Source organism: Ictalurus punctatus, chromosome 10 (genome assembly GCF_001660625.3).
Source record: "Ictalurus punctatus breed USDA103 chromosome 10, Coco_2.0, whole genome shotgun sequence".
NCBI classification, from domain to species: domain Eukaryota; kingdom Metazoa; phylum Chordata; class Actinopteri; order Siluriformes; family Ictaluridae; genus Ictalurus; species Ictalurus punctatus.
Window position 1 is genome coordinate 947,850 of NC_030425.2, and position 144,179 is coordinate 1,092,028.

The 144,179-nt window shown below is 40.3% G+C and overlaps 4 protein-coding genes and 1 long non-coding RNA gene across 7 annotated transcripts; 3 read left to right on the forward strand and 2 right to left on the reverse strand.

The window, feature by feature from the left end:
• Positions 1 to 18,878: 18,878 nt before the first annotated feature.
• LOC108271166 (mucin-5AC) lies at positions 18,879 to 48,550 on the forward strand. The gene is made up of 48 exons (XM_017478518.3): positions 18,879 to 18,989; positions 19,306 to 19,353; positions 19,446 to 19,707; positions 20,060 to 20,174; positions 20,340 to 20,430; positions 20,759 to 20,865; positions 21,224 to 21,437; positions 21,604 to 21,729; positions 21,824 to 21,941; positions 22,342 to 22,480; positions 22,612 to 22,722; positions 22,969 to 23,038; positions 23,190 to 23,330; positions 23,475 to 23,639; positions 23,790 to 23,884; positions 24,304 to 24,430; positions 25,050 to 25,302; positions 25,382 to 25,431; positions 25,887 to 25,987; positions 26,078 to 26,229; positions 26,308 to 26,446; positions 26,653 to 26,763; positions 26,983 to 27,162; positions 27,268 to 27,507; positions 27,854 to 28,010; positions 28,183 to 28,311; positions 28,413 to 28,560; positions 28,970 to 29,013; positions 29,119 to 29,337; positions 29,757 to 41,114; positions 42,154 to 42,386; positions 42,712 to 42,883; positions 43,000 to 43,241; positions 43,366 to 43,549; positions 43,660 to 43,864; positions 44,595 to 44,764; positions 44,925 to 44,994; positions 45,098 to 45,213; positions 45,343 to 45,374; positions 45,617 to 45,785; positions 46,072 to 46,176; positions 46,332 to 46,372; positions 46,478 to 46,603; positions 46,699 to 46,794; positions 46,908 to 47,036; positions 47,719 to 47,758; positions 47,849 to 47,969; positions 48,074 to 48,550. The coding sequence occupies exons 1-48, from the start codon at positions 18,914 to 18,916 to the stop codon at positions 48,264 to 48,266; spliced, it is 17,730 nt and encodes a 5,909-aa protein (XP_017334007.2). The 5' UTR covers positions 18,879 to 18,913; the 3' UTR covers positions 48,267 to 48,550.
• A 4,815-nt stretch (positions 48,551 to 53,365) lies between these two features.
• Positions 53,366 to 63,670, reverse strand: tollip (toll interacting protein). Of its 2 annotated transcripts, none has more exons than XM_017478566.3 (6): positions 63,539 to 63,670; positions 61,013 to 61,162; positions 58,628 to 58,810; positions 57,025 to 57,177; positions 56,094 to 56,184; positions 53,366 to 55,476 (listed from the first exon to the last, which is right to left on the reverse strand). In XM_017478566.3, the coding sequence occupies exons 1-6, from the start codon at positions 63,569 to 63,571 to the stop codon at positions 55,265 to 55,267; spliced, it is 822 nt and encodes a 273-aa protein (XP_017334055.1). In that variant the 5' UTR covers positions 63,572 to 63,670; the 3' UTR covers positions 53,366 to 55,264. The 2 variants fall into 2 exon arrangements, with proteins under 2 accessions (XP_017334055.1, XP_017334056.1); XM_017478567.3 differs by lacking the exon at positions 63,539 to 63,670 and adding an exon at positions 61,359 to 61,801.
• A 2,642-nt stretch (positions 63,671 to 66,312) lies between these two features.
• slc35c1 (solute carrier family 35 member C1) lies at positions 66,313 to 70,021 on the forward strand. Of its 2 annotated transcripts, none has more exons than XM_017478513.1 (3): positions 66,313 to 66,391; positions 67,267 to 67,778; positions 68,277 to 70,021. In XM_017478513.1, exons 2-3 carry the CDS (start codon positions 67,298 to 67,300, stop codon positions 68,843 to 68,845), a joined length of 1,050 nt encoding a protein of 349 aa, XP_017334002.1. In that variant the 5' UTR covers positions 66,313 to 66,391; positions 67,267 to 67,297; the 3' UTR covers positions 68,846 to 70,021. The 2 variants fall into 2 exon arrangements, with proteins under 2 accessions (XP_017334002.1, XP_017334000.1); XM_017478511.3 differs by lacking the exon at positions 66,313 to 66,391 and adding an exon at positions 66,963 to 67,072.
• Positions 70,022 to 71,633: 1,612 nt separating this feature from the next.
• On the forward strand, positions 71,634 to 94,890 carry mapk8ip1b (mitogen-activated protein kinase 8 interacting protein 1b). Its single transcript, XM_017478509.3, has 12 exons — positions 71,634 to 72,123; positions 77,624 to 77,735; positions 81,835 to 82,065; positions 85,964 to 86,045; positions 86,899 to 87,729; positions 87,825 to 87,900; positions 88,102 to 88,277; positions 88,525 to 88,628; positions 91,694 to 91,810; positions 92,572 to 92,642; positions 92,714 to 92,812; positions 92,892 to 94,890. Exons 1-12 carry the CDS (start codon positions 71,897 to 71,899, stop codon positions 92,962 to 92,964), a joined length of 2,199 nt encoding a protein of 732 aa, XP_017333998.1. The 5' UTR covers positions 71,634 to 71,896; the 3' UTR covers positions 92,965 to 94,890.
• A 101-nt stretch (positions 94,891 to 94,991) lies between these two features.
• On the reverse strand, positions 94,992 to 111,822 carry LOC124628582 (uncharacterized). The gene is made up of 4 exons (XR_006983171.2): positions 111,583 to 111,822; positions 109,835 to 109,971; positions 109,636 to 109,715; positions 94,992 to 95,259 (listed from the first exon to the last, which is right to left on the reverse strand). It is a non-coding gene; the product is annotated as an uncharacterized LOC124628582 (long non-coding RNA).
• Between the last annotated feature and the right edge of the window lie 32,357 nt (positions 111,823 to 144,179).

Sequence of the window (144,179 nt, forward strand, 5' to 3'; positions counted from 1 at the left end):
CAGATCTGTTCCACGCCATCAAAAGTTGAATGCAGAGCAAAACTCTACCCTGACCTTTCCCTTTCACAGTTGGGTCAGGTAGTGACTTGTAATGCCCAAGATGGACTAATTTGTCTCAATCAAAATCAAGGTCTTCAACAGCAGTGCTTTGACTATGAAATAAACGTGTATTGTTGTGTAATGCCAGACCATGGAGTATGTCCAACACAACCTACAACAACTCCAACACCACCACCAACACCAACAACATCGCCAACAACACCTACTTCAACAACACCAACAACAACTACTACAACAACAACTCCACCAACAACTACTACAACAACAACTCCACCAACAACTACTACAACAACAACACCAACAACTCCAACACCACCAACAACAACTCCAACAACTCCACCAACAACTACAGCAACCACAACCCCGCGTCCAACATGCAAGCCTGAGTGCTCTTGGACTGGCTGGAAGGACTTTGGGCCTCCTACTACTGGTCCTAATGGTGGTGAAATTGTACCAATAAAAAGAATAAGTGAGACCTATCCTCAGATCTGTTCCACGCCATCAAAAGTTGAATGCAGAGCAAAACTCTACCCTGACCTTTCCCTCTCACAGTTGGGTCAGGTAGTGACTTGTAATGCCCAAGATGGACTAATTTGTCTCAATCAAAATCAAGGTCTTCAACAGCAGTGCTTTGACTATGAAATAAACGTGTATTGTTGTGTAATGCCAGACCATGGAGTATGTCCAACACAACCTACAACAACTACTACAACACCACCACCACCAACAACTCCAACACCACCACCAACACCAACAACATCGCCAACAACACCTACTTCAACAACACCAACAACAACTACTACAACAACAACTCCAACAACAACTACAACAACCACAACCCCGCGTCCAACATGCAAGCCTGAGTGCTCTTGGACTGGCTGGAAGGACTTTGGGCCTCCTACTACTGGTCCTAATGGTGGTGAAATTGTACCAATAAAAAGAATAAGTGAGACTTATCCTCAGATCTGTTCCATGCCATCAAAAGTTGAATGCAGAGCAAAACTCTACCCTGACCTTTCCCTTTCACAGTTGGGTCAGGTAGTGACTTGTAATGCCCAAGATGGACTAATTTGTCTCAATCAAAATCAAGGTCTTCAACAGCAGTGCTTTGACTATGAAATAAACGTGTATTGTTGTGTAATGCCAGACCATGGAGTATGTCCAACACAACCTACAACAACTCCAACACCACCACCAACACCAACAACATCGCCAACAACACCTACTTCAACAACACCAACAACAACTACTACAACAACAACTCCACCAACAACTACTACAACAACAACTCCACCAACAACTACTACAACAACAACACCAACAACTCCAACACCACCAACAACAACTCCAACAACTCCACCAACAACTACAGCAACCACAACCCCGCGTCCAACATGCAAGCCTGAGTGCTCTTGGACTGGCTGGAAGGACTTTGGGCCTCCTACTACTGGTCCTAATGGTGGTGAAATTGTACCAATAAAAAGAATAAGTGAGACCTATCCTCAGATCTGTTCCACGCCATCAAAAGTTGAATGCAGAGCAAAACTCTACCCTGACCTTTCCCTCTCACAGTTGGGTCAGGTAGTGACTTGTAATGCCCAAGATGGTCTAATTTGTCTCAATCAAAATCAAGGTCTTCAACAGCAGTGCTTTGACTATGAAATAAACGTGTATTGTTGTGTAATGCCAGACCATGGAGTATGTCCAACACAACCTACAACAACTACTACAACACCACCACCAACAACAACTCCAACACCACCACCAACACTAACAACATCGCCAACAACACCTACTTCAACAACACCAACAACAACTACTACAACAACAACTCCAACAACAACTACAACAACCACAACCCCGCGTCCAACATGCAAGCCTGAGTGCTCTTGGACTGGCTGGAAGGACTTTGGGCCTCCTACTACTGGTCCTAATGGTGGTGAAATTGTACCAATAAAAAGAATAAGTGAGACTTATCCTCAGATCTGTTCCACACCATCAAAAGTTGAATGCAGAGCAAAACTCTACCCTGACCGTTCCCTCTCACAGTTGGGTCAGGTAGTGACTTGTAATGCCCAAGATGGACTAATTTGTCTCAATCAAAATCAAGGTCTTCAACAGCAGTGCTTTGACTATGAAATAAACGTGTATTGTTGTGTAATGCCAGACCATGGAGTATGTCCAACACAACCTACAACAACTCCAACACCACCACCAACACCAACAACATCGCCAACAACACCTACTTCAACAACACCAACAACAACTACTACAACAACAACTCCACCAACAACTACTACAACAACAACTCCACCAACAACTACTACAACAACAACACCAACAACTCCAACACCACCAACAACAACTCCAACAACTCCACCAACAACTACAGCAACCACAACCCCGAGTCCAACATGCAAGCCTGAGTGCTCTTGGACTGGCTGGAAGGACTTTGGGCCTCCTACAACTGGTCCTAATGGTGGTGAAATTGTACCAATAAAAAGAATAAGTGAGACTTATCCTCAGATCTGTTCCACGCCATCAAAAGTTGAATGCAGAGCAAAACTCTACCCTGACCTTTCCCTCTCACAGTTGGGTCAGGTAGTGACTTGTAATGCCCAAGATGGACTAATTTGTCTCAATCAAAATCAAGGTCTTCAACAGCAGTGCTTTGACTATGAAATAAACGTGTATTGTTGTGTAATGCCAGACCATGGAGTATGTCCAACACAACCTACAACAACTACTACAACAGCACCACCATCAACACCAACAACAACATCACCAACAACACCTACTTCAACAACACCTACTTCAACAACACCAACAACAACTACTACAACAACAACTACTACAACAACAACTCCACCAACAACTACTACAACAACACCAACAACTCCAACACCACCAACAACAACTCCAACAACTACAACAACCACAACCCCACGTCCAACATGCAAGCCTGAGTGCTCTTGGACTGGCTGGAAGGACTTTGGGCCTCCTACTACTGGTCCTAATGGTGGTGAAATTGTACCAATAAAAAGAATAAGTGAGACCTATCCTCAGATCTGTTCCACGCCATCAAAAGTTGAATGCAGAGCAAAACTCTACCCTGACCTTTCCCTCTCACAGTTGGGTCAGGTAGTGACTTGTAATGCCCAAGATGGACTAATTTGTCTCAATCAAAATCAAGGTCTTCAACAGCAGTGCTTTGACTATGAAATAAACGTGTATTGTTGTGTAATGCCAGACCATGGAGTATGTCCAACACAACCTACAACAACTCCAACACCACCACCAACACCAACAACATCGCCAACAACACCTACTTCAACAACACCAACAACAACTACTACAACAACAACTCCACCAACAACTACTACAACAACAACTCCACCAACAACTACTACAACAACAACACCAACAACTCCAACACCACCAACAACAACTCCAACAACTCCACCAACAACTACAGCAACCACAACCCCGCGTCCAACATGCAAGCCTGAGTGCTCTTGGACTGGCTGGAAGGACTTTGGGCCTCCTACTACTGGTCCTAATGGTGGTGAAATTGTACCAATAAAAAGAATAAGTGAGACCTATCCTCAGATCTGTTCCACGCCATCAAAAGTTGAATGCAGAGCAAAACTCTACCCTGACCTTTCCCTCTCACAGTTGGGTCAGGTAGTGACTTGTAATGCCCAAGATGGACTAATTTGTCTCAATCAAAATCAAGGTCTTCAACAGCAGTGCTTTGACTATGAAATAAACGTGTATTGTTGTGTAATGCCAGACCATGGAGTATGTCCAACACAACCAACAACAACTACTACAACAGCACCACCATCAACACCAACAACAACATCACCAACAACACCTACTTCAACAACACCTACTTCAACAACACCAACAACAACTACTACAACAACAACTCCACCAACAACTACTACAACAACAACTCCACCAACAACTACTACAACAACACCAACAACTCCAACACCAACAACAACAACTCCAACAACTCCACCAACAACTACAACAACCACAACCCCGCGTCCAACATGCAAGCCTGAGTGCTCTTGGACTGGCTGGAAGGACTTTGGGCCTCCTACTACTGGTCCTAATGGTGGTGAAATTGTACCAATAAAAAGAATAAGTGAGACTTATCCTCAGATCTGTTCCACGCCATCAAAAGTTGAATGCAGAGCAAAACTCTACCCTGACCTTTCCCTTTCACAGTTGGGTCAGGTAGTGACTTGTAATGCCCAAGATGGACTAATTTGTCTCAATCAAAATCAAGGTCTTCAACAGCAGTGCTTTGACTATGAAATAAACGTGTATTGTTGTGTAATGCCAGACCATGGAGTATGTCCAACACAACCTACAACAACTACTACAACAGCACCACCATCAACACCAACAACAACATCACCAACAACACCTACTTCAACAACACCAACAACAACTACTACAACAACAACTCCACCAACAACTACTACAACAACACCAACAACTCCAACACCACCAACAACAACTCCAACAACTACAACAACCACAACCCCACGTCCAACATGCAAGCCTGAGTGCTCTTGGACTGGCTGGAAGGACTTTGGGCCTCCTACTACTGGTCCTAATGGTGGTGAAATTGTACCAATAAAAAGAATAAGTGAGACCTATCCTCAGATCTGTTCCACGCCATCAAAAGTTGAATGCAGAGCAAAACTCTACCCTGACCTTTCCCTCTCACAGTTGGGTCAGGTAGTGACTTGTAATGCCCAAGATGGACTAATTTGTCTCAATCAAAATCAAGGTCTTCAACAGCAGTGCTTTGACTATGAAATAAACGTGTATTGTTGTGTAATGCCAGACCATGGAGTATGTCCAACACAACCTACAACAACTCCAACACCACCACCAACAACATCGCCAACAACACCTACTTCAACAACACCAACAACAACTACTACAACAACAACTCCACCAACAACTACTACAACAACAACTCCACCAACAACTACTACAACAACAACACCAACAACTCCAACACCACCAACAACAACTCCAACAACTCCACCAACAACTACAGCAACCACAACCCCGCGTCCAACATGCAAGCCTGAGTGCTCTTGGACTGGCTGGAAGGACTTTGGGCCTCCTACTACTGGTCCTAATGGTGGTGAAATTGTACCAATAAAAAGAATAAGTGAGACCTATCCTCAGATCTGTTCCACGCCATCAAAAGTTGAATGCAGAGCAAAACTCTACCCTGACCTTTCCCTCTCACAGTTGGGTCAGGTAGTGACTTGTAATGCCCAAGATGGACTAATTTGTCTCAATCAAAATCAAGGTCTTCAACAGCAGTGCTTTGACTATGAAATAAACGTGTATTGTTGTGTAATGCCAGACCATGGAGTATGTCCAACACAACCAACAACAACTACTACAACAGCACCACCATCAACACCAACAACAACATCACCAACAACACCTACTCCAACAACACCTACTTCAACAACACCAACAACAACTACTACAACAACAACTCCACCAACAACTACTACAACAACAACTCCACCAACAACTACTACAACAACACCAACAACTCCAACACCAACAACAACAACTCCAACAACTCCACCAACAACTACAACAACCACAACCCCGCGTCCAACATGCAAGCCTGAGTGCTCTTGGACTGGCTGGAAGGACTTTGGGCCTCCTACTACTGGTCCTAATGGTGGTGAAATTGTACCAATAAAAAGAATAAGTGAGACTTATCCTCAGATCTGTTCCACGCCATCAAAAGTTGAATGCAGAGCAAAACTCTACCCTGACCGTTCCCTCTCACAGTTGGGTCAGGTAGTGACTTGTAATGCCCAAGATGGACTAATTTGTCTCAATCAAAATCAAGGTCTTCAACAGCAGTGCTTTGACTATGAAATAAACGTGTATTGTTGTGTAATGCCAGAAGGCTGTTACAGTACTACAACTTCCAGCACAACAATGACAACAACTACAACAGCACCACCTACAACTGCAACAACAAGTACAACATTTAATGTCATAACTGGATCCACATCAACACCTGGTACAGGGCATCAATGTGTATGCATCATTAATGGAACTAAAGTACCACCAGGTAACTCAATTAGTTTCAATAGCTTTCCTTATTTGCAGTTTGCCATAACACTTAATATCAAGCACATTTTCACTTTTTTTTAAATATGTGCTACATCCAGGTTTCCAGATTTACAATGTGAGTGATCATGATGGATGGTGTTATGTTGCATTTTGCAACCAGACAGAGCACAATGCATGTGTACCTCATACACATGCATATCAGTGTGGTTCAACTACACAAGCGCCAACCACAAGCCACATGAAACCTTGCCATAAGCCACCTCTGAAGGTAATGCATTTAACAAAGAAATGATGCTCAAGTAAAATCATTTGGTTTGTTTTTAAATTATTGTGTTATGTGAATGCTTCAAATCCTATTAAGACCGTGTAATCCACAAAAGCTTTTCACATTAACTTGCAATAGTGCACTGTAATAAATCACTTTAGATATTTACTTAGTAAAGGAACATTCTTATTTACTGTTCTTAATTTTCTTGGCCTTAAAGTCTTACAAAAACGTTTCAGACCATTATTATTCGCTATTTCTGCTCAAATTCATTTCTTCTCTTTGGATAGACAATGAATTCCAAACTTTCTGACTTCCTTATCCTCTCAGAGCATTGACATATCTGCTAATTTATTTTCAGCATGGCGAGACTATACCAGATGGAAAATGCTCCAATATTACATGCAACAATGGAGTAATTATACATGAGCATATGAAATGTCAGGATGCACCTTTGCCTGTTTGTGTAAACAATCACCTGCCGAAGAAAGTCACTGATGAGTCTGGGTGTTGTTCCAAATATGAATGCGAGTGTGAGTAAACTGCCTGTTTCATCATTTAAATTTACTGCTGGGTGTTTATATATATATATATATATATATATATATATATATATATATATATATATATATATATATATTACAACTATTCCCAACAGCATTAATAATACATTACCATATACATGTTGTACCTTATTCAGGTATATGCAGTGGCTTTGGAGATCCACATTACATCACTTTTGATGGAACATACTACCCATTTCAAGGAAACTGCTCCTATGTCCTTGTCAAAGAGATAAATCCAAAATACCACTTCAGTGTCATTATCGACAACGTCTACTGCGACTCAGAAGATGGTCTCTCCTGTCCTAAATCACTGACTGTTCACTACAAATCCTTTAAAATTTTCATGACGCAGGATATTTCCAACGGAATGGTCATAAATCTGGTAACTAATTGAATCATTTCTATAGTTCAATAGCATATTGATTTAGTAAACAAATCAACTCTTAACCACCAGTCTAAATAAAAACACTGATTTTAGATTAAAAGCCTACTCAGAAATTGCACACTGAAACGACCAATATGAGCATTTTGGAGTCAAAATCTTATAGTCAAACACTTGAAAAAGCTGTTGTTGTAGTCAGTTTAGACAGTATTTTCTAACTTTTGTTACATCACTATTTGTCTTTCTATCTACTAAATGCGTCAGGCTTTGCACCTCAACAGTAATGCATAACCAAAATAAATAAAATAAATAAAAACAGCATGCAAAACTAATGATTATAGCTATGCATCATGCTTAGACGTCTTTAGTAATGGAAATGTGCTGTGGCTAAATCTGAAAAAAAAGAAAAAAAAAACATGAACAACAAAACAATCTTTTTTAAACAGATTAAGGTCAACAACATCCGAGTCCTACTACCATATGAGAATGAGGACTTCCGAATTACAGACAATGGTATCGAATCACTCGTGGTGATACCAGCAATCGATGCACAGGTCACCTTCACTGGCATGATGTTTTTCATCAACCTCCCATGGCAAAAGTTCCATGGAAACACTGAAGGACAGTGTGGTAAGTTCCTGTTCTAATTGCTAGCATAACGCTTAAAGGGGAAACATGCAGATTAATTGTGCCAGATCTTTTGTTTCCGTACAGTCAGGCCAAGAAAATACATGCAACTTTTTAAAGGTCTATAATTATATTGTATATTTAAAACGTGTTACAAATGAGGTCACATAATTGACTTGATAGATAGACAGATTATGCTATCTATCTATCTATCTATCTATCTATATATATATATATATATATATATATATATATATATATATATATATATATATATATATATAAAATCATAGTTCAAAAATAAAAGCAAATAGGTAGTTCAAAAATAAAATCCCCACAAAAGGTCATTCAGATTAAGATTTAAGATTTCGAGATGAACTACTGAGATGAACAGATTAAAATAATATTACCTGGTTAGAGCCGGTGCTACAGCAAGTAAGTAACGGCTAAAACTAATTATAACTGTTTATAAAACATGGTAATTATAGAGCAGATAATCCGAGAGCATGAAAAGCTGTTGTGAATTGTAGATGTGATTTGCTCTAATAAATCTGCTTTTCATCCATTTTTAGGAACATGTAATAATAACCGTACCGAGGATTGTCGCCTACCAAATGGCACCATTATTTCCTCCTGTGAAAAAATGGCTCCATATTGGCATGTCAGTAATAACAACAGTGTCTGTCCACCACCAAACCCCACACCAACACCAGTGCCATGCACCAATGCTCCAATTTGTGAAATTCTTAGCACGTAAGTACACTCTCTTTTTTTAGCACTCTTGATCTAACTACAATAAGTGTTTAGGAACACAAAATTCCCTGGTTTTTAAATACCTAATTCTAACCTGGATCTTTTGTGAAGTACCTTTAAGGAATGCCACCAGTTTGTCCCGTACCAGTATTATGAGGAGGCCTGCAACTATGATGTGTGCCACATGAACACCCAGAGCATTGGTTGTTCCAGTTTGCAGATGTACGCTGAACAGTGTGCTTTGGCAGGAATCTGCATCGACTGGAGGCCAGCCACAAATGGAGTGTGTGGTAAGTACCATTAAAGTGACGACAATTAATGGCATACGGTATCTACTTATAGCGATTACAAGCATTTCTGTCCTTTGTGTGTAGAATTCTTCTGCGAGGAGCCCAAAGTCTATAAAGCTTGCGGACCTCAGATTCCACCAACATGTGATTTAAGGTAAAGTGCCGCCTAACACACAGTAATTCAACAATGTTGGTTTTTTTTTTTTTTGGGGGGGGGGTGGTGATTATAAAATTATATCACGGTGACATTCTATTGCTTGCTTTTACAGGTTTAACCTCAAATTTATAAACACACCCAGTGCATTTAGTGCTTTGGAAAGTATGCTCTGGGAAGGCTGCTACTGTCCGGAAGGCATGATGCAGTTGAGTCCAGATATAAATATGTGTGTTAACAGTTCCTGTGGTAAGGCCTCACTTTCATCATTTATAATTAAACTTGAAACTACAGACAAGTGATAAATTAAAGTTTAAACTAGCTCATATAATGACAGTGTTGGGTGTGGTTTCTTCTGGGATCACCCTGTCCCATCTACGGAACATAAAGGCTCATGAATAATTTGATGAGTATGAAGTATGAGTATGACTATGGCCATCACAGTCACCAGATTTTACCTCAATTAAACAGCTATCAGAAATTTTGGACTAGCACGTTAGACAGCACTCTCCACTACCATCATGAGAACACCAATAGAGGGAATATCTTTTGGAAGAATGGTGTTTGTCCGTTCAAAACAATTCCAGGTCTTGTGTCTAATGGCATGGAGGCTCGACACTTTACAAAAGCACTTTATGTTTGTTCAACCTTTTAATTTGTCATCTGTCTGTAGATCTACTCTGTCCCTGTTGAAATATATAGTGCTGGTGTGAATAGTAATTGTCGTTTCTTTTATTCTTCAAATAATCAGACTACTGCCTCTTGAACGATGGACAGTTGAAAAAGGTAAAACAAACAGATTCAAACGTTAAAAAACAAACTTTACAAAATCGTTATCGAAACTGTTACCGTAATTACTGTGAACGTAACCTACACTTCACTAATTCTTTAAGGCCAAAGAGACCTGGGTGTCAGGTTGTGACAGCTGCACGTGTGATGCGAAGAGTCTGACAGTGAGCTGCATGAAATTGCCATGTCCTACACAAAAGCCTGTTAAGTGTGACGCACTTGAAGGTCAGGTGAAGGTCCAACAGATCGTGGATTGCTGCCACCATGACATCTGTGGTGAGTTTACACACTTGAGTCGCTAACACGTCTCATCGCAAAATTTGACTGAAGGAACATATCAAAAAGTCAAAATTTTGACTAAAAGGCAGTGACGTTTACGTTACAAAGCTATTGCGCAATACAGAAATACACAAAATGTCTTATCTCCACCTCATCAACGCGATTCCAATCACAAAATCCTCATAAACAAAAAGTCTCTTATTACGCGCATTTTTACGTGCTTGTTTTACATTCTTCCACAGTGTGTAATTACAGTCTTTGTCCCGACGAGAAGCATACTTGCCCCCCCGGATTCACTCCGCACTTCAAGAAAAAAGGCTGTTGTCAATCTCACACCTGTGGTAAGTGTGGAGCACGATACATGCATTTCCCCCAGAAAATATTTAATAATGATAGAAAGAGAAGAGAAACAAAACTCATTGGAACGTCTTTTCACTTTTCACAGTGCCTGAATCTGTCTGTGTGTTCAATGACACCGTATATCAGGTAAGAACACTAAGCAGTGTATGAAATAAAATTGTTACATAAAAAAATAATAATAATAAGCACACTATACCCCAAACTGTACAAATAGCCTTGAATTCATTTCTCTTCCCAATATTGTAGTAGTCTCAGATGAACAATCGTTCCTCGATGAGGATTTGCAGATGCCTAATTTCATCCTTTCAGTTTTCAGTCAGATTCTTTCTCTTTGTCTTTTTGCAGCCTGGTGCATCTGTTCCTTTGGAAAAATGTCATGAGTGTGTATGTACACACAAAGTGGATTCCCAAACTGAACTGAACAAAGTCTCATGCATGCCGGTTACATGCAACACACAATGTCCGTTGGTGAGTAAACCGAATGAAGTTCACCTATTGAGAATGTCTTATTCATGAAAAACACGTTCAACATGTGTGTGATTAAAAACGATTATATATATATATCGTCGCATGATCGTGTGAGCTTTATGAAATGCTGACAGATTATTAAATAAAAACCTGTTCGTGTTATGCTCTTCAGGGATATGAATACGAGCTCGTTCCAGGAGACTGCTGTGGACAATGTGTGCAGTTCAGCTGTGTGGTTACATCTGGAAACACGAATCAAATGCTCAAGGTGAGCTTTTAATGTACGACTTAAGCCAGAAGTCAAATCGTTTATTAAATTAGTTGAAGGTCAGTCATAGCCTGCGGGTGAACATACAGTAAATTGCCACGATGCTTAGAATTACAAACTACTGAAAATGTAGCAAAGAACGGCAAAGAAAGACAAATACAAGACAAGGAATGCAGTGCAAGCTGTGGTTACACACACACACACACACACACACACACACAGACACACAAGTGATTCAGGTACAGGTGGTCATGTGACTGTGATGTAGGGAGGTGCAGTGGCTGCTGGGAACTGTAGTTCAGAGTTCCTTCTCTGATATTCATGACAGTATGGTTGCACCAAGTAACATGGTTTAGAAATAATTTAGGCACTAGAGAAGAAGACAGCGTCTTTCCCAGTTAAAAAATGTTGCAGTCATGCATCTCTTCTGTGTTTCTTTAGCCTGGTGAGACCTGGACTCCACCTAATGACAAGTGTGTGACTTACAGCTGTGTGAAAAGCGGGACACACTACTATCCTGTTACAACCCAGCATGTTTGTCAGCCATTCTTTGAAGCTGACTGTGTTCCTGTGAGTTGCCACAACTGTAACAATTACATTAACAATTACACTGGTGTGATCATAAGTATATATATATATATATATATATATATATATATATATATATATATATATAGCATTGTCCATCACTAGAACAACATTTTAGGAGATTAGGTTAGATCCTACATGATGCCTTTTTCAGAATACTGTTGCCATGATGTTGTTTGTCTTTGGTATTTGAACCCATGATATATTATAATCCTTTCTCTTTTTCTTTATGCAGGGAACAATCGTCACGGTTGACTGCTGCCCTACCTGTAAGCATTCTTTTACATTTATTCAGTCACAATTGGTAATCAAAGAGAAAAACAATTGGTAATATACAAACCAACATAGAAGTGAGCAAATCCAATCCAAGCAGTGGACTCGGACTAAATAAAGTGATTTTTTTTTAAGGCATACTGAAGAATAGGGCGTGCAACCTCACCAGGAACTCCACTTACCTAGAAAGCAATGGCTGCAGGACTGCAAAACCAGTAGAGTTGACGGCTTGCGAAGGCTCATGTGTCACATCTTCCCTGTAAGCCTTGGTTTTCTACTTCTATCACATGATCTCTCTATTGAGAGATTAGAAATCATTCGAGCAGCTGTTTTCATTTCACCACTACAGAGACTGAAACGTGTTTCCAAAACTTTCTGCTTTCTCTCTCCACTCCTCAGCTACTCAATGGCAGCCAACACATTCGAGCACTCGTGCTCCTGTTGTCAGGAAGTGTCCACCAGCAAGAAGGAAGCCGAATTCATCTGTCCAGGAGGGACAAAGTTCACCCAGACGTACGTCTATGTCGATAAGTGCGGCTGCTATGAGAGAGAGTGTACACTGAAGGAGATTCCTCCCAGCAAGCAGCGGCGTCGGCGTCGGTGATCCAACATAGAACAGTCTTCATTTCCTCTAATCAATGTTAATCTATTTATGACACTATTTACACGAATCGACTAAAGAATTGTGATGACTGAAGAAATGTCTTCAGGTTTTCCCACCACCCTGTAATTCCTTTCTGATGCTTAAAACCTAATAAACAACAGCAATCAACATGCTGCATCTCATTTGTGTGGAAATTCTAGTATCTAGTGGTGCTGATGTTAAATTTTTTTTAATAACTCTTGATAGAATTATATATATATATATATATATATATATATATATATATATATATATATATATATATATATATATATATATGAGTAGATGTGATTGACATTAATCTTGTCATAAAATCTGCATTAGTGACACACTTCATTCGGCAAAACTAGGGTTCTTCTTCTTATTCAGATCAAATATATTTTTCATAACTTAAACAATATATTTTCAATAGACAAAAAAAATATCAAACCCCGAACCCTGGAGTTGAATTGCACAACCACTGCTTCAAGTACATATTTTAATTATTATTATGAGCAAATCACACATAAAAAGGGTGTAATCCTGCCTTTAATCATGCAATACAACTCATACACTCAATTATTCTGTTGCAAGAAGCATAATGGATAAGCACATCATACAATTGATAGCATCTTAAAGTAGAAAAACCCTTATCACAATGATGAAATAGGGGATTTATTCTCATTTTAATCAATTTTAGTCTTCTTCATGTAGCCCATTCGATTTAAAATGTGAAACCGAAATAGTCAGCTGGACGAGACACAACCAGGCCTGATTACTGCAAACCCTGTTCAATCAAATCAACACTTAAATAGAACTTTTTCCAACAGCATGAAGTTGGTTAAAAGGTCTTACCCAGTAACACACTACGGCAAAATGAGGAAGAATGTGATTGAAAGACATCAGTCTGGGAAGGGTTACAAAGCTATTTCAAAGGCTCTGAGACTCCACAGAACCACAGTGAGAGCCGTTATCTCCAAACGGAAAAACTCGTCACAGTAGTGACCCTTCCCAGAAGTGTCCAACCTACCAAAATTCCTCCAAGAGCACAGTGATGACTCATCCAGGAAGTCACAAAAGAGCCAAGGACAACATCAAAAGACCTACAGGCCTCTCTTACATCAATAAAGGTCACTGTTCATGACTCCGCTATCAGAAAGACACTGGGCAAAAATGACATCTATGGAAGGGTGGCAAGGTGAAAACCACAGCTAACCCAGAAGAACATTAATGTTTGATGATCCTCAAATCTTCTGGGAGAATGTTCTGTAGATTGATGAGTCGTAAGTAGAACTGTCTTGAAGACAAGGGGTGCCGTTACATCTGGCATAAACCAAACACCGAATTCCACAAAAAGAACATCATACTTATGTTCGAGCATGGTGGAGGAGGTGTGATGGTGTGGGGATGCTTTGCTGCTTCAGGACCTGGGAAACATGAATTCTGCTCTTCGAATGTCCGGTCTTCAGTTCGTAAACTGAAACTCAAGCGCAACTGGATTATACAGCAAGACAATGATCCAAAGCGTAGGAGTAAGTCCTAGTCCTAGAAGTGAGTGAAAGACTGATCTCCAGTTATCGGAAGAGTTTGGTTGCAGTTATTGCTGCTCAAAGCGGCACAGCCAGATTTTAAGGGGTTTAAGGGGGCAATTCGTATTTCACATGGGTGATAGGTGTTGGAATTTTTTTTTTGTTTCAATTACAAAAATAAATAAACAAAAATGTCTGGTTTACACATGTAACCCTGATCCCTGAGAAGGGAATGAGACGTTGTGTGAGTATCACACCATGGAAAGCGCCCTCACAGGTGACCAGCACCTGAAGCATGTGTAACATCACGCCTATTTATAGGCCTGCCGTGATCAGGTGATGTGGCAATAAAGTGCATCACGTGATATAAAATACCACCTGTATCACGTGATATAAAATAGCACCTGTGACATTTTCATTATATAGTCAAGCGACTTCTTGTGGCTATATGAGATATTGCAGAACAATTTGAGAAAGTGACCTCATTTACCGTTCCGTCCACTATTTAAAATGGGAAAACTAACAGAACTAAAAGAGCAAAATAAAATGTTTTGTGATATCCTTAATTAATACTAAAGCCCAATGCATACCCGGACACATTGCATAAAGCCCTCACTCAATTTAATTTATTGCCACAAACATGATTTGGGTGAATACAAACAGAGCACATGGTGCAAAATAAGAATCAAAGTCAATAAACAAATCAAAATCAAACACCTAAATAAACCCAGAACACTAAACCAAAAGCGAGACTTCACATTTACTGCTTGAAAGTTCAGTATATGTACAGGTGTATATATGTTGGTGTTACTGAATACAGGTGAGTAGAATTAGAGGTCGGGTGTTAAGCCTTTCTTATGGCAACAATCAGGCCAGGTGCAGGGTGTGATGAGATATATTATATACACTCTATGACCAAAAAGAAATTCCAGAAGAGATGAAAGGGTTATTGAAATAGATCAGTCTGGCAAGGGTTACAGAAGCATTTCTAAGGCTCTGGGTCTCCAACGAACCACAGTAAGCGCCATCATCTCAAAATGGAGAAAACTTGGAACATCTTCTCAGAAGTGGCCGGTCTGCCATGATGTTCTGTAGACTGATAAGTCGAAAGTGGAACTTTTTGGAAGACATGGGTCCTGTTACATCTGGTGGGAGGCTAACAAAGCATTCCACAATAAGAAAATCATACAAACATTTAAACATGGTGGTAGTAGTGTGATGGTGTGCTGCTGCAAGGCCTGAAAGTCCTGACTTATATGATGTGACGGCAGCAGTTCATGCTTGAAAACACTTTGATGTGGATGAATTAAAATAATTTTTCACACCTTATCATATGCATGGTTATTTATTTGATTTTGAATGAAGTTTGCCTAATAAATCTCTCACGGCCAATTTTTGAGGACTGAATTCATTTTGGAATTACTCTAATAGGTCTTACAGTAGATGGCAGTCCACTTGTTTTTAAAATAAGGGTCGGGTTGGTCTTGTATTGAATGACATATGACATTTAAAAAAAAAAAAAAAAGGCCAGCGTCATGACAATTCATAGTGTAATAAATGGGCGACGTGCATTCATCCTCCCTCTGCCCTATCCCTCTGTACATATTTATTTGTCTTACCATGACACAAAGTAACCATTACATTAAAGTGTTTCTCACTCTAGCTCTCTTTTACTCAGCATAATGTGTATTAGCACATGTCAGTTCAGCACATCAATCATCCACGTGTGTATTTGAATTGCACCGTCAAAGACTTTGCTTTCTTTCTCTATATCCTGAATTAGACTCATTCCCCTAGGATATTAGGCTTCATATATTTGCTTAGTTGCTGTGAAACAAAAGTTTTGTTTAAGAGTATGTCCACCTAGAGTAAAATATGGCAGGGCTGAGTGACTAAACACGCAAGCCGGAACTAAAATATGCGCCTGGACAAATAGACCTGACCTCTGGGAAATTAAGGCTGGAGGAACTGTTTGAAGGTTTACATGCCACAGCAACAAGCTATATCTCTGACTTCCTCGGCTCCTCTTCAGATCTTCTGATCAGTTTCTTTAGTCTCGAACAAAATTCAAAAGAGACCATGAAGCTCTGTGTTTTTTAAAAAAAAAAATCATTTCACAAACCATGTCTTTTCAAACACCATAAACTACATGTCATGTGCGACACATCTCAGCTGCTTCACTCAGGCAAAGCTGTCATGTGGAGTATTTTTTCCTGGGTTTCCAGACACTGTAGATATATTAGATCTGGCCTGTTTCCTTCAGAACTAGTGGAGTTTTCCCATTTGCTCATTCCCTTGTACTAATAGTCGTCACATCATGACCATGACATGTATAGTCTATTAAAAAAAAGCCCCTGCTATGTCACACTCCTACTCTTTCCTATTCTCGTCTTTACAAGGAGTTACGGAAATAGACCTTGGATTTTTATTGTTTGTTATTGGTCAAATCTGCACTGTCATATAAAGAGCTATATATAAAGGGCACCATAGGTGAGAGCAGCTCTAATATTTGATCAATTACTAAATTTGCCACTATTGTGTTGGTGAAAAAGACATGTGGCCTGTTGTTTAAGTCTCTCACTGTTGGTGAGAGTCCACTACCATGGGGGTGCACTACAATAAGTGGGGCAGAAGTTAAGGGGTTGCCGTTTTGTTTTCACACTGGGGTGTGAGTTGAGTTATATGTGTAGTGAGGCATGCACATGGGTATTTACTGTTCAGATGTAACTATGGACTTAAGCACTACCATTTCATGGGTGTTGCAGAAATGGGATTGGAGTTTATTTGGTAACCAAGGTGTGTCTTGGTTACACACAAATTCAACTTATTTTGATTTTTTTTCGTTGTCGTTTTATATTGGCTTGAGCGAAGGGAACTTTTAAATCCAGCACCGCTGTGGAAGGATAAATAAATAACATTCTAATTAATTGGATATGCTGAGAGTGAAAGTCATTAACATAGTCAAAACACTACGGAAAAACATTATCTCGGTCACCTCTACTCAAGAAAAATCTGGCAACTTGGAGGGGTGTACTAAAAGCATGTAATTTTAATAATCTGGATGAACCACCAATAAAATCAGCTTAAGTACCGCACATCCTGGCTATGAATACAAGACACTTTCCCTGCGTAAATACTGATGTAACATTTGACTTACATCAGCAACTCTGAATGTGGCACATTATGCATATGTGACAAACATCATTTGAGACATTGTTTTAGTTTCTAAATGTAGTAAAACTACTGAAGACCTTAGAAAATGCCAGATCGGTCTTGAGACAGTGGCTGTTGCAATCCTGGTTCAAATCTGAGTTGCTAGGGATCTGCTAGGTACATTGCTCTTAGTGAGGCCAGAGGTCAGTGAGCCCACTTGAGGAGCTTCCTGCAAGGCATATTTTAGAACTTGTGCCAGTCTGGTGATTTGGGTACATAACCATCATTCCATGGTCTGAACGGATCAGGACATGACGGCATCTCAAATCTAGCAGGTTCATGTGTTCTGACCTCACACTGCAGGTTTATAAGCGCCTTATACCCCTGTGATCCCATGATCAGGTGCACCCAGGGATTTATTAGAGCCTTGGTGCATGATTTTATATGCGTTACTGGTTTACTGGTAACTTTAGTGTTACTGGATGAGCCACAGTATCTAACCTTATATAAATTTAATAGTGGCTGTCATGGCTGGTCCAAAGCATCCCAGCTGTGTCTGAGCTGGGGAGGCTGATCTGGATAACTCTCATGAAAGCACTAGCCTATCAACAACTGAACTGTATGCAAAACTTACATGTGCTTAGGACAAAACTAATGAAGACAAAGATAATTAGTGCAAGATTTAACATCGAAAGTAACAAAAAATGGTTAAATCCAATATGACCCCGATCAGGATAAAGCAGTTATTGAAGATGAATGAATGAATGAATGAATGAATGATAAGTAAAATTGAATGCATGAAGGCATCATTCTTCACAAGAGACCCTGGACCACACAATGCTTATATTTTGTTGCCAAATATCCCGGTGGTTTCATCTAACCCCAAGACAGTGGTCTCATCTGACCCCAAGACATGAGTAAATATTCAGATGCAGACTTTTTGTTCATTAAGGTCCTGATTTTGCTGTTTTATTTCTCCACGATGTTAGACAGGTGTCAATTTCTACACATGTTATATTAATAGAAATGATGGCTATTAATACTGATAATGACACTACTCAAATTAAAACAACCATATTAAGGTTATGGTCTATGACTAAGACTAAAACAGAATAAGAGTTCCACCCATTCTCCTGAAGGCAAATTGGCTAAAAGGCTTCAAAGCCACGCCATCATCTAGCACAATCCAGTGAGTTATTTGTCTTAGGAAAGTTAAACTACCTTATGGCCCCTCCTTAACTAAAGCTCAAGAATATGACGTAAAACTCAGGTAGTATAAAAATCAGACTGGACCAGGGAATTGTCACACCATACCTGTGGAGCGTTCGGCACTCCGCAACACCACTATGGGGACTTTAAATTTAATAACTGTAACGTTAACAATATGGCTCACTCTATCTATTGGACTGGTTGCTTCACAAAGTAAGTAAATGACTTAATAACTAAGTACTATTGCTAGGTCTAATATATCATACAATATGTTAAAAGTATAATATATTATAAATGCTGTATTAATCAGAACTGGCTCCAATCCAATGAATGCATCAGTTAATAATCAACTGCTTGATATGAATTACAAGATAGTAGATGTAAATGATACATACAGAAATATGTACAGAGTTGGAAATGAGTAATACATACTGTTTCAAAAGCGTACATTATAGAAATCAGTGTCTCTAATGAAGTGGGATAAGTTAATAGAATGAAAGAATAACTTTTGTTTCTCTAAATATCTCAGCGACCATAGCGATCATTGAACCGCTGACGAAAACCCAACTGATTTCAGGTAGACACAAATAAAATATACAACAGCACGGTTTTTTTTTACGTACACAAAGTTAAATGTTTAACACAATGACACCGTGCATCGTTTTTCAGGAATTGCATCAGCGCATAACGAGCTTGTCTGCAGCACGTGGGGAAATTACCACTTCTTGACGTTCGATGGAGACGCTTTCCAACTCCCGTCCACATGTAACCACATCCTGACGTCGCAGTGCGGGGGCAGCTATGAAGAATTTAACGTTCAGATGAGACGGGCGATCGTGAACGGCAAGCCCACGATCAGCAAAATCACCTTGAAGCTGGACGGCACAGTGGTGGAGCTCGTTAAAGACTTAATCAGCGTCAACGGCCAACCGTGAGCAAACACGCCCACTAGCAACAACTGTTTTAAATGATCAGTTATTACAAACCAAAAATATTGAATTTGTTTCACAACATTGTCTTTATTCTCAAATTTGCTAAGTGAGTTGAATTGTTGCTATGGTGTCCAACCAAAACGAATGTACTAATTTGCATTTATATTCGTAGATATATCGATTAAAACAAATACCCAAATTCCTAGGTAAAGCTATTTTAGTACATATACATGTTCACTGACGTTGAGTGGATCTATTCATATAATGTAGAATCCATGTCTATTAAATTGCTTGTGATGCAGAAAAATATCTAATATGAGTTTTTTGTTTGTTTGTTTGTTCGTTTTTAAGGGTCAGTGTACCGTATGTCAGTGGCGGAGTTCATATTGAAAGGCTCAGCTCTTATCTCACCATCAAATCCACAGTAGGGCTAACAGCCTTGTGGAATGAAGATGACGCCTTCATGGTAAATCTTTCTTCTTTGAATTTCATCTACAGATGAATCTACTTCTAGACCATGAATTTCCTAGCTTAATAATAAATCAGTGATTAAATATAGGTGACATACGAACAGTTGCGAAGCGGATGCTCATTGTCGGTTTCTTTTTGATTGCTTTTTTTTTTTTTACAGATCGAATTAGATTCAAAGTACAAAAATCAGACGTGTGGGCTTTGCGGCGACTTCAACGGAGTCCCGGGTTACGATGAACTAATCAAGAATGGTAATTATACTTTGGTCGAAAAGTCTGAAAATAAATGTCTTTAAAGTCAAGTAGGGATGCAGAGGGAATAGTAGTGTTGCCTTCTCAGAGCTCCAGGTTACCTGTAGGTGTGTATAGGTGGATTGGATACCTTGTGTGTGTGCATGGTGCGATGTAACGGACCAGCGTCCCATCCAGGATGTGTTCCTGCCTCGTGTCCATTGTTCCTGCGATTAGCTTCACATCCTCTGCAACCCTGATCAGGCTTTACTGAAGATGAATGAAAAGCAAATGGAGTGTCCAGCTCATGCAAGGAAAAGGGTTTGAAATTTCTTTGTGTATGCCACAGGTGTGTCTCTCTCTCCTACTGATTATGGAACTCTCTGGAAGATGGACGGACCCACAGAAAGTTGTGAGGACGAACCTGTAGAAGAATATAAGAACTGCGGAGATGAGGTACCAAAATCTATCAAACAGATCCCATATCATTGTTTGAATTAGAGCTGTCACCATATATTGAAGCAGTATGAACCGATACTGGTCACTAAAGCTAGATAGATTTCGTTAGATAGTCCGCTAAAAGAGAATAGCTAACAGATAGCTACATAAAAGTTGGTATAAAACTGGATATTATTACACAAAGCAGTCATCACTGGTAAAGCAAAGCTTGTGAAGGCTCTAAATGGCTCGGAAGGTTGGTAGTAGACTATGTAAAATGAGGTATTAAATCAAATAAGGTAGTCAATTTAGATATATAAAAAACGGTACCTAAACTCAATTTTTTTAAAAAAAACAACGTCGTCTTTCTGGACAGAATTTCTGCCGCCAGCTGTTCCTCAGCGAGGCGTTCAGCAGCTGCAACTCTCTGGTGTCGGTCGATGTGTTTGTGACAGCATGTATGGAGGATCTCTGCCAGTGTAACACAACTACAGACTCGTCCTGCTTGTGTCAAACTGTAGCAGAATATTCGCATCAGTGCGTCCACGCAGGAGGGAGACCACAAAACTGGAGGTCTGACGTCTTCTGCCGTGAGTAGAGACTTTTCCCCCTGGATTATTCTGATTGTAGCTTAATTAGACTGCGTTTTTTTTTTCTACCTTTGTGTCCATCACAAATTTGGATATAACTTACATGAATGTGGGAAATATTAGTCTTGTCATCTCTTTGCTAAGATTATTTTGCTCACTCTTACAGCAAAGTCATGCCCAGATACCATGGCGTATACAGAGTGTGGGAGCCCATGTACCGATACCTGCTCGAACTCTGAGAGAGGAGAGGTGTGTGACGAACACTGCATTGATGGATGCTTCTGTCCTCCAGGTAATGTGCATCGACACCTTCGAGACATATCCCTAATAAACAGTCACGCAAAATTTCTTTCATATCAAATCTAATATGTATTTTATATTTGAAGGCACTGTGTGGGACGATGTCACCAACTCCGGCTGTATTCCATTGAGTTCATGCTCCTGTGTTCATGAAGGACAAGTGTATAAGTCTGGGGAAAATTACACAGCTAGCTGCAGGGAATGGTGAGACCTGTATAAATAAAAAGAAACATGGTTTAAATGTAAAAGTCAAATCAAATCCATAGGTGTACCGATTGTAGTTTTTGTTATTATTATTATATTATAATTATATCACGTGAGGCAAAATCCAAGGCCATTCAGATATATCGTAACGCAAATGCTCACCTCTCCTGGCTAAATCACAGTACTGCTCTTTTTCCTTTTATATCATGTTTAGAGAGAACGACAGCATGTCTTCCTCACATCTGATTCATTTCTGGTCATTTTGACTGTAATTAGGTCACATACACAACTACTGGCAAACATTTTGGATCACAATTCCTAGATGCCACATTGATCTTAGAGAGAATCGGTAGAGTTTTTTCCCCTCTCGTCTTACTGTTGGTATTTTATTTTGTTTCAGCACCTGCTCAGGAGGTCAGTGGACATGTGTGTATAAAGACTGCCCTGGTACTTGCTCGGTTTTGGGAGGTTCGCACATCATAACGTTTGACGAAAAACCCTACACGTTTCCCGGGGAGTGTTCGTACGTTCTTGCAAAGGTAACAGTCCTGACTTTAGCCTACCAACGGGGATTTCGGGTCATTTTACTGATCAGATTGTTTTTAACCTACAAAATGAAGGGACTTTCTACTCATCATCATGCACTTTTTCCACACACCACTTTGTTTAGGAGTGCTCGGGCGTCGATTTCACCATTCTGGGTGATTTGATTAAATGTGGCCTGTCTGACAGCGAGACCTGCCTGAAAACGGTCACCCTCGCGTTATCACAAGGCAGTAAGGTAAGCGATAAGAAAAGCACGTTAACACGCTTCTGTGTTTGAAAGTTTTCCAACCGTAACATCTACTGAAATGTTTTTTTATATCAGTATACTTTACATGGTAGTGAAACATAACTATAAATTCAATTGGTAGTCAGGATATACTGTATGTGTCCATGATAATGGCGATATTGTAATCCATTATAAGCAGTAATATATGCTCGTCTATTTCCAAATAAATATATTTTTCTACATTTTACTCTTCAGGTGATCCGAGTGGACTCGACTGGGAACGTTGACGTGGACAGGATTTACACACAGCTTCCACTTTTTACAGGTAGAACTCAGTCAATCTATCAGGACAAACAGATCAACACTGGAATGTTCCTTGTGAAACACAAAACAAAATAATTATATATTGCCATAATAATAATAATAATAATAATAATAATAATAAAGCATGTTGGTCCTTGATCATGTATCCACAGCTGAAGTGAGCATCTTCAAGCCATCATCATTCTACATCGTCATCAAGGTCATCAGTGTCGACCTTCTTCTAGAGATCCAGCTCGTTCCCATCATGCAGGTTTTCATCACGGTGGATAGAGCTTTTCAAGGACAAACATGTGGTGTGTACACGCCATCAAGCTGTCTCATACATTAAAGTATTAAAGTAAACATTCAAGTGTACTGATGTTAAAAGTCAATAATTGGTCCTCATATTTGAGCAGACTGTGATAATGTAAACTGAATCAACTTTCACCATTGTGCAGGACTTTGTGGCAATTTCAACAACATCCAGGCCGACGATTTCACCACAGCTGGTGGACTTAGAGAAGGAACGGCGGTGGATTTTGCCAACACCTGGAAGACCAGAGCAAACTGCCCAGACATCCAGAGAACCTTCGAGAACCCGTGCAGTTTGAGCACTGAAAATGGTGCAGATGCAAAACCAGCCTTTGACTTATAAAATTTCACCCTAAAGGATGCCCATAAATGTCTTTTCCTCCTGTTTGCGAATATGTATCATAAATGTTCACGTAAAACATGTCAATTAAAGTTGTAAATCTTGGTGTTCTTTTTCACAGAGAAATACGCGCAGCACTGGTGCTCCCTGCTCTCAGATCCTAACGGAGTTTTCGCCAGCTGCCATTTAGAAATCAGCCCTGACACCTACAAATCGGTAAAATGGGCTGTTCTTAATCTTACGTGTAATGTACTCGTGTTACCTTTTTCATTTTAACTGAGTGGAACAGCCGTAAATAGGAAAAATCCAAATTATGCTGTAGCTGTATATATATATATATATATATATATATATATATATATATATATATATATATATATATATATATATATATATATATAAAGGTATAGCATGTCACCTGAAATAGATGACTTGATGAAATCTGCTTTAAGACGATATTCTAGCAGTTTCTCTCATTGATTAAGTGAACAATTTTAAGGTTGTATTTAATCACAGCTGGTTGTTGTTCATTGTAGGTGTTGGTTATTTATACACATCATTTAATATATATATATATATATATATATATATATATATATATATATATTTATATATAATTTTTTGATTGCCTACAGAACTGTATCTATGACTCGTGTAACTGTGAGAAGTCAGAGGACTGCATGTGTGCTGCACTGTCTTCGTACGCACATGCATGTGCTGCTAAAGGGATCGTCCTCAACGGCTGGAGAGATGCTGCTTGCAGTGAGTTCAATATTTTGGCACTCAAACGGTGAAACAGTGAAACCACCCTAATAAAACAAATCTATATACTTGTGCAAGCAGATACGAAATACAAATAAGTCCTTGGAACATATTGAAATTTGGCTTGGCAAGTGATAATGTTTAACATTTCTTGGGACAGGTTTAAATTTTGTCTAAGGCGAAGCCGTTGAGTCAATAACCACTTTAAGCAACTCAAATATGTCGTTCTGACTGAGATTAGTAAAGTAAATATGAGTTCAGATAAACCAGGATCTGAAATTTACACATTCAGAATAAAAAAAAATAAAAAATAATAAAATGAACAAGCATGAATATTTGGATAATTGACAGAGACCAGCGTCAACACTAGGACTACACTACATTGAAATGAACTATGATTTATATATATATTATTATACATATATGAAAACAGATTTTCAGAATTAAACTTGGACCTGAATTCTGATTTATAGTAAGAATACATTACTGACTATGTACTTAACATTTTATTGTCATCGCCAGCCAATCTCAAAGGATTTGTATTGTATTGCTGCAAAATCTGACAGAACATGATAAGCAACAGCTAATTGCTGTCGTTGTTGTTGTTTTTTGTACTCAGAGAACTACACAGAGTGCCCTAGCACCTTAGTTTACTCATATGAAATGACCAGCTGTCAGCGTACATGCCGCACCATCGGGCAGAACGACTACGTCTGCAGCATCAGCACCGCGCCAGTGGACGGCTGCGGGTGCGAATCGGGCACCTACATGAACGAAAAAGGAATTTGCGTTACGGCAAACAACTGCCCATGTTACGATTCAAACACAGTCATTCAGCCCGGCGAGATCATTAGCAAAGACGGCACCACATGGTAAGAATAAAAAAAGAAAAATATTCATCAAGTGAAATGATCAAATGAGTGTTGATTCTGATTTCTTATCCAATTACAGCTCATGTAAGCAAGGCAAACTGAGCTGCATCGGTGTCCTGAGAGTGCAAGGTATGTAACAGTGTGCTCCTGATTATTATTATTATTATTATTATTATTATTATTATTATTATTATTATTATTCACTTCATGTACATTTCAGAAAGGCTATACGTGAAATATGTTCAATCCTGTATAAAAGTCATTAAAAAACAAAGGAAAATACATAAAGATGAGCACCAATGTTCTCAATCACAGTTTCATGACACATTTAATCTGAAAACACATCTTAATTTAAAGATTACATCATAATATTTATTTATTAATATGATTTACAAGTAATCAGACTTACCGTTCCGTACTGTCACCAATTTATATGAAAACATATTTGTTTTTTGTTTTTTGCAAGATCTCAAAGGTGCCTTAACATAATCAAGAAGCTATAGTCCCTTTTTTAAAAAATTATTATTATTTCCACCAAAATCAGTGATATACTGTGTATTGAACACGCACATTGTTTACTCTAGAATGTGCTGAACCAATGACATTCTTCAACTGTTCCACCTCTGCTCCCGGAAGCAAAGGCTCTGAATGTCAGAAGAGCTGCCAGACACTGGACATGGACTGTGTGAGTTATCGTTACTAAAAGAAAAATCCAGTCATTTTCCCCCTTTACGATGTCATTCGCGAATCATAATATTACACTGCGTCCCTACAGATCAGCACAGAGTGTGTGTCCGGCTGTGTGTGTCCCTCTGGCCTGGTGTCAGATGGAAACGGCGGTTGTATCACTGAAGACCTTTGTCCATGTGTCCATAACGGAGAGAAATATCAAGCTGGAGAGAGCGTTCAAGATGGCTGCAACACATGGTATTTACAAATATATATATATATTTTTTTCTTTCTTTATATCCATAGTGTTTGACTCACGTTTAATATCTCTTACAGCACATGTAAGGACAGAAAATGGCAGTGCACCATGAATCAGTGCAGAGGGACATGCAGCATCTATGGAGATGGCCATTACATAACCTTTGATGAAAAACAATACACGTTTAATGGAAACTGTGAATATGCCCTTGCTCAGGTACTGATTATATATATATATATATATATATATATATATATATATATATATATATATATAGAGAGAGAGAGAGAGAGAGAGAGAGAGAGAGAGAGAGAGAGAGAGAGAGAGAGAGAAATAAAAACAACCAAACATGCTAACATAATTCAAAAGCTATTCATGTGTCGTTGATAAATAAATGCAACCCTATTTGATTTGATTTGCAGGACTTCTGTAGTGGCAGTAGCAGCAACGGCACTTTCAGAGTCATCAGTGAAAACATTCCCTGTGGAACAACCGGCACCACCTGCTCTAAAGCCATCAAACTCTTCATTGGAGTAAGTTCCATTTACCAACGTGTGATCAAATGCGTATACCTGCATAGGCATGTGTATTCCAATTATTCTTACTATTGGTATGTTTGTTGCCAAACAACCTCATACATTTCACACTGTCCCAGGAGTTCATACACAAATCATAGAGACAAATCTAGCTAGAGAGCTAGGGAAAGAAAACATGCCCTTAGGTGAATGAAAACAAATGTATTTTATTCACAGAGCAATGAGCTGATCCTCACAGATGGAACATACCAAGTGGTACAGAGAGGCAATGGAGATGAAATCCCGTACCAGATCCGCACGATGGGAAACTACTTGGTGGTTGAGACTTATAACGGCGTAATGCTCGTATGGGACAGAAAAACAACAATATACATTGTGCTCAGTCCTGGCTTTAATGTGAGTATTTATGCCTCATTATTATTATTATTATTATTATTATTATTATTATTATTATTATTAGTGCAATATAGTTTTGATATATTATGCTGCCTTAACTCACAGGGAAATGTGTGCGGCCTGTGTGGAAACTTTGATGGAAATGCCAACAATGACTTCACCACAAGAAGCCAAGAAGTTGTCATTGACCAACTGACCTTCGGAAATAGCTGGAAGGTGTCTCCGACTTGTCCAGAGGCATTTGCCATTCAAGAGCCATGCACTAATAATCCGTACAGGGAGGCCTGGGCACAGAAACAGTGCAGCATTATAAATAGTGACACTTTCGCCGCTTGCCATTCAAAGGTATCATCGCAATACAGACACTATACAAAACTTTTTGTCTATAACTACATGCTGGGAAGAAAAATTCTGGTTTTGTCTGGGATGAGGTGGAGGGTGAGCAGTCAATAGGGAGACTGGATTTTAATGACATTTTGAAAGTCTTATTAGAGAACATTTATATAAAAATATTGAGTTGAAGACACACTAGTAAACAACTATCAAATCTATGAACGAAGATTCGTATCAGAAGTGATTGTGTGTAGCATTCGATGATGGAAAGACACAAACTGTGGCATTATTTTGTAGCATCCAACTGTCCGAGCAATAAAATGCATCATCAGCGTGTGCAATATTATTTTTTTCCTAGGTGGAACCAGCTTCTTATTATTCCGCATGTGTGAGTGATGCATGTGCTTGTGACAGTGGAGGAGACTGTGAGTGTTTCTGTACTGCTGTAGCAGCCTATGCTAAGGCCTGTAATGCTGCTGGAGTGTGTGTTTCCTGGAGAAGCCCAAAGATTTGCCGTGAGTCAAGTCTTTCTTCATATTAGTGCTGAAAGGGTAGGGAAATTTCACAGTATGAAACCTGTAGTCTCTATAGTTGTGTTACTAATGTTAAGGGATGTTGGTGATCTACTAATTTAACATATACTGCACACAAATGAGTGTTAAAATGATGATGATGTTGTTGTTGCAGCATTGTTTTGCGATTACTACAACCCACCTGGTGAGTGTGAGTGGCACTACAAGCCTTGTGGTCACACATGTCTGAAGACCTGCAGGAACCCCACAGGAAACTGCACAATGAAGACTCCAGCACTGGAAGGTATGAGCTATGAATATAAGTTCTAGGAGAAAAGTTTTGTAGTGAATTTGCAGACAGCACATGAAAATGACATCATAATGATGTCCCCTTGATCTTCGCAGGTTGTTATCCTGAATGCCCAGAAGATCTCCCCTTGTTCGATGAGGATAACATGAAGTGTGTGGCAGAGGACCAGTGTGGCTGCTACGCTGAAATGCTACGTTACGATATTGGGCAATCTGTCCCTGCTAAGAACAACTGTCAGAAATGGTATGGTTATTACAGGCTTCTATTTAGTTCTAGAGAAAATGTCGGTACTGGTCAGTATTGTGACACTGGCAAGGTGATAAATGATTTATTAACTAGAGTAATTGCATTTAATTGCCTTTTCTATTCCACATGAAGCAATTCTAGAAACTACTTTAGAAAACTACTTCAAATGCTCTTCAGTATATATATATATATATATATATATATATTTCATGCATTTGCATTTTTTATTTGATATTTTTATTTTTAAACCCTTTCATGGCCTTTAATTGAATTTATTGTATGGTACATTGAGAGCATTGTAAAAGTGTTATTTGTTATATAGACTAGTCAAATAGTTGACATTACTACTATACATGCTGCATACTACAAAATAATTACTTCACATAACTTCTGTTTTAATATCAAGCGAGTGCACATCAAATGGAGTGAGCTGCAATTATAATGTAAACGGTGAGCATTTTCAAAATCTATTTCATTTTGATCTATTTTCATTTGCAGTATATTCGACATTTATGTCACCTAGTTCTCAGTAACAACCTTATTCTGTGTTCCCAGCTTGTACATGCCAACATAATAATACTATGTACAAGTATGGAGACATCATTTACCACACAACGGATGGACTTGGAAACTGCATTATTGCTATTTGTGCTGAGGATGGAAACATTAATAAGACAGTGGCTCCTTGTGAAACTACAGTTGCCCCAACAGTACCAACAACACCACTGACTACAACAGCAAAGCCTACAACAGTATTTGTTTTTACCACACCAGGTGTGTATCATTAGAAATATAACTAAAAAGCAAATGTCTACTGAGCATCAGAAATTACAGCACATACTAAATAAAATTTTTGGAGACAAAGCACCTACCAACTGAAAAAAGAAGCACTATAACATGTATATTTGGTATACTCCATTTACAAGCTTCCAAATATATATATATATATATATATATATATATATATATATATATATATATATATATATATACAATACAATAAAATATATATACAATACAATACAATAAAACTGAAAGAAAAAAAGGCAATGGCAACCTCAACATCATTACTTTAAATTAGCATGCACTAGTAGCCCAAGAGAATAAACAGTAATCTTATGAAATCATTATTTGTACAAATTAACATGACTAAACCTGATTCAGTGCCTTTTATTCATCCTCTTGATAAACAGAAACAACAACTCCAAGTGCAACAACCACAGAAGCACCTACAGCAACTCCAGAAATCACGACAAGTGAAATCCTACCAACACAAATCTCTGTGACAACAGCAACAACAGCAATTGCTGCAATCACAAAGACACCTAGCATACTCACAGGCACAACAGGCACAACAGGCACAATAGGCACAACAGTAAAACTCACAACATCAATGGAAAGCATGTCACCTTCCTTACCAACAGAAATTACAAGCACAGCTCCACCAAAGACAACAGCCGTGCCGACAGGTATACCGACTACTCAGCCTTTCGAAACTACTATTGCCAAAGAAACCACTATTTCCCCAGAAAAAACAACATTGCCAATTACAACAGCTCCCATCACAACCACCACAAGACCAGAAGTAACGAGCAGTCTGCCTTCCACAGAGACCACCATATCACCAGAAATTACAACACTGACAACCAAACCAGTTGTAAAGGTAACAACAGTGCTTCCAGAAGTGACGACCACTGAGGTTCCTACATCTCCTTCCAAAGAGACCACAGGTCCAGCAGAAACAACAGCACTGACCACCACAGCTGCTCCAAAGACAACATCCGTGCCAACAGTTGTACCGACCACTCAGCCTTTGGAAACTACTATTGCCGAGAAAACCACTATTTCCCCAGAAAAAACAACATTGCCAATTACAACAGCTCCCATCACCACCAGCACAGGACCAGAAGTAACGAGCAGTCGGCCTTCCACAGAGACCACCATATCACCAGAAGTAACAACATTGACAACCAAACCAGTTGTAAAGGTAACCACAGTGCTTCCAGAAGTGACGACCACTGAGGTTCCTACATCTCCTTCCAAAGAGACCACCGGTCCAGCAGAAACAACAGCACTGACCACCACAGCTGCTCCAAAGACAACATCCGTGCCAACAGTTGTACCGACCACTCAACCTTTGGAAACTACTATTGCAGAGGAAACCACTATTTCCCCAGAAAAAACAACATTGCCAATTACAACTCCTCCAATCACCACCACCACAGGACCAGAAGTAACGAGCAGTCGGCCTTCCACAGAGACCACCATTTCACCAGAAATCACAACATTGACAACCAAACCAGTTGTAAAGGAAACAACAGTGGTTCTAGAAGTGACGACCACTAAGGTTCCTACATCTCCTTCCAAAGAGACCACAGGTCCAGCAGAAACAACAGCACCGACCACCACAGCTGCTCCAAAGACAACATCCGTGCCAACAGTTGTACCGACCACTCAACCTTTGGAAACTACTATTGCAGAGGAAACCACTATTTCCCCAGTAAAAACAACATTGCCAATTACAACTCCTCCAATCACCACCACCACAGGACCAGAAGTAACGAGCAGTCGGCCTTCCACAGAGACCACCATTTCACCAGAAATAACAACATTGACAACCAAACCAGTTGTAAAGGTAACCACAGTGCTTCCAGAAGTGACGACCACTGAGGTTCCTACATCTCCTTCCAAAGAGACCACAGGTCCAGCAGAAACAACAGCACTGACCACCACAGCTGCTCCAAAGACAACATCCGTGCCAACAGTTGTACCGACCACTCAGCCTTTGGAAACTACTACTGCTGAGGAAACCACTATTTCCACAGAAAAAACAACATTGCCAATTACAACTCCTCCAATCACCACCACCACAGGACCAGAAGTAACGAGCAGTCGGCCTTCCACAGAGACCACCATTTCACCAGAAATAACAACATTGACAACCAAACCAGTTGTAAAGGTAACCACAGTGCTTCCAGAAGTGACGACCACTGAGGTTCCTACATCTCCTTCCAAAGAGACCACAGGTCCAGCAGAAACAACAGCACTGACCACCACAGCTGCTCCAAAGACAACATCCGTGCCAACAGTTGTACCGACCACTCAGCCTTTGGAAACTACTACTGCTGAGGAAACCACTATTTCCACAGAAAAAACAACATTGCCAATTACAACTCCTCCAATCACCACCACCACAGGACCAGAAGTAACGAGCAGTCGGCCTTCCACAGAGACCACCATTTCACCAGAAATAACAACATTGACAACCAAACCAGTTGTAAAGGTAACAACAGTGCTTCCAGAAGTGACGACCACTGAGGTTCCTACATCTCCTTCCAAAGAAACCACAGGTCCAGCAGAAACAACAGCACTGACCACCACAGCTGCTCCAAAGACAACATCCGTGCCAACAGTTGTACCGACCACTCAACCTTTGGAAACTACTATTGCCGAGGAAACCACTATTTCCCCAGAAAAAACAACATTGCCAATTACAACTCCTCCAATCACCACCACCACAGGACCAGAAGTAACGAGCACTCGGCCTTCCACAGAGACCACCATTTCACCAGAAATAACAACATTGACAACCAAACCAGTTGTAAAGGTAACCACAGTGCTTCCAGAAGTGACGACCACTGAGGTTCCTACATCTCCTTCCAAAGAGACCACAGGTCCAGCAGAAACAACAGCACTGACCACCACAGCTGCTCCAAAGACAACATCCGTGCCAACAGTTGTACCGACCACTCAGCCTTTGGAAACTACTACTGCTGAGGAAACCACTATTTCCCCAGAAAAAACAACATTGCCAATTACAACTCCTCCAATCACCACCACCACAGGACCAGAAGTAACGAGCAGTCGGCCTTCCACAGAGACCACCATTTCACCAGAAATAACAACATTGACAACCAAACCAGTTGTAAAGGTAACCACAGTGCTTCCAGAAGTGACGACCACTGAGGTTCCTACATCTCCTTCCAAAGAGACCACAGGTCCAGCAGAAACAACAGCACTGACCACCACAGCTGCTCCAAAGACAACATCCGTGGCAACAGTTGTACCGACCACTCAGCCTTTGGAAACTACTACTGCTGAGGAAACCACTATTTCCCCAGAAAAAACAACATTGCCAATTACAACTCCTCCAATCACCACCACCACAGGACCAGAAGTAACGAGCACTCGGCCTTCCACAGAGACCACCATTTCACCAGAAATAACAACATTGACAACCAAACCAGTTGTAAAGGTAACAACAGTGCTTCCAGAAGTGACGACCACTGAGGTTCCTACATCTCCTTCCAAAGAAACCACAGGTCCAGCAGAAACAACAGCACTGACCACCACAGCTGCTCCAAAGACAACATCCGTGCCAACAGTTGTACCGACCACTCAACCTTTGGAAACTACTATTGCCGAGGAAACCACTATTTCCCCAGAAAAAACAACATTGCCAATTACAACTCCTCCAATCACCACCACCACAGGACCAGAAGTAACGAGCACTCGGCCTTCCACAGAGACCACCATTTCACCAGAAATAACAACATTGACAACCAAACCAGTTGTAAAGGTAACCACAGTGCTTCCAGAAGTGACGACCACTGAGGTTCCTACATCTCCTTCCAAAGAGACCACAGGTCCAGCAGAAACAACAGCACTGACCACCACAGCTGCTCCAAAGACAACATCCGTGCCAACAGTTGTACCGACCACTCAGCCTTTGGAAACTACTACTGCTGAGGAAACCACTATTTCCCCAGAAAAAACAACATTGCCAATTACAACTCCTCCAATCACCACCACCACAGGACCAGAAGTAACGAGCAGTCGGCCTTCCACAGAGACCACCATTTCACCAGAAATAACAACATTGACAACCAAACCAGTTGTAAAGGAAACAACAGTGGTTCTAGAAGTGACGACCACTAGGGTTCCTACATCTCCTTCCAAAGAGACCACAGGTCCAGCAGAAACAACAGCACTGACCACCACAGCTGCTCCAAAGACAACATCCGTGCCAACAGTTGTACCGACCACTCAGCCTTTGGAAACTACTATTGCTGAGGAAACCACTATTTCCCCAGAAAAAACAACATTGCCAATTACAACTCCTCCAATCACCACCACCACAGGACCAGAAGTAACGAGCAGTCGGCCTTCCACAGAGACAACCATTTCACCAGAAATAACAACATTGACAACCAAACCAGTTGTAAAGGTAACCACAGTGCTTCCAGAAGTGACGACCACTGAGGTTCCTACATCTCCTTCCAAAGAGACCACAGGTCCAGCAGAAACAACAGCACTGACCACCACAGCTGCTCCAAAGACAACATCCGTGCCAACAGTTGTACCGACCACTCAGCCTTTGGAAACTACTACTGCTGAGGAAACCACTATTTCCCCAGAAAAAACAACATTGCCAATTACAACTCCTCCAATCACCACCACCACAGGACCAGAAGTAACGAGCAGTCGGCCTTCCACAGAGACCACCATTTCACCAGAAATAACAACATTGACAACCAAACCAGTTGTAAAGGTAACCACAGTGCTTCCAGAAGTGACGACCACTGAGGTTCCTACATCTCCTTCCAAAGAGACCACAGGTCCAGCAGAAACAACAGCACTGACCACCACAGCTGCTCCAAAGACAACATCCGTGCCAACAGTTGTACCGACCACTCAGCCTTTGGAAACTACTACTGCTGAGGAAACCACTATTTCCACAGAAAAAACAACATTGCCAATTACAACTCCTCCAATCACCACCACCACAGGACCAGAAGTAACGAGCACTCGGCCTTCCACAGAGACCACCATTTCACCAGAAATAACAACATTGACAACCAAACCAGTTGTAAAGGTAACCACAGTGCTTCCAGAAGTGACGACCACTGAGGTTCCTACATCTCCTTCCAAAGAGACCACAGGTCCAGCAGAAACAACAGCACTGACCACTACAGCTGCTCCAAAGACAACATCCGTGCCAACAGTTGTACCGACCACTCAGCCTTTGGAAACTACTATTGCTGAGGAAACCACTATTTCCCCAGAAAAAACAACATTGCCAATTACAACTCCTCCAATCACCACCACCACAGGACCAGAAGTAACGAGCAGTCGGCCTTCCACAGAGACCACCATTTCACCAGAAATAACAACATTGACAACCAAACCAGTTGTAAAGGTAACCACAGTGCTTCCAGAAGTGACGACCACTGAGGTTCCTACATCTCCTTCCAAAGAGACCACAGGTCCAGCAGAAACAACAGCACTGACCACCACAGCTGCTCCAAAGACAACATCCGTGCCAACAGTTGTACCGACCACTCAGCCTTTGGAAACTACTACTGCTGAGGAAACCACTATTTCCCCAGAAAAAACAACATTGCCAATTACAACTCCTCCAATCACCACCACCACAGGACCAGAAGTAACGAGCAGTCGGCCTTCCACAGAGACCACCATTTCACCAGAAATAACAACATTGACAACCAAACCAGTTGTAAAGGTAACCACAGTGCTTCCAGAAGTGACGACCACTGAGGTTCCTACATCTCCTTCCAAAGAGACCACAGGTCCAGCAGAAACAACAGCACTGACCACTACAGCTGCTCCAAAGACAACATCCGTGCCAACAGTTGTACCGACCACTCAGCCTTTGGAAACTACTATTGCTGAGGAAACCACTATTTCCCCAGAAAAAACAACATTGCCAATTACAACTCCTCCAATCACCACCACCACAGGACCAGAAGTAACGAGCAGTCGGCCTTCCACAGAGACCACCATTTCACCAGAAATAACAACATTGACAACCAAACCAGTTGTAAAGGTAACCACAGTGCTTCCAGAAGTGACGACCACTGAGGTTCCTACATCTCCTTCCAAAGAGACCACAGGTCCAGCAGAAACAACAGCACTGACCACCACAGCTGCTCCAAAGACAACATCCGTGCCAACAGTTGTACCGACCACTCAGCCTTTGGAAACTACTACTGCTGAGGAAACCACTATTTCCCCAGAAAAAACAACATTGCCAATTACAACTCCTCCAATCACCACCACCACAGGACCAGAAGTAACGAGCAGTCGGCCTTCCACAGAGACCACCATTTCACCAGAAATAACAACATTGACAACCAAACCAGTTGTAAAGGTAACCACAGTGCTTCCAGAAGTGACGACCACTGAGGTTCCTACATCTCCTTCCAAAGAGACCACAGGTCCAGCAGAAACAACAGCACTGACCACCACAGCTGCTCCAAAGACAACATCCGTGCCAACAGTTGTACCGACCACTCAGCCTTTGGAAACTACTACTGCTGAGGAAACCACTATTTCCCCAGAAAAAACAACATTGCCAATTACAACTCCTCCAATCACCACCACCACAGGACCAGAAGTAACGAGCAGTCGGCCTTCCACAGAGACCACCATTTCACCAGAAATAACAACATTGACAACCAAACCAGTTGTAAAGGTAACCACAGTGCTTCCAGAAGTGACGACCACTGAGGTTCCTACATCTCCTTCCAAAGAGACCACAGGTCCAGCAGAAACAACAGCACTGACCACCACAGCTGCTCCAAAGACAACATCCGTGCCAACAGTTGTACCGACCACTCAGCCTTTGGAAACTACTACTGCTGAGGAAACCACTATTTCCCCAGAAAAAACAACATTGCCAATTACAACTCCTCCAATCACCACCACCACAGGACCAGAAGTAACGAGCAGTCGGCCTTCCACAGAGACCACCATTTCACCAGAAATAACAACATTGACAACCAAACCAGTTGTAAAGGTAACCACAGTGCTTCCAGAAGTGACGACCACTGAGGTTCCTACATCTCCTTCCAAAGAGACCACAGGTCCAGCAGAAACAACAGCACTGACCACCACAGCTGCTCCAAAGACAACATCAGTGCCAACAGTTGTACCGACCACTCAGCCTTTGGAAACTACTACTGCTGAGGAAACCACTATTTCCCCAGAAAAAACAACATTGCCAATTACAACTCCTCCAATCACCACCACCACAGGACCAGAAGTAACGAGCAGTCGGCCTTCCACAGAGACCACCATTTCACCAGAAATAACAACATTGACAACCAAACCAGTTGTAAAGGTAACCACAGTGCTTCCAGAAGTGACGACCACTGAGGTTCCTACATCTCCTTCCAAAGAGACCACAGGTCCAGCAGAAACAACAGCACTGACCACCACAGCTGCTCCAAAGACAACATCCGTGCCAACAGTTGTACCGACCACTCAGCCTTTGGAAACTACTACTGCTGAGGAAACCACTATTTCCCCAGAAAAAACAACATTGCCAATTACAACTCCTCCAATCACCACCACCACAGGACCAGAAGTAACGAGCAGTCGGCCTTCCACAGAGACCACCATTTCACCAGAAATAACAACATTGACAACCAAACCAGTTGTAAAGGTAACAACAGTGCTTCCAGAAGTGACGACCACTGAGGTTCCTACATCTCCTTCCAAAGAGACCACAGGTCCAGCAGAAACAACAGCACTGACCACCACAGCTGCTCCAAAGACAACATCCGTGCCAACAGTTGTACCGACCACTCAGCCTTTGGAAACTACTACTGCTGAGGAAACCACTATTTCCCCAGAAAAAACAACATTGCCAATTACAACTCCTCCAATCACCACCACCACAGGACCAGAAGTAACGAGCAGTCGGCCTTCCACAGAGACCACCATTTCACCAGAAATAACAACATTGACAACCAAACCAGTTGTAAAGGTAACCACAGTGCTTCCAGAAGTGACGACCACTGAGGTTCCTACATCTCCTTCCAAAGAGACCACAGGTCCAGCAGAAACAACAGCACTGACCACCACAGCTGCTCCAAAGACAACATCCGTGCCAACAGTTGTACCGACCACTCAGCCTTTGGAAACTACTACTGCTGAGGAAACCACTATTTCCCCAGAAAAAACAACATTGCCAATTACAACTCCTCCAATCACCACCACCACAGGACCAGAAGTAACGAGCACTCGGCCTTCCACAGAGACCACCATTTCACCAGAAATAACAACATTGACAACCAAACCAGTTGTAAAGGTAACCACAGTGCTTCCAGAAGTGACGACCACTGAGGTTCCTACATCTCCTTCCAAAGAGACCACAGGTCCAGCAGAAACAACAGCACTGACCACCACAGCTGCTCCAAAGACAACATCCGTGCCAACAGTTGTACCGACCACTCAGCCTTTGGAAACTACTACTGCTGAGGAAACCACTATTTCCCCAGAAAAAACAACATTGCCAATTACAACTCCTCCAATCACCACCACCACAGGACCAGAAGTAACGAGCAGTCGGCCTTCCACAGAGACCACCATTTCACCAGAAATAACAACATTGACAACCAAACCAGTTGTAAAGGTAACCACAGTGCTTCCAGAAGTGACGACCACTGAGGTTCCTACATCTCCTTCCAAAGAGACCACAGGTCCAGCAGAAACAACAGCACTGACCACCACAGCTGCTCCAAAGACAACATCCGTGCCAACAGTTGTACCGACCACTCAACCTTTGGAAACTACTATTGCAGAGGAAACCACTATTTCTCCAGAAAAAACAACATTGCCAATTACAACTCCTCCAATCACCACCACCACAGGACCAGAAGTAACGAGCAGTCGGCCTTCCACAGAGACCACCATTTCACCAGAAATAACAACATTGACAACCAAACCAGTTGTAAAGGTAACCACAGTGCTTCCAGAAGTGACGACCACTGAGGTTCCTACATCTCCTTCCAAAGAGACCACAGGTCCAGCAGAAACAACAGCACTGACCACCACAGCTGCTCCAAAGACAACATCCGTGCCAACAGTTGTACCGACCACTCAGCCTTTGGAAACTACTACTGCTGAGGAAACCACTATTTCCCCAGAAAAAACAACATTGCCAATTACAACTCCTCCAATCACCACCACCACAGGACCAGAAGTAACGAGCAGTCGGCCTTCCACAGAGACCACCATTTCACCAGAAATAACAACATTGACAACCAAACCAGTTGTAAAGGAAACAACAGTGGTTCTAGAAGTGACGACCACTGAGGTTCCTACATCTCCTTCCAAAGAAACCACAGGTCCAGCAGAAACAACAGCACTGACCACCACAGCTGCTCCAAAGACAACATCCGTGCCAACAGTTGTACCGACCACTCAACCTTTGGAAACTACTATTGCCGAGGAAACCACTATTTCCCCAGAAAAAACAACATTGCCAATTACAACTCCTCCAATCACCACCACCACAGGACCAGAAGTAACGAGCAGTCGGCCTTCCACAGAGACCACCATTTCACCAGAAATAACAACATTGACAACCAAACCAGTTGTAAAGGTAACCACAGTGCTTCCAGAAGTGACGACCACTGAGGTTCCTACATCTCCTTCCAAAGAGACCACAGGTCCAGCAGAAACAACAGCACTGACCACCACAGCTGCTCCAAAGACAACATCCGTGCCAACAGTTGTACCGACCACTCATCCTTTGGAAACTACTACTGCTGAGGAAACCACTATTTCCCCAGAAAAAACAACATTGCCAATTACAACTCCTCCAATCACCACCACCACAGGACCAGAAGTAACGAGCAGTCGGCCTTCCACAGAGACCACCATTTCACCAGAAATAACAACATTGACAACCAAACCAGTTGTAAAGGTAACCACAGTGCTTCCAGAAGTGACGACCACTGAGGTTCCTACATCTCCTTCCAAAGAGACCACAGGTCCAGCAGAAACAACAGCACTGACCACTACAGCTGCTCCAAAGACAACATCCGTGCCAACAGTTGTACCGACCACTCAGCCTTTGGAAACTACTATTGCTGAGGAAACCACTATTTCCCCAGAAAAAACAACATTGCCAATTACAACTCCTCCAATCACCACCACCACAGGACCAGAAGTAACGAGCAGTCGGCCTTCCACAGAGACCACCATTTCACCAGAAATAACAACATTGACAACCAAACCAGTTGTAAAGGTAACCACAGTGCTTCCAGAAGTGACGACCACTGAGGTTCCTACATCTCCTTCCAAAGAGACCACAGGTCCAGCAGAAACAACAGCACTGACCACCACAGCTGCTCCAAAGACAACATCCGTGCCAACAGTTGTACCGACCACTCAACCTTTGGAAACTACTATTGCCGAGGAAACCACTATTTCCCCAGAAAAAACAACATTGCCAATTACAACTCCTCCAATCACCACCACCACAGGACCAGAAGTAACGAGCAGTCGGCCTTCCACAGAGACCACCATTTCACCAGAAATAACAACATTGACAACCAAACCAGTTGTAAAGGAAACAACAGTGGTTCTAGAAGTGACGACCACTAGGGCTCCTACATCTCCTTCCAAAGAGACCACAGGTCCAGCAGAAACAACAGCACTGACCACCACAGCTGCTCCAAAGACAACATCCGTGCCAACAGTTGTACCGACCACTCAGCCTTTTGAAACTACTACTGCTGAGGAAACCACTATTTCCCCAGAAAAAACAACATTGCCAATTACAACTCCTCCAATCACCACCACCACAGGACCAGAAGTAACGAGCAGTCGGCCTTCCACAGAGACCACCATTTCACCAGAAATAACAACATTGACAACCAAACCAGTTGTAAAAGAAACAACAGTGGTTCTAGAAGTGACGACCACTAGGGCTCCTACATCTCCTTCCAAAGAGACCACAGGTCCAGCAGAAACAACAGCACTGACCACCACAGCTGCTCCAAAGACAACATCCGTGCCAACAGTTGTACCGACCACTCAGCCTTTGGAAACTACTACTGCTGAGGAAACCACTATTTCCCCAGAAAAAACAACATTGCCAATTACAACTCCTCCAATCACCACCACCACAGGACCAGAAGTAACGAGCAGTCGGCCTATCACAGAGACCACCATTTCACCAGAAATAACAACATTGACAACCAAACCAGTTGTAAAGGTAACCACAGTGCTTCCAGAAGTGACGACCACTGAGGTTCCTACATCTCCTTCCAAAGAGACCACAGGTCCAGCAGAAACAACAGCACAGACCACCACAGCTGCTCCAAAGACAACATCCGTGCCAACAGTTATACCGACCACTCAGCCTTTGGAAACTACTATTGCCGAGGAAACCACTATTTCCCCAGAAAAAACAACATTGCCAATTACAACTGCTCCCATCACCACCACCAAAGGACCAGAAGAAACCTCTATTTTCCCAGAAAAAACCACACTGCCAATTACATCTCCTTCCATCACCCCTACCACAAGACCAGAAATAACAACAGCGACAAGTATCCCGACTTCACTAGTCACCACATCTATTCCTACGACAACAATTACAATTGTAACTGGACCCAAACCAACTACTTTACTTCCAACAACAGGCTTGCAAAAGAACATTAGTAGTACTATAACTTCACCTGTGACATCAGCAGCAGTCTGTTGTTTTGTGAATGGAACAAATTATCCCTCAGGTAAGACTTATTCACAACTAGTATATATATATAAAAGTTATTTTATATATCATAGTTACTCAACTGCCATTGAAAATCAGGTTTATTGCCAATCTTCCAGCTGTTTGCAATGAACAAATCAAACAAAAGCAAGTGAAATACTTCAACACAATGAATGCTTCAATTGGTGGTGGGATTCTGTTCTCCACCGAACAGATTCCCTAAACTTCTATGGCTAATTTATATGATTTTGAACAACATTTTTTGTGCTTTTGGGTCAGTAGTGGTGAACGTCTTGGAGTTCTGGCATGGAAACTTTGTGCGTTTAGTACGCACCTTACTGTACTCACTGAAACCTCAGTGCCTGTTACACCAAGTCTTGCTGCAGGTCTTTTGCAGTCACTCGAGGGTTTTTCACAACCTGCCTTCTCACAAATCTGCAGCAGTTGATAGTTTCCTTTTTCTGCCTCATCCAGGTAGCGTACACTCAACAAACCCCTAGCCAGTTCAGGTATTTCATGTCTTCCAGCTCAAGCACATCTGGTGCAACTAATGAAGCCCTTGATTAGTTCTATCAGGTGTGCTTGGGACAACACCTGTTCTGCATATTTGTGCTGTTGCGAGGGATTCTATTCAGGGGGTTGAATAATTTTACGACTGGAGAAATCATTATAAGTTGCATTTTCAGTTGAATTTGGGGAAACCACTTGAAGCATTCAAGCATTCACTTGAAGTGGATAATAGTTTGTGTTAAACCATTTAACCCTTTTAACCAGTACATTCCCCCGGCGGAATGGAAAACAACTTAACAAAACAGGCGAAAATGACATTTTTTGGCCACTGGTAAGAAAAGTTAAATTGCTTTTGCTTGATTTGTTCATTGCCTGATTTGCAATTGGGGTTGAATTATTTTGATTGCAACCATATTATATATGTATATATATGTATATACAAAATATATATATATATATATATGTATATATATATATGTATGTACAAAAATATATTATTATTGTATATTTAAAATTGTAATTTATATCAAATGTCTTGTATTTTTTAGACACTATCATTTATAATGTAACTGATGGCTTTGGGTGGTGCTATATTGCATACTGCAATGCCACTTGCGACGTTGATACAAAGTCATATTCCTGTTTGACAACACCACCTCCACTTACCACAACACCATTCAGTACCACAGCATTTATAAGTACTCCAACAAGTATTCCCACTGTTGCCACGCTTCCTACAACTGTAGCCCCAGACTGTACCACTATTAACCCACCAAGAAAGGTAATTTTAGACAAAACTTCTAACTGTTATTTATCCGAGCTTACTATTTAGTTGTTGAACCTGAAGTGTAATACGCATTAACTACTTATTCAGTAACTACATTAAAACCAGCAAGAAAAATGTGTAGTTATGAGACTTAAGAATGTAGCTATTACTTCCAGAAGAAGTTATTATTATTGCACATAAATTAGTGGCAGAAATATCTTACAAGTAGATAGTAGTAGTAGATTTTCCACTGCAAAGCTGCTATTTTCTAGAATATATTATAAACATTATAGTTTTATTTGCAATAATCAATTAATTTTTTTTTTTTAAACAATTACAGGATGGGGAGTCCTGGAAAGTGGATAATTGCACCACTGCAACATGTACCAATGGCTCGGTCATCTATGAACCACACAAGTGTAGCCCAGTTGAACAGATAAACTGTGCAAATGGCCGAACACCCATTAAGGTTTACGATGACACTGGCTGTTGCTTCAAATACGAATGTGAATGTAAGCTGAGTATTTATATTGAAGCATTTACAAATATGACTTGATCATGTCTCTGTTCATATGCATGCTGCTAATTTCAAAGGTTTATCATATTTATTTGACATGTGTTAACACAGGCTCTTGTAGTGGATGGAGTGGCTCTCATTATGTCACATTTGATGGAACCGCTTATACCTTCAGTGATAACTGCTCATACATTTTGGTTCAAGAAATTTACAATAAAAATCTGAAAATCATCCTTGACAAGGGAGTATGCAGCGATGGGAGCTCCTTCTGCCCACAGAGCCTGATAATTACATACAATTCCCAGGATGTTATTCTGACCCAGAAAATGACTTCAAATGGTGCAACCAATGTGGTAATGTTGTCTCTCTAATATTATGATGTTTTTCTTGTGTACTGTTCCTGCCATCATATTCCCCAGCTACTATGTAGATCACAAAATTAATGTCTGTTTTGTATGTCTTTCTAAAACATTGCAGGTGTTGGTGAATAACAAACAAGTCTATCCTATTTTCAAAAATGTTAATTACATCATCACAAGCACAGGCATGGAGGTCACAGTGCAGATTCCAGAGATTCAGGCTCAAGTGACCTACACAGGCAACACTTTTAACATTGACTTGCCCTTCTCTGAGTTTCAGAACAATACAGAAGGTCTATGTGGTGAGTAAAATCTCTCATTTAATGAAGACATAGATCAAATACTTTAACAGATGATAAATCAAAGCAAACTGATTGATAGCATATCCTTTATTCCATCATTCTTTTCCCAGGGACCTGTGATAACAGTCAAACAAATGACTGCAGGTCACCCTCTGGTCAAATCGAGTCTTGTGAGCACACTGCACCAAAGTGGCAGGTTCCCAATAAGACGTGCATAACACCCACCACTCCCCCTCCAATTACCATTAGTACCATTTCTCCCTCCACAACGCCCTACCCATGCCAGCCAGGCATTTGTGAGCTCTTCAACAGCAGGTGAAAAGCAACAACAATATCCTAATTAGGTTCATGTCTGATTACATGTTTTATTTGATTGAGTAGTTGTCTAAAAGTTCAGATAAAGGTTTATGCAATTAGATTTTGAAATAAATGATCAGATACCAATCTAAATCAAGCCTAGTTAGCAAGCTGGCATGACTGTATACTTAATTTTAACAAGTAGACAAAGAAATACTTTGTTCCTTTCAAATGGGTCTGAACTTATTGTTCGTCTTCAGAATATTCAGCATAACAGCGTGCATAATGGAAACACGGATGTTTATATTTTCTTTCATAGGCTAGACATTCAGTTAAGCAATGTAAAAACAATGTTTTTAGAATGTGTTGGCCACTTGCTATCGCGCTAGAATGTGAAACAGCCACACAGACAGGGACATGAAGTACATTTCTATCCCAATGTATGGAAATGTACTTCACGTACCTGTTTGTGTGTCTGTTTCACATTAGAGCACAATAGCAAGTGGCCAAAATGCATGGCTTCTGTCAAAACTGTGGCAACATAATGTTAGTCATTTAGCAAAGTATATGAACCGGCAGATTTAGCAAAATACATGAAGTAACAAAAGTTTTAAAAAAAAAGAAAAAAAATGATATAAAGAAAATAATTACAGAGGAACTTTTTACAGGCACTACAGCATATGATAAAAAATAGAGGTATAAAAATTACTTTTAAAGAATTTTTTTCCTCTCTCTCTCACATCATCAGTGTGTTTGAAGAATGCCGTAGCATCATTCCTTTAGATCCATATATGAAAAGTTGCACACAGGATGTGTGCTCTGGAAGCTCTGCTTGCTCGAGCCTGCAGGCTTATGCATCCGCATGCGCTAAGGCAGGAATGTGCCTGAACTGGAGGAATTACACTAACGGAGAATGCGGTGAGCGATTATGCTAAACTTCTGCACATTTATAATCCTTTCTTGAGTCACTTGCGAGATTATTTTGTAGTATATTAGTGGAATGGTCTGATACAGGTCTGGTGTGGTAACAGTCCAGCCAATGTGGATATGTTATTCATAAACATGACCTGTTTTGCAGAGGTTACATGTCCTTCTTCTAAAGTCTATGAAGCCTGTGGCCCTGCTGTTCCTCCAACCTGCAATTCTCAGTAATGTCCCCCACCCTCTACACACTAAAAAACAAACACATAATCATCCTAATCTTATGATTAATTAAAACATAACAAACACTGCATATTGTGATCATGCCAGGCATAATACCATGTACCAGGAGATAATGGAATCTGCAGAAAAGCAGGAGGGATGTTTCTGTATGGAAGGCACCACGCTGTTCAACACATACTCGGGTGTCTGCGTTACGTCCTGCGGTAATACACCACCTCCAACTTCTGTAGCTTTGTAAAACATGTGTGTTTGTGTTTAAGATGACGTTTCAGATCATCTGCAGAGTTGAACAAATGTCTTTTTTGACCTGTGCTTTTGTCGTTGTTTTCCAGCTTGCATAGGCCCTGATGGCACTCCCAAAATGGTAAGTATTCATAAACTTGACGAATACATGTCCCTGAGAGCCAACAGACTTGAATTGGTTTATGAGTGCCATGAAGGAGGCACACCATCATGCTCCTCTGTTTCTTTTAATCGAACCACACAATGTTGTTTTAATCTCTTTTAACCATTAGATCGTTATTCACTTATCCTGATCCTACAGCCTCAGAGCTTTGAGTACTGTATACGGCGTACACCTTACATCTTTCTTTCTTTCTTTTTCAGCCGAACGAAACCTGGCAAGTTGGCTGCCAAATGTGTGAGTGTGATGGTGAGACCTTGAGCATACAGTGTAACCCAGTGGTATGTCCAACCGAGGTGATGCCCACTTGTGATCGAGCTGGAGAAGTTCTCAGAAACAAAACAGACGGCTGCTGTGAGAGCTACGAATGTCGTGAGTGATGTGGCACCATCTATGTATCACTAAAAGGACTAGTAGCCATTTAAAAAAAAAGTCATTCATCATTACGGGCTTGATTTCCTTTAACGCACCTGAAGAATCATTTTGTATAATCATCGTATATATAAAACTCATAAATATCATATTTCTATTACGGAGATGATCTGGGGCTTTTCCATATCCACCAGTGCCACCAGCACTTTGATGAAAAGACGAGAAGGTGGATTTCAGATTGGAAAGTGATTTGACGTTTATGCTTTGCTCATTTTTTCCCCTGCAGAGTGTGATCCAACTCAGTGTGTGATGACCACTGTGGGCTGCCCTCTGGGTTTCACCCAGGACATGGATTCAAAACAAGGAGACTGCTGTCCTACATACACCTGCAGTGAGTATACATAAGCATAAACGTCAAGATAAAATAGAATCGCAAGATTATAAAATAGACCTAAACACGGGCATTACAATGGTACAAAAGGCACTTTAAAAAAACGGTGAGTAAATAGAATAAAAATGAACACTCCACATTTTTTTATTTTTTAGAACCTATGAAAGTCTGTGTGCAGAACGGAACAATGTATCAGGTAAGGTTGGGCCTAGGATTCATTCCTCTTTATACCTGGCATGTTATCTGATAAATTACGCTAGGCTAATTCATCCTAACACTGATGAATGTATTTACTCTCTAGCCGGGCTCCCCCATGCCCAGTGATAATGTGTGTGAGGAATGCGAATGTGGCACGGTGATGGATTCCAGCACTGAACTTCTGACTCCGGTGTGCACACCAAAAGACTGTAATCTGACGTGTGACAAGGTAAAGCACAGACTGGGAAAAACTCACAACATTTCCCCAAAATAAATGAGGAAAAAAAACAAAAATAATGCTAAACCCTGTGTTTTTTTTTTAAGGGTTATGAGAATAAGCCTGTCCCTGGCAAGTGCTGTGGAGAGTGTGTGAGGACGAGCTGCGTGGTCACGATTAATAACGTCACAGTGACCATCCCGGTGAGTGCAGCATACCTTTAACCCTGGCTTATTAACCCTAGTACACCCTTTAAAACACACACAGAATGTCAGACATTTGATCTCCCCTGATGGCATTTCTGATCCGTCCGCAGGTTAACGAAACAGTTTCCCCACCTGATGATAAATGTGTGAAATACACCTGCCAGGATGTTAACGGTGACCCCATGGTAAAGGAAAGCAAGAAAATATGTCCCGATTTCAACCCAGAAATCTGTGTCCCGGTGAGTTTTGGTTTTCATTCTTTCTTCCTCAGAACTAGTTGAATTTATATTATGAAATCTAACGTTAGTAAGCGTGCTAGTAAGGCTGCGTGTGGGCCGGGAGCTGTAGCGCTGCGTACAATCTAAATTTCATTTGGCACAAATAATTATTACCTATATATCTGTATATACCCTATATACCTATATATCCTATACATCTCTGGTATTTTTAGGACCTGGTATTCAGTTAGATTCAATAAAATAAAAATAGCATGACTATGCTATTTGGAAATGTCCCCATGTCTGTCTGTGATCCCAAATAGCTAGCATGCTAGTCAATATGCTAGTCAATATGCTAGTCAATATGCTAGTTAGGAAACTAGCTCGAATTTGTCTTGAAATGTGCTGACATTTTCTCAGGGATTTATTTAAAAGTCGTCAGACCTGTCAACATTGTACCATATTTTAAGCTATATCGTACATCGCTAACATTAGCTAACTAGCTCTATGAACATACACCAGGTTTTTAACGGCTGTACTGAGAAAATTTGAGTTTGTGGATAATTAAGCATTATTCGTTAATGAGAAATACCACGATATCTATTTCTATAGCTTCTTCACTGACGATATTAATGAATTGTTCTACACCCTACAAATGACAGGGGGAAAAAATCACATTTATGACGGTTCTCTTTCTCTATAGGGAACAGAGACGACTGATGCTGACGGCTGCTGCATGAGCTGTAAGTGAAAGCCACAGCGCATGATATTTTTCCTGAGAAATGCTGTATTTCCTGTAAGACTGACCCTTGGCTTCTCCACTTGCTCTCTAGGTACTCCACAGAGCAACTGTAACGTCCATACGAACACCACGGTGCTGGTCCATGACAACTGCAAAAGCACATCTCCGGTCGAGATCACTTCCTGCTCGGGAACCTGTGGCACTTCCTCTGTGTGAGTATGAATCGAAATTCTCAACAGCATTCTGGCATCTCACAAACGCTAGCAACATTCGAGTGATTGACTGTCCCTCCTCCGTCCTGCTTTGGATATCACAGGTACTCTGCAGAGTCCAACACACTGATGCACGCATGCTCCTGCTGTCAGGAAGAGAAAACCAGTCAGAAGCAAGTGAAGATGATTTGCTCTGATGGATCAACGACCACGTTCACATACATTCACATCGACTCGTGCGGCTGCATGAAATCCGAGTGCAAAGAAGCAGCGCAGAAACGCCGAAGGAGACGCTGAACGGGCCTCATTAATCTTTCATCAGTGACGGAAATGTATTGATTTATGTCATAGTGTAAGTTTCCTCTCTAGTAGTCCATGTAGTGCTTCTCATCTTCTTCTTGCAACTGTATGCAATAAGTTGTCAAATGGAGAAAAATCTGTTTTCACGTTTTTATTATTATTAATTATTGTAAGGAAATGTTACAAGCTTGCTGGAGTAAGGTGTTCAGTTCAGTGTGCTGTGCTTATTATCTTTGTCCTTTGTCTTTTAGTTCTCAATAAACTACTGCAGTTTAAAGCTTTGACCTGGTCCCGTTTTCTTTTTGTTGTTGTTGTTTTTACAATTTTCTTTGTCTGGTCTGCAGTGACGTGTTTGACAATTTCACGGACAAAAAGACCTCATTATTTATAGTGTGTTTTAAAGGTACATACAGTCCCTATGGAACTATTGGAACAGCAAAGTCCAATTCGTTAGTTTGTGCTGTACACCAAAGACATTTGGGCTTTGAGATCAAAAGATGGAGATGAGATGAACCTACCTACACATCAGCTACTGCACATAGCTTCATAAATAACCTCGCAGAAACATCAATTAGATTTGGATCACCGTCAGATCACACAGAACTCGATCAGGCGACTGAAAGCTTGGAGTCAACACTCCGCTACACGCTAGATAGAGTGGCTCCACTCAAAAGGAAAATAATTAGAGAAAAAAAATTAGCACCCTGGTATAACGATCAAACGCGAACCTTAAAACAGACAACTCGACAATTAGAACGTAAATGGCATCAAACCAAACTGGTGATATTTCAAACAGCATGAAAGGAGAGCCTACTGAAATATAGGAAATCTCTTGGCGATGCTAGAAAAATCTATTTCTCCACCTTAATAGGAGACAACAAAAACAATTCTAGATTCCTTTTCAACACAGTAGCAAAATTAACTAGGAATACAACCACTACAGAGAGAAACACTCAATCATTACATAGCAGTGAAGATTTCATGAGATTTTCCAATGATAAGGTTGAAAATATTAGACGTGAAATACAGGCCATTAAATTAAAACCGGACAGTACTGTAACAAACCCATTACATGACAATGTAGCAATATCAGATCAATGTTTAGAGTGTTTTGCTCCGCTTAGAGAGACCGAACTAGCTACATTAATCTCTTCAGCCAATTCATCAACTTGCATACTAGATCCCGTACCTACATGTTTGTTTAAACAGATTTGTCCAGTAGTAATTGAGCCACTTCTAAATATAATCAATTCTTCCCTAAGCACTGGCTATGTACCTAAATCACTTAAATTAGCAGTTATTAAACCCTTGATTAAAAAACCTGATCTTGACCCGTCTCAATTGTCCAACTATAGACCAATATCAAATCTCCCCTTCATCTCTAAGATTTTAGAAAAGGTTGTAGCAAAGCAGTTATGCTCGTACTTAGATAGGAATAACATTCATGAAATGTATCAGTCAGGATTTAGACCTCATCATAGCACAGAGACAGCGTTAGTTAAAGTAGTAAATGACCTTCTACTGACTTACGATCAGGGTTGTGTCTCGCTGCTTGTGTTACTCGACCTTAGTGCAGCATTTGATACTATAGATCACACTATTCTCCTTGATAGATTAGAAAATGTTGTTGGTATTAAGGGAACGGTCCTCTCCTGTCTCAGGTCTTATCTGACCGATCGTTATCAGTTCGTAGATGTAAATGGTGATTTCTCCATGCGTACTGAGGTTACTTTTGGAGTTCCACAGGGTTCTGTTTTAGGCCCACTGCTCTTTACTTTATATATGCTACCCCTAGGTCAAATTATTCGTAAACATGGAATTAGCTTCCACTGTTATGCTGATGATACACAGTTGTATGTTTCAGCGAAGCCAGAGGACAGACAGAAGCTTAGTAAAGTTGAGGACTGTGTAAAGGACATTAGACGTTGGATGATTATTAACTTCCTTCTACTTAATTCTAATAAATCAGAAATACTTTTATTAGGCCCACGTGTAGCTAGAAGTATTCTTTCTGATCACATGGTTACTCTGGATGGTCTTTCTGTTTCATCATGTGCAGCAGTTAAAGACCTTGGAGTGATTATTGACTCCAGCCTATCATTTGATGCTCATGTAGATAATATTACTAGGATAGCCTTCTTTCATCTCAGAAATATTTCTAAAATAAGAAACATATTGTCACTACATGATGCGGAAATACTAGTTCATGCATTCGTCACCTCTAGATTAGATTATTGTAATGCCTTACTGTCTGGATGTTCCAGTAGGAATATAAATAAGCTCCAGTTAGTCCAGAATGCAGCTGCTAGAGTCCTAACTAGAACTAGAAGATACGACCATATCACACCGATATTATCAATACTGCATTGACTCCCAGTAAAATCTCGCATTAAATATAAAATACTCTTATTAACCTATAAAGCACTAAATGGTCTCGCGCTGCAATATCTAAGCGACCTTTTGGTTTTCTATGATCCGCCACGCCTACTTAGATCAAAAGATGCAGGCTATCTGACGGTACCTCGAATAGTGAAGGCTACAGCAGGGGGAAGAGCTTTCTCTTATAGAGCCCCACAGTTATGGAACAGTCTTCCTATTAGTGTTCGGGACTCAGACACAGTCTCAGTGTTTAAGTCTAAGCTTAAAACGTATTTGTTTACTCAAGCCTACCCTGACTAGATTCTGTTCTACTACTTCGCAGTCATAATGATCTTTTCTCTCCTCTCTCCTTTCGCCGAGCCACACACGATTTTATGGAGATACTAGAGATCCAGATCCTTTCTGCCTCTGGATGGAGCTCAAATCTTCTCTAATTCCAGACTGCTGGGACTACGGCTGCTCCTAACACCATACAGACTTCATATAAATCCATAATGAACTTTTTCACACTATCTGTTGTTACCCAGATGAGGACGGGTTCCCTTCTGAGTCGGGTTCCTCTCAAGGTTTCTTCCTCTTAAAACATCTTAGGGAGTTTTTCCTCGCCACCGTTGCCACTCAGCGGCTTGCTCAGTTGGGATAAATTCACACCTTTAATATCTGTATACCATGTTGATATTTCTGTAAAGCTGCTTTGAGACAATGTCTATTGTAAAAAGTGCTATACAAATAAAATTGAATTGAATTGAATTGAATAGATGAAAGTTTAGGATTTCAGCTTTGATTTCTTGGTGTTCACATCTATACAGAGAACCTTATGTAGCAGACCACTGTGGAAAAAAGTACGGGAACAGTCTTGCAATAAACTAAAGCAAATAACACAGGCTTTTACCCCAGCTTCTTTCAGTAGTTGTGTGTTTCGGGGGGGTTTCTCCATTCAGTCTCCTCTTCAGGAGGTGAGGTGCTGATCAGTTGGGTGAAGGTCTGGTGATGGACGTGTCCAGTCTAAAACCTTCCCCCTGATGAAGTCCTGTGTTGAGGTGGAAGTGTGTTTTGGATCGTTGTTTTGCTGCATGATGAAGTTCCTGCTGATTCATTCGGATGTATCTCTCTGTAAATCTGCAGACAGGATGTTCCTGTAAACTTCTATTCAATTCAATTCAATTTTATTTGTATAGCACTTTTTACAATAGACATTGTCTCAAAGCAGCTTTACAGAAACAGCAACATGGTATACAGATATTAAAGGTGTGAATTTATCCCAACTGAGCAAGCCACTGAGTGGCGACGGTGGCAAGGAAAAACTCCCTAAGATGTTTTAAGAGGAAGAAACCTTGAGAGGAACCCGACTCAGAAGGGAACCCATCCTCATCTGGGTAACAACAGATAGTATGGAAAAAGTTCATTATGGATTTATATGAAGTCTGTATGGCGTTAGGAGCAGCCGTAGTCCCAGCAGTCTGGAATTAGAGAAGATTTGAGCTCCATCCAGAGGCAGAAAGGATCTGGATCTCTAAATCTGATCTACCTGTCTTTTGCTGCACCAGAAAATAGAAAACAAACTTCTGAATTCATTCTGCTGCTCCATCATGAGTTCATCATCAATAATGATTAGAGAGAATGTTCCAGAAGAAGTTGTGCAAGCCTGAGCCATGACGCTACCTCCACCATGTTCCACAGATGAGCTTGTATGTTCTGGATCATGAGCAGATCCTTAGCTTTGGTCTTTCCATCACTTTAGTAGAGGTTCATCTCAGTTCCAGAATTTTGTGGATCATCTCTGTATTTCTTTGTGAATTCCAGTCTGGCTTTTGATTCTTACTGCTGAGTGGTTTCCATCTTGTGGTACGGCTGATATTTCTGCTCTCGAAGTCTTCTCTGAACGGTGTATTATGAGACCTTCACCCTGCCCTGTGGAGGTCGTTGGTGATGTCACTGACTGTTGTCTTTGGGAGGTTTTTTCTTCACAGTTCTCGCAACGTTTCTGTAAACAGCCGTTTTCCTCGGCCGAGCCATTCGGTGTCTGTTCCTCAGTACACCAGTGGTTTCTTTTTTGTCGCAGTACATTCCAGATTATTCTATTGGCTATACCCAATGTTATCCTTTTTAACAACAAACGCAGCCTTCACAGGTGAAACTGACGGCTAAAACCCAGCGTAGATGTTTAAACGCGACACACCTGGGTAACAACAAACACCTGTCAGTCCCATGTTCAATTATTTTTTGTTCACCTAAAAATTGAGTGGTCTGATACAACCTTGTGGTGTTTCAAAAATCTACATATCATATACATATCAGGAAATACAAGCTGAAATGCTAAACTCTCTTCCCATAGTCATCTTTTGCTCTCAAACCCAAATGTCTTTCATTCAGACACGCTGTCCTTACGCACACATTATCTGAGCAGCACACTGGCACACCCTGCCAGCAATCCTTTCTTAAGCAGCTTTCTTCTAAACACTGCAGATACCGGTTTTACCTGAAACTCACTTTATCAACTACAAAGACTCCTGTAAACCTGCAAGACATGCTTTGAACGCAACAGTAAGCCGAGACAACCACATGCGATAACGTTTTCTACATAAACCATAGCGATAACGTGACTCAGCGCTTGCTTTCCGGGGAATGCCGTTTCTGAGACTTTTTCCAACCTGACCGGGTTGACGCGGACGCAGAGAATGACGTCCGTGGATTGATTTACACAAACAACAAACAAATGGAGACGAGAATAGTTTTGTTTTATTGTGTATACTGTTCAACTTAAAACAGACAAAAAAAAAATCATACAGTTCAGAAAGTAAAGTGCCAAAGAGTTCAACATCACTGCTCTTTGCATGAGCGGACACATAAGGTAGGAATTTAACATCCTCGCTAAGAGACTAATAAATACACGGTTATCCATGATTAATCAAAACAAAAACAACAACAACCCGCATCAAGCATTTTAGTGAGCTAAGACCACGTTAAGAAATAATTAAGCAAGCCTGATTTAAATATCGCTTCGACTCTTTCTGTAAGAAATCCGCGGTTGATCTCCACGTGCAATTTGATACGTATACGCAGAACACGAGACGCGGTTAAGATTATAAGTCTTGCATTCGGCTTTGCATTCGTAAGGCAGGCGAGGGCACCGCTTTGGAAAAGATCCGATTACGTTGAGAACTTCCAAACGTTCCAGGAATATGGCAACATCTGCTGTGAGATTTTTATTTTTTTTAACGAAAATAATAATAATTAAACATGAACATTAATGAGCAATAATGCTGACCTCGCAAATATTCGTTTGTCTTCAAGTCAAAGGGAAACATCAGAAAAGAAAAAAAATAATACTCTAAATGAGCTTTCAAACAAAACCTTTGGCATGTATTGTGTGTGCATCTAATTTCACTGAGCATGGAATTGTGGGTAAACATGTTTGTTATATATACACAACCAGTGTGCTTTTAGCATTCGTTTTGCCAGTGCCTGTGAAATGAATCGATAAAAACGTACACCCGAGTGCAAACGTTTGTACACCCTTCTGACAAAACAAAAGGCTTTTAACGTATTTTCAACAAGACGACGTTCGGTGGATTTGAAAGATCGCTGCCTAATTCTTTCTCATTTTCTGACATTTCTGACAGAGGCCAAGAGGGTTGACTACACGCTCTCTTTTCAATTATTATTTTTGTTGTTGTACAAGATACAGGCACTCGCAAAATACGTGCTAATCGCACATCAAGATGCTCGCACGAGTTCACAAACAAACTTAATTTAAGGTAGCAGTTGAATAGTTTAACGTTAAACTATCACTGAGGTCCGACTACTTTAAACTCCATAACAGAAAACCTTTGGCATTGCAGGTGGTCTAATTTCACACTCATGACACAGCAAGGAACTGCAGGGAAATAGAATTCTCTCTGAGACCGTACAATAATGATTCTTCCTGATTCACAATTTGGATCTAAAAATTTAGAAAGGATTACAATAATGTATTAATTATTCTGGTGTGATAAAAAAAACTGTGATGCGCTACGATCAGTGATCCAATTGTGTTTAGAATGTTTTGCTTTATTATACTGTAAATGAATTAAAAAGACTCAAGACTTAAGTGGCCGTGCATCCAAACCCAAGGCAAGAGAGCAACAGTGGCATCGCTGATGTAATCTGCTTAAAATATGCAAAACATCGTCGAATTTTTTAATAACCGGATGATATTTGCAAAAAAAATAATAAAATAAATCAGCTGTTATCGTTAGACCTGCTCTAAATATCTCTAAATATCATCTTCAGAATATATTACAACCCATTTGATATAGATTTATTTATTTATATTATATGAGACAGAAAGCTCTCAGTGGAGACATGGCAAAAGCCAGACTACATAAAATTAAAATTAATAAAATACTGAACGATAAAGCTGAAAAATATAGAATGGAGCCAAAACATGATTATCTTCAGAGCAAAAGCATCAGCGAGTCATTTTAACAGTGAATATAGAATCCAGTGATGCTGCGGCTTCATGTTGACGTGATGGACAAGTGAAGAGAACACAGAACACAATCCTTCTGTTGGTGAACGATTTTAGTGGCCTTTTTGTGTACCCACTGAGTGCCTTGTGTGTGTTTACAACACGATCAGACCTCCTCAGCCATCTGCAACAGCGAATTAATGGCAGCGTCCTTGTTGCCCTGCTGCGCATCCATCACGCTGCGGATCACTTCCTTATCCAGGTTAGGGAACATGTCGCTCAGGGCCTGCAGATCCTCCTCACTGTAGGGGGCACTGTGAGGGGCGCTGACAGGCATCCCCATGGGCATCACCCCCTGGTTATAAACACCTGGCATGCCTGGGAAAAGAATTACGGCGTGTGTTACAATCATCTTTAACTATAATAAAAGAAAAGGCGGAGAGAAGTGGAAATGGCTACGGATAATATTTCCATGCAGATCTTTTCTTTCCATCACAGCGTTCATTCCAAGCATTTTTGTAGATAAATGGAGTCATGGGTGGATGAAGCCTTGTGAAACTTCTGAGGTGTCTCAGAGTATTACTGCATGCTGGAACACTTCCACGTGAGAGGGCATAACTCTAAGAGTGCTTTAAATCAAATAATAATAATAATAATAATTATTATTATTATTATTATTATTATCATTATTATTATTATTATTATTATTATTATTATCATTATTATTATTATTATTATTATTATTATTATTATTATTATTATTATTATTTAGAAAATGGTCTGAAGAATGGTGCTCAGATGTCTGTCATAACCAGCCATCCAGGAGAGCGAACGTTCACCTCCGGAGTGGAGCCTACTGGGATAAATCAATAACTGTAGGGTTAAACACTCCTGATTCATCCCTGCTGTGGTTAGGTCTGCTTCCTTCAAGTGTGCTCACTGGAATACCAGGCCGCTCGTATAATCGTATACTAAAGCTGATAATTAGCTCATACCTGTAATGGGAACGTAGCCGACGCCCTGCTGGTAAACGGTGGGCATCAGGACCACAGGCTGGGACGGCATGATCATTCCCGCTGGCACCGACTACACCGCGTAAAGAAAAGAAGAGAGAGAAAAACACAATCCAATCAAGTAAAGCGCTTCTATACGTGTAGAATTCGATTTGGGAAACGACCCGGTCTAAAGCAGTTTATATTCAAGTGTATGAAGCTTCGTGAAGCACCTTTTACGTTTTATATTTTCACTATTAACCTTCTAATGTAGCGCGCACACACACACACACGAGACATGCGGTCAAACGATGACAAAACTGAACAATTACTGCCTATTTATCAATATTCGTGCACAGTGCTCTGGTTAGTGTTCTGTACTAGTGATACATAATCCCATAATACCTCGTAATCCCGAATATAACCCTGCAGTTTAAAAGCCCATTTCGCCTAAGAGATAAGAAATCATGCCAAAAGAAAAAAAACCCCACAAATGGAACAATGTGCAATGTATTTGTACGCCGTTTTAAAACGGCATCCAACATGCTTTATTTCCCTACTCTGCATAAAACACATCTGCATTACGTATTTGCAAAACCATGGATTTGTTTGATAGACGTTTTGCAAACGTTCTATTGTTCATTTCGTATTTGTAAAATGTATACATGTATGTCATGCATGTTTGAGAACAGGAGGACATTAATAAAACACACCAGGAAATGCTGCAGATAGAGGTCTGAAAGGTGCTGACGCTCACTCTCAGTACTCGTAGAAGAGCATACTGGGGACACCATTCGTTGCAATATAATGTATTTGTTTTGCCTTATTGTGTGTGTGTGTGGGGGTGTGTGTGTGTGTATATATATATGTGTGTGTGTATGTGTGTGCATATATGTGTGTGGGTGTGTAAATTTGTGTTTTATCTCAAACTCACAGAGTAGGACATGACGAGGTTAATCATGCCTTCTTTATCGTCTCCTTGTCTTCCACTCAGGCTGTACCACTCGTCAACGATGCTGCCTTCCCTCAAACTCTCCGGGATAGTCACGTGAGTCCAGGCGATGCGATCATCCATAGAAAACGCCCTCTAAAAACAACAACAAAAAAAATAGGAGTTAACGTTTAAATACCTACTTTTTCATCCTTTCTTTTTATTTAAAAGAAGACACGAGGCAAGCTGAGGACGTGTTAAACAACAACACCATAAAACCTTTTGTATCAGACGACCCAATTTTTATGCGAGCAAAAGTATAGGAACAGATAAGTCTTGAGGTAAATTAAAGTAAGTAACATTTAATATTTGGCTGCAATAACTGCATCAAGCTTGCAGCCCTTCTGTGAAGCTTCTCCAGGTTTCTCCTGCAGCTTCTTTCAGTAGTTGTGTGTTTCGGGGGGTTTCTCCCTTCAGGCTCCTCTTCAGGAGGTGAGATGATCAGTTGGGTGAAGGTCTGGTGATGGACATGTCCAGTCTAAACCCTTCCACTTTCCCCCTGATGAAGTCCTGTGTTGAGGTGGAAGTGTGTTTTGGATCGTTGTCTCGCTGCGTGATGAAGTTCCTACTGATTCATTCGGATGTATCTCTCTGTAAATCTGCAGATAAAATGTTCCTGTAAACGTCTGAATTCATTCTGCTGCTCCATCATGAGTTCATCATCAATAAAGATCAGTGAGAATGTTCCAGAAGCAGCCGTGCGAGCCCAAGCCATGACACTACCTCCACCATGTTCCACAGATCAGCTCGTATGTTCTGGATCGTGAGCAGATCCTTTCTTTCTCCACACTTTGGCCTTTCCATCACTTTGATAGAGGTTCATCCTGGTTCCAGAACTTTTGTGGATCTCTCTATTTTTTTTGCAAATTCCAATCTGGCTTTCTGATTCTTACTGCTGATGAGTGGTCTGCATCTTGTAGTACGTCCTCGATATTTCTGCTCTCAAATGGTGGATTGCGATACCTTCACCTACCTGCTCTGTGGAAGTTGTTAGTGATGTCACTGACTGCTGTTTTTGGGGTTTTTTTCTTCCCAACTCTCACAAAGTTTGTCATCATTGCTGTTGTTTTCCTTGAATGACCCGTTCCAGAGTCTGATTGTTAGTACACCAGTGGTTTCTTTCCTTTTCAGGACATTCCAAATTGTTGTATTGTAATGCTTGTGCAATGACTCATACATTCTTCCTTTTTTCTCAGCTTCAAAATGGCTTGCTTTTCTTCCATAGACGGCTCTCTGGTCTTCATGTTGGTTTATCCTTTTCCCCCCAACAAATACGTCTTCACAGGTGAATCCCAGGGCTCAGACCAGAGCTATTCATTTTTTTTTTTAAACAATTGATTTAACAGGGCACACCTGGACAGCAAGAAATCCCTATTTTTGATCAATTGAAAAGAAAAATGGGTGGATTCAAACAAAAGGTGCCATGTTTTAATTTGTTTAACACAAAAGGTTAGTCAACTGTTGTAATGTGAAAATCAGTAGTATTAACCTTTTCGCTGTTGCAATAACTATTACTCCTACTGACTATATTAATCATAGACTGAACCTCATCAAAGATTTCCAGGTAGAAGGAGTCGACCGCAGGCGGCAACGGGCACTGAATCACTTTGTTCCAGCGCGGGTTCTTCGCTCCGTTATGTGCCGTAGGAGTTTCGTACACGGTGTAGCCGAGCCGAATTCTGCAGTACGGGTCCATGCGCGTCATGCCATAGTTCTTAGCCAACTTCGCCTGGAAAACAAAGAGGAAATCCATTTCCAACACGTACTGTATAAGACAACACGGTGCTACTGTTTAAAGCAGGGGTCGGGAACCTATGCCCATGTACGGCTCTTTCAGTGAGGGGGGAAAATCAATCAAAACGATCACGAAAGCTAGTGTGTCAATTCAATCGAAACTCTACATGTTGTAAAGTATTACATAATTCATAATCGATGCCCGTTTGTCATGAAGCCAAGCTCAAATGTCATCAGACAACATGGAGCAGAGTGGTAATTCCCCGGTCTAATTCATAAAGCGGTTGAAAACTACATAGCTGGTCTGTTTTCGTTTATTTTTAACAAAGGTGAAATGGATAAAAGAAAAAAAAGAAAAGAAAAATAAACCCCGTTCATAATGTTCTTTCCGGTCTGAACCGACTGACGAATTTGCGTATTTGGAAGTCATATTAACGCAAGTGGTGTTCAGTTTACTCTCACTTGCGTACTCCATCTTGTATTGATTTACCGTTTGATGAAACGTTGGAAGCTGGTTAAACGAAGTCAAGCGGCCTCCTACAGGCCGATTAGGTGAAGTGCGGGCTGTTAGGTCGAGAACACGCAAAATGAGTGCTGGCCTTTTTTTTTTTTTTATAATCATGAAATAATAGTATTTTAAGTATTAAACACACACACACCCTTATAAAACAAGCAAACCTAATTATAAAACATGAGGGTTAAATGTAGCAATGGATGAAATGTGTGACTCAGCTGTTGGACATTCTCGATCCACCCAGATCCTACCGATTTCACACAGTTTACAAAGCCATCTAAAGGTCATCTGTTACTCGTATTACTTGTTTACTCTGGAGATCTGGAGACGTTTGTGCTGACTCGAACTTCGTGGTTAATAGTTCGGAATTCTACTCATCTGAAATGAAAGCCACATAAATGTCAATAAAACTTACAACGTGGTTGTGGTAATTACATCATCCCAATTATTGGGTATCTGATAACTGCAAAAAAAAAAAAAGAAGAAGTGATTTTAGCAATAATTCATCCACCGTGTCTACACGCACATCAGTGATATAATAATGGGAAACTCGAGGTCGCAGTAAATCAAACTTTGTTTATACTTTGCTGAAGCGGCTTTGGCTTGTATTACACCGCCCAGTCTTTTTGGGGAAGGGTCGATCAGTGTGGCGCATCCTGACTTGGCGATATTTTCCCCATTCTTTCATGTGAAAACATTCAAGGTCCATTAAACCACTCTCCTCTCCACCATTAGCTGGTGTGTGGTCGGCGTTCTGGCCACTACGGCTGCCGCCGCATCACCCAGGTGGATCCTACACACTGTTGGTGCTAAAATAATAGGACGTCTTTACCTGATAACAGCTTTATATTATACATTATATACGTGCTGCTCACATGACAACTCGAACTATTTAAAATTAGATCATACAAACAGTATGTGCAGTATTGTCCCTGTAAACACCGTTACTCATTATTTAACCGACATTCCTTATTCTTTACGAATCTTGTAAATCTCCATCTTGCTTCGAGTTACACTTAACATCGGTGTCATGTGACATGAAACGTAAGGTTTAACGGTCAACTGTCGTCGTTTCATCTCCCCTTCTGAAACGTGACGAGCCGTTATGTCCAATATAAAAAAAAAACAAAAAAACACACATGTACAGACAGAACACGTCAAAACATGGGGCTAAACATGTGACTCAAAAGTCACACATTCCTGTCCCGCCCAGATGAGACAGATGTTCATGAGAAAGGTATATTGATTTTAAATGTCATCTCTCTCTCTCTCTCTCTCTCAGTGACGCACGGTGCATTCCACATCGGTGTCCACCAGAACGACTGGTTTACTTCAGTATTCAGTATCCAGCACCGAATGCTCCCCTTCGTTTCTGTCCTAAACGTATTCATTCCGCTGATCAAGTGTAGTACTGGAACAAACTACAAGACTCATGAACGCTAACACGTGCTGCTAACAAGTTACAGGACATTCGTTATTCTTCAGCATATTTGTTTACTCCAGTAATAAATTGTATGCGTGCAGGTTATTCAAATTTCTTTCAAAAAAAAAAAAAAGCGTACGCACATATTCAGTCTTGATAAATAACCCTCAGTGATTGCTGTAACTGTACGTGGCTTATTCGTGACGGGTACACACGTGTAAATCGGTCACGCTACAAACTCAAAAGTCACGGTGGTGCACCTGAACTACTGTGATGCTGATCCGACCCATGGAGCCGAGGCCGCCTCCGTACTGCAGCTGCTGCGCCGCGTGGGCGTCCATCTGCACCTGCTGCTGCTGGACCGTCGGCGTGATCCTCAGGAAGTCTGTTGGAAGCTCTCCGATGTACACCTGGACACAGAGCGCACGCACACGGGACCGGAGAGGTCAAGTACAGTACAGTTGATAACATTACAACAACAACAACAACATGTTCTGACCCATGCACTCTGATCTCCTGAGATCTGATCTCCTGAGAAGGTGACTGCAGTCACAATAAACAGAAACAAACACACACACCGTTACAGTCAGATCAGTTTAACCATACCATGGTGTTAAGCGGCACGATCAGGGCTCAGACGTGGTGTCGTAGCGTTCGCTCATGGACACGGTGCATACTGCTGCCTTTCCTGTTTTCCCTCTCATGTTTAAAATCACTTCGAGTAGGCGTGTCATACCGACGTGCACGTACAGGACTAGTCTAGTTACGCGATCCACAGGCATTCACCGTGACCTCGTGCTGTTGTTCTCCTCTCGACGTGACGCAACTACACACGATATGATTACACTCATAACAAAAATAGTTACGTGAAGACGGATCTGCCGTCATTAACCTCAAAAAGTCCCCGTTTCTTTTCTTTCCACCAAAAGACGTTATTAAGGACAGCTACAGTCTGCTCCGAAACTATCGGAACGGCGATTCGTTCCTGCGCGCTGTACGGTACACCGGAGACGTCTGGGATCGAGGATTTTCAGCTTTTCTTTCCTGTTACGCAACATTAAAACCTATCGGACCAGCCGATTTTTACACGAGCAAAAGTACAGGAACAGACGAGTGGTGAAGTAGATAACACGTAATATTCGGGTGCATGTCTGAGACTAAGTGACATCACCAAATTGCTGGTTTCTTCTTTTGTGATGCTTTTCCAGGCTTTTACTGCAGTTATATAATATATATATATATATATATATATATATATATATATATATATATATATATATATATATATATATATATATATATATAAATACTTACTTGTATAATATTAAAGTTATTATATTTATATTTAATTATATAAGTTCTTTAAAACAGTCACTTATTTTGACACGTTCGTCAAAAATTAGAGCCGGTGTTTTGTTCTTTGATATATTCCGAAAATGGAGAGTTCTTTATTTTTTAGTAGTTATTCCTGCTGAAATGTGGAGAGTTGTATATTTTGAGTAGCGATTCGTATCATAAAGCTTCGTCTGACTGCTTTATTACTGAACCCGCACCACCGTCTCACACCACGCCAACACAAGTACATCTTCATCCTGTGGGAAACAAAACCGGAAGACAGAGTGTTCCTGTAGACGTCTGAAGTCACTCTGCTGCTAGCTTCATGAGCTCCACCGTCAGTAAAGATTAGTGAGAATGTTCCAGAAGCAGCCACGCAAGCCCGAGCCATGACGCTACCTCCACCATGCTTCACTGATGTTCTTTCTGCACACTTTGGTAGAGGTTCTTCTCGGTTAGAGAACTTGTGTATTTCTTTGCGAATTCAAATCTGGCGTTCTGATTCTTACTGCTGATGAGTGGTCTGCATCTTGTGGTATATTTCTGCTCTCGAAGTCTTCTTCGAGCGGTGGATTGACATACCGTCACCCCTGCCCTGTGGAGGTTGTCGGTGACTGTTGTTTTTGGGTTTTTCATCACAGCTCGCACAATGTCTCTGCTACATCAACGTAAAAAAGGGGGATATATTCAGAAGTCTGTATTTTTCATTTGTTTTAAAGACATCTTGCAAAAGGGGGGGCCTCGGTCAAACCGAGTCCAGGGAACCCCTGGACTACAGTGCCTCAAATAACCACTCTTTACAACCGGGGTGAGCAGAAAAGCATCTCAGCATGCGAAACGCTTCAACTCCTGACAACAAGCAGAAGACCACAAACAAACAAACAAACAAAGCTGCCAGCCGGGTTTAAAATTACACTGAAAGGCTTAAGATGATTCCCAAAATGTCTTATTTTGCTGAAATTATATTAATTCTATGAAAGCATCTAGGGGAACACAAACAAAACTAATCATATATGTGTTTACTATTACACAACACCAGCAGCTCAACAGCTTATTGACAGCGTGTAGAAATCATCCTGTTCCACTATAAACATATCAGGAGGTACACATATGTTTTTATCAGGAGTAACAGCAATGGTACAAGGTTTGGATAACGTTACGAAATACGATTAAGTATTTCTTCCCACCCGCATTCTGACAGAGTCTGCTGATTGGCGCAGTGCTTGCGGAAATGGACCACTACCCAACCAGAGCGCTGGACAGGAAGCGGACTAGCCAATCCTAGCGAAGGAGGTGGGATTTGTGTGAATACGGTTGAGGAAGAAAAAAAAAACCTGACCGAGGAAGAATCAGAAGCCAGCTTATCTATCGCTGTCTATACAGCTCCGTTTTCTGTTCTTTTTTTAATTCTTTGAGTTCCAGCAGATTTGGGGATACATCTACTCACTCACCTGTCCTCGCTGAGTGCTGATCGTGGTCGCCATGTTGCGCGAAGTTAATCAAAAGCTAAGCAAAAATATGATTCGCGTTTTCACTGTTTTTCCTGACGCTCTTCTTCTTCTTTAATGTTCACGGACACGAACCGGAGCACACTGCCACCTGCTGGTTGTCCAAAAGCAACAACAAATCTCGATGCTTAAATATCTTAATGTTCGAAATTCAGGAAAAGAAATGCAGCGTTGTCGGTTCGGGTTTAGTGTGGAATCCGTCCTGCGACCTCACTGTTAGGTCAGAGATTGTACCTCTGGATGAGGCTCTCATCAACTCCAAATTCCAGATGGACATTCCCGCTGTGGTTGCTGGGACTGCTTCTGAGGCCCCGGGACTGCTATTACCACATGCAGTTCTCCACTCAGGTCTCCTTTAGTGAACAGTGGACTGGTTCAACAAACAGACTTCATATAAAACCATAATGAACTTTCTTTTACTTTCACACTATCCGTCGTTCCCCAGATGAGGACGGGTTCCCTTCTGAGTCCGGTTCCTCTCAAGGTTTCTTCCTTTTAACATCTCAGGGAGTTTTTCCTCACCACCGTCACCACCGGCTCGCTCAATAGGGATAAATTCACACGCTTAAAATCTCCATCCTGTGTTTATATGTTTCTGTAAAGCTGCTTTGAGACAATGTCTGTTGTTAAAATCGCTACACAAATAAAATTGAATTGAATTGAGATTCTCCTTACGTCATAATGCTTTTACACTGAATGAGCACAAATCCCCACAGCCACGCTTCAAATATTCAGTGGAAAGCCTTCACAGAAGACTGGAGCTTATTATTATTATTATTATTATTATTATTATTATTATAACAACAGCAAAGTGGGAATACATTTGAAATGGAATGTTCAACAAGCACACATGGGTGTGATGTGACGGTCAGGCGTCCACAAACTTTTGGCCACATAACGCAGGAGCAACTGGATACCCGGTTAGTTTAATGTAGAGGAGGAGAGTAACTGCTTAGCTTTTGGCATTTTTTTGACAGACTCATGATAACCCAATCAACATGGTGGAAACGCTTACATTTTAAAGCTCTGTATTGACCGTAAGGTCATTAGTTTGCATCCAACATGCTCCATTTTCCAATAAATGTTTTTATTGTATGTTTGGGATCCATATGTTTCAGTTCCCTAGCAACAGTGTCCTCAAACCTTTTGCCACTTAACGTTGAGTGGTTTGGATGTTCTGGCTGCTCAGCAGTTAAAGTCCTGTGAACGCCTGTTGCTCAGCTGATGAACAAATAAGCTAGTTAATGACTGAACAAGATGAAAACCTCAAGGCACCGTGATGGCGCAAAGACAACAATGCTAAGAAAATATGGTGCACGCCCAACTGCATCTGGTCGGATTATTATATCCTGTTCCAGACACACCTGACTTTGTAATAAAGAGCACAAGATAATGTTTAACTCCCGAGGTGTGTCTGAAGTTTAAACAGAGCAGAGACAAAGTCATCTTTATGACTCTCTTAAAAAGGTTACGTGCTCAGAATGAACCATTCACCTTCAAACTCATGGTCCAGAGTAATGATAATAGATGAAGTGATTCTGATTAACCCCAAATAAACATCAGCTTCTTGGTTTCATCCAGCTGCTGAAGCAACACTCCACAAAAAGCTTAGAAAGCATGTAAGGGATCTCACTGTCGAAAGATATTGTTCAGGACAGGGGTATAAAAGTGTCCCAAAACATTAGATGTACCGTGAGGGCCATCATGAACAAGCGAAGCAAATGGTGCACCACAGTGACATCACCAAGAACAGGACGTCCCTCTGATATTGACAAGACAAAAACTTACCACGGAGGCCGCCAAGAGACCTACAGCAACATTAAATGAGCTGCAGGAATGAACTACACGTGCTCCATCATTTGATCAGAATCACATATTTACGTTTCGTGGTACACCAAATATGAATTTATGTATTAGAGAAAACGCTTTCCTTTCTTCTCCGTTATCAGAAGATCACCTTTCAAGCTTGTGTCCGACATCCGGATCAAGGAACATCTGGTTTTTATACTGTGATTGACTGACATGTTTAGTATGGTATATATGTGTGAGGTCACAACATGCATGCAGACAGTCCTCTGCTCTTGCTGTTGAGGTGAATGTTCCCGAGGTTATTGTTTTCAGTGCAGGATTCTCATCTGCACATGTGACCTGTCAGGAAAAGCCAGTTTTAGGTTGGTTTTCTTGCGGTTACCTGGCTGCTATCTGTATTTGTAGGTTTTCTTCTAAACCTACAAATATATATATATATATATATATATATATATATATATATATATATATATATATATATATATATATATATATATATATATATAAAAGCACGTCAGGTCTAACTAAGTGATAGTGATCTCTAGAGTTTTCAGAGAAATTTTTTTTTTTAAAATAATAAAAGAATGAGTAAATAAAAGTTAAAAAGAATAAACATACATTAAAAAATAAACACAGAAAATAAATGAAAGAAAAAAGTAATACAAAAATAAATTTGGGATTGAATTTAATTAAAAAATAAATTATATTTATTTTATCATAATTTATTCCTTTATTCATTTTCCTATTATTAACCTCTTTCTCTCTCTCTCTCTTTCTCATATATATATATATATATATATATATATATATATATATATATATATATATATATATATATATATATATATATATCTTTTTTAAATTTCTGAAGGTTTGGTCTCCCATACACTTGGCTGCTAACTGCAGGAGGAGTTTAAATATTAAAATCACTTCCTTGTTTGACACAGAGAAACTTGGAAGGCAGCTTATCATTGCGTGAACAATCGAGTAAGATAAACCCTTATTTTCCTTTTTTCCATGAATTCATTCTCTTATTTCATATCAAGCAAGTGCAGATAATTAAGTGGTATAAAGTTGAGGGTTGGAGTGGAGTGTTTTCTTATACGTGGGTTAGTGTTACTACTGCTGTACAATTGCTTACTTGGCAGAGATAAAAAATAAATATCCATAACTCGCATTTGTTTTATTGATAATTTAAATATATATAATTATATAAATAATAATAATTATTATTAATGTTAATTCTTGCTGTGTACCCGTCATATTAAATAAGAAACGCGTTATTAATGCTTAGTACTGCTTTAAGGAAATACCTGGCGGCGTTACTGCGCATGCGTCAAAACCAACCAACCAGTAAGACGTTTATGTGCCTGTTTGTTTATTTATTTAATATTAGCCCGGTTGTGTGAATTTTAATAAACGCAAACTGCATCACCGAGTTATGTTATATATATATATATATATATATATATATATATATATATATATATATATATATATATATATATATATATGTGTGTGTGTGTGTGTGTATATATATTAAACAGTGTTGCACATAATGTATGTTGAAGCGGTATGACTTTAAGTCAGGCGGACATGAAGCTACCTAAGGGTCCTCAGGATACCGGAAGTGCACCCGGAATACTGGAGCAGGATGTGTATTTTTATGTGATTTAAATATCTGCTTTATTTATCTATATTTTTATTTTGGTACAATGGGCCACAACAAAAATTTCTGGGGACATTTATCACGATGATGCAGCACAAATAATTATAACTGTATAATCCGTCGCCCTTTAAAGCGACTTGTTTGAGCGTTTGATCCTGAATGTGTTGTTCCTCTGTGCTATGACCATTAACAGGACGCAGCTGAAACGCTCCAGGATTTTACAGATGGCCCTGAGAAACTCTGATCCCACGAAGCAGGATGGCAGAGATGAGCTATTTCTCCTGCGGGCGATAAAGATCGCGTTTGTGGTGGCTTTGTACTGGTTTGTGTCCATCACCATGGTCTTCGTCAACAACCATCTGCTGGACAGTAAAGAGCTGGACGCGCCTCTGTTTGTCACGTGGGTCCAGTGCGTGGTGAGCGTGGGGCTGTGCTGGATCATAAGCCTGGTGTCCTTGGTGAAGCCGCTGTGTGCGGACTTCCCCGCCATGAAAGTCGACCTGAACGTGTCCTTGCAGATTTTACCCCTCTCTGTCGTGTTCGTCGCCATGATCGCGTTTAATAACCTGTGCCTGAAACACGTGGGGGTCGCCTTCTACACGGTGGGACGGTCACTGAGCACGGTGTTCAACGTCCTACTGAGCTACGTCATCCTCAAACAGACCACGTCACTGTACGCGATGCTGTGTTGTGGCATCATTCTGGGTAAGTTCATTTACACGTCACCTGGATCCACCCCTACACCCCCCAGGGTACTGAATATGTCTAAACTGTCATGTGTTCTCTGATGCTGGTGATAAGTTTAGGCTGGCATTGTCTCTATTTCCGTGAAAAGGTAGTGATGTCACGGGGGAGGGGCATCACTTGAAGTTTTGGGAGCATATCTGTCTGAGTAAAGGACTGAAGCGCTGCTGCATTGGTCTAGGTTTAGGTAGAGGTCGTTTCTCAGTGCTACAGATGACAGGAATCTTGAAGCGCTTTATTCTAACAAGACTATGCAGTGACACCAAAACACAGACAAAACCTGAGTACGGTGCGGCGCAAAGCTTTCTTTTAACACAACACGTTGAGTTAAGACACTAACCAGACTCAAAAAATAAGATGTATGTGCAGAAAGTGTTGAATGGCTTTTACCACGGGAATGGTACCTGTACCTGTCATTGCTTCAGTGTGAGTGTAATGATGTGTGATGTTTTTTCTCAGGTGGTTTTTGGCTTGGTGTGGATCAGGAAGACGCCGCTGGCTCCCTCTCCTGGATTGGGGTGGTGTATGGGGTCCTGGCCAGCGCATGCGTCTCCTTAAACGCCATTTTCACCAAGAAAGTGATGCCCGTGGTGGATGGAAGCATCTGGAAGCTGTCGTACTATAACAACCTAAACGCATGTGTCCTCTTCCTCCCTCTGATCACCATATTCGGAGAGCTGCCGCGTGTCTTCAGCTTCAGCCGCGTCTCGGACGGCCACTTCTGGGGCATGATGGTCCTTGGGGGCTTCTTTGGCTTTGCTATTGGCTACGTGACAGGCCTGCAGATTAAATTCACCAGCCCTCTGACACACAACGTGTCGGGAACGGCGAAGGCGTGTGCGCAGACCGTCATCGCTGTCGCACTCGAGCACTCGCACAAGAGTTGGCTGTGGTGGAGCAGCAACATGATGGTCCTGGGAGGCTCGTTCGCCTACACCTGGGTCAAAGGACTCGAGATGAAGAAAGGAAGCACGAGTCAGGAGACTCCAGTAACAGCAGAGAAAACTAAAACAGACACAGGGGTATGAAGACTGAAAAAGTGTTGTGTTTTTTTTTTTTTTTTTTTTTTTAATATGATACACTGGACTAAAGGATAGAAGAATAAAAAGTATTTATATACTTATAATATTTATATATAATATTGGGAATGATAATATCTGATTTACTGGAACAGGTCACAAGAGGTTTAAAGAGATCGAGAGTACTGATAGCGTATACACTCCCAAAAGACTGATTACGTTTACATGGACAGCAGTAATCTAATTATTGACCTTATTCTGAATAAGACAGTATTCTGATTAAGGTGTTTACATGAGTCGCTTTTAGAATTTTCCTTTCATGTAACCGTTTTATGGTATAGAACACAGATGGATTAACAGCACACGTCATTACGTCCCCACGCCACGCCGTCCGACGTCCCTCCAGAATTCCACGTATCGACGTACAGTTGGTCTTTGTTTCATTTTTAATCTTACAAAAGCTTCAAGTGTGCTTAATTATTTGTCATGCTGTACATGCAAATAGACGACTGCTTGAAGCCGTGAGCTGCGTCCCAAACCACGTACTTACCTACTGTATAGTAGCTGAGATACATGTATTTCACCTGCTATATAGCAGGTAGGTACGCCGTTTCGGATGCAGCCGTGCTCTCTTGAACCCCTGAGAATATACATGCACACTGTGCTCTTACGGACTTAAAGGTTTGACGAATGTGTGAGACGTTATATTTTAGGATTTTGTTCCTTATTTGAGGTTTATTTTTATCATCTGCTCTGAATGTAGGGATATGATGTGGTTAAATATATGTTCGTATAAATGACTTTTTATTTGCAAATAATGTGTAACTTAGATGCTGTGTTTTTTTTTTAATGAAGACACTAAAAGATGTGATTTCCGTATTTAAATGAGTGCACCCTTTGATGACAATCACATTTTCTTTCTTTTTATTTTATCCATCCCGCTCCTGGACCCTAGGACCACTGTCCCAGCTCATCTGATTAAACTCCTCAGCTAATTAACAGCTCTGGGCAAGGCACAAACAAATGTCAAACCCATCTACTTAACTGTTAGAGGTCTAATCCTGGGAGGGGAGGAAGGTCTAATCTAGCTGCACCTTTAATTAGGTGTTTAAACAATATGTCTAATCTTTTGAAGGTGCAAAATGTTTTGTAATACAAATGATAAAATAAAAAAAGTAAAACGGGCATTTCTGGCTTGTATAATAAATGCAAATTGACCTCATAAGTCAATAATAATTTAAAATAAAACAAAAAAAACACCTTTGGTTGCAATTACAGCTGCAAGTCTACGGAGATATGTCTCCTGCAACTTTGCACATCTGGATCCTGATCATTTTTGCCCGTTCTTCATGGAGAAATTGCCCCGTGCTCTGTCAGATTGCAGTCTTCAAGTCTTACTGGACACGCTGAAGAAATCAGGTTGCTGATGCCGTGTGTTGGAATCCAGTTGAAACGATCAAGACCGATATAATGAGACGTGGCGAGAGAAAGAATTAATTCTGCCCCTCTTTTGTTTCACTGCACACTTTTTTAGTCTATTATTTATTCGCACACAAGCGCGCACACATTTGACTTCATGCACGCATCAATAAAACTGCAGTTGTCTTTATTATGCTTTTTGATGCCTAGCTTGGAGATCACAATAACACCACTTCAATACGGAAAATGACTCAGAAGCTGACTGGGTATGACCGGAGAGATTCCCATTGAATTCTGTATTTTTAAATTAATGCCAGGCATTGTACTGAATTCTGCAGATGCGTGCTGGGCATTGTTCTGAATTCTGTAAATGCTTACTGGGCATTGTACCGAATTCTGTAAATGCTTACTGGGCATTGTTGTGAATTCTGTAAATGCTTACTGGGCATTGTTGTGAATTCTGTAAATGCTTACTGGGCATTGTACTTGCAAGTGCTTATTGGGCATTGTGCCGAATTCTGCAAATGAATGCTTGGTATTTGCAAATGCATTCTGGGCATTGTACTGAATACTGTAAATGCTTATGCTCGGTATTTGCATTTGCAGAATTCTGTACTGAATTCATACTGAATTCTGCAAGTGCTTATTGGGCATCTGCAGATGAACGCTGGGCATCGTACTGATTCCGCAGATGAACGCTGGGCATCGTACCGATTCCGCAGATGAACGCTGGACATCGTACCGATTCCGCAGATGAACGCTGGGCATCGTACCGATTCCGCAGATGAACGCTGGGCATCGTACCGATTCCGCAGATGAACTCTGGGCATCGTACCGATTCCGCAGATGAACGCTGGGCATCGTACCGATTCCGCAGATGAACGCTGGGCATCGTACCGATTCCGCAGATGAACGCTGGGCATCGTACCGATTCCGCAGATGAACGCTGGGCATCGTACCGATTCCGCAGATGAACGCTGGGCATCGTACCGATTCCGCAGATGAACGCTGGGCATCGTACCGATTCCGCAGATGAACGCTGGGCATCGTACCGATTCCGCAGATGAACGCTGGGCATCGTACCGATTCCGCAGATGAACTCTGGGCATCGTACCGATTCCGCAGAGGAACGCTGGGCATCGTACCGATTCCGCAGATGAACGCTGGGCATCGTACCGATTCCGCAGATGAACGCTGGGCATCGTACCGATTCCGCAGATGAACGCTGGGCATCGTACTGCTTCTGCCAAACCGCTGAGTCTGAGCAGCATCATGCTGTGCTCTTTTTAGATCACACCTAGACCAAAGCATCATCTTCGAGCCTCTTTCCGAGGACGTTCGCCACATCTTAGCCCATACCTGAACAGCATTTTCTTTTTTTCTTTTTTTAAACAATCAGGGAACACTGGGTGTAATAATAAAAGTCGGCATACAAAAAAAAAAACAAAAAACAAGAGGTGGAGGAAAACATTTTTTACTCCTGTGCACTCTTTTTCACAGAGCTGAAATACACTGGCTCCTTGTTCATGGCAATATATCTAATTTATTAATTTATTTCTCTTCGTGTTCACATGACTTTTTATGCACACTGAACGGTTAAAGTGTGTGTCGGTGTTTCCCTGCACTGCTAACATGTAATAGATGGGTGTAAAGTCACGGATGGTCTCCGGTCTCGGTCATCTGTCCCCGGGGACCCGCGCCCCTCCCTGCGGCGTTATCGCAGCACACCTCCCCGCTTCTCTCCTCGAAAAGCTGCTGATGAAGGGAAATCGGGAGGCGGGAGAAGAAATGGCGGAGAGAGAGAAGAGGAAAAGCCCGACTCCTGCACAGTCCTCCCGGGCCGCACCGCCGCGGGCCGCCGCTCTCAGGTAAGGTGGAAAGTTCGACACAAAATGGCGGCGGGTTTGTTTTCTTCTTTTCTTCATAAGCAGGAGCGCGTTGGAGTACAGACGCCGTGTTCACTCTCGCAGACGGAGACAGGATGCTTGTTGATACCTCTGTACCTGCTTGCTCAGTTATAACCCGGGATTCAGGCCACAGTTCTTCATTTAAAATAAGAATAATAAAGAATTTAGAGCCTAAATGCACAAGTTTCAGAACTGTATATACTAGAATTGGGCAATAATTTGTTTATGACAGTGTCAACGAAAATATCAGACACTACAGTGTACTTATTATTATTACTATTATTATTATTATTTATTCATTTATTTATTTATTTTAGATAACACTGAACGGTTTAATTATTGTATTTTACTAATAAAAAGTACTGGTTGGTGCATAAAACTATATTTCTTTATTATTATTATTATTATTATTAATATTACAAGTCCTGCAAACACACATTAGAGTCTTGTAATAGACCTGTTCTGATCAGTTATAACTACTATATGTATACAACATGCTTTAACCATAAAAACATCATCTATATGTATGAAGGTGCGCAGCATAGTCCCACATGATTCCCACAAAACATTGTGCAGATAATCCTACCTCAGGACCTGTCGAAATAACCAAATAAAATACAGCACATTTTTAAATGACGCTTTAAAAATAAATAATAATTATGAAAAAATAGATAATAATTGTCAGGAATTGGCCAGGGTTTGGCAAGTTTCCTTCTGGTCAGGTCTCATTAAGACTCGTGAGTCACATAAGTGCATATTTATTACAGGAAATATCATTGAGAGAGTATCATTGTTAAAGACCGGTTGATAATATGGGAAATATTACCAGAATTCTAAGGTCAGTAAACCTTAAAATATAGTTCTCCGGCGCTCTTTAAAAATAAATAAATAAATAATGTTGGAAATCTATCTCACTAAAATCCTTGGCATGAATCCTTCTCACACCGAATCCCGTTCTTCAGTAATGCTGGTCAGAATTTTAAACGGATACATTTACCCCTAATGAGCAAGCCAAAGCGACGGTGGTGAGGAAGAACTCCCTGAGACGACAGGAGGACGTGTTTTAGTGGGAACTGTTTTAGTGAGCTAGATCTAACCTGTTAGCCTCATAGATTCAGTGCTGGACAACAGACACTTCTCGCTCGATTACGTCTTCATTAATAATGTCACGGAAAAGCTGTTCTAAAGGAGGAACTTTGGAAAATGTTCTTTACAAGCGTACTAGCTAAAAATGAATGCACACGTGACTTTAGGGCGCCTAGGAAATGTGGACTTGATACTAAATACCCTCTGAGTTCTGTTTGTGTGTGTGTGTGTCATGCAGTAGAGGAATTATCTACTAGAGCGTGGGTTTAGCTGTAATAAATGCTCCCAGTTTGCTTTCCATTAAAGGACAGTTCAACGGGAGTGCCACACTGAAATGTAATATTAATTCCCACAACACTGCAGACTTACTGTAATAATAATATGCCAAAATCCCCCCCAACCACCTCCCCCCTCTTTAAAAGTGCACTCCATGCCCTTGGTCTACACCCAAACCTGGGCATCTGTTCAGATCCTCTTACACAGATTTCTCTGCAGGATCAGCAAATGTTCCTGATTTTTATTTATTCATTTTTTTGCACAGTAATATGAGCGTGTTCCCATTCCATCACATTCACCACACTAATTGAAAAATAAATGGCGGTATTTACATACTGCATATGCACGTGTGTATTTACTGATAGAGATAGCCTTATTTAATAGCAAGTTAGTAATAATTTACATACACTCGCCATCCACTGTATCTAATCAGCCAATCATGTGGCAGCAGAAGTAAATCAACAAGGAAAGCGCATGTTTTTTAAAAAATTATTCGGTCAGTAAATTCGAAAACGCCGTTTTTTCGAAAACGCCGTACACGTTGTAGTGTGGACCGAGAAAACGGATTTATTTTTTAATGCCGTATTTTCAGTCGCGTGCCTGAAAAAAACAAGATGGTGGACGATGTTGTACTGCAGTCGTTGTGCCCGCTATCCAGTTTGATAGCGTTGTTAAAAGATTGATATCACTGTGTACATCCTTCAGATGGAAAAGTCCCCCTGAAATCAAAAGGAAAGTTTTGTGGCTTTTCGCATTCACACTTGAAGCGTTGATTGATTTTCTTCGTACTCGCGTGTGTGGATGTTGATGAATGCCAGTTGACCGTAACTTACCAGGCGAATACACGGCCCAGCTGATTTGCATTTAGTGACGCCCACAAAATTCCATAAAAGGTCAAAGCTCACAAAGCTGAAATGAGTAGTGAAAGGCAAAATAGACTTTTTTTGGTCTATGCCAATAAAAATATATATTATTTAACAATGTAACTGCACCTGAAAGGCCACAATTATGGAAGCTGTGAATTAAGTGAGGTGTAAAGAAAATTGTATATATAATATATAAATGTATAAATAAGATCTTAAAATATAGCTGAACAAATAAAAATATCTTGAATATATGCGAATGTAATTGATACTTCTCTTTCTTAGACTGTTTCGAAAGAACTATACGATTATGAAGTCCGTTTCTAGCCGCATGTACTCGTTTCAAGCTTGAAATTGTGTTCCAGTTGCTTCGACTCGAACGTACAGTAGATCGAACGGTACTGAAGTGTCAAGAACAATATTGTGGATGTTGAATAGGGATCTAGCAGCAAGATTTCCAATCGATTGCCAATAAAATTCATGTCGAACTTCATGAAAAGGTTTCCTCTGGCTCGCAGATTCGATCATTCAGTAACCGCTTTATCCTTTTTTCTCTCTCCCAGCCGTTCCTCAGGGAAGGATGGCCATGAATAGAATATGAACACATGCACAACCATGTTGCCTTCATCTTGTCGGGCTGCTCCGCTCACCCTTGATGATTGCCCTCCACATGATTCAGAGAGAGAGAGAGAGAGAGAGAGAGAGAGATGGGAGGGGAGAGAGACATAGAGAGAGGAAAGGAAAGGTAGTCGGAGCTGGATCATTAATCCTAAGCACTTTGTTTTGACAAATGGAGAGCAGAGAGAAAGAGCAAGAGACACACACACAGGGAGAGACAGAGACAGAGACAGAGAGAGATGCTGCAGTCACTACTCGGACGGAGAGAGAGAGGAGATTATATAATAGTTAAAGGACGCACACTGTGTTTTGTGCCGCGGTTTAGATTAGCGGCTAGCAAGATGCTTGCGTTTCTCTGATTTCTCTTCACACCAAGCTTCTCTTCACCGCTGCACTGCTGCACAGCATGAACGACAGAGCAGGGGACGGAGGAGAGGGATGGATGGAGGATCAGTGGGAGAAATGGTACAAATGAGGCTGTGTGACCGTGTGTGTGTTTGTGTAGAATGATGGCAACACAGTGTTTTTCTAGCATCGCTGAGGGACCCCCTTGACTGAGAGTAACCCTGCGTGTGTGCGTGTGTGTGTGTGTGTGTGTGTGTGTGTGTGTGTGTGTGTGTGAGAATTGCACTAGAGGTGACAGGTGTCAGATGAATCACTTAAATAGTGTTTTGTAGCCTTGGTTTCACCTCTGCGGGGGGGGTTGCTCATGGCACTCAACCCTTCCTATGATTAAAATTTCATATGAAATATTCATGATTAATGATCTGTTTTTGCTATCTTACTCTAAAATGTGCTGGAATTTTCAATATAGAAACATTTGACTGAAGTATGTAGTAGTAACCGTCCAGTTGCAGTAGTTCTCTTAGCAACAAGGTCGGGCTTGCTGCAGAAATAGGTTAGTTGCTGCGTAACTGTGTGTGTGTGTGCGTGTGTTCCAGCAGGTCTGTTTCGTTTCTCATGTACGGGGATATACTACATTCATGACGCTGATCAGTCAAAAAATCCCAAGCCTGACCGGATATATAATTCTCCACCTGTTTGTTTTGGGAATGTTTTTAAACGTCTTCGTTCCATTTTTATGAGATTTCTTAAATATTAGGATTATGTTAGGACTCGTGTCAAACTGCAGGCTGAATACAGCCCACGCAAAAAATAATTTAAAAAAAAGACTATATATTACTCAATATTTTCACGCTAGGCTGCTGCGTGTGATGTGACACAGACCCAGATCTAAAACTGGTTCAGAAACGCACTGGTGTCGCTCTTAGTGTGATTCAGTGAGTTACTCCAAATCCCAAAATGTATCACCCTGTGTACATATGGATGGATATGGGCCCTGTATTAGGAACTTCCATAGCTGGTCTTGCCTGGTTTGGCAGAAACATCATTATGTAGGTGTTTCCTGTACCTGTCTACCAGTCTCTGACATGTACTGGGAGAAGTCTTTGCCCACTCCTCTGTGCAGAAGTCTTTCAGCTGTGCGGTGTTGGAGGGGTTTCTTGCATGTACAGCCCCCACAGCATTTCAGCGGGATTGAGCTCTATTGAAACTAGGCCATTCCATAACCTTCCATTTCTTGCTTTTGATTCAGTCCTCGCTGGATTTTCCTGCATGTTTGGGTTTGAAAGGTTCTTCAACTTCAACTTTTTCTTATGGCCTCACATTCTCCTCAGGCAGTCTCTGGTGTGAAAGAGAATTGGTAGTCGATTTCATGATAGCAAGTTGGCCAGGCTCTGAGGTAGCAAAGCAGCCCCAAACCATAACATTTCCACCACCATGCTTTACAGTTGATTTTCGTCAAACATGGCTTCTGGTACTGTGACCAAACAACTAACTAGAAGGCCTGGTCCTTGCCTATATATTCTTTAGCAAACTTTAGTCTTGCCCTGATGATCTTTTCAGACAGCAAGGGCTTCCTCATGGCGCACCTCCCATGTAGGTTGAATTTTGTGCAGTTGCTTTCCAATGGAAAAGGCAAGCATTTTGACGTCAGCAAGAGTGGCAAGAATTACCTGCAGATCCTGTGGTGAAATTCTGGGGATCTTAGAGACTTCGTTTAGCATCATGCAGCCTGCACTTGGGTTAACGTTGCTGGGGAGGCCTTATTATCTGAAAATCATTTCAAACATTCATCAAAATGTCCTTATGACAATGGAAAATGCGTTTTTCAATCTCCATGTCGTGTATCTTGTGTCACGTGCGCTTGTGCGGTGTGTTGATTTGGGTTATTCAGGTGAATCTTTTAAATGAAATCTGTGATTCAATGTAAATATAATGGAAAATAGAGTTTTCATGATGACTGGACAGAGGAAACTAAACTATGTACAGATTTTGTTCCCCGCTGTTGTTGCTCATTGGTCTAAAAACCACCATAAACAAGAGAATATTCACAATCTAGGCCCTTCAAAGACCGTTATACAAAACAGTTTGTTGTTTGTATTAGTATCAGTGTATGCGTTACCGAGGAAAGTCTGGTTTTATGGATAGGATATGTTTGTGTTTTGTCACGAAACCTAGAGATCACATGACTGGCCAACATTTTCACGCCATCGCCCAGTTCTCATCTCATCGTAGACTAATACTACTACTACTACTAATGTTTTCATATTTTTCAGGTTAACCCATGACATAAGCTTAGACGAATTTGAGGATGAGGACTTGTCGGAAATCACAGAGATCACAGATGAGCGAGGCCTCAGCCTTAACTGCAATGGTCTCGACATCAAGGTACGAGAACGTTTTCTCAGTTACGTCTGTTCCCTGAGCTGCTGAGCTACACACACACACACACACACACACACACACACACACACACACACACACACACACACACACTCACTGATAACCGATTAGACTTTCATATCGCTGTGGAGGAATTTTGTTCCACTCTTCTTTGCAGAATTATTTCAGCCACCTTGGAGGGCTTTCAAGCATGGACCAGCTGTTTAAGGTCCTCCCACAGCATCTCAGTGGGGTTCAGGGTTTAGTCACTCCAGAACATTCATTTTGTTTCTTTTGAACCATTTAAGTTTACATTCACTTGTGTTTTGGATTATTGTCTTGCTATGTAACCCTATTGCATTTTTGATTACTGGACATTCTCCTTCAGGATTATCTGGTAGAGAGCAGAATTTATCGTTCTGTCAGTTATGGCAAGTTGTCCAGGCCCTGAAGCAGCAAAACATCCCCACAGCATCACACTACCACCACCATGTTTCACTGTTGGTATGATGTTCCTATTGTGAAATGCTGTATGGAGATGTAGCAGGACCCATGTCTTGCAAAAAGTTCTACTTTCGACTCATCAGTCCAAAAGGCTTGAGGGTCATCAAGGTGGGGTTTATTTTGGCAAACGTAGGACAAGCCTTTATTTTATGTTCCTCTTGGAACTCCCATGGATACCATTTTGACCAGCCTCTTTCTAATGATGGAATCATGGTATGTTCACCTTCTCTGAGGTGAGCGAGGCCTGCGCTTTTGTGGTTACTGAGCTTAAACTTGTCTTTATATAAAATTTAGTTGTAAGATCTTACAAACTTTGTGCAAAAAACGAAGAAATCAGGAAGGGGCAAATACTTTTTCATGGCATGGCATGCTGAAGACAGAATCACCCACCTACTTGTCATCTGTAATTATAAATCCAGGCCAATTACAGGTAACAGAACATTACAGCTCCTCCACTGAATAAAAACACAGTACTGTATTTACAGAGGTTAAAAATATAGAGTGGTTTCCTCTAAAAGTCACCGCCCAGAAAACAGAAAAGAAATGCGTGTGTGTGTGTGCGTGTGTGTGTGTGTGTATTTTTTATCATCTAGAGTGTTCCATCCAAATTAAAATGTTAGCGTAAATGGTTGTGTATTTCATTTAATATTCTGAAGTGGAGCAACAGTGTGCACATTTTCAGTACTTGACAGTACATTTGGCAAATCCTATATGATGTCATTTGGCAAATCTATATGATATGAAAACTCAGACATGATTAGAGCCACTCTGGTATAGTTCTCTGGCATATTTGTGCCTGCTGTAATGTCTTTAAAAAGTCATTAAATATGAAACACTACAGTGCATGCACACAGAAGTTCATGTCTGTGTGGGGGTGCGCATGCAGTTTTTTTTTCTAAACGTGCCTCTTGGGTAAACCTGATCCTCTCACTAAACGACACGGTCGTAACGTCGCCCTAACGCCCATCGATCGATCTTGCTTTTTGTGCTGGCGCAATACGATAAATGTAATTTTTGAATTGTAACAGTACAGTATTATAAAATGCTAAATTGTTTAGATTTGTCTCTACATCGCTGTGTGTGGTTTTTTTTTTAATGTACAGTAATAAATTGACTTCTGATCAATAGTCTGTGTTAGATTAATGGTTCCTGTGGTCAGTAGGTGTGTTCCAAGCGCATCATTTTAATACCCGGCCGTTCTCACACAGTCACTTGATCCCCGATCACTCTGTTGAAGTAATGACACTACATTATGTCTTACTTTTATCAGATATTAAAGCTCCTGTCGACTTATATTATATACGTGTCCTTATATCTCACCAGCGTTTAAACACAAGGGTTTGCTTTCTCCTAACTGAACGATATGAAAACAGCGCGCTCACGGTCGTCGGGGTCACGTTCTCGTCTCCACACATGCACACGGATCAGCAGGTTAGTGTTTTCTGATGGTTGTGTCTCAGAGAGTATTATTTCCGACTTGCTCTCTTAATAGTGACGATCATGATATTTTTCCTTCTGCAGAGCGATAATTTGATGTGTGTGTGAGTGAATGTGTGCATAGGGGTCACGCCGTGTCACTCTGCCCCATCTCCAGTCAGTTGCCTGGCAACAGGCTCAGGATCTCTTAAAGGGACAAGGCATGAATAGAGAGTGAAAGAGAGAGAGAGGGTTATTCTGTGTGTTTATGCACTAGGCAGCTTCCAAACACAGCTGTGGATCAAATGTTCTGTACGAAGCATTAAATAAAGAAAAATAAAGCAGAAATGAGAGAGACGGACAGCCAGAGGGAGGTCTACGCACTCTATGTCTGTTTATTCCTGTGCTTACAGTTGTTAACCGCAAACAAAGAATTCGCCACAAAGTTGCAAGCGCACAATTGTATAGGATGTCTTACACGGAACTAAGAGGAACAAACCTGCTCCGGCATGACGACGCCCCTGTGCACAAAGCCAGCTCCATGAATACGTGGCGTGTTAAGGTTGGACTGGAAGAACACTTCAGAGCCTCAACCCCACTGAACACCTTCGGGATGAACTGGAACATGATCTTACTAACGCTCTCGTAGCTGATTGAACACAAATCCCCACAGCCACGCTCCAAAATCCAGTGGAAAGCATTCCCAGAAGAGCTGGAGCGCATTATAACAGCAAAGGGAGGACGGAATCTGGAACGGGACGTTCAACAAGGACATATAGGTGTGATAGACAGGTGTCCACAGTCTTCTGGCCATACAGTATTAGGGATGTCACGAGAACCTATACTTCGGTACCAAGTCGGTACCAACATTCTTAAAACGTGACGGTACTTGTTTTTCTGCACTAGCAAAGGAACCGATTGTAATGGAGGTACCGTTGTTGCAATTCTTCCGGACCTGATGGGGGCAGCAAATATGCGCAAGTGTTTTAGTCGGTCCACAGGTGGTGAAGAAGAAGAGGAACGCCTACAAGCACACGGGAAACACTACAGAAGATTAGCTTAGCTTAACAAGTTTATCTCCGCCCCGACTCGTTGAGAGGAAAAGAGAAGAAAGGTAGTATCGGTTTCCGGTGTGCAACCGATGCCATCGTTCATTTCAAACAAAGCGAGGAAACTCCTGGAATTTGGCGAAGCACCTGAAAGACGGTCCTATATTATGTTTGTTTGAGGCAGCTGCATTGTGGCGTGAAACCAGCTAACGTTACGCTCCATGTAATGTTAGCGATAGCCAGTTATTTTATTAACGACGCTAACGCATTGCAGTGTTATAAACTACCTCCTAATGGTCCACCATGCATCTCCATTCAGCCCGGGTCCGGTCAGATACATGTAGCCTCATGTCACTAATAATTATTCACATGTTCATGCTTTTAATAAATCTTTTTATCCTGACACCATATCAGTGAATTTAAACTAATGCTTGCATTCAGAGTATAAGAGTGTGTGTGTGTGTGTGTGCATGTACACGTTTAGGAGTGCACCTCCACTCATTGTCAGACAGTGTTTGATACCCCCCCGCTCCCTCTCTCTGCAAGTATCAGCCAGAGGAGGATGTCCTCCAGGAGAATTTTTTTATTTTATTTTTTACATTTTATTTTTACACCACACCGTGGTATCGACTTTAGTATCGGGTATCGTGTACTGTCGCGATGTGACGAGGTGGTATCGGTACCGACTACTAGATTTTTGGTATCGTGACATCCCTATACTGTATAGTGTCGTTTTCTTGTCATCCCCTACAAGAAGCAATGCAGTGACATTTTCACAATGACGGTTCAGTATTTATTTATTCATTTATTCTGATTTTTACCGGTAGAAATGCGACCTTTTATTCTAAATACAGACAGTCCAAAATCCAGTCATCTGAGATCTAGAGGTTTAACACACATCGCTATTCAATCAGCATTGAGAGGAGTCGCTAATGCCAAGTGTGTCTGTATATCTTATCTCTGTCTGCACTGCACTGTCTCTCTCTCTCTCTCTCTCTCTCTCTCTCTCTCTCACTCACACACACGCACACACACACTTACCACCTCTTTCTTACTAACATGTGATTTTCTATAATTACTCTCACTGTCTCTCTGCCTAATTAGTTTGACTCTCTCTCCTCCTCCAATCGCTTAAGGGTCACATGGTGCGACCGTCCAGTAGCGTTGCTCGGAGGGCGGAGCCGGGCGCAGCGGGGCATGTCTGCTCAGAGACGCTTGCCTTAGAGATGATCAACGGAGCAGTGGGAACACACACTGGTGACACACACGCCACGAGCACACGCTCCAAGGATACATACACCATGGACACGTACCGACCCAAACGACCCACCACGCTCAACCTGTTCCCACAGGTGCCCCGCACGCAGGTACAGCTACAGAGCGTGTGTGTGTGTGTGAGTGTGTGTGTGTGTGTGTGAGGGGGATGCGGGGATGGGGGGGTGTTGTACTGGATCAGGACTGTCACACTATACTATACCATATAGTTACACATGTTACTGCAATGATATCTAAATGTGTAACAAAGATTGTGTGTGTCTGCAGTGAGTGGTAAAGTCTGCTCAGGATGGCGATGGAGGAGATTGCACTCCTTGTGTAATCTGTAGTGTGACATCACACACACACACACACACACACACACAATGGGATCTGTTGTTTGCAGTAGATGCAGCTTTTCATCTTTGTTGGGTTTGAATTGAACAGACCCTTTATGAAGAATTTAGACACCCGTACTGTCCTAAAAACTGCGTGATCGCACCGCGTGTGCCCCGACTCTGAAAAAGTTGCGACCGTTTGGGAAAATGCTAATTAAAACAAAGAGGAGGGATTTGTAAAGGTACTTTGACTTGTTTTTTTTTTTTTAAAGTTATTTGATGTTTTAACTAAATCATCTGCATGGAGTTTTGAAGAGAATCGTTTATTTTGAAATTGGCACATGCAACAAGTTCCATAAAAGTTGGGACAGGGGCAGTTTAGGACTAATAGCGATGTGACGAGTTGAAATAAGAAGGTGATGTGAAGCAGGCGAGGCGATCATCTAATCGTAGTATAAAAGGAGCCTAGGTAGTCACAACGGCCGTCGTGTTCTCCGGGCCAAAGAGGAAAACAACCATCTGAGCTGTTATCAGTGAGAAATGACAGAGGTGTAAACTTGGAGTGTGTCATTCTTTTCTTGTGTCATGCCCTCACAAGTTGCCCCGGCAGCCTCGTAGATACTGTTGCCATGGCGACATGCCACCATCATTGTCACTCTTAATGACAGCGGTGAGAGTGAGGCAGCTCAAATCCAAGGACATACACACGCAACATTCAATCCATTTGCAGATTTATTATTGTGGCGCTCGTGCCAGCGGCTCTATTTAATATTACTGTGAAGTAATTCTCTCCGGGTTCTCCAGTTTCCTCCCCACTGTTTTTTTTCTTTCCCTATATATTAAGTATGAAAGTGTTAACATCAAACATCATGACTTAAGTGTGTTTCCTGATATTGAGAGTCTTTGTGGTGAGATGTTGGGGTGTTTTGGGTGTAATAAGAGGGTGTGTTTGGGGTATCTGTATTGGAGCGTTTCAGGGTAAGTCGAATTTTTCAAATAATAAAAATATACTAAATAGAAATGAAAAAAAATACCTTAGGGGATGTAGTTGGTAAATTGTTGCCGTATGACAACAATGCGCAATGGTGGAAAGTAGGGCTGCACAATTAATCGAATATCGATCACGATTACGATTGACTGCCCTCGATTAAGTGAACATGATAGACTGCGATATTGACGGTTAAAGTTGTCCTCCACTCATAGAAAACTCCGCTGCAGATCAAATCAAGCGCTTCCTACACTTACAGACACTTACCATAGAGCGGCGCAGGGATGACGTCATTTTGTAAAACAGAGTTAGCATTTTAGCCCTCGAGCTGCCAGCTTCGCTTCGAGCTCCAGCGCTTTGCGCGAGGAGAAATAATGACACTAACATGATGCTAAATGGCACTACAGAGGTTGTCGGCGACATTAAACGTCATCACGCCGAACAAGAAAAAACTTTGCAGATAAATTCAGGGCTCTACTGTGCGATCATTTCACTCGCATTTGTGACTGAAAAGTACTTTGTGCGACTGTGAATAAATATTTATTCATACCGGTGCGAGTGACCTGTTAGGAGTTGTAGAATACAATCGGAATTAAAACTACAGGAAGTCCACAATGCATCTACACCGAGTTACTTTCACACTGCTTTTCATCTCCTCGTCATTTAAACAAGTGTGTACATACTGCAAAGAAGCCGTTATAATGACAAGAGTAACTCTGTACATCATCTGCTTCTCTCAACTCTCCGATCTCAAAACCGCCATCTTTTATTGATCCCGCAAAATGACCTGAACTTTCACCTGCTCGTGTAGACACAGCGGCTTCGGGCGGAGTAAATTAATAATAATGCTAACGCTACAAGGTGGGTTTAATTCAAACCTCTTTATTAAAAAATTCCTCACCAATCATAATCAAGAGTAGAACTGTTCAGTCCGTACACATACAGGACACTGCCGCTCTCCTTCACTAACTCTAATTCACTCCATTTAAACTCAGGGTTGCCAGATATCACTAGAAAAGTCCACTCCAGTTTCCATGTTTTGATTTAATCCCCCCAAAACACAATATTATCAGCAGACATGGACACTGTGCTGGGGAACCCATCTAAAACTGATAACCAAACAAAAATAAAACTAATAAAATGTAAAGACAGAAAATGTGCTTAGTTATAAATAAATCATTTAATATAAAAAATAGATATTATAATAACTTCATAAAATATAAATAAACTGAGAAACAAAATCATGTTTAATTACTCTGGGTTGCATTTAATATCAATTTGACATTAAGCTTAGTTCGCTATTTCCTTAGAAAGCTATCAGCCTTTTTCCTAACATGGATCATTTTTGTGTTAGTCTGCTTTTAATTAGGACTCTTTATTGTTTTTAAGATATTTAAAAATAAATATTTTATGCTTGTTTATTTATCAATTAACCAACAGTATTTCTCATTGCTATTATTTCAACTCCATTAACAGTGACCATGAGCAGAGAGCTTACATTTAACTGTTTATGACCTCCTGATTAAAGTTTAAATAAAAAAGATTGGTATCTGGATCAGCGCTGGCTGTAAAAATCCTGATCAGAGCATCCCTAATGAAAACCATTAAACTAAAGCGCTGTGCATATGACGGGTAAATGAACTCACCCAATCACATCCTATATGAGATTATTCAGATATCTACACAATACACACAGAGCGGTTCGAGAACTGACTCCAGCCCAGAACCAGGAGAGTGGAAATATCTAATAGTGCAGCTTTAAATATATTTAAGAGGAGCAGACTTCAAACACTGAACATTGAGATGTATTGTATTTGTTTACAAGGTAAACACAGTGGTTGTTGTTGTTGTTGTTGTTTTGCCACCTAGTAAGCATGTAAAATCTTCTAATTCATAGTAAATGAAATAGTATTCAGAATACTCAAAACATACAGAGTTTTTTAAAAGACCAAAAATGAATGTTAATGTTATCTCAGGTAGTGTTTAAGTAGTTTTGCCTAAACATTGAAAAATGAAGTCAGATTTGTGATGGCAGAAAAAGCAGTGCAAACAGCACTTCCTGGTCACGTGACGTGGTATTTGTTTTGCATTGTTTCATTTCGAGATGTTTTTTTTTATGGTGGCTGATGGGAAATTAGGACAGACGTGAAACGTGGAGGGCGTTGTGATTCCGTGTGCCAAAGTTGGCAACAGTTGGCCCTCTATTATGTGTGTAGAGTGAGAATGACAGAGTGGGGAATGTAAAGAGAGCAATGGTGTGTGTGTGTGAGAGAGAGAGAGAGGAAACAAGTCCAATCCCTAATGAATGCTCTACACGTCGCACAGGCGCAACAAAGGCTTCCTGCCCAGCGCACTCAGGGACTAGAGGGACTTGTGGGATTTTCTGGTCCGTGTTTATTATCTAATAGAGACGAAGGATTTTAGAGACACAAATCCTGGTTAGTTTCGGAGAAATGCATTGAAACGTGTTGAAGCTCTAATTGTACTATTGCACGATTAGATACTAATTATAATACTAATTGTATTTTTTCTACTCTTATTCACTTCAGTTCACTTCACACACCAATCAGGATTGTGCACTTGTTCTCTTTACCCCTGCTGATCCACCCCCACCCCCCCTCCCTCCCTCCCTCCCTCCCTCCCTCCCTCCCTCTCTCTCTCTCTCTCTCTCTCTCTGACACACAGGACACGCTGAACAACAACTCGTTTGGAAAGAAGTACAGCTGGCAGGAGAAAGTCTCACACTCGACCTCGCCACAAAAAACAGGTGAGTTCTTCGGTCTGTCTGTCATCCTTCTGATAGGAAAATGGGTTAAGCTGGTTGGGACGTGTCTACAGTGAACAGACGATGGCGAGGCGTCAGCGACGGCGTTTACGGGGACGGAATATTAACAAAACCACCTAGTAAACCAAAAATCCATCGGCCTCGTCGTGTGTTTGCTAATCGGCAACTTGGTCGTACCAAATCATCATCACCACCATCATCATCATCACACTATAAAACTTTGTATAAAACGTATGTATAAAACATTTTATTGTACCGAGAGTGCCTTGCTCATGAACCTATCGAAACGGCCAATCTTGTTCTGATTAGTTTAGCTAATGGTGCTATTTCTTGTCCAGCAGGAAATATCCAGGTACAGTAGCTAAACACCAGGTGAACAATTTTAGCGAGTAGTCTAAACCCTAGTAAGCTAGCTAACGTTTGGATGCATATCGAGCTGAAAGCAGAAGCTATCAAAATAGCGAAACACCTAGATCAAGCTGATGTGGGTACAACAGACGCAGATTAATGTCATAAGGAGCTGAAAATAATAAAATCCCGCTCAGTAGTTATTCTCTCGAGCAGCTGCGTGACTGGTTCTCATGCAGACGGATTTAGTAAACAAGCGGAACAATGCTGATTCATCACCCCGAGTTTAGCAGCTCATCATTTGTTGGCTGTTATTGTCCACGAGACAAAAGGACGCAAGAGGAAGTTAAGCAAACACCGACACACAGACTCGCACGGGCCGTTTTTCCACTGGGTATGACGGACATGTTTGCTTTTTCTCTTTTTACTTGACAAATACTTTATTATTGCAATGAAAACGTCATCGAAACGTATCGGTTTTTTTCAGGCGATCTGGCACCTCGTGAGCACATCTGTCTGAGCGACGAGGACAAAATCAAAACCGAAACCAAAGACTGCGGCACTTCGACAGACACGCCCACCAAACGTCCAGCCCCTTCCAGACACCCTGCTCCATCTGTAGCCCCGCCCATTAAAGCTAGCGCGTGTGAGCGCATTCGATATCACACGAACGTGTGCATGGAAGCTACCGAGGAGATTTACCTGACTCCCGATAGACCGGGCCGCATGTCAGTCATCACCGACAGTGAGGCCCCGCCCCCTTATCATCCTCCGCTTTACGAAAAGGCGAACGCAGCCATCATGGAGGGATTAGAGGAAGAGCCTCCGCCGTCTTACGCGTCCTGTGTGGCAGCTTCTGCATCACTTGATCTCAGGAGCAGGAGAAGAAGAAACAGCCGAGGAAGTGCTGAGCTCAGGAGGAGAGGAAGGAAGGAAGAGGAAGCGGAGGAGGGAGACGAAGAGGAAACTAGGATTTCTTCGAACGGACTCTCATACGATTCGGTCAAATACACGCTTGTGGTGGACGAAGACGCGCAGCTGGAGCTCGTGAGCCTGAAAGAGTGCTTTCACAGCTACAGCGACGACAGCGACTCGGCCACCGTCTACGATAACTGCGTCTCGTCGCCATATGGTGAGGAATTCGAGGAAGATGAGGAAGTGGATGTAGACGAAGCGCATGGTGCCGGAAGGGCAAGAATGGGCGGAGCCAAGCGGGAAGCCACTGCCTGCTTATCGGAAGACTCCACGCCCGAGGCAGATATTCCGTTCTCTAGAAAGTTCCTCAACGTCTTTATGAACGGGCGATCACGCTCTTCCAGTAAGTGCTTGTTTATTAGTACCTGTTTATTGTTAAAGCAACAAGTAAAATGATTGAATTTGGAATCAGCAGCGAATCTCTATCTGTTTCTCCAGGTTCCGAGTCCTTTGGTTTGTTTACCTGCATTGTTAACGGAGAAGAGAGAGATCAGAGTCATCGGGCCGTGTACAGGTAAGAGTCACACACCACACGCAGAGGAAAGGAGGCAGGGTTTTAACCTAGTAATCGTTTACTCATCGTGTATTGCTTATTATTAACGTGCCACTCTTATTAGTCACAGCCTGATTAATCCCGTTATTAATGTTCTGTTAATCCCAGTCTCGTACCGCCGATCCTGGTAACGTCTTATGAATCACGGTGTCCCATTGACAGGTTTTTCCCTCGTCATGAGGACGAGCTGGAGCTGGAAGTGGACGATCCTTTACTAGTGGAGGACCAGGGGGAGGATTTCTGGTACGAGGGCTACAACATGCGCACCGGAGCCCGGGGGATATTTCCTGCGTACTATGCCACTGAAGTGACCAAGGAGCCTGAGCAGATTAAAAAAGGTGAAGAAAAAAAGAATTGCTGTGATTATACAGATACAAAAGAATGATAACGGAGCATGAATGAAATTTGCATGCATTTGAGTATGTATAAATAAGTAAAGATGTATTGATGAAATCCATGTGCAGTACAGACGTGTGTTCAGGGGGTTTATTGGTCTCATCCATGCAGGCGTTTTGTGTTAAATGTGAACGGAAGTTTGCTTTGGAATTGTAACGGCTCTTGTTGTACTCTTTCCTCCGTTAATAGTGAGAAGTGCAGACTGGCTGGAGAGGTACAGCCTGAAATTCCTCGGCTCTGTCCAAGTGCCCTACCACAAAGGGAACGAGGTGCTCTGTGCAGCCATGCAGAAGGTTTGTACCAGAGTCTCAATAAGGGCCTTTTTTCCACGTTGTTGCTGACATTTTGGCAGCAGTTCACTAGATAAATATCCAAAAGTATTGGTACAGCAAGGCCAATTACATTTTTTTTCGCTATACATCGAAGGCATTCATGTTAGAGAGATCACAAGATAGATCGGAATTTCAGCTTTCATTTCCTCATATTTATCTAGATGTTGTTAAACAACCCAGAGCATGAGGAAGCATTGGGCATGGCCAATACTACAATTTGGAATGTCCTGAAAAAGAAAGAAACCAGTACTGTACTTAACAACCAGACACAGAACAGGTCAGCCAACACAGGAACATTGTGAGAGTGGTGGAGAAAACCCCAAAAACAACAGTTTAGTGACATCACTCACAACCTCCACATTGTCGAAGACTTCGAGTGCTGAAATATATAGGCAAAAACCACCCATCAGCAGTAAGAATCAGAAAGCCAGATTGGAATTCGCAAAGAAACACAGAGATGATCCACAAAAGTTCTAGAACCAGGATGAACCTCTACCAAAGTGATGGAAAGGCTGAAATGTGGAGAAAGAAAGGATCTGCTCATGATCTAGAACATACAAGCTCATCTGTGAAACATGGTGGAGGAAGTGTCATGGCTCGGGCTTGCATGGCTGCTTCTGGAACATTCTCACTAATGGAACTCGAGATAGTAGCAGCAGAATGAATTCAGAAGTTTACAGGAACATTAATCAAGAGGAACTGGATCATGCAGCAAGACAACGATCCAAAACACACTGCCGACTGAACACAGGACTTCATATGAAGTGTTTTTTACTTTCATTTACTTCAAGACTGATCTGTTCCTATACTTTTGTTCGCCTATAAATTGGGTGTTCTGATACAAAGGGTGCCATGTTCAGAGTTGTTTAACACGTCTAGATGCAAATATTAGGAATAGTGCTGCGCAATTAATCGAATATCAATCGCGATTACGATTTTGACGGCTCACGATTAATGAACGTGATAGACTGTGATATTGACGTTTAAAATGGTCCTCCGCTCATAGAAAACTCCGCTGCAGATCAAATCAAGCGCTTCCTAAACTTACAGCCAGTCACATAGCGCGGTGCAGGGATGACGTCATTTTGTAGTGCCAAAACCACGAAACGGAGTTAGCATTTTAGCCCTCGAGCTGCCAGGTTCGCTTCGAGCCCCAGCGCTTTGGGTGAGGAGAAATCATGACATTAACACGCTTTAAGGTGGCTTTAATTCAAACTTCTTTATTAAAAGAGTAGAACTGTTCAGTCCGTACACATACAGTACACTGCCGCTCTCCTTCACTAACTCTAATTCACTCCATTTAAACTCAGGGTTGCCAGATATCACTAGAAAAGTCCACTCCAGTTTCCATGTTTTGATTTAATCCCCCAAAAACACAATATTATCAGCAGACATGGCAACACTGTACTGGGGAACCCATCTAAAACTGATAACCAAACAAAAATAAAACTAATGTGCTTAGTTATGAATAAATCATTATATATATATATATATATATATATATATATATATATATATATATATATATATATATATATATATATATATAACATTTTATTTATATTTAATGAAGTTATAATATCTTTTGTATATATATATATATATATATATATATATATATATATATATATATATATATATATATATATATAGATAGATAGATAGATAGATAGATAGATAGATATAATAAGGTCATAAAATATAAATGAGAAATGAAATAATGTTTAATTACTCTGGGTTGCATTTAATATCAATTTGACATTGAGCTTAGTTCGCTATTTCCTTAGAAAGCTATTAGCCTTTTTCCTAACATGGATCATTTTTGTGTTAGTCTGCTTTTAATTAGGACTCTTTATTATTTTTAAGATATTTAAAAATAAATATTTTATGCTGTTTTTTTTATCAATTAACCAACAGTATTTCTCATTGCTATTATTTTAACTCCATTAACAGTGGCCATGAGCAGAGAGCTTACATTTAACTGTTTATGACCTCCTGATTAAAGCTTACACAAAAAAAGACTGGTATCTAGATCGGTATCGGCTGTAAAAATCCTGAACGGAGCATCCCTAATGAACACCATTAATCTAAAGCGCTTTGCATCTGACGGGTAAATGAACTCACCCAGTCACATCCTATATGAGATTATTCAGATATCTACACAATACACACAGAGCGGTTCGAGAACTGACTCCAGCCCAGAACCATGACTGGAAATGTCTAATAGTGCAGCTTTAAATATATATAAGAGGAGCAGACTTCAAACACTGAACATTGAGGTGTATTGTATTTGTTTACAAGGTGGAAATATTAGATTTAGTTTATCAGAAGGTAAATTAATGTGTCATGGCTCACACTATGTTCCTAAATTCTGTCATAATTGACCAGCTCAAGTTTTCTCATGCCTACTTGTGTGTTATATTGTAGCATGAGAAAACTTAATAAATGTGAAAGTGCAATAAAAATATGCTGTCACTAAAATCAATTAATAATCGTGATAAATAATCGAGATCTCAATATTGATCAAAATAATCGGGATGATCATTTTGGCCATAATCGTGCAGCCCTAATTAGGAACTACTGAATGAATGAAATATTCGTCTTTTGATCTCGAACCCAAATTTCAGCGTGTAGCAGAAACTAACGACGCTCACAGAGGGGAACGTAAATACCGTGGGTGGGGAAAAAGCCTGCTTTTGATCATTACAAGTTAAGGAGTAATTATTGCTTCTGCTTCACCACGCCCATTTATAATCATACATAATGATGTTAAGGGTCCGGTGTGGAAATTGGTTCACAATTCCGGTAAAGTTTCAGTGTTGTGGACGTCCGTGCAAACAGCCCACGGATTCCCCTGTCCACGGCCTCTGATCGGAAAAATTGTTTGTTTTTTAAATGTTAAATGCTTTCCCACAGTAACAGTGCACACTTAAAGTAAATGAATATGCTTACCTTTATCTGTATATCTGTGTGTGTGTGTGTGTGTGTGTGTGTGTGTGTGTGTGTGTGTGTGTGTGTGTTGGCAGGTCGCCAACAACAGGAGGATGACTCTGCATTATAACCCCCCTTCATCCTGCATATTGGAAATCAACATGAAAGGAGTGAAACTCGCAGTGCAGGACGACTATGGAGTATACGGCAGAGTAAACACACACACACACACACACACACACACACACACACACACACACACATTCCTAAAATCAGGCCAAAATCAGGCCAACATCAGCAGTGTCGGCCATTTTGTCTGAAAAAGCAGAAGGAAGAAGGGAGTGACAGATAACTAGGCTTATAAACAATTTTTTTTCAGAAATGAATGCAAATAATCAAACAGAACTTTTCATATTTCCACTTCACACCTGCAGCAGGCTCCGTTTGAAAGATTTTTAACTTGAAAGTACCGTTTACGTGTGAGATGTCAGTCATGTTTCTTATCAATTTACAGACACTAATTAGTAGCAGTAGTAGGAGGGGCGTCAGTAGCTGTCTGTTAGCTCTGTGTCCAGAGCAGATTTTCACACAGCTGCACTAAAATTAAAACCTTGAATTCAGCTAAGAGTGACGAATAATATTTTGGACATTTTAGTAAACATTTCACTGCTACATTTTAATAACATTAGGGTTAGGGTTACTCCTTGTTATGAGTCTCTGCGTGGCCCTCTAGTGGTGTTTTCCAGATAGCATATGGAAGCGTAGTCCTATGTAAATGTAAAATTTACAGTCGTGTGTGCAGTTTTGGAGATCTTTATCTGATCTTTACTCTGCAATATTCCGTCCCTTCAACCTAAGCCGTCCTTTTCAATTTTATAGTACAGGGCACTGTTGATCTTATTTTATTTACTGTAAATATGTTAATGTGTGTGTGCGTGTGTGTGTGTGTGTGTGTGTGTGTGTACGTTAACAGAACAGTCCATGCAGCCACTTCTTCCAGCTGAAGAACATCTCATTCTGTGGCTATCATCCGAAAAACAACAAGTAAGTGCAAGCGTCCGACGCTCGTACTATTTGAAGAAGAGCGATTGTCTCACTTCACGTCTTTCCTACAGATACTTTGGCTTCATCACGAAACACCCGGCAGATCAGAGATTCGCCTGCCACGTGTTTGTGTCTGAAAACTCCACCAAGGCGCTTGCAGAGGCTGTGGGGTGTGTATTTAAGACTTATTTAAGTTTCCGCTCTGCTCTCCTCTCTATAACACCGTTGTTCTGTCCTGTTCTCTCACAGGAAAGCGTTCCAGCTGTATTATAAAGAGTTCGTGGAGTTTTCCTGCCCTACAGAAGACATCTATCTGGAATAATCACGACTCTGCTTGTACAGACGTGCGGAAGGACGGGTGTTCTCGTAACGTAACCGAAAGCTAACACTAACGAGAGGAGGCGTCGCGGAGAGCATTCCGCGCTTCAGTGGGTTTTATAACAAGAGAAAAGAAGACGTGAAAAGAGCTGAATTTTGGTTTGGACTTCATATCACTCAACTCACATGAGACTGAATCTTAACCATAGCTTCTGAGGTTTAGAACACTATCATCACAAAAAAACTGCTATTAATGATGCCATAGAAACACCAAGAAGGTCATTTGTTTAAAAAAAAAAAACCGAAAACGTCAGTAATTCTGCGCAGAATATTAAACATACCGTAAAGTTTTAGTTGCGGTTGCTTACACAGGAAAGCAGCCTGTAGTACACCATTGCAGACTTTTCTGGCCTCAAGCTTCAGAATATGGACGGATAAAGTTTGTGGCCGTCCAGACAGCGGGTAAAGATGGACGCGTTTTCTACTCTACTCTATAATCATTAGGGTACGGTGGTGAATGATTAGTCATTTGTAATGTCAGATGTCTGTTTCACAAACATTCAGGGCTTCTGAGACTAGCTTGGCGTTAACATGATTTTATTATTATTATTATTATTTAACATTTTTTTACTTTGACCCATCATCACATGATCAGAAAATGCCCCGATTGGACTGACTGCGAAAGTGAACGAGGAAGTTTCAACAAAAGGAGCTTGGCTACGGATGTTTTCCAGGAAACGTCACCGCGGCACTGAGCTACAGCAACACTAATGGGACAAATACTACACTGGATGTTTAACAGAAGGACTGGTTTAATGGGGAAAAAAACTGTAGTATTATATTCATTATATATCAGCGACGATGAAGTATGTAACTGGATGAACACCGAAACCTCCACACGTCCCCCTCTGCAGTATTGTAGCGCTCCAGGTACTTACACCAAGCTTCCGTTTACTTAACTGAAGATTCACACGAGGATCTCCTGAGCTGATTAATAACTGTTCTGAGTAACAGACTTAAGAGCTAGTGATGCTGTAAGACTTTTACTCATGAATTTAATTTGCCCCTTTATTCTTAAGGAAAGGACGTAGCACTTGTAGCAGAGTGTAAACCAGCTCAGACTGCTCTGAGTCGCGCAGACGCACGTCCTTGTTGTTTCTGATGCTGTTATGTGTAAAAGGGGGCCACAGAACTAAGAAACAGCGGTAGGGTCCATCCTGAGGATGAAGTGAAGCGTGGCTTTTGTGTTTTGTTGGAAGAACATTAGGAGCGATTCGGACAATAAGATACTTCCTGTTTAATGCGTAGAGTGTATTACATGTAAAGCTAAACTGCTGGCTGAACACTTCCTTTAATCAATCTAAATGAGAGCAGGAGCTTGCGGAGATGAACGAGTGACGTTTAAATGTAAAGTCTGACCTGGGAAGCACATTTCACAATAACGAGTTATGAGTTTATTTCCTCTAGTGCCTTTTCATACTTGATTTCCTAAATCATAATGGCGATAAGCGGCGAACGCGTGGCGTTTGCGTTAACGATCGCTCGTGTTGCGTGCCGTGTCGGACGAGAGCGTTTCAGGACAGGTGTAAGTCCCGTCGCTGATTTATTTACAAGGGCTAAGAGAATATATATCAGATTGACATGACGATGCTAACGGTGTCGTTTCGATTATCCGCTACGCAGTGCATCGTTCTGTGTACGTTCTGTCATCCCAAAAGTCTTCTGAAAGATCCGCGTTTAAAATTGGGTTCGAGTCTTTTCCGGTTTTCAGAAAGCGCTTGCGTTCATTTTAACCCTGCTTCGTGAAACTCCTCCAAACCTGTAGGAGCTAGGATCTCCCGAATTCACTGTAATAAGACATTTTTGTAAAATGTGAATATACTTCCTGAAATGTAAATTCTATTCTGGAATTAAACAATGGTAAAGTAAAGGCTTTCTCTGATCTCTCACTTTCTTCCCAGAAGCCACAGTGGCAGTAAATAAACATGGTCAAAAATACCTATTTCTATTGATTCTGGTATTATTTCAAATTCGTACTGAAACCTATTTGAGTTAAATGAAGAAATGTGTGCTTGTGTAATGAAAAGGAGAAGCAGGACACAGCTGGTTATTTATTATTCATTTCTAATGTCACGTTCTGAATCAAGCTTTGTCTCTAATAGAGTGGGACTGGGATCAGGACTTGGTTTTTTTTGGGGTGGGGGGATGGAATTAATCTTCCTCTAAGCTGGACTAGTCTGAGCTTGTGCCCTGAGGAGATATGATGGCACATGAGGTGGAACTGGTATCACTCCATAATCTGCAACACATAAAAACCCAATATGTTTGCCATCCCTTACTGACAAGTCACTCTACTACTACTACTACTACTACATATCCTACATATCCTACTACTACTACTACTACATATCCTACTACTACTACATATCCTACTACTACTACTACTACATATCCTACTACTACTACATATCCTACTACTACTACTACTACATATCCTACTACTACTACTACTACATATCCTACTACTACTACATATCCTACTACTACTACTACATATCCTACTACTACTAATACTACATATCCTACTACTACTACTACATATCCTACTACTACTACTACATATCCTACTACTACTACTACTACTACTACTACATATCCTACTACTACTACTACTACTACTACTACATATCCTACTACTACTACTACATATCCTACTACTACTACTACTACTACTACTACATATCCTACTACTACTACTACTACTACTACTACTACTACTACTACATATCCTACTACTACTACTACATATCCTACTACTACTACTACTACTACTACTACATATCCTACATATCCTACTACTACTACTACTACTACTACTACATATCCTACTACTACTACTACATATCCTACATATCCTACTACTACTACATATCCTACTACTACTACATATCCTACTACTACTACTACATATCCTACTACTACTACTACATATCCTACATATCCTACTACTACTACATATCCTACTACTACTACATATCCTACTACTACTACTACATATCCTACTACTACTACTACATATCCTACTACTACTACATATCCTACTACTACTACTACATATCCTACTACTACTACTACATATCCTACTACTACTACATATCCTACTACTGCTACTACATATCCTACTACTACTACTACTACTACTACTACATATCCTACTACTACTACTACATATCCTACTACTACTACTACATATCCTACTACTACTACTACTACTACATATCCTACTACTACTACATATCCTACTACTACTACTACTACTACTACTACATATCCTACTACTACTACTACATATCCTACTACTACTACTACATATCCTACTACTACTACTACTACTACTACATATCCTACTACTACTACTACATATCCTACTACTACTACTACATATCCTACTACTACTACATATCCTACTACTACTACTACATATCCTACTACTACTACTACATATCCTACTACTACTACATATCCTACTACTACTACTACATATCCTACTACTACTACTACATATCCTACTACTACTACATATCCTACTACTGCTACTACATATCCTACTACTACTACTACTACTACTACTACATATCCTACTACTACTACTACATATCCTACTACTACTACATATCCTACTACTACTATTACTACATATCCTACTACTACTACTACTACTACATATCCTACTACTACTACATATCCTACTACTACTACTACTACTACTACTACATATCCTACTACTACTACTACATATCCTACTACTACTACATATCCTACTACTACTACTACATATCCTACTACTACTACTACTACTACTACATATCCTACTACTACTACTACATATCCTACTACTACTACATATCCTACTACTACTACTACATATCCTACTACTACTACTACTACTACTACATATCCTACTACTACATATCCTACTACTACTACATATCCTACTACTACATATCCTACTACTACTACATATCCTACTACTACTACTAAATATCCTACTACTACTACTACATATCCTACATATCCTACTACTACTACTACTACTACTACTACATATCCTACTACTACTACTACATATCCTACTACTACTACTAGATATCCTACTACTACTACTACATATCCTACTACTACTACTACATATCCTACTACTACTACATATCCTACTACTACTACTACATATCCTACTACTACTACTACTACTACTACATATCCTACTACTACTACTACTACTACATATCCTACTACTACTACTACTACTACTACTACATATCCTACTACTACTATTACTACATATCCTACTACTACTACTACTACTACTACTACATATCCTACTACTACTACTACTACTACATATCCTACTACTACTACATATCCTACTACTACTACTACATATCCTACTACTACTACATATCCTACTACTACTACTACTACTACTACATATCCTACTACTACTACTACATATCCTACTACTACTACTACATATCCTACTACTACTACTACTACTACTACTACTACTACATATCCTACTACTACTACTACTACATATCCTACTACTACTACTACTACTACATATCCTACTACTACTACATATCCTACTACTACTATTACTACATATCCTACTACTACTACTACATATCCTACTACTACTACTACTACTACTACTACTACTACATATCCTACTACTACTACTACTACATATCCTACTACTACTACTACTACTACATATCCTACTACTACTACATATCCTACTACTACTATTACTACATATCCTACTACTACTACTACATATCCTACTACTACTACTACTACATATCCTACTACTACTACTACTACTACATATCCTACTACTACTACATATCCTACTACTACTACTACATATCCTACTACTACTACTACATATCCTACTACTACTACTACATATCCTACTACTACTACTACTACATATCCTACTACTACTACTACTACTACATATCCTACTACTACTACTACATATCCTACTACTACTACAACTACATATCCTACTACTACTACTACTACATATCCTACTACTACTACTACATATCCTACTACTACATATAGTATACATATAGTAGTAGTAGGATATGTAGGATATGTAGGATATGTAGTAGGATATGTAGTAGTAGTATTAGGATATGTAGTAGTAGTAGTAGTATATGTAGTAGTAGTAGGATATGTAGTAGGATATGTAGTAGTAGTATTAGTAGGATATGTAGGATATGTAGTAGTAGTAGTAGGATATGTAGGATATGTAGTAGTAGTAGGATATGTAGTAGTAGGATATGTAGTAGTAGTAGTAGGATATGTAGTAGTAGGATATGTAGTAGTAGTAGTAGGATATGTAGTAGGATATGTAGTAGTAGTAGTAGGATATGTAGGATATGTAGTAGTAGTAGGATATGTAGTAGTAGGATATGTAGTAGTAGTAGTAGTAGTAGTAGTAGGATATGTAGGATATGTAGTAGTAGTAGGATATGTAGTAGTAGGATATGTAGTAGTAGTAGTAGTAGTAGTAGGATATGTAGTAGTAGTAGTAGTAGGATATGTAGTAGTAGTAGTAGTAGTAGTAGGATATGTAGTAGTAGTATTAGTAGGATATGTAGGATATGTAGTAGTAGTAGTAGTAGGATATGTAGTAGGATATGTAGTAGTAGTATTAGTAGGATATGTAGCAGTAGTAGTAGTAGTAGGATATGTAGTAGTAGTAGTAGTAGTAGGATATGTAGGATATGTAGTAGTAGTAGTAGGAGGAGGATATGTATGATATGTAGTAGTAGTAGGATATGTAGTAGTAGTATTAGTAGGATATGTAGGATATGTAGGATATGTAGTAGTAGTAAGATATGTAGTAGTAGTAGTAGTAGTAGGATATGTAGTAGGATATGTAGTAGTAGTAGTAGTAGGATATGTAGGATATGTAGTAGTAGTAGGATATGTAGTAGTAGTAGTAGTAGTAGTAGGATATGTAGGATATGTAGTAGTAGTAGTAGAATATGTTGGATATGTAGTAGTAGTAGTAGTAGTACTACATATCCTACATATGCTACATATCCTACTACTGCTACTACTACATATCGTACATATCCTACTACTACTACTACTACTACTACTACATATCCTACTACTACTACTACTACTACTACATATCCTACTACTACTACTACTACTACTACATATCCTACTACTACATATCCTACTACTACTACTACTACTACTACATATCCTACTACTACTACTACTACTACTACTACTACATATCCTAATACTACTACTACTACTACTACTACTACATATCCTACTACTACTACTACTACTACTACTACATATCCTACTACTACTACTACTACTACTACTACATATCCTACTACTACATATCCTACTACTACTACTACTACTACTACATATCCTAATACTACTACTACATATCCTAATACTACTACTACATATCCTAATACTACTACTACTACTACTGCATATCCTACTACTACTACTACTACATATCCTAATACTACTACTACTACTACTACATATCCTACTACTACTACTACTACTACTACATATCCTACTACTACATATCCTACTACTACTACTACTACTACTACATATCCTACTACTACTACTACTACTACTACTACTACATATCCTACTACTACTACTACTACTACTACATATCCTACTACTACTACTACTACTACTACTACTACATATCCTACTACTACATATCCTACTACTACTACTACTACTACTACTACATATCCTAATACTACTACTACATATCCTAATACTACTACTACTACTACTGCATATCCTACTACTACTACTACTACTACTACATATCCTAATACTACTACTACATATCCTAATACTACTACTACTACTACTGCATATCCTACTACTACTACTACTACATATCCTAATACTACTACTACATATCCTAATACTACTACTACTACTACTACTACATATCCTAATACTACTACTACTACTACTACATATCCTACTACTACTACTACTACTACTACATATCCTACTACTACATATCCTACTACTACTACTACTACTACTACATATCCTAATACTACTACTACATATCCTAATACTACTACTACTACTACTACATATCCTACTACTACATATCCTACTACTACTACTACTACTACATATCCTAATACTACTACTACTACTACTACTACATATCCTACTACTACTACTACTACTACATATCCTACTACTACTACTACTACTACTACATATCCTAATACTACTACTACATATCCTAATACTACTACTACTACTACTACATATCCTACTACTACATATCCTACTACTACTACTACTACTACATATCCTAATACTACTACTACTACTACTACTACATATCCTACTACTACTACTACTACTACATATCCTACTACTACTACTACTACTACTACATATCCTAATACTACTACTACATATCCTAATACTACTACTGCATATCCTACTACTACTACTACTACTACTACATATCCTACTACTACTACTACTACTACTACATATCCTAATACTACTACTACATATCCTAATACTACTACTACTACTACTACATATCCTACTACTACATATCCTACTACTACTACTACTACTACTACATATCCTACTACTACTACTACTACTACTACTACATATCCTAATACTACTACTACTACTACTACTACATATCCTACTACTACTACTACTACTACATATCCTACTACTACTACTACTACTACTACATATCCTAATACTACTACTGCATATCCTACTACTACTACTACTACTACTACATATCCTACTACTACTACTACTACTACTACATATCCTAATACTACTACTACATATCCTACTACTACTACTACTACTACTACTACATATCCTACTACTACTACTACTACTACTACTACTACATATCCTACTACTACATATCCTACTACTACTACTACTACTACTACTACATATCCTAATACTACTACTACATATCCTAATACTACTACTACTACTACTGCATATCCTACTACTACTACTACTACTACTACATATCCTAATACTACTACTACATATCCTAATACTACTACTACTACTACTGCATATCCTACTACTACTACTACTACATATCCTAATACTACTACTACATATCCTAATACTACTACTACTACTACTACTACATATCCTAATACTACTACTACTACTACTACATATCCTACTACTACTACTACTACTACTACATATCCTACTACTACTACTACTACTACTACATATCCTAATACTACTACTACATATCCTAATACTACTACTACTACTACTACATATCCTACTACTACTACTACATATCCTAATACTACTACTACTACTACTACATATCCTACTACTACATATCCTACTACTACTACTACTACTACATATCCTAATACTACTACTACTACTACTACTACATATCCTACTACTACTACTACTACTACATATCCTACTACTACTACTACTACTACTACATATCCTAATACTACTACTACATATCCTAATACTACTACTGCATATCCTACTACTACTACTACTACTACTACATATCCTACTACTACTACTACTACTACTACATATCCTAATACTACTACTACATATCCTAATACTACTACTACTACTACTACATATCCTACTACTACATATCCTACTACTACTACTACTACTACTACATATCCTACTACTACTACTACTACTACTACTACATATCCTAATACTACTACTACTACTACTACTACATATCCTACTACTACTACTACTACTACATATCCTACTACTACTACTACTACTACTACATATCCTAATACTACTACTGCATATCCTACTACTACTACTACTACTACTACATATCCTACTACTACTACTACTACTACTACATATCCTAATACTACTACTACATATCCTACTACTACTACTACTACTACTACTACATATCCTACTACTACTACATATCCTACATATTCTACTACTACTACTACTACTACTACATATCCTACTACTACTACTACTACATATCCTACTACTACTACTACTACTACTACTACATATCCTACTACTACTACTACTACTACTACTACATATCCTACATATCCTACTACTACTACATATCCTACATATTCTACTACTACTACTACTACATATCCTACTACTACTACTACTACTACATATCCTACATATTCTACTACTACTACTACTACTACATATCCTACTACTACTACTACATATCCTAATACTACTACTACTACTACTGCATATCCTACTACTACTACTACTACTACTACTACATATCCTACTACTACTACTACTACTACATATCCTAATACTACTACTACATATCCTACTACTACTACTACTACTACTACTACATATCCTACATATCCTACTACTACTACATATCCTACATATTCTACTACTACTACTACTACTACTACATATCCTACTACTACTACTACTACTACTACATATCCTACTACTACTACATATCCTACTACTACTACTACTACTACTACTACATATCCTACATATCCTACTACTACTACATATCCTACATATTCTACTACTACTACTACTACTACTACTACATATCCTACTACTACTACTACTACTACATATCCTACTACTACTACTACTACATATCCTACATATCCTACTACTACTACATATCCTACATATTCTACTACTACTACATATCCTACTACTACTACTACTACTACATATCCTACTACTACTACATATCCTACTACTACTACATATCCTACTACTACTACTACTACATATCCTACTACTACTACTACTACTACATATCCTACTACTACTACATATCCTACTACTACTACTACATATCCTAATACTACTACATGTCGTACATATCCTACTACTACTACTACATATCCTACTACTACTACTACTACTAAATATCCTACCACTACTACTACATATCCTCCTACTACTATTACTACATATCCTACATATCCTACTACTACTACTACTACTACTACTACTACATATCCTAATACTACTACTACATATCCTACTACTACTACTACATATCCTACTACTACATATCCTACTACTACTACATATCCTACTACTACTACTACTACTACATATCCTAATACTACTACTACATATCCTACTACTACTACTACATATCCTACTACTACATATCCTACTACTACTACATATCCTACTACTACTACTACTACTACATATCCTACTACTACTACTACATATCCTACTACTACTACTACTACTAAATATCCTACCACTACTACTACATATCCTACTACTACTATTACTACATATCCTACATATCCTACTACTACTACTACTACTACTACTACTACATATACTACTACTACTACTACATATCCTACTACTACTACTACTATTACTACATATCCTACTACTACATATCGTACATATCCTACTACTACTACATATCCTACTACTACATATCCTACATATCCTACTACTACTACTACTACATATCCTACTACTACTACTACATATCCTACTACTACTACTACATATCCTACTACTACTACATATCCTACTACTACTACTACTACTACTACTACTACTACATATCCTACTACTACTACTACTGCATATCCTACTACTACTACTACTACTACATATCCTACTACTACTAATACTACATATCCTACTACTACTACTACATATCCTACTACTACTACTACTACTACTACTGCATATCCTACTACTACTACTACTACTGCATATCCTACTACTACTACTACTACTAAATATCCTACTACTACTACTACTACATATCCTACTACTACATATCCTACTACTACTACTACTACTACTACTACATATCCTACATATCCTACTACTACTACTACATAACCTACTACTACTACTGCATATCCTACTACTACTACTACATATCCTACTACTACTACTACTACTACTACTACTAAATATCCTACATATTCTACTACTACTACTACTACTACTACATATCCTACATATCCTACTACTACTACTACATAACCTACTACTACTACTACATATCCTACTACTACTACATATCCTACTACTACTACTACTACTACTACTACATATCCTACATATCCTACTACTACTACATATCCTACATATTCTACTACTACTACTACATATCCTACTACTACTACTACTACTACATATCCTACTACTACTACTACTACATATCCTACATATCCTACTACTACTACATATCCTACATATTCTACTACTACTACATATCCTACTACTACTACTACTACTACATATCCTACTACTACTACATATCCTACTACTACTACATATCCTACTACTACTACTACATATCCTACTACTACTACTACTACTAAATATCCTACCACTACTACTACATATCCTCCTACTACTACTACATATCCTACTACTACTACATATCCTACTACTACATATCGTACATATCCTACTACTACTACATATCCTACTACTACTATTACTACATATCCTACATATCCTACTACTACTACTACTACTACTACATATCCTAATACTACTACTACATATCCTACTACTACTACTACATATCCTACTACTACATATCCTACATATCCTACTACTACTACATATCCTACTACTACTACTACTACTACTACTACATATCCTACTACTACTACTACATATCCTACTACTACTACTACTACTAAATATCCTACCACTACTACTACATATCCTACTAATACTACTACTACATATCCTACTACTACTATTACTACATATCCTACATATCCTACTACTACTACTACTACTACATATACTACTACTACTACTACATATCCTACTACTACTACTACTATTACTACATATCCTACTACTACATATCGTACATATCCTACTACTACTACATATCCTACTACTACATATCCTACATATCCTACTACTACTACTACTACTACATATCCTACTACTACTACTACATATCCTACTACTACTACTACTACTACTACTACTACATATCCTACTACTACTACTACATATCCTACTACTACTACTACTACTACTACTACATATCCTACTACTACTACTACATATCCTACTACTACTACTACTACATATCCTACTACTACTACTACTACTACTACTACTACATATCCTACTACTACTACTGCATATCCTACTACTACTACTACATATCCTACTACTACTACTGCATATCCTACTACTACTACTACTACTACTACTAAATATCCTACTACTACTACTACTACATATCCTACTACTACTACTACTACTACATATCCTACTACTACTACTACATATCCTACTACTACTACTACTACTACTACTACTGCATATCCTACTACTACTAATACTACATATCCTACTACTACTACTACATATCCTACTACTACTACTACTACTACATATCCTACTACTACTAATACTACATATCCTACTACTACTACTACATATCCTACTACTACTACTACTACTACTACTACATATCCTACTACTACTAATACTACATATCCTACTACTACTACTACATATCCTACTACTACTACTACTACTACTACTACTACTACTAAATATCCTACTACTACTACTACTACATATCCTACTACTACATATCCTACTACTACTACTACTACTACTACTACATATCCTACATATCCTACTACTACTACTACATAACCTACTACTACTACTACTACATATCCTACTACTACTACTACATATCCTACTACTACTACTATATATCCTACTACTACTACATATCCTACTACTACTACTACTACATATCCTACTACTACTACTACTACTACTACTACATATCCTACTACTACTACTACTACATATCCTACTACTACTACTACTACTACTACTACTACTAAATATCCTACTACTACTACTACTACATATCCTACTACTACTACTACTACTACTAATACTACATATCCTACTACTACTACTACTACTACATATCCTACTACTACTACTACATAACCTACTACTACTACTCCTACTACTACATATCCTACTACTACTACTACTACATATCCTACTACTACTACTACATATCCTACTACCACATATCCTACTACTACTACTACATATCCTACTACTACTACTACATATCCTACTACTACATATCCTACTACTACTACATATCCTACTACTACTACTACTACTACTACTACTACATATCCTACTACTACTACTACATATCCTACTACTACTACTAATACATATCCTACTACTACTACATATCCTACTACTACTACTACATATCCTACTACTACATATCCTACTACTACTACATATCCTACTACTACTACTACTACTACTACTACTACATATCCTACTACTACTACTACATATCCTACTACTACTACTAATACATATCCTACTACTACTACATATCCTACTACTACATATCCTACTACTACTACTACATATCCTACTACTACTACTACATATCCTACTACTACATATCCTACTACTACTACTACATATCCTACTACTACTACTAATACATATCCTACTACTACTACTACATATCCTACTACTACATATCCTACTACTACTACTACATATCCTACTACTACTACTAATACATATCCTACTACTACTACATATCCTACTACTACTACTACATATCCTACTACTACTACATATCCTACTACTACTACATATCCTACTACTACTACTACATATCCTACTACTACTACTGCATATCCTACTACTACTACTACTACATATCCTACTACTACTACATATCCTACTACTACATATCCTACATATCCTACTACTACATATCCTACTACTACTACTACTACTACTACATATCCTACTACTACTACTACTACTACTACATATCCTACATATCCTACTACTACTACTACTACTACTACTATTACATATCCTACATATCCTACTACTACTGCATATCCTACTACTACTACATATCCTACTACTACTACTACATATCCTACTACTACATATCCTACTACTACATATCCTACATATCCTACTACTACTACATATCCTACTACTACTACTACTACTACTACTACATATCCTAATACTACTACTACTACTACTACTACATATCCTACATATCCTACTACTACTACATATCCTACTACTACTACTACTACTACTACTACATATCCTACATATCCTACTACTACTACTGCATATCCTACTACTACTACTACATATCCTACATATCCTACTACTACTACTACTACTACTACTACTACTACATATCCTACATATCCTACTACTACTACTACATATCCTACTACTACATATCCTACTACTACTGCATATCCTACTACTACTACTACTACTACTACTACATATCCTACATATCCTACTACTACATATCCTACATATCCTACTACTACTACTACTACTACATATCCTACTACTACTACTACATATCCTACTACTACTACTACTACTACTACTACTGCATATCCTACTACTACTACTACTACTACTACTAAATATCCTACTACTACTACTACTACTACATATCCTACTACTACATATCCTACTACTACTACTACATATCCTACTACTACTACTACTACTACTACTACATATCCTACATATCCTACTACTACTACTACTACATATCCTACTACTACTACATATCCTACATATCCTACTACTACTACTACATATCCTACTACTACTACTACTACTACATATCGTACATATCCTACTACTACTACATATCCTACTACTACATATCCTACATATCCCACTACTACTACTACATATCCTACTACTACTACTACTACTACTACTACTACTACTACATATCCTACATATCCTACTACTACTACTGCATATCCTACTACTACTACTACATATCCTACATATCCTACTACTACTACTACTACTACTACTACTACTACATATCCTACATATCCTACTACTACTACTACATATCCTACTACTACATATCCTACTACTACTGCATATCCTACTACTACTACTACTACTACTACTACATATCCTACATATCCTACTACTACATATCCTACATATCCTACTACTACTACTACTACTACATATCCTACTACTACTACTACATATCCTACTACTACTACTACTACTACTACTACTGCATATCCTACTACTACTACTACTACTACTACTAAATATCCTACTACTACTACTACTACTACATATCCTACTACTACATATCCTACTACTACTACTACATATCCTACTACTACTACTACTACTACTACTACATATCCTACATATCCTACTACTACTACTACTACATATCCTACTACTACTACATATCCTACATATCCTACTACTACTACTACATATCCTACTACTACTACTACTACTACATATCGTACATATCCTACTACTACTACATATCCTACTACTACATATCCTACATATCCCACTACTACTACTACATATCCTACTACTACTACTACATATCCTACTACTACTACTACATATCCTACATATCCTACTACTACTACTACTACATATCCTACTACTACTACTACATATCCTACTACTACTACTACTACTACTACTACATATCCTACTACTACTACTACATATCCTACATATCCTACTACTACTACTACTACATATCCTACTACTACATATCCTACTACTACTACTACATATCCTACATATCCTACTACCACATATCCTACTACTACTACTACATATCCTACTACTACTACTACTACTACTACATATCCTACATATCCTACTACCACATATCCTACTACTACTACTACATATCCTACTACTACTACTACTACTACTACATATCCTACTACTACTACATATCCTACTACTACTACTACTACTACTACTACATATCCTACATATCCTACTACTACTACATATCCTACATATACTACTACTATTACTACTACTACTACTACATATCCTACATATACTACTACTACTACATATCCTACATATACTACTACTATTACTACTACTACATATCCTAATACTACTACGACATATCCTACTACTACTACTACTACATATCCTACATATCCTACTATTACTACATATCCTACTAGTACTACTACTACTTCTACTAGTACTACTATTACTAGTACTAGTACTACATATCCTACTACTACAACTACTACTACTACATATCCTCCTATTCCTACTTCTCCTCCTCTTCCTCCTCCTCCTCCTATTACTTCTCTTCCTCCTTCCTCCTCCTACTATTACTATTACTTCTCCTCTTCTTCCTCGCTGTCCTCCTCCTCCAACTACTACTAAAAATTCTCTTCCTCCTCCTCCTTCTACTACTACTGATAATAATTTCTATGGTGCATTTCCAAAGCCCAAGACCCCTTTACAAATTAACAATCACAGTGTGTAATACACAAACTTTATCAAACACGAGTTTGGTTAACACAAACCTGACATTATTTATCTTTTCTTTTTTCTTTCTTTTTTTTATTTTTTTTTTTTTTACTTTTTTGTTGAACCTACATGTTTTACTTCTGCATTTAATTTAAACACATCTATCTTAGTTAGGGATTAAACAGATGAAAATTCTCACCGTCCATCAGAGTAAAATGATCCTTAACAGGCTCTGGGTCAAACAGCAAGTCTAGAGGTGTGTTTTCATTAGCCATCTCTCTACAACACAGAGGAGTAACACACACTTTACCCACTTGTACTGTAAGTGTATACAGTGTGTGTTTGTCTTTCCCCGTGTTGAAAGTGCACCGTTAATCCACATGCTCATTAATTCCTACCTTTCTATAACAGGTGCGCTCAGAGCTCTTCCAATCAGAACCGAGACCAGAAACAACCTTATGAAAGTGTTGCTTTTGAGCAGCATGATGGCCCAGGAACTTCAGTGTGATGAAGATGGTCCTCACTGCAAACCTGACTGTGATGTAATAGACAACTTTACAGCAACACAATGTCACTCAAGTGCATGGTTAAAAATTCCCTAAATAATGATCCCTCTGTGATTTTCTCCTTCAGGATTATACAGTAGACCTGGGACATACAGTCTTTAATAGGGAGGTTTGATTAAAACTCCTTACGTCCACTTTGAAATGAACCCGTGAGTAAAACATTTTTGGCTGCAAGGACATGAAGAGACAGCCGCACTTTCCTGACAGGTTAGCACTGGACTGGTTAATGAACATTTCATCAACGTTTGATAGATAAATCGATTTCTTACAGCGGAACCATATCTTCAATAATAAGCGATGTAATGAGCCCTAATGCTGAATGCTGCACAGATAAAGAGCTTGGAATGGGAATATTGAATCTGACAGTTCTGTGATTTTAAGATATTTCAAGTGTCGTACGTTCGAAGCAGATATGACTTTCCAACTTTCAATGATAATTACATCACATGTTCATGACATGGGCTTTTGTTCTTTCTTTCTCAAACACACAGAGAACCTCATATAGCTCTGTGTGCTTTTATGTTCATCCAGTTTTCTGTTTTTAAATCTGGTTCATTTTATTTTCAGTGTTTTGACCTATGTGAAGGAGGCTGTAGAGGACCTGAGTGAGCATAATAATAATAATAATAATAATAATAATAACAATATTAATAATAATGACCATCTTTTTTAAGCAACAATTTCATCAACAACATTAACAATAATAATAATAATAATAATAATAATAATAATACTAGTAATAACAACGTCAACTACAATAATATCAACAGTAATAATGATAATGATAACATCAATGACAACACCAACGACAACAACAGTAATAATAATAATAATAATAATAATAATAATAATAATAATAATAATAACAATATTAATCATAATGGCCATCTTTTTTCAGCAACAATTTCATCAATAATATCAACAAAATAATAATAATAATAATAATAATAATAATAATAATAGTAATAACAACAATGTCAACAACAATAATATCAACAATAATAATGATAATGATAACATCAATGACAACACCAACGACAACAACAACAGTAATAATAATAATAATTGATTTGATCACACTGTGCGTTTGTTTCTGGTTACGGACGGTGAAGGAGGAGCAGGAGTGTAGCCATCATTTCAGATGTGTGTGAGAGAGAGAGAGAGAGAGAGAGAGAGAGAGAGAGAGAGAGAGAGAGAGAGAGAGAGAGAGAGAGAGAATGTCATGGGTAATATTTTTCTCTGACCTTTGTCTAATTGTTGGGTTTTTATCTCTCCTTGCACTTAATCGGCTTCATATGCAATTTATGATGGTGCACTTGCATGTTCTATTGTGTATTGCCCTGTCACTCAAACCAAGGAGACCTCATATCAGTACAATAACATGATATAATATATAACATGCAACACTGCCTGATCCAGACATACAAATCCCAATTCAATAATTCATCCTATTCTAATGGGAAGGACACAGATGTTTAACACATCTGTAAGAAAAAATAAATGAAAACAGGCAGCGTTTAAAAAGAAATATGGAGCAATATATAAAGTCTAAAGCTCCTATAATGTAATCAGTAACTCACTTCCTTGTAGAAAAACCTGCACTTGAGACTCCTCTTTCTGTTTTTAACCGGTTCCCTTTGTTACTATAGAAACGAGCAGAACTCGCTTTTTTTGTTTGTTTGTTTTTTTAGATCTCGCGATAACTAAAGTTATTTCCCCGAGATCACGTTACAGTGGCAGTCTAGCATTAGAACCCACAGTCACACGCGGTTCTGCGGTAATTACACCCTGTTTCTGAAGACTTTCATCACCGTTTGTGTTGTATGCCGCAAAAGCATCTCTCAAAGGCCATGCGGTAACCATGGACACGTCCTCGGCAATACTTAATCAAACACTCATCTCAAGCAGTGTGTGCGGGGGGGAAAAAACAAAAACATTCACATGTCAAACCCACCTACTTAATAATTACAGATATAATCATGAGGAAAAAGAGCAAAAACAAAACTAATCTTGTACCCAGTGCACCTTTAATGGAAATTCTGTCCTGTTTAAATTGCGGCTACAACACAGAGTTAGTCCCGACTTGGCCACTAGAGGTCAGTGGTGTCACTCAGGAGCCTCAGTGGGCCTGCTGTACCTGCTGTACGAAGGACGTGGATATAAACTGTGGCGTCGTTTTTGACTTTTCATTTAATGCAAGTTTTCTTCCCTTTCATAAGACAAAATACAAAACATTATTGAAACTATTTTAATGGCATGTTTGGTCATTTTCCACAGCATGTTTTCATTTTTCTTAGGGCTTTAACGTTCATCCTCAGTGACACGTCTGAAACACAATTCATTTTTGCGCATACTTTCTATTCATGGCATCAATAAATCTTCAGAAAAAACAAACAAACATCCTTCTCCAAATTCATCATCAGCGTATTCTGGTCTAAAACCAGGCCTCATGTATCAAGCTGGATCGAACTGTCTGTAAATGGTTTGAATGAGCGTTTCCAGGACAAATTTACTCTTCATGAGTGTAAACGCATAAACGAAGACAAACGAGACCAGTCGTTCGGTTAAAATATGCCGCTCTATGAAAGGAAGACGGATTCGTGTGGTGTATAAGTTGATTCAATTGGCTGCTACGTTCCTTTAATGATGCGCAACACTTTTAGAGCCAGCCCTACAGTACAGCAGGTGAAGGATAAGTGACAGATCTGGAATGTCTCAAGCTGCAATGCGTTACCCAGCACGGTGGGTGGTGGGGTACACCCTGGACAGGGTGCCAATCCATTGCAGAGTACAATCACATACACACTCACACACTACGGACACGCCAATCAGCCTACCCTGCTTTGGACTGGGGGAGGAAACCGGAGTACTCGAACCCCCAACCCTGGAGGTGTGAGGCGAATGTGCTAACTACACAGCCCCAGCGCCGGTTACCATCACCGTGATAAGTTCACATGCTCTCCCCGTGTCCGTGCGGTTAGCTCCCGCATCCCAGAAAATACACCAGTCATTTTTTTTGTTTTACAGAGAACTGTGCACAGCCTATCAAAAACAGCGTACACAAATGTGTTTGACTTGCCGAATTACTGGAGAACGCAGTTTTTAGGTGAGTGTGTGACGATAGAGTCAATTGTTTTACATGATGCTAAACTAGTGGGACAAGGAGAGCCTCACAATATTTTGGGGTAAAAAATGTTTAACGAGGTGATTTTTCCCCCCACAGTGTTCCAGTCGAATGCCATGCGATCATTCGTCTTCCTTTATGGAAGCATGCTGGATGTGGGCAAAAGATTTTTAATTCAAAGCCATAACATCTGTTTCATTTCACTAACACATCATTATGAGGAACAGAAAGCCTGTTTGTAATATCAGACCGGTCTGCTCTGGTTATCGCTCTGGGTTCGGATCATGTCCCCATTAAGACCATTCAAAAGACTGAATTGGTAGTTCTTTAATTATACCACATATGTCGTATGTTTTTAATTATGCATGTCCAATTACTTTAAGTCGTGTCTAATGTGAGCTTGATACGTAGCTTTATGAAAAGTAGGTTTACTAACTGGTTGATAGAAAGAAAGTACGTTCTTAAACAGTGTAAACCTGTATATCAAAAAAATAAAAGTTAAAATGTCCCCTTTTTTTCAAATATCTCTGTCCTGAGGAACATCATCCAGCTCCTCCGGGGGGATCCACAGACCCTTTCCTTCTGGCACCAGTGAATACTGGGTTGACGACGCCTTCCAGTCCGTTGTGATGGTGTTATTTATTCATATTTAAGTTGCCTTGTTTTAACATAAAGAAGCAACTCTACTCTCCGCTTCTCCAAGATGGCCGAACTCCTTACATTATAATGGAGAGTGGCTCCGGCCAGTCAGTGTTAGATCAGCTGTTTAGCAGAAACTTGACTTGAAACAGTAGTTTCAGTTGACTGGACATGATTTGGAAAGGCACACACCTGTCTATATAAGGTCCCACAGTTAACAATGCATGTCAGAGCACAAACCAAGCCATGAAGTCCAAGGAATTGTCTGTAGACCTCCGAGACAGGATTGTATCGAGGCACAGATCTGAGGAAGGGCACAGAAACATTTCTGCAGCATTGAAGGTCCCAATGAGCACAGTGGCCTCCATCATCCGTAAATGGAAGAAGTCTGGAACCACCAGGACTCTTCCTAGAGCTGGCCGCCCGTCCTAACTGAGCGATCGGGGGAGAAGGGCCTTAGTCAGAGAGCTGACCAAAAACCCGATGGTCACTCTGACAGAGCTCCAGCGTGTCTCTGTGGAGAGAGGAGAACGTTCCAGAAGAACGACTATCTCTGCAGCACTCCACCGATCAGGCCTGTATGATAGAGTGGCCAGACGGAAGCCACTCCTCAGTAAAAAGCACATGACAGCACGCCTGGAGTTTGCCAAAAGGCACCTGAACGACTCTCCTGAACGAAACAAAATTCTCTGGTCTGATGGCCTTAATGGCAAGCGTCATGTCTGGAGGAAACCAGGCACGACTCATCAGCTGGCTAATACCATCCCTACAGTGAAGCATGGTGGTGGCAGCATCATGCTGTGGGGATGTTTTTCAGCGGCAGGAACTGGGAGACTAGTCAGGATCGAGGGAAAGATGAATGCAGCAATGTACAGAGACATCCTTGATGAAAACCTGCTCCAGAGTGCTCTGGACCTCAAACTGGGCGAAAGTTCATCTTCCAACAGGACAAGGACCCTAAGCACACGGCCAAGATAACAAAGGAGTGTCTACAGAACAACTCTGTGAATGTCCTTGAGTGGCCCAGCCAGAGCCCAGACTTGAACCTTATTGAACATCTCTGGAGAGATCTGAAAATGTCTGTGCACCGACGCTCCCCATCCAAACTGAAGGAGCTTGAGAGGTCCTGCAAAGAGGAATGGGAGAAACTGCCCAAAAATTGGTGTGCCAAGCTTGTAACATCATTCTCAAAAAGACTCGATGACTCGAAGTATTGAGCAAAGGGTGTGAATACTTATGTACATGTGCTTTTTTTGTTTTTTATTTTGAATAAATTTGCAAAGATTTCAAACAAACTTCTTTCACATTATGATTATGGGGTTTTGTTTGTAGAATTTTGAGGAAAATAATTTGTTTAATGCATTTTGGAATAAAGCTGCAACATAACAAAATGTGAAAAAGTGAAGCGCTGTGAATACTTTCCGGATGCACTGTGTGTGTGTGTGTGTGTGTGTGTGTGTGTGTGTGTGTGTGTGTGTGTGTGTGTGTGTATATATATATATATATACCAACACCTCAGACCTCCTCAACCAACACCTCAGACCAACACCAACACCTCCTGTTGGTTGAGGAGGTCTGGGGTGCAGTCGCAGTTCCAGTAAGTGTTCAGTGGGGTTCAGGTCATGGCTCTGTTCAGGATACTCGAGTTTTTCATCTCCAACCTTGATGGATCTCGCTTTGTGCGCAGGAGCATCATCATGCTGGAGCAGGTTTGGACCTCTTAGTTCCAGTGAGGGGAAATGATAAAGCTACAGCATACAGAGATGTTCTATATAATTGTGTACTTCCAACTTTATGGCAACAGTTTGGGGAAGAACCTCTTATGGGTGTGATGATTACAAATGTTCGACCACATAGTCACATTTTTTACAACAAAACTGTGTTGATTAAATTGTTTCTTTGCCTTTCAAAGAACATATGAGAGGTGATGAAAAATGATTATCTGAAATTTTTCAGTGTCTCATCCTCGCTCCTCGCTTCTTCATAAATTCCTGCTTGACAGCTGAAACAAAAGCTCTTTGTAGCTTCAGAAGAAGAGAAAAAAAATCACAGACCTTTTCCTGTCTTGGCTTGGTGCCAAGCCACTATCACAGTGCAGCGTCTTTATGAGTATAAAGGATTTATATCGGCTCATAAAACACCCATCTAACCCGCCGTCACTGGGAAAAAGGTGAGTTTGTGTTGCACAAAAGATGACAACTTCAAAGGCTTGTCTCTAGGCTTGGCTGTGGGACAGAACTAAAATAGAGCAGGTGTGTTTATTTTTTTAGTAATCTTTAGGATAGCACTAGCTTCGATGTAAATCATATGAGTAGCATTCAGGATATTATCATTAATCAAGATAAACATAAGCAACTAGATAATCTTTTAATGCTCGGTGCAAACATCTTGCAAACATCTGTGAAGGTTTTCATACAGTAAGTATACCCAAACTCAGGAGCATTAAACGTTCAGGTCAGCACTCAGCAGACTACACGTGAAGGACACTGAATCGAGGACGAATATGTCAGGATTCCGAACAGTGCAAAAGGGAAAGAGAATCAAACCATGCCTGAAAAGAGTGGGGAAATCTGGTACCTGACTTGCTCAGTGGTTACAGTTCCTGAATGTGTTGAGAACATGAAACAGAAACAGGAAACAAGTTCAAACCTACAGACATGATCTCCAAGGTGCGACATCCCACACAGAGGTTCAAAACACAAATCCAGCTGGCGCGTCTCACTAGCAGTAGTATTGTCCGAAGCATTTTACGAGCTTGCTGAATCTTCTCCAGCTTGAAAACACATCAAACATATATATATATATATAAAATAAAACTGCCTGAGGAACATCTCAACAGGGTTAAACTGCTTTCTAACCATAACCCTAAACCTAAACCTAACCCTAGAGATTAACAACTCTTACGGCTCCACTCAGATGCTTTTGAAGACAGTTTTGTAGTCTTGTATTTAACTAGGTCACACACACACACACACACACACACACACACACTGGGTTTTACAGAATATCATTTTTGTCCTGTACAAAGCTATCAATTAGGAAAGCTGTTCATGCAGCCGGGCAATAAAACCATATTCTATTGCTTTTATGAAGGTGTTGAGTTGTTTACTGTCTGTGTGCAGGAGACACCATGATGCTTTTGAAAATAAATAAATAAACAAATAAATAAATCTTATTATCGCCACATTGCTCAAAGATGCGTATGTTTGGGAGCAATGCTTGCTGGGAATGTGTGGTCCCACACAGCTAGAGCAGTCGTAGAAGCAAGCCGACTCCAGGCAGCAGGGTGTTCATGCATCATTATTTTTTATCATTTTATTCATGATAAAAATGTTACATAACCCTTAAAAAAAAAAAAGCTGACTGAGATGAAGATGTTTTAATCTCAGTGCAGCATCTGAACACGATAGCTCTCTAAGACAATACCAAATAATAAGTGATGTTTCTTCAGTGGTGTATGATCATAGCGTTCTTGTTTCAGCCGTAAAGTCTAGTTCGGTTTTGGCTGTAGTGGTTTCCGCAAACTGCATACACACATTCCCAGGACTCCTCTGAGACATTTTATGGAAAACAAAGCAATTATGCACAGCAGCTTCACCAGTGGCGGTTTCACCGGCTATAAACAATAGGGCACAAAACATCTGAAATATCTCCCATGCCTTGTCTCATTCATTTTAATTCATATGTGTTCATTTTCATGAAGCAGTCAGTAGTGTCGCTGCTTCAGCAGTACCGCCGCTAAACAGCAGGACGCACTCTTCCTCAGCATTTACATTGTTTTCCTGTAAATTGACAACAAATACATTTATAAGTCTTTTTTAACTCTTAAGAGAGAAGTTTAGCTACAATTCTTACCAAAAAAAAAATCTATCCACCCATCCATTTTCTGTACAGCTTATCCTACACAGGGTTGTGGAGGAGCCTGGAACATATCACAGGGAACTCTGGGCAGGATGCAGGGGACACCCTGGACAGTGGGCCAGCCCATCGCAGGGCACAATCGCACACACATTCACACACTATGGACAATTTGGAAATGCCAATCAGCCTACAACGTATTTCTTTGGACTGGAGGAGGAAACCGGATTACTCTGAGGAAACCCCCGAAGCAAGAGAACATGCAAGCTCTATGTACACAGGGCACAGGCAGGGTTCAAACCCCCAACCCCAGAGGTGCGAGCAAACATACTAAAGCCACCGTGCCCCAAAATAACCTTTCCATTCTGATATTACAAAACTGAGAGGACCTACAGTATAGGTTTCTTGTGTCAAAAGGATGTTCAGTATAAGCACATTATGAACCGGAGTCCAGAGATGAGCACAGGTCTTTATGATTACAGCAACAGTTCCTAGAAGGAAACTGTCAACAGTACACAAGTAAGATTATTCACCGAAGCTCCAAAAATCTCCAAGCAGATGTAGAGAATCAGCATATGGAGCTTGTTTATTGTTTATAGCATGTACTGGAACATCCAGAGAGCAAGGCATTACAATAAACCTAGAGGTAATAAAAGCATGAACTCTTAGGTTTTCTGAATCTCATAACAATATTTCTTAGCTTAGCAATGTTTCTGAGACAAGAAAAGGCTGTTCTAGTAATATTATCTACACGAACTATAAATGAGAGACTGGAGTAAATATTCAGATCCTGGTCTATCGCTGATGAACATGATGTAACTGAAAGGCAGAGACCTGAAGCAAGAAAGAGCCATTCCTCGAGCTCTGACGAAATGTACTAGTCTGTCTAGAACAATAAATATTATGGTCTAGTATGGAAAGCTGCACTGAGATCAAGCTAGAAGGCACAACCCTGATTGGAGGCCAGTAGTAGGTAATTTACCACTTTAACCAGCACTGTGTCGGTACTGTAGGGAGGCCTGAACCTTGACTGAAAGATTTTCTGTACGATTCCTAGGCAAATATGAGCTGGCTAAGCTACAAACCTTTCCAGGATCTCCAAGATGAAGGGGATGTGTACTACTTCCATGCAAATTCAAAGACTACCAGTTTAGTTTGACATGATTTGATGAGTGGTCTGTTTTAAGGTGTGAGTGTGATCATAATACCAGGGTGCTACCTTGATCTCCCTAAATTATTTTTCTTGGGCTAGTTTAAAGATGTACTCAGTGGCTGCCAAAACCGTGTATGTAGCAAACAATCTGAATTAAATATAAGAAATTTCTTCAAAGATTGGGAGAGGGAAACAGGGCAGTGGTGGCTTGGCAGTTAAGGCTCTGGGTTGCTGATCAGAATCCGGTGGTTCAAGCCCCAGCACTGCCAAGCTGCCACTGTTGGGCCCTTGAGCCCCTTAACTCAACTGCTCAACTGCTCCAGGGGCGCTGTATCATGGCTGACCCTACACTCTGACCCCAGCTAGCCTGACATTCTGGGCTATGCGAAGAAAAGAATTTCACTCTGCATATGTATATGTGACCAATAAAAACCTCATCATTATCATTATCATTATGGAGTGTACATCAGAAACGTCTGCGCACCATAGTGACCTTGTTTCCCCATGCAAATGCTAAGAAAAATGAGAAAAATATGTCTCCCTCAGGTTTCTCCCCTTGTCCAAAGACATGCATTGTCATGCTGATTGCCACTTCCAAATTGTCCATAATGTGTCAATGTGTGTGTGATTGTGCCCTTTGATGGGTTAGCACCCCATCCAGGGTGTCTCCTGCATGGGTTAGGCTCCAGGCTCCCACATGACCCTGTGTAGTATAAGTGGTACGGACAGTAGATGGATGGATCTTTGGATGTTCAGTGATCATTTTAGCTAACTAAAACTATTTGCAGGCAAAATTTTTGATGAGCATAATCGGGAGCCATTTTTGCCAGTTTTGTCTATCGTCAGTTACAAGCCTCTCCCCTTTATATTCCTCACTGTGAGCACACCACACTGTAAAGTAAGCATACAACTTGAGAGATACTCCTTGATTGCTATTCAAAGCTTTAAAAGCTGTAGAGAGGGTTTTTTTTTTTTTTTCCATTCATGTGTGTCTTGCATTGAATTTGAAGCGGCATGGTGATGGAGTGTATATCTGTGAGAGAGACTTTTTTTTTTTAAATAGCCAAGTCACGTCTTGTCATTTGTTTTATTTTTTTAAATTCCAGCATTCCCTCAGTTCCCACCTTTTCCCTTTTAAAGAACCCTGCTGTAGGGGTAGCACAGGTGTGTGTGTGTGTGTGTGTGTGTGTGTGTGTGTGTGTGTGTGTGTGTGTGTGTGTGTGTGTGTGTGTGTGTGTGTGTGTGTGTGTGTGTGTGTGTGTGTGTGTGTGTGTGTTCGCGAGCACAAAGAGCACCTGCAGTATGGAGGGATTATGCAGGTATTGACCACGGCATGGAGGACAATTCAACCAAATCACATCAAAGAGTCTTTTTTTTTTCCTTAAACAATTTAAACCCCGGTGTTTGACTTTAGATTCCCGTTCGTGTTTGACAATAAGCATATGAGATAATTCTGTGGTATTTTACAGAAGAGTGCCTTTGCCATCTATTTACTTGATCCTTTTATACAGGTATTTTAGTAACTCGTCATTAGAAACGTATTTAGATCGTTGCGTATTTTTTTATTATTTTATGGGATTTTATCCACGCTTTCTTTTTGTTATTTAGACTGAATGCAGCATTTTTAAATGGAAAGTTTATGTGTGCTTCATTTTAGCTGCATTTTAAACGTATAGCGTTCGACTCTGCTGATGATTTGACATCTCTGTTTCTACAGTTCGGACCGTGCCCGTGTGCTGCTGCCTCTTGCCAAGTTTTCACTGTGGTTTTATTGTGCTGTTTTCTGGCTGCACATGAGCTCCGACAGGCCCGAGTTTGATCGTAGACTTCCCTTGCCTTGGCTTTCCAGGCATGTGGGTTTTTTTGTTGTTGACTGCTGTGTGGCTTGCCCTGTCAGATCTGCACACTCTACTGCTCTTGATGTTGGGACGTAAACTCGTTCTGCTCTGGTTTTTCGACACTCTGCTTGCGTTATTTGGTGCCGATGTTCTCGGTGGTCTTGACCGTGGCGCCACTTCGGGCCTGTGTTGGCTTTGTGTTCTGTGGAGCAGTTTGGAGTACTAGTGTAGTGGTGTTCGTGCCGGTAAGCAGATAAACCATTATCCATCCATTATCATGGTATAACTACCATACATCATACCAGTATATCACCTCTAACCATGGTTTAACAGACCCTAATATAAAAAAACTAGTGACTGGATTTAATAATTGCCTATTGTAGCAAACTATCTGTAAACCTGACCTACTGATGTGCGCGCTGTTGAGGGTGAAGATGCTCCCCGTCGGGAGGAACATTAACACCGTTCGGTCTCTGTTATTACCCGACTGTTATTATTCCGCCTCATTATTTCACCCCCTGTGGGATGCGTACAGGAAAATCCCGACTGCACTGAAGAATCGTCTGGGTGGTGTCAGGGGGTTCGCGGAAGAAAGACTAGAGCAAGACATCAAACAAGAGCAGAGCAGAGAGAGAGAGAAATGTGGAACGAGCGAGGGTGGACGGAGAGAAAAGTAAGTACAGTAATAAGAAGAAATAGAGCGCAGAGGAGAACCAAAGAGCTAGAGAGAGCACACGGATCAAAGGCGAGTGTTTGAAGAGAGTGAAGAGTTCATCCAAAAACACAGATCTGAAAACAGATAGGACGAAGGTTTTTTAAGAAGTCTAACGGTGATAAAGATTTGTTATCCGTCTCTTCTTTCTGCCTCATTTTCTCTGTTGCTCGGACTCCCTGAAAACGGGGAATCTGACTCCTGTTTATTTGCCTTTGTGTGTAATGGCGGGTGTAAACTGGCGAGAGGCGGGTGCGCTCTGTAATTATAATATTTTGGTCGCCCTGTTCTTCATATTTTCTGTTCATGGCTGCTGTGTGAGGTCAGAGACCAGCTCTATTTATATCCACCATCAAGCGAGGGTGCTATTAGTGGTAGAGCTAATATAGAGTACTGATGTAATCGTGTGTGTGTGTGTGTGTGTGTGTGTGTGTGTGTGTATGGACAGTAATATTATACCTAATATTATATCATGTGGAGTGTGTAAAGGTATATGCAGAGATTACGTTATCATCCCGATCACATCCAGCGTGCCAAGGAACAGAGCATCACGCTGAGAAAGAACACACTTCTCCTCCGAGTTGTCTTGTTTTGTTCTGTTTGATTCTTTTTTTAGCTCTGCCATAGCGTCGGTCCTTTTTCTGTTTTGTTTTAATAGAACCCATGTGTCATACCGTGTCAGGATCCGCACAGGGACGTCTGAGTGAGATGCTGAACAAGTCAAAACTGAGCTGAGCGTGTGAGGATTTACGTACGCAGTCTTGTGAAACATGAGATGCTTTATTTTAAAATGATCTTTTTAAAAAGATTGCTACTTTGTGTAATCTGTTAAATTGTGCCTGCGGTTAGCAGGCGTGTGTTGCACTGTGAGCTGTTAGGATATGAAAGAGACCGACACGTGTATGTATTGCGCATGATTTCATTATTTCATGATTTCATTTTAATGTTAATGAAATAATGGATCAGAGTATTTTATAGTGCGATAGTGTTTAGTAAATTACTGTGGGTGCAAAATGAATCTATTTGGAGTGACCTCACCCAAATTTCCCCCTGGGGATCCATCCATCCATCCTTCCATCTGTCCATCCATCCTACCATCGGTCTATCCATCTATCTGTCCATCCATCCATCCATCCATCCTACCATCTGTCCATCCATCCATCTGTCCATCCATCCATCCATCCTACCATCGGTCTATCCAGCCATCTGTCCATCCATCTGTCCATCCATCCATCCATCCTACCATCGGTCTATCTATCCATCTGTCCATCCATCCATCTGACCATCCATCCATCCATCTGACCATCCATCCATCCATCCATCTGACCATCCATCCATCCATCTGACCATCCATCCATCCATCTGACCATCCATCCATCCATCTGACCATCCATCCATCCATCCTACCATCAGTCTGTCCATCTCTCCCTCTCTCCATCCATCCATCCATCTATGTGTCCGTCCATCCATCTGTCCATCCATCAATCCTTCCTTTGATCTGTCCATCCGTCCATCCATTGTACCATTGGTCTATCCCTCCCTCCCTCCATCCAACCATCCATCCATCTATCCATTTGTCCATCTATGTGTCCATCCATCCATCTGTCCATCCATCCATCCTACCATCTGTCCATCCATCCATCCATCTCTCCATCCATCCATCCAACCATCTGTCTACCCATCCCTCCCTTCATCTATCCATCTTTATGTACATCCATCTGTCCATCCGTCCGTTCGTCCACCATCCATTTGTCCGTCCATCCACTCATGTGTACATCCGTCCAGCCATGTATGTTTTTAAAAAATACATTTGAGAATTCCAAACATTTTCTCTCTCTCTCTCTCTGCTTCCATCCCTCTCTTTCTCTTCTTCTCTTTCCCTTCATTGTATCTGCTTTGGGACTGTGTATCATCCCTCTACTATTCCTCTCTCCTTTGATGCTTCTCTCGCTAGCTCTTTCTTTCTGTCTCTCCCTTGCTTTCTTTTTCCCTACAGCATTTAATGTGAAAACCTGCATCTTTGTGTAAAATTAGGCAGAAACTTTGAAAAATAACTGAATGGTACTGTAATTGCAACTGGGCAAGTGACATTCTGTCCCATTGTTCCTTTGGAGAAACAAAGAGGGTAGGATAGCAAGCTAGGAATAGCAGTGGGCAGAAAAAAAAGATCTTCTTTCAGCATCTTGGTGTAATAAACCGCTAGCTGTTTAATATCAGGGCCCTGAGGGGCTGGGCAAAATTGTTCAAGGATGTTCTCCAAAACTGCTCTCGTTGTATTCTCTGTTGAGTTTAGACTCCGTCCTGTGATAGTGCTGACCTTCCTGTCTAGTTTATTGAGGAGCTTGGCATCCCTTGCAGCAGAGTTCAGCATAGAGAACACTGACCAGGACAGTAAGTAAGTAAGTAGGTAATTTATTTATAAAGCACATCTAAAACAACCAAAGTGCTGACCAAAGTGCTGTACATCGTTAAGGTCACATAGAGCAAAGTATACATCATAAAAACGGGCATAGACACAAAGCCGAGATAGTGGAACAGCCAATAGCAGCTGGCCTGAAGACCTCAGAGACCTGGGAGCAGACTAGTGGCAGATCAGAGGTAGTCAGTGAGTTTACATGGACAACAATAATCCACTCTTTACCCGATTAAGACCGTACTCTAATTAAGAACAATAATCCACTCTTTACCCGATTAAGACCGTACTCTAATTAAGAACAATAATCCACTCTTTACCCGATTAAGACCGTACTCTAATTAAGAAACTACTATGTAAACAGCAATTTTTACTTACCTTAATCTGATTAAGGTCATACTCGAATTAAGCTCTAATCGAATTAAGACAGGTGGAGTACTCCTGTTTCAGTCGCATTATGGACGTGGTGTGTGAGTTTTCACCGCATTTTGCGACAGGACACGATCACACGCGGAAGTGCGCAACATTTTACGGCGAACTAGAGAGTTCGGCTGTGTCCCAAACCGCATACTTTCCTACTATAAGCCTGTAGTGGGGAAAAGTACATGTATCTCGGCTACTATATAGACGGTAACTACGCGATTTGGGACGCAGCCCACGGCTTCAAGCAGTTGTCTATTAGCACGTATAACATGACAAATAATTAACTGCACTTAAAGCGTTTGTAAAAAAAAATAAATAAAAACACCCAAAACTGTATACGGTACCATAACGAAGACGAACTGTATGTTGATACGTGAAATTCTGGAGGGACGGCGTGGCGCGGTGACGTAATTACGCTGCTGTTAATCTAATTACGTTCTATAACATGTAAAACGGGAACATGACAGGAGTATTCTAAAAGCGACTCATGTAAACACCTTAATCACATTATTATCTTACTCACAGTAAGGTCAATAATTACATTACTGCTGTCCATGTAAACGTCGTCATAGATGGGAGCTAAACTATCACTAGCTTTAAAAACACACAATAAAACTGTGTCAGATGTGTAGAGCGTGAAGAGAAAGGGAGATGGGAGCGCTCCCTGCAGAGCCCCAAGTGCTGAGCACCACCTTCCAGAGCCTCACAAGTTCTCCTTCACAATCATCCTCAAACTTGTGCTTCAGTCAGACTAATCCTCACTCTTCTTCCATCTCACTCGTCCTTAAACTCTCCTTTCATCCCAATCTTTCTCAAACTATATGTAGTTATGTAGATATTCTCCATATACTGTATGATGGTGTAATAGCTGCAATAGTCTCATTAGAACCAGTTTAATTAAATCTTCCACTATAGAAAAAAATGTGTTAGAACTATACATTGCATCATAAAGAGAATCATAATACTTCTGTGTCTGGTCTGTTTACATATCGCTAACGTTTTGATAACCCATGTTCTCTCCAGTTGTGTGTTGGTAAAGTTCTGACTGTGTTTTTCATAGATGGCCTGAGTTTTCCATCTAACACATGGCAAGAGAAACATCTGCCACACACACACACACACACACACACACACACACACACACACACACACACACACACACACACACACACACACACACACACACACACACACACACACACACACACACACCAAAGAGTTTGACCTCAGGTACATCTCTGAGAGCAGAAACATGAATTTAAAGTATTAAAGCCAAAGAAAACGTGGATGCATGACTTCTAATGAAGGTTAATGTTGGTCTTGTGGACGCTATAATGTATGCAGTACGATATCTGCATGCATTCTGCCACTACGAGGTCACTGTGTGTCCTAGGACTGTTTGTTGAAGAAAGAGATGGGGCTCTAAGTTGTAAACACAACAGAAAAATTAAAGGAGAGGATTAAGGAAACGAAAGAGAAAAAGGGGGTACAGAGTGCTAACTGTTTATTAATGAAGTGCTGCACGTTTGCTGGCCTGAATGGAGGTTGTTTGCCCTTGTTTGCATGATAAAGGTTAACCAAACTGCACTCAATCTCAGAGAGAGAGAGAGAGAGAGAGAGAGAGAGAGAGGGATAAATAATTACAGCTCCAGCCTTGATGGATGGTTATTGATTTGTTCTGTTTGCACGCTAGGTTTCTCTTAGTGTTTTTTTTTTTCTTTCTGCTTGTTATTTTATCTTGACAGGAAAGTTGAATTCACCTGTAGCGTTGACATTAGCATTTAGCAATGCTGCATTACATTCAGCTAGAGTTAGCATGTTAACAATGACATTGACGTGCTTTGTTATGTAGATACAGGCGATAAAAGTACCTAACATTAGCTACATTTCTAGCTAGGGTTATGTTTACGTGCTTGATAGGATACATATATATATATATATATATAGGATAAATAACAACAGTAGATCATGTGGCAGTAATTGTTTTGAAATCTGTGGTCCTCTTTTTTTTTTAGCTAAAATAATACTTTCACAAGTTTTAGAGAATTCAGAATTGGTGAATATGAGTTCAGTGGAGATCTGTGTGAAAATCTTCAGTAACACTGCCAATTGGTGGAAAGGGTTAATCTTGCTGTAACCAGCTTGGCTGTCTTTCCAACATTTCATAACATCTTTTTCCTCTAAACATGTTGACTAATGTTGCTATGGCCACCAAAAACAGATGGGGGGTAGTTTGGACTTTAATGCACTATGAAGGTTTACACAACCTTATGTAAAAGTGTTCCTATTGTTCATGTTTTAAGACAACGATTATACAGCAGATTTATGGTGGGCTATAAAGAGCCAAAGAAAAAAAATGGGCCTTTTGTTCAAAAAGCAAGAGCAGACAGTCTTCTTCACACACACACACACACACACACACACACACACACACACACACACACACACACACACGCACAACAAAGCTTAATTATGGTTCCATATGCCCCTGAACTCTGAAGTCAATTCATTGTGCACATACAATTCAGGAAATTAAAATACTGGCAAGTGCAAAAGAACATTGAAACGGTGAGGAAGTGGGAGCAGAAGTTCTGCCGCTAGCTTACATACTACATTGCGTTCCATTCAGAAGGCAGCTGTCCTCCGAAATCCAGATTTAAGGGGAGTGTTGCGCTTGTTGCAGGCAATCCCTGCAAATGCCATTAAAACTTAGATAAAGAAACATGGCGGCCCAACCTATCACTTCAACCAAGGAGTTCATTTACTAATGTAATTTATTGTCAGATTGTTAACCCTCATGTTACTAGAACTAACAAAAGTCCCAAAACTTATGACGCTCACTTGCTAGTTAACCGTAGTTAGTTGTGAACTAAACTAGCAAACATGAATAAACAGATGTTACATGCTTAGTGAGCTGAAAAAACAAACAAACTTGATGTATGTTGATGTTTGGGGGACGTGACGAATGCACTATTCCTTTCTGATTCATCATTTAAAGTTTGAACAGCCCTGGAAAATCTGTAAGTCCATCTGTAGCATGTGGGGTTACTGTTTAGTCGGAGTCTGCAGCGGAAGTGGGGCGTGAGCCAAAAGGGTGATGGTTGATGTGGCACACCTGTGTTTAACGTCTGATGCTCTATTTATGTTTTCTCTTTCTGAGCAGGGATCTGGGCATGTGTGTGGCCATAAGCTGAGAAAAGCCGAGGTTGAACAGGACCTTCCGGGACCTGACTTTGGAGGAAGTGGATCAGACCTTTACTGCTGCAGGAGGTCTGACTTCAAGATGTCAGAGGACTTGGTTAAATGGGTGGCACTAGAGCAATTCATCACCTGACTTCCAGCCGGCACAGCTTAGGGGCACCAGCGTCACCAGCCTGGTGCAGTCCAGCTGGCAGAAGACCACATGCCTTTGTTTCCTTGGCCAAAATACCTTCAAACTTTTACTAACCTGTCTTTTTCTTTTCCTCTCTGCATTCCACTGGACTGTGCATCTGATTCCCTGAGAGCAGGAACAAAGCCCTGAGCAGGCCTGTTAGTTCTGTTCTGGATGTCTAATGGAAAATGGACCAGGTTAACGGGCAGTGGTGGCTCAAAGTTTAAGTCTCTGGTTTACTGATCAGAAGGTCGGGGGTTCCTCCATTCCCACCCAGTACTGTTAGATATTGACTGGGATTTGTTCAGTTAGCAGTGGATTCAAGTCTGAAAGGCCTTCAGTGAGAAGTCTCTGTGATCCTGACCTCAGGGTATCATCACCAGGTAGAATGAGCAAGCCAAATAAATGGGCAGGTTTTTTGAACCTTTTGCACTGACCATCAAGCAGGGTTGTGGAAATGGTAGCTCAGGGGTTAAGACGTTGGACTTCTGACTGGAAGGTTGTGAGTTTAAATCCCAGCATTACCAAGTTGCCACTGCTGGGCCCTTGAGCAAAGCCCTTAACCCTCAACTGTTCAGTTGTATACAATAAATGAGATAATTGTAAGTTGCTCTGGATAAGGGCATCTGCCCAATGCCACAAATAATACACACAGAATTCCTTATTTCCCTTAGCGATTTGACTAAGTTTGATGGCCCTGCAACTGTAAGCGGTGAGCAAGTTTGGGAGATTGTGCACAGACTTTTGAACAAGTGCTGAAATGATGTAAGGAATTTGATGATCGTCACCAAGTCAAGACACCAGTTTCTGAACCAGAGGATCGAGGGTGGGTGTCAACTAGACTCTGGACTATACCTTCTCTCTCTCCCACCTTCAGCGTTTACTTGTTGAAGCACTCTCAACCACCCAGCACCATGCCCAAGAGGTAGACCAAGAGAAAACGTTTTGGGGTTAAGTCTGTGTATTGATATACTGGTGTGTGCTTAGTCTAGCTGTTTGTTGATCATCTGACCTAAGCCTGATTCTCATTTCCAATTGCTGATTTGCCCTTCTGGATTGTGTGTCTACTCTGATCTTGTCAATAAACCTGCTCTCGGCTTGCACCAACCCGTTTGTCTGAAATGTAATAAAACTGTTGTGGTATTTATCATTCTAAAGGTAAGACATATTCACTCCTATCAAACGGGTTCTTCTCCTTACTGCTTTAGGCCAATAAAACCGAGTCCTCTCTTTTATGCCTTAATTTTTCCATCGCCCTCCTCTTCACACACAGCATCTTGTAAAGTGCAGTATTACTTTTGAAGTGTCAGAAGCTACGTCTCTCTCACAAAAAAAAAAAACGGCAAGCATAGAGGACACGCCTCCATCAGAAGGACCAACAGGCACACTGCCCGCCCCTTCACTGGGACTGACAGAGGCCACATGTCCTTCATTATCACTGACAAATAGTGGTCATGCCTTCTTAAGTGGGACAAAAAAAGTTATGTTCCTTCAACGGGCAACAGAGGCCACTTCTTTTTCACTGAAACTGAGATAGACAGAGGCCACACCCCTTCATTTCAGTGTTTTCCTTTGATTCGCAAACGTGTTTTGAGATGAGAGTGAAGCAGATAATCGGATCCATGACTCTGGATAATAAATCCTGGTGTGTTTGACATTTCTGATTCAAACCCTTCACACACATGCACCCAGACACACAGAAACCCGAGAACATGGATGTTCAAATAACTCGCAGTTTGTCATTGTTGTCAGTGTTGCAGTTGGCAAGTGCTAAATGTACGACTGCCAAAGTCAGCTTGTGTGTAAAGCCTCCTAAACCCTGCAGTAATTCATCTCCCCACTGTCCAAATACCACCAGCAGATTAGCTTTAATATTAATCACATTCTGTCTTTCTGTAATCTGGACATGATTACAAAATACGCCTCACACGCATACACACATACACATATACACATGGCCAGAGACATATCTCTCTGCAGTTCTCACCTGATTTCCCACTGAAGCTAAGCAGGGTTGAGCCTGGCCAGTACCTGGATGGCAGATCTTCTAGGGATAACTAAGTTTGCTGCTGGAAGGGGTGTTAGTGAGGCCAGCAGGGGGTGCTCACCTAATGCCCCAGTGTAGTGATGGGGATGCTATACTGTAAGAACAGCTCAGTCTGGATGAGACATTAAACTGAGGACCTGACTCTCTGTGGTCATTAAAAATCCCAGAACATCGCAATTGCCCCTTCTCTATCAGGGCCCCCTACTAATCCCCATCTCTGAATTGGCTACATCACTCTCTCCTCTCCACCAACAGCTGGTGGGAGTTCTGGAGCACTATGGCTGCTGTCACATCATCCAGGTGGCGGATACACACTAGTTGTGGTTGGTGAGATTCCCTCCCCATACTACGTAAAGCGCTTTTGTCTAAAAAAGCGTTATATAAATGTAACTGTATGCTAAGTCTACCATCAAGAACAGGTAAGCTCAATTACTCAATTACAGAGGTGTGAAAAGATTCTCGCTGTTATGAATGTATGGTGTGCGTTGGCCCTCTTTCACACGGACATTTTTGGCATCTTAAGAAGAAAAAAAAGCATGATATGGACTGCTGATGTGTTGTAGGCTTCTGAGTGGAGATTAAGGTTTTCTTTACTGTACACACATCCTGTATGCTAGTTTTTAAAACATGTTGGTTGCTAAAAGCCTCCAAAGATTCCTAGGGAAAATATTTTTGCGTTGCATTATGCTTAACATAGACATGAACGATCAAAGTCTCATATTACCTGGACATTACCTGTACATTACCTGTACATTACCTGGACATTACCTGGACATTACCTGAACATTACCTGGACATTTCCTGAACATTACCTGGACATTACCTGGACATTACCTGAACATTACCTGGACATTACCTGGACATTACCTGGACATTACCCGGACATTACCCGGACATTACCCGGACATTACCCGGACATTACCCGGACATTACCCGGACATTTCCTGAACATTACCTGGACATTACCTGAACATTACCTGGACATTACCCGAACATTACCTGGACATTAGAGTTACAGTTACACAGAGCATGTGTATTGCAAAACAATTCACAAAAGTGAATTCAATGATTACCACATTTTCTTTTTTACCTTCAGTCTCATTATAATAACATTAAATAATATCACATTCTAGCTCTTAAATCAGACTCCATCCTTCGTTATGAATATGTCCAGAAGAGCATGTTCTTTTGGCTGAATACTGAAGGGGTAAAAACAACTCAGGATGGGTACTAAATAAGTTGAATCAGGGTTTATTTTTCATGTGGTAAAACCACATGGTCTCATGGGTATAATAATAATAATAATAATAATAATAATAATAATAATAATAATAACAACAACAACCTCTAAACCAAAACCCAAAAAGAAATTGGCTTTGCATAATTGCTTTTTATTACCATGGAAAAGTCCAACCGCAGACCCTGACTTTCCCAGAACAGGGCAGATTGCTGCCTGGACCATGTGAGTTCTGTATCCTTTGGGTCTTTCATTGGTTAAACATGTTTATTTATGCATGTAATAGCACGCTACATTGCTGTGGTTTTGGCAAAGTTGTGCGTTCTGGATTTGATCCAAACACGGTCCGCTAACGCTCCAAACACGTTCTGCAAACACGTTCTCAAACGAAAAACAAAAGCGGGCGACTTGGACTTGCCGAGGTATAAAAGGGAAACTATCTGTATTTAAAATGTGGGAGACGTTTCACACAGAGAGCGCATGCTTGATTTGTATTCGGTGTACGATGATATGCTAAACTGAGAAGGCTGTGAGTTCTCACGCTTCAACTTCTTACTCTATTAATAATGCAGAGGATATACCCCTTAGACAAAAGGAAAAAATCTAATGTATGATAATTATCACTGAGTACATTGTGATATTGGCGTAACCTTCCTCCTTTCATCTTATAACTTATAAATGATCTGCATAATACACAATTTGAGGCATGGCCCGTGAGTATTTGGCTAGCACTCTTTTAATCGATCGTCATCTCGTTCCCCATGTTGAGAATATTCAGCAGAACAGTAGCGCAAGATGGAAATATACCTATTGGTGTCATGACAGAACAGATCTCAAACCCAGCTGCAAACATCACTCCTCTGGGTGATGTTTTTTTTTTTTTTTTTTTTGCTCTAGGGCACTTTTTAATTGGCACTCCTCGTGGTCTAAATCAAAACTGCATCCGTTATGAGAAGCAGAAATGGAGGGAGGAGAAGACACATAAAGACGAACGTCTTGGGAATGTCTCATTATTTTCATGGCTGCTGTGTGGGGGTAATATATATATATATATAGACACAGAATGTAATTTATGGAGCGTCTGCGAAAAGTCCAACAGCCGAAAAATATATATCTGGGTGCTTATTCTTATTATTTAGGAATCGGTTATGTTCCATTCCAACATTTGCTTCCTTAGTTTTGGATTATCTTCAAAATACTCCCATCCTGCCAATGATGACAAATCTGACTTGGCCTGATTAACAACCAGCTACAAGCAGGACAATAAACTGGTAGACCATCTTTACCACATGGTCAATTATTTTCCAGTGCTCCTTTAAACTCAACCTAATGAATCAATATACAGTACGTTTGAGTCCAAACGTCATTCATTCTAGGAGGAACTTCCAAGCATTTCACCACACGCTGTCGACACTGAAACGCGTCCATAATGCAGACACACGCCAAATTCAGGCAAAGCGTCTGTTAATGGCGCTGAACCCAGGGTGTACTGGAAAAACGAGAGGATGTGAGACGCTCATTACAATATACTAAACATGGTACGTCTACCTTTTTTTTTTAAATCACAATGTCTCCCCAAAATGAAATATTGACCCCGTTATCTAAGTCTTTCCCATCACGCCACATCTACCAGCCTGGCAGGCGGAGAGGGCGGCACGTATGCCTGTCACCTAGAACACTGCTCTAATTATACATACTTTATGCTGCATATTGTAGGCCAGCATTAACCTCGTTAATAACGATGTGTTTACACGTAAAGCATAACGGGTAATTAACAGATTTCATCTACTACCTAATTAGCAGGCAAACTAATAACAATTAGCTAATTAGCTGATTACAGTTACAAGATTATACCTCATTATAACCGTGACAGCTGCTGCTGAGCTGGATTATTACGCAAACAATGATATACAGCGCCCTCCATTAATATGGGCACCTTTGGTAAATATGAGCAAACAAGGCTGTGAAAGATTGTCTTTATTGTTTAACCTTTTGATCTGTTGTTATATACCCTGCTCCCATGGATATCAAACAATTGCAAACAACTTCTTAATTATTGCCGTAATGGTCAATATGATCAGCTGTATTTAACAAAGTGTTGTTTTTTCATCAGGCTTAGCAATTTGTTAGAAATTGTTTGATATCCATGACATCAGAGTATTTTTTGAACAAAAGATCAAAAGGTTAAACAATAAAGGCAAATTTTCACAGCCTTCTTTGCTTATATTTACCAAGGGTGCCAATATTAATGGAGGACACATTTACCCTATAAATTATGTAAAAGCAAAGCATAAGTCCTTTGGTCAGGCATATTTGGCAGTTTTGATCTTGTGGAAACGTGTGTGTGTGTGTGTGTGTGTGTGTGTGTGTGTGTGGGGGGGGGGGGGGGGGGGGTTTATCGGGTCGATGGAGCCTCCCATGGGCTGTTATTACAGTACATGCTTTTGGTGACAGGTTCGAATAATTATTCGCAGTTTGCAATTTTCATTTTAACAAGCGCAAACTCTCAACAGGTATCTGAGATCATTGTAATTTTTACCACATAATGAGACGTGTGTGTGTGTGTGTGTGTGTGTGTGTGTGTGTATCTCTCTATATATTTACGTGTGTATTGAGGGTTTCTTTATCGAAACCCACACTAAGGCACTTCTGGGTCTAATTATTCCAGAAGATCCCTCACCTTGAACATTCCACCTGCCAAATATTGTTTATTTAGCCGAAGCACTGCCGAAGCGAAACATTTTAATTGCGTGCAGGAACTTGACTTTGTACTTCCTACGTCCACAAAGGCCACAATAAATTATACATTAAAGTCCTGTCATGAAAGATGCCCAATTAAACTGGCGATGAAAAACAAATCTGTGTTGCAATTATTCAAAACACAGAAATACAATAGCAAACATCCAAAGAAATGAGGTTGATGATAATGATGAAAATGAACAATGCGTAAAAATTCCCAGGAGGAATATTCCTAGTATTGTTTATCTGCTCACAAGCTTTCTTTCTTACTTTTTAAACTTTTTTTTAAAACTCATTATTTTAGATTTTCATTAGGGGGGATTAAACATAAAACAGTACATTCAAAAATAAGGAGTAAAGAGAATCTGTCGCATCTAGGGAAAAAATTCAATTATGTCTGGGCCAAATGAGGAGAAGATAGCATCACATTAAAAGATCAATCCAGAAAATTTAAGTAAAAAAGAAAAATATTTGCCGAGGAAGAATAATACGAATAATAAGTACTGTAAGTTCAGGCACACTTGTCTAAAAACGAGATAAAATTCCTTAAACGATTTTTTTTTAAGATTTTGTCTATTGTGGATATTTGGAAGGCGTCTCTGATTTCTTTGTGCTTGTGTGTTGTCTATGAAGACATTTTTCAGTACACTGGCTCTACAGCTCAGGACTTGTTGTTCCTCTTGAGCAGGCTTAGCGTAATGGCTTTCTTTGTCTGTACAATGGCTTAAACAAGCATTAGAGGCTTTTTTTCCCTTATGCCTGTTTGAAAACGTCTACAGCTAATTGAGGGCATAATTGATGAGCCTTGGGATCACAGAGTGGCATGGCGAGACATGCAGTAAAGACACTCGCTTTAACACTAAAGTACACTTAATAGCCCTTTTATGACAGCTTGTTATAGCGGCGTCATTCTACGGAAATGTGCATTTTTCTGTCCCTGGACTTCACAGTATGAGTACACTTGAAAAAACACTTTATTGTTACAATGTATTTATATTTTAAAGAAAAACCATATGTTATTTGAACAATTACACCTTCCTGAGCCATCGATGAGGCTATATTTGTTTTTTAATCAATTATATAGTATTCCAAGCACCATGAAAGTGCTCGTCCCCACTGTCATGTATAGAGGTTGCGTGCAGTATTTTGAAGTCAGAAACATGTTTTTTTCATGTTGTTTATGCTACGGTCTAGAGGAGGTTACTCTTGTAGCTATGGATGCAGTTGATGAAACGGACGAAGGGTTTTGACGCAGTGTCATCGAACGCCATCACAGTGGGCAATGGTGTGTTGTTCGCTATGATGATGAACCCTACCCTGGCATAATATTGAAGGTGGAGGAAAATAATGTGGAAGTCAAGTGCATGCACCGAAATGGAGTGAATAAGTTCTTCTGGCCGAGCCCCAGAGATGATATTAACTGGTATCATGATGACCAGATCATGTGCCTGATTCCAGAGCCCCTAGCACTGAATAGGCGTTCAGCTGAAATTGATCAGAGGTTCTGGGAGATCATTCTGAGACAGCTAGACAAGTGAAATAATGCAATATAAATTGTAAAATAGGGACCGTTTACCCCTCTTAGTTATAACCTAGTAACATAGCATGCCATAAAATAGTAGCAGACAACTGCAGTATAGATAATGGCCTTTGTTGGGCCTTTTTAGTTTTTACTCTTAATTGAGTTCAAATGTGTTTAAACTGTTGTTTATGAACGTTCAAGTGTTTTGACCTGTTGCCAGTGAGTTTGACTGCATGCCAAATGAAACCATTTTCTTAATTAGAACTGAGGAATAAGGATATTTGGTCTTGTATGTCACTGGTGTTTCACTGTGTCACTGGTGTTACTGTGTTTTTTTCTGTATCATTAAATAAAATGTGTCATGTTTGACATGATGATAATTTTATATTCATTATATTTTGCTACACTCGAGAGTTCAGACTCCATCATTGCATCATTACTTGTTTATAACAGTTATTTTTTAATATTTTCATTTTCATAGGAAAGTCATGGCTGTGCAGCTGAAAAAAAAACATCATTCAACCACACTTTTAACCAAGCATAACAAATCAAAATAAAATAATAATCTTCTGATTTGTTGCGTTATCAATGTTATTCTCTACCTCTGACTACATGTGCTGAAGAGAGTGAAAAATAATTTCATAAAGGCTTTTATTATTGCCAAATGAGTAAGGTAACACCAGTGACAAATAGATGGTGCATGCCATCTTTAAATAAATGCACAAAAAAAAGAAAAAAAAAATCATTAAGCTGTCATTTAAGTGTACTCATACAGCCAATGATTTAAGTAATAATGTGGTCAAAGTTTAAATGTTAAAAAAAGAAATACATTTTAAGACAGTCTGCCATTCCAAAAGTGCACGTTTCTGTAGAATGACCCATATATATATATATATATATATACATTTGAAATATTTAGCACTTTTCGGAACTTTTAATTATCGTACCAATAATCCTTTTCATAGTGTTTGTTAACACTTGTGACAAATGACTGATAAAATGGTGACAAAAGCTGAAATTATTACACAAAATGATTCTGAAAACACTGTATATAGCACAACATGCTTTCAATAAGTCACTTCAGTCTTTGGTACATTCTCTGTGCTTAAAAAGCTCAATTCAAGAGCTAAATAAATGAGAAATAAATGAACCCGAGATAAATCCAAATGATTTGAGCTGTGACTGGGCCGTTCCACAAACGTTGATCTTCTTGGACTTGGCTTGGTGCTTTGGGTCGTTATCTTGCTGGAAGGTGAATTTCTTTTCTTCATCTTCATCTGTAGGGTTTGTGTCAAAATAGATTGGTATTTTGAGCTATCCATGTTTCCATTCTATCTGGACTTGAGCCGCAGACCCAGCTGAAGCGGCGCAGCCCCATAGCACCATACCACCACCGTGCTTCACTGTGGCTATGGTGCATTTGGATAATAAACTGTCCAATTTTTGTGCCAAACATACCTTTTAGAATTATGCTCAGAAAGTTCTTGGTCTCATCAGAGCGGAATACATTTTGCCACAGGGGAGATTTAGGCGAGCTTGTGGTTTTTTTTTCTTTCATGAGAAAGGGCTCCTGTCTAGCCACCCTACCCCATAGCCTAGACATATGAAGAATACAAGAGATTGCTGTCACATGCAGAGATTAATGTTGCTGTAGGTCTCTTTGTAAGATCAAATTTTCCTTTTTGTCCTTTTGTAAATTTTGGAGGGACGCCCTGTGCTTGTTGACATCCCTCTCCTGATCGATGCCTTTCCACGATGAGAGCCCATACATGCTTTGTAAGTTTTAGCAGTTTCTCTGAAGCATTGTCTATATGCAAAAAAATAAATAAAAAAATCACACTGTGAGTAATGCCCCAAGCCACAAGACAAACTCTCCATTATTTCTATAAATGGAAACAGCCCAAGTACTGTAGTCAGTCTCAGATTTTACATGAAGCAAAAATACTCTCACTCCCCAAAGTAACTGTGCAAGAATAACCTAGTAATGAACCATAATAACTAATTAGGAATGAACTGTTGAGTCATTAATAATCTAATAGTCTAGTTTATCACTACTGTATAGTTAATGGTCTGCAGATAGGTTTTAAATGTGCACACATGACAAGGTTGGCATCGGGGTGTGCATCGCTAATTCCATGTCAGCTAACTTTAAGAAACGGAACTTTTTGGCCAAAGCTGAGTCACGCTGTCCCTTTCTCTGCTGTTTAACTTTGTCTCTCTTTGTAGAGTGGATCAGCATAATGAGGACGTTGGAATCAGATCACTGAGCTGAAAAAACAGTCACAGTAAGAATCATGAATATTCATACCTACATATGGCTCTGATCAGCGGCTCTGCTCCTGCCTCTTACTTATGTGAAGGCGCTAATTGGAAATGCCTAATTTGACAGGAGGCGGCTGTTGTTGTCAAAAGCAACAACCTTCATGAAAGTCTTCACGGAAGCAACGGTGATCTAAAGTATGGGGCAACATTAACATATGGCATTGAAATCCTGTAGTGCGAGGACAAAATAAAATCCTTCATGAACATAAAGGTGAGGGTGAGGATCAGGATGATGGACCAGAGGAGCTAAACGTGAGTGGATGTTTTTGGAATAAAAAAAAACATCTGGCTGGGTCTTTAATAAAAGTCAGTGATCAGGGGCGTATCTTTACATTTTAAGCATTGTATTTGACCTTGACGTTGACATTGACATTGACCGTGAACCTTTTGTGTCATAGAGTTATGTGCCGAGCCTAGTGGTCAAAAATGGGAACTACAAATTAGAGCAATTTGTATCTGTAGAATTTTATGCACTCAGATTTTTATGAGGATCAATTCAGGAGTTGACTTGTATGCTGGAATATTTATTCATTAACTGCTTTAATCTGGTGTAGCCTATCCCGTGAACACCGGGCATGAAGCGGGAATACACCCAGCATGGGATCCCAGTCCATTGTAGTGCACCCTAGGGGCCAATCCAACATTTTTTATTTTATTTTTATTACATTGTTACACAACATAATCTCACTTTTAAAGAAAGGATTTTGTCTAATAAATGCACGGAGAGTCAACGTGAAACTTCAGGGTGTCCAAACTGTCAGGAACCATCCATCCATCCATCCATCCATCTTCAACCGCTTTATCCTTTTCAGGGTCACGGGGAACCTGGAGCCTATCCCAGGGAGCATGGGGAACAAGGCGGGGTACACCCTGGACAGGGTGCCAATCCATCACAGGGCACAATCACACACCCATTCATACACTATGGACACTTAAGACACACCAATCAGCCTACCATGCATGTCTTTGGACTGGGGGTGTCAGGAACCAATGAGAGTAAATCTACACGTACTAAATTTTGTATATATGAATTTTATGATCTATGCTCTACACGTGCACCTTTGCGCGTTTTCTAAGCCGCTGTATCATGTATTCCCATTGGTTTCTGACTTTTCCTTCAGGACTTCAAGTCTTTCTAACAAATCCATCTTTTCAACTTTAGGGAATCAGGCCCTAGAGGGACAGAATAATCTGAACACTGTGCTAATTAAAAAAGTGATTCCAGTCGCCCATGAGGGCCGCCCATATAACATTAGCTGCATGTTTACAGTAAGTCGAGCTATGTCTTAAACCACATGCTTGGCATTACTTACGAACTGGATGAGGTTTGAGGCGAGTATGTGGGCATTTTTTTTTAATGGAAAAGACTGCGTCAGACAGACCTCTATTACATATTAGCAGCATTAGTCTCGTAAGTCCAGAGTTAGGTTTAGGTTATTACTTCCATGCGCTTTTTCACCAACTATTTCTTTACCCATATCTGTCTGTGTTCTGTGGAGTGCAATGGGATTCTCAGAAAGGCCGAAATGAAACGACTGTATATCCAACTGCATGTGGCCCCCCTATATTACTTTGTTTGCTGTTTCTGTATTTTGTGGCTCTCAGCGAGGGAAACGTTAGGATTTCATCACCATAAAATGACATTCCATGCAGAACTGTGTGTGCGTGGGAGTGTTTGTCTAACTACATGGGCGCTAGAACATACTTAATAACATTACTGGATTTAAAAAGCCTCTAATTGTAGTATTTCCTTGGTGCATCAGTGCGTTAATGGCCTTCAGAATGAAGCATATTTTGTCGCCAGCACATTAAACAGCTAATTAAATCTGAACGGCAGAGACAGAATCCGAGCCCCCATGTTTATTCAGGATTAAGAGCTCGGGTCACTGTTTAACGAAACGATAGGCAGCGTCAAGCAAACAGCGAACGCGTGACGATGTGTGTGCGTGAGGGAGAAATCTCCTTTCCGTTGCGCCGGTGAGTGAAACTTAAATATTTACCCTGTTTTAAACAAGCGCACTCTCCGACGGAGTTTCTCAGAGGAAACTCTCCTTTACGTTATTTTTCTGCTCGGGCCCGTCGCGCATCTGATTAGACTAGACGTGTGTGTATATGCTGTTATGCTGTTTTGTTAGCATTTTATCGTGATCACGAGCGTAAGATCAACGCCGATGATGTTTCAGAGGTCGAAGGTCACGGTGGAGAATGTCAGTCTGCTCTCCGCAAGTAGATATTTGCACTCTGGCCCGAAACATTCCCATCTGTTCTCACCAAGAATATCAGCCATTTTGGGGAAACTCCCCAAAACTCACCACACGTAGAAGACATCTCGATATGGAACGAGTTGAGAGATAGGACGTGCCACAGAGAAGACGCTGTGAGTGTCCATCAGTTTTAAATCTGAGAAAAGTCTCAAATATATCAAATATTACATTCAGTTGAGTTTGTAAGGAAATGAAGCTTTAGTTAATTATCCAGCAGGTTATTCTCTAGATACGGAATGGGCCAGGGTTGTAATGTCAATGTAATGTCATTTTCTTTGAGCATGTAGAACTAGGATTGGTTCATTTGCAAGAATGTGGACTTAGCTATCTTTAAGAGTACCACCGCAACCCTGACCGGAACACAGCGGAGATGACCGGAGATTTTCCCATCAGGATCTAATGGTTTTAAATGGTACTCTGAAGCCTACTAATTCTTCATTCAATTACAGATCGCTGGCCAGGACATAGTCGTGCTAATGTTTGAAGATCAGTGTTTTCTTCTCCAGATATGCAGAAGAGCAGAATCATTATATATCGCATGTTCATCATGGATATTCATTTACCCAAGGAAGGGCATCATCAGTGACCAGCATTCAGCAACCATTAGGACCTTTTAACTTGTGATATCTCATTAAAAAAAAGGAGAAAAAAAACACATAGAACATGTCATTACTTACCAATAGAGACTATTACAACACTACCAATAATCTGTTTATTAGATATTCTAATCTAGAGACTAAAAAAAACTGTACCAGTACTGGTTAAATGATAAAAACCCAATAGATTCCCCTCAAGCACACACGAGCCGTTATAGAAGTTATATAAACACTGGCCACTTGATGATGGAATAATAGTTTTGTCTTTCTTTTTCTGCTGTCTTCATGCCCTAAACCAGTCTGCCTGTGTGGCGGCTTGGATTCTAATCAATAACCGATAATTGGTTGCAGATGTATCCTGTTTAGTTGTTCATGGCATGTACAGAAATACAGAGACGCGGTGTCTCTTTCCAAAATCCAAATCCAAACCATGAATATAATCCATACATGCGATATAAACATGAAAGACGAAAGCCGAGATTCCATCACGCGTCAGACGGAGTAAACACGTCGGCTTTCCAATCATAACACTGCGCATGTATTCGTCAGGAGAGAAAACCGAAAAGATTCTGCTACAGTGTAAAGGACGTTTCCAGGCTCCGGGTCGAGCGTCACGTAAACCGCATGCCGAAATCTTCACAGACTGTAGACGCGGAGTTCCTCCGAGCTTTACGTACTCGGGCCGTGATTTACTCAAGGTTCACGTGTGTGTGTGTGTAAATACAATATTTACTGACAGAGACTTGCAGCATTGCGTCAGTCAAATGAGGTAAACAAGAGAGCATGTGCTTGTCTGGGTGAATATGTAGTGCTACCTAAAAGTTCAAAATGATAGTGTAGATACCAATACATCCCATTTAACAAGCATGTGGAGTACGTGTGTGAATGAATACGTGTCCAGAACGTATGTATCACACCTAATTTACATACTGTTTCCCTCCCCTTACATTACTTGTGATGTCATTCGTTCAGTCCCACTACATACACGCCCACTACAAATCACTAACCCAGGTACCTGACAAGAAGTTTAGGGTTAGGGTGTGTGTGTGTGTGTGTGTGTGTGTGTGTGTCTGGTGCTGGTACGAGTGTATCAGATACAGCAGAGTTGTGTATCCATGCTGTGTTCATTGAACTTAAACATATGCTGATTATACAGCTGTTTAAAAAAAACAAAACATCTTTTTTTCTGTCATTTCAGTCTCGCCCTGGCTGTTAATGTGCTCCCAGTGTTTGAGGACACACACACACACACACACACACACACACACACACACACACACACACACACACAAAGATAAACCATTTGATGCCTTCTGTGCCTTAAAATGTCACTGCTGTTTTATCTTCCAGCACTAAATGTCATATTAGCAACACAAAAGCTCAGACTAATTTTTTAGTTGTTATTGTTTCCCCCAAAACGGTGTAGATCAGCCTGCAATATAACAAAGTTGAAAGAAATGAATATTGACCGAACAATGTTTAATGTCGCTCTATAGGTCATCTCATAGAAACCCGAATGTTAGCTAAATCACTTCCTCGTTTACTGTTCCATAACCATAGAAACTGCACCTCATTCAAAACTCACACACACACACACACACACACACACACAGGATACAGTGCGCTCATGGTTCACCGCATGCACGGCATTCCTGACAACAGCAGCTCAGCGCTTTGACACACTCCTCCTCCTCCCAATAATAATCCTGCATGGTCTTTTGCACTCCCTAACATGAGAGTCGTGACCTCATCTTCCTCTTCTTCTTCTTATTATTATTATTCATATTATTGTGAATGGGTGTGTGAATGGGTGTGTCTGTGTGTGAATGGGTGTGTCTGTGTGTGAATGGGTGTGTGAATGGGTGTGTCTGTGTGTGAATGGGTGTGTCTGTGTGTGAATGGGTGTGTGAATGGGTGTGTCTGTGTGTGAATGGGTGTGTCTGTGTGTGAATGTGTGTGTGTGTGTGCAATCCAGCTTGTATTCCAGCCTTGTTCCTGGGATAGGCTCCAGATCCAGCAAGACCCTGACCAGGATAAAGTGGTTACTGAAGATAGATGAATAATTGGCTGATAATCACCAGTCCTCCAGATTTCCAGTCCTGACGTTCTGCACATATCATACAGACTGTTCAGTTAGGGGTGTCTAGGATGTTGTCTTGGTATGACCTAACAAATACAACCGGGATCTACGTTTTCTTACAATTACAAAGCCCACCATATTTTGCATCTCAGTACCATTTGAGCACCCATACAATGGCAAAGAGACAGATAAAGGCATCTTTTTTTAAAAAAAAATAGAAACAAGGACTTAACACAGCAGTTAAACGTCACACACTTGCTGCAGGAAGTGACTGGTACAAGCCAGCTGTGATCACAGCATTTTCACCAGGACTAAGGAGAGATGTAGTGACAGAACTGCCACTAGATCCACTCAGTGCACTGGCAGTTTGTCTTGATAAGCTTCTCGTGGAAAGAAGAAAACCTGGCCCCACACAAGTGTGAATTGTCGTCGTAAAAGCAATCAATTCCGACATCCAAACCCAAGCAGATCCGCCACACAAAACTAACCACCCAAGAACATCAGAAACAACTGGAGAAGAGCCTTTTTCTACAGTAGAGGAGCAGCACATTACATCACACAATACACCATCTGAACCACTAATGGAACAACCCTTTGTTCTGGACAGCGCATAGGAGAACAACTGCATGCTAATACAGCGAGTATGCCCTATGTCACATTTACATACTGGTTGTAACTCAGCACCCTCAAGACTCAAGCCCCATGTACATCTTCCCAGAGCTCATAATATATGAGCAGCCAGAATCTTCAAAGACCTCAACAATGCTCATAGATTCCATTTAATCCCATCCAACTCTTGTAGAATCTAGTCCATATACTAACTTTGGATGGTTCACTCACTGAAGAATCCCCTTACATATAGACACAAGTGACTTATGTCCTGACAACCCTTGTATTACCATTGTATTAGGGTTGCCATGCCAACAAACACACAATTCTCCTGGTCTGGACAAGAAGTCACATCCTGGTTATCTCAGTGCCTTGAAACATGTATTTCACACTCCATAATAACTACTTTGTTGAAAGCCTCACGGTGTAGGTGTTAGTTAACATCCCGACCCGTTTTGAGGGATTTCAGGAGGTACTCAGTAAGGCCAACGCTCACAGACTGCGCCACAGATCTGTTCTTTGATACTACCCCTCCAAGGTCCATTTATCCCTTGTCCCACACTGAAGCAAAGCCATGGAAGAATACATAGCAGATGCACTGGATACATCATGCCAGGCATTTGTAGAATTCTTCTTTGTCTCATACCCTGTAATGATTATTGTGGCCCTAACCAAATTGTAGTAAAGTACAGTTCTCTACTGCCCCTTGTGACCTCGGCCTTAGAACAACTCTAATCTCCACCATGCATATACAGTCATCTCATCAGGATCACTGTGGATGAGTAGAAGGCAGCATCCAGCACTACTTCTTCCCTCTATGAATATTTGCTAATGCTATACAGATTGGTCGATTCTCCCATTTGAAAATGATGTCCACCAGGACATTCTAGTTCAGTGGTCACCAGCCCTCTTCCTAGATATCTACCTTCCTGCAGGTTTCATCTCTAACCAAAATCTAACACACCTGTTTTAGTTGGTCAAGAACTTCTTAAGGCAACGATTAGATGGTCAGGTGGGGCGAGCATCTTCAGTACTTAGTAGAGCACCGTTTTGCTGTTCTGACCTGCTGTAAACGAGATGCAGATCTTCTGGCAGCGTTCCTGAGGAATCTTCTCCCGTTATTATTTCAATTGCTTTTGTTTGATTTGTTCATTGCAAACAGCTGGACGTCTGTACATTTGGAAAATAAACCTGATTTGCACTGGGCGTCGAATAATTCTGAATGTCT

Excerpts from the sequence above, each read along its gene's own strand:
- LOC108271166 (XM_017478518.3), top strand. The coding sequence starts at position 18,914 with ATGGGGACTTTAAATTTAATAACTGTAACGTTAACAATATGGCTCACT. Across the intron at positions 26,764-26,982 it reads CCATCAAACTCTTCATTGGA|AGCAATGAGCTGATCCTCAC; the intron begins GTAAGTTCCATT and ends TTTTATTCACAG. Across the intron at positions 44,765-44,924 it reads TTACACTAACGGAGAATGCG|AGGTTACATGTCCTTCTTCT; the intron begins GTGAGCGATTAT and ends CCTGTTTTGCAG.
- slc35c1 (XM_017478511.3), top strand. Across the intron at positions 67,779-68,276 it reads GTGTTGTGGCATCATTCTGG|GTGGTTTTTGGCTTGGTGTG; the intron begins GTAAGTTCATTT and ends GTTTTTTCTCAG.
- mapk8ip1b (XM_017478509.3), top strand. The coding sequence starts at position 71,897 with ATGGGTGTAAAGTCACGGATGGTCTCCGGTCTCGGTCATCTGTCCCCG. Across the intron at positions 88,278-88,524 it reads GCCTGAGCAGATTAAAAAAG|TGAGAAGTGCAGACTGGCTG; the intron begins GTGAAGAAAAAA and ends CTCCGTTAATAG. Across the intron at positions 88,629-91,693 it reads TCTGTGCAGCCATGCAGAAG|GTCGCCAACAACAGGAGGAT; the intron begins GTTTGTACCAGA and ends GTGTGTTGGCAG.
- tollip (XM_017478566.3), bottom strand. The coding sequence starts at position 63,571 with ATGGCGACCACGATCAGCACTCAGCGAGGACAG. Across the intron at positions 56,185-57,024 it reads ACCTCGTCATGTCCTACTCT|TCGGTGCCAGCGGGAATGAT; the intron begins GTGAGTTTGAGA and ends TACGCGGTGTAG. Across the intron at positions 55,477-56,093 it reads CGGCTACGTTCCCATTACAG|GCATGCCAGGTGTTTATAAC; the intron begins GTATGAGCTAAT and ends TTCTTTTCCCAG.